At 40.3% G+C, this 144179-nt stretch overlaps 3 protein-coding genes across 3 annotated transcripts in view; 2 read left to right on the top strand and 1 right to left on the bottom strand.

The window, feature by feature from the left end:
• Positions 1 to 62417, top strand: part of Znf280c (zinc finger protein 280C) — a 64753-nt gene extending 2336 nt beyond the window's left edge. The window contains exons 2-18 of the mRNA XM_059250965.1: positions 9628 to 9774; positions 19687 to 19752; positions 20082 to 20215; positions 23359 to 23467; positions 27796 to 27963; positions 28097 to 28206; positions 33437 to 33657; positions 41066 to 41223; positions 41402 to 41502; positions 42160 to 42306; positions 48549 to 48680; positions 52452 to 52762; positions 54289 to 54426; positions 55678 to 55740; positions 60237 to 60355; positions 60501 to 60531; positions 60655 to 62417. Coding sequence (XP_059106948.1) covers positions 9639 to 9774; positions 19687 to 19752; positions 20082 to 20215; positions 23359 to 23467; positions 27796 to 27963; positions 28097 to 28206; positions 33437 to 33657; positions 41066 to 41223; positions 41402 to 41502; positions 42160 to 42306; positions 48549 to 48680; positions 52452 to 52762; positions 54289 to 54426; positions 55678 to 55740; positions 60237 to 60355; positions 60501 to 60531; positions 60655 to 60670 — 2160 coding nt within the window. The 5' untranslated portion in view covers positions 9628 to 9638 and the 3' untranslated portion in view covers positions 60671 to 62417. The remainder of the gene's footprint in view (positions 1 to 9627; positions 9775 to 19686; positions 19753 to 20081; positions 20216 to 23358; positions 23468 to 27795; positions 27964 to 28096; positions 28207 to 33436; positions 33658 to 41065; positions 41224 to 41401; positions 41503 to 42159; positions 42307 to 48548; positions 48681 to 52451; positions 52763 to 54288; positions 54427 to 55677; positions 55741 to 60236; positions 60356 to 60500; positions 60532 to 60654) is intronic.
• Positions 62418 to 76211: 13794 nt separating this feature from the next.
• Positions 76212 to 88097, bottom strand: Rab33a (RAB33A, member RAS oncogene family). The gene is made up of 2 exons (XM_059251346.1): positions 87808 to 88097; positions 76212 to 76738 (listed from the first exon to the last, which is right to left on the bottom strand). The coding sequence occupies exons 1-2, from the start codon at positions 88063 to 88065 to the stop codon at positions 76283 to 76285; spliced, it is 714 nt and encodes a 237-aa protein (XP_059107329.1). The 5' UTR covers positions 88066 to 88097; the 3' UTR covers positions 76212 to 76282.
• A 5762-nt stretch (positions 88098 to 93859) lies between these two features.
• Aifm1 (apoptosis inducing factor mitochondria associated 1) lies at positions 93860 to 133794 on the top strand. The gene is made up of 16 exons (XM_059250365.1): positions 93860 to 94128; positions 104536 to 104678; positions 110955 to 111054; positions 112221 to 112345; positions 112469 to 112599; positions 114749 to 114839; positions 121172 to 121256; positions 122088 to 122164; positions 123007 to 123115; positions 124510 to 124617; positions 124926 to 125014; positions 125837 to 125977; positions 128080 to 128222; positions 130932 to 131056; positions 133015 to 133211; positions 133546 to 133794. Exons 1-16 carry the CDS (start codon positions 94026 to 94028, stop codon positions 133615 to 133617), a joined length of 1839 nt encoding a protein of 612 aa, XP_059106348.1. The 5' UTR covers positions 93860 to 94025; the 3' UTR covers positions 133618 to 133794.
• The last annotated feature ends 10385 nt before the right edge of the window (positions 133795 to 144179 follow it).

Genomic DNA, 144179 nt, shown 5'->3' with positions numbered 1-144179 from the left:
GTGACTGTTCTGGATCCCACTCTGTAGACCAGGCTGGCCTCGAACTCACAGAGATCCTCCTGGCTCTGCCTCCCAGGAGTGCTGGGATTAAAGGCGTGCGCCACTGCCCGGCCCCTACATTTTGTAGACTTTATATTTTTGTACATTTTAGCATTTGAATAATAACTGCATCCAAGTATGTTGAAAATTGAAGACTAGTATTAAAAAAGTCCTGTTGATGAAGAGTTCCAAACCTCACCTTTTCCTATTCAACTTCTTTCCTCCAGTTGTTACATTTTTCAGTGTAGACTGGCCTTTTCAGCCAAGTATTTTACCACTTGGCATTGCCTTTTTATTAAGGAAAGGGAAAGAGGTATAGAATTCTATGCCTTTTCTTCTGCTTATTTTTCTAGGAGAACAATTAGAACCACACAGAATTTTGGGGGAGTACTAGGGATCACTTTGTATGTACTAATTCTTTCCTGTTTCTTCATGCTTTAGAGAGGACTTTAAATTAATTGTTTTTCTGGAGCCAGCAAGATGGTTTATCAGCTACCACCAATCCTGACAATTTGAGTTCAGTCCCAGGGATCCACATGGTAGAAGGAGAGAACCAACTTCTTCAGGTTGTCTTCTGACTTGCACACGTGCTACGGCATATGCACACACATACACACACACACACACACACACAATTTGAAAAATAATTGGTTTTTAGTTAGATTGTTGTAAGTAACAGTTTAGGAAGACTTGATTTACTCAGTGACTTGAATAAAAATGTACATCTAGACTTTTTTTTTTAAAGATTTATTTATTTATTACATATACAGCATGTATCCCTGCAGGCCAGAAGAGGGCACCATATCTCATAACAGATGGTTGTGAGCCACCATGTGGTTGCTGGGAATTGAACTCAGGACCTCTGGAAGAGCAGTCAATGCTCTTAACCTCTGAGCCATCTCTCCAGCCCCCATCTAGACTTTTAAAATTCATTCTCTACAAATCAGTTTTATATTAAAGGGTATTTCTATTATTTTTATTGGGAAAAATTGTCATCACTACCATCTGGGTCCAATGGGCCACTTTAATTTTTTTATATGTTTTAAGTTAATTCACAAATAATTTACATAAAGGTGAAAGAGTTGCAGAAACAGCTATTTGATTTAAAAAAAATTAGACATGGTATTCTTTTTTGTACTTATAAAAATGAAACATATCCAGGCATGGTGTTGCACACCTGTGATCCTGGCAATTGGGAGGCAAAAGCAGGAGAATCACTGCAAGTTAAAGGCTGGCCTGGTGTACGTTACAAGTTCGAGCCAACCAGCGTTACATAACAAGACCCTGTCTCAAAGGGAGAAAGAGACAGTACGAAAGGGAAGGAGAGGGGAAGAGAAGAGGAGAGAAAGGAACGAAACTATAAACAAAGGCGAGTATGCATGTGGAGGTCAAAGTACAGCTTGTGTAGTTGGTTTTCTCCTTCCATTATGTGGGGCTCCAGGGATTGAACTTAGGTAACCAGGTTCAGTGGCAAGTGTCTTTGCTCACTGAGCCATCTGGCTAACACAGCTAATGCATTTTAGGAGCTGAGACAATCTGTTTTCCTCTCTCAATCCAAAGAATCAAACCCAGGCCCTACTGCGTGCTAAGCAAATGCCCTGTCACTGAGCTACATATCTAGCTCTTGAGTTTTCAAGCCAGGGTTTCACTATGTAGCTCAGAATAGCATTCACTTCCTATACATAGCCTATCCCAGTCTCGAACTCATGATTTTTACTTTCTCAAATTCTGGGATTACAGTTGAAATGCCACCACATCTAGCTATAACTAAGATTTTTTTTTTTAATTTTTAGAGAAAATTTGTAGAGTATATGGTATGAAAATTCAGGATATGACTTAAACTGAAATTCTTTTTTAATGAAGCTATTCAAAGTTTTGATCATTTTAATGTAACATTTGTTTGAAAAGGTGCAGATGGGGCTGCAGGATGTTGCTTATGGAAAAGCACCAACTTATCACATGTAAAGCTTTAAATTTGACCACCAACACCATAAAAATCGAAGCCCAAATACTTAGATTGTAAATTTCTGAAGAATAGGACCATGTTTTATTCTGTATTTTCCCCTAGAGTATAGAAGGTAATGGGGATTTGGTAGTAAATTAATCTATGAAGAACTTTAGGTAATTTTCTGTTACTTTTCAGCTAAAAAATGATGAAAATATATATGAGCAAAACATTTATATGTGTTTTCTTATAGTAATAATAACATTTATTTTTAAATTGTGAAGAATAAGTCATAGTTAAAGATGTCACTTATATTGAAATTCAGATTTACTAAAACATGGCTGGATAATTACCCGTTTTTATGTAGCCTTTTAATTTTTATTTCTAATTCTATAATTCATCCTATTTCTTCAAGAAGTAATTGCTTAAAATATTTATCAGTTTATTTGCTAAATTTACATTCACTCAGGAGTAAACCAATTTTGGAAAGTGAGTTATAACTATATATTACTATAGATTAGATGATGTGTACATTTAATTTAGTAGTCCCTATTTGGGGTGGGGTTACAGCTGTGAGCAGCCATGGCTAGTTTTTTTACATGGTACTAAGGCTTCAGAGTTAAGTCTTTGTGTTTGCATAGAAAGTACTCGTACCCACTGAGCCATCTCCCCAGCCCCTAGTACTATGTATTTTTATTTTAATTTTTTGTTATGCATTGTGTATTTGTGTGTGCAGGTGTGAATGTGTGTGTGTGTGTGTGTGTGTGTGTGTGTGTGTGTGTGTATGCATGGATGTATGCATGGCACATCATGCATGCAGTGATCAGAGGACAACTTGCCGAGAAGTTGGTCCTTTCTCAAACTAAGGTTTTCAGACAGCAGCACTTACCTTTATCGTGAGCAGTCTCAGCAGCTGATTTTCTTTTCTTTTTTTTTTTTTTTTTTTGTTTTTGTTTTGTTTTTTGTTTTTGTGTTTTTTTTTTTTTTTTTTTTTTTTTCGAGACAGGGTTTCTCTGTGTAGTTTTGCGCCTTTCCTGGAACTCGCTTTGGAGACCAGGCTGGCCTCGAACTCACAGAGATCCGCCTGGCTCTGCCTCCCGAGTGCTGGGATTAAAGGCGTGCGCCACCACCGCCCGGCTGCAGCTGATTTTCTAAGCACCTTTATTTTCTAAGTCCTAACTTGCTACCTTGTCAGGATAAGTTTGCTCAAGATTAAAATTAGACCAAAGATTTCAGAGTCAAGTTTCGTGGTTTTAGTATTTAGTATTATTTTGAACTAAAAAAAATTGATTGGCATCATGTGCTTTTTTTGTTTTCTTTTTTTTTAAGATTTTTAAATTTTTTTACGTACATTGGGGTTTTGCCTGCACAAGGATGCCAGATCCCCTGGAACTGGAGTTACAGACAGTTGTGAACTGCCATGTGCGTGGTGGGAATTGAATCTGGGTCCTCTGGAAGAGTGGCCAGTGCTCTTAACCACCTTCAGCCCCCCATGTGCTTGTTTTTAGTTGGTTCTTCAATTTGATGGATAAAGACAACTATTTTCAGCAACAACAGCAACAAAAAATAGTTTCTGCAATTGATACTAGTATATATGGCTTCTTAAAATTACATGTTTTTTGTGTGTGCCTGCAAACACGGCAGTCAGAGCACAGCTTGGGGACGGTCTTTCCTTCCACAACATGGGTCTTGGGAATCAAACATGTCATCAGGCTTGATAGCAAATGCCTTTTGCTGGCTGAGCCTTCTCGACAGACCACGAATGGTGTTTATATTGATAATCTTTCTTTAATAGGATTGATGAGAGGCATTTCATGTTTACTTAGATTTACTTAGATTGATTAAAGTAACCCATATAGTAAAAAGTGAGTGATCTACAATAACAGTGTAAATAAATGGGCTAAGGTGATGGCTCCTTGGGTAAAAGTGCTGTTGTACTAGCATGAGAGTCTTGGTTCAAATCCTCAGAACCCAGGTGAAAAATCTAGGTGTGGCTGGGTTGGCATCTGCAATCCTAGCACTGGGTATAGGGGGCCAGGGAGAGGTGGATTATTGGAGCTAAGTGGCAGCCAGCCTAGCTCCACATTCAGTGAGAAATCCTGTCTCAAGGAATAAGATGGAGAGTGACAGAGCAAGACACCTGAGATCTTCCTCTGGTTCTCATGGACACACACAGGTGCACATACATCACACACTACACACACAAATGTAAGGTAGAAATGAAATGTTAACTACTCATCCCCAAAGATAACTTATATTTTTTAGGTTTGGTATACATCATCACAATTTTCAAAATGATTCCTAAATAAGATATATCTATGTTATTACATATTTTTCCAATTATAATATGTGAAATAATATATTCAAGGATATATCTTTACACTATTGATATAGAAATATTCAATTAAATAGAGTTGGGGGCAAGTATCTGGAGAAGACCGTCAAGTCCTGTGGGCATATGCCAAGTAGTGGGAGAGCTTGATCATATGATAGATGCCTTGATTCTTCAGTAGCAAATGATCACTCCTGAAAACATACATATAAGTAACATTATAAAGGCTAAGCAGGTATTTAGAAATATATATATATGTGTGTGTGTGTGTGTGTGTGTGTGTGTGTGTGTGTGTGTGTGTGTGTTTGTATACATATCTATATATAAAAAAAAATAATGAAAAAGAGGCCATGAATTTGAAAGCGCAAGGAAGGATATATAGGAGGGTTTGGAGGGAGAAAAAGGAAGAGAGAAATGATGTAATTATAATAAAAATAAATAAATAGTTTAGCCAGGCGGTGGTGATGCATGCTTTTAATCTCAGCACTTTGAAGGCAGAGGCAGGCAGATTTCTGAATTTGAGGCCAGCCTGCTCTGTAGTGCGCCAGGAAAGCCAGAGCTGCTACACAGAGAAACCCTATCCCAGAATGAATGAATGAATAAATAAATAAGCGGATAAATAAATAAATTTAGGAGGCAGGGTTTCTCTATATAGTCCTGGCTGTCCTGAAACTCACTATGTAGCCACCTGCTTCTGCCTCAGGAGTGCTGGGATTAAAGGCATGTGCCACCACCTCCCAGCTGAAAAAAATTTTTAAAAATTTATTTATTTATTTATTTATTTATTTATTTATTTATTTATTTATTTATTTTAATTTCATTTTACATACCAACCACAGTTCCCCCCACCCCTCCTCCTGTTACCTCCTCCACCTCCCCCACTAGCCACTCTTCCAAAAGGGTAAGGTCTCCCATGGGGATTCAGTAACTGACAACCATCTGTCCAGGTCATCTGCCCAGCTTTTTTGTGGGCTCTGGAATCTGAACTTTGATCCATATGCTTATACAGTAAGTACTGTATCCACTGAGCGCTTTCCTTTGGTTGACCTCCATTTCCTCTCATGTGTGTGTGTGTGTGTGTGTGTGTGTGTGTGTGTGTGTGTGTGTGCAGGCCTGTAGCATATAAGGAGGTGAGAGGACAATTTGTCAGTCATTTCTCTCCTGCTATGTGGGGTACTGGTACTCAAATTCAGGTGGTCAGGCTTGGTGGTAGGCATCCTCATCTACTGAGCCATCTTGCATGCCCCTTTTTTTTTAAACTAGGGTCTCATGTATTGCAGGCTATACTGTAACTTTCCTCACAGTTAGCCAAGTGTTAGGGAACACTCTTCTCTGGGAATGACATAGCCCTCACCTTCTTGAACTGTCAGCAGCTATGATTTCCTGAAGGAGACCTCCACAAAATTGGATCCATTAACTTTTCTTCACAGAATGGGAAAGGGGCTTATGACCCACAGGATTTATAGACAGTTAACAGTTACTAAAGAAGGGGGCTTGTGAGGCCACATCCTTCCCCAAAGTTTTATAGGCAGAAAGATGCCGGGGAGAGGAGTTGATAAGGCCTCTTCCTCCCCCAAGGATTTATAGGCAATTAAATATTGATGGGATTGAGAATGTGAGATGGCTCAGTGGGACCAAGCCTGATGACCTGAGTTCAGTCCCTGGGACCCACATGGTGGAAGGAGGGAGAGAATCAACCTACTGAGTGATGCCCTCACAAGTAAGTGTAAAACAAAAAAGTTGGCAAGGGAGCGGCTCAGTTAACAATTGCTAAGAGGAGGGCTCCTGAGGCCTGCCCCTCCCCAAGGAATTATAGACTGTTACCAGTTGCACAGTTGAGGTTGGCAAGAAGAGGGCTTGATGGTTTTCTAGACAATAATTACTAGGGGAATGAGCTTCAGAGGCCATAGATCTGGCCAAGATTCGTAAACAATTAATAGGGGAACAGGTTCAGGGGCCCCAACCCTCTTCAAGACTTACAGGCAGTTGTTTCTGGGGGAAGGGTTCATGCCTGTCGACAGAGAGCTTTTGCATGGGGGGAGGGGCTCAAGAGACTACTTGCTAGGTGCAGAGACTTTTTTTTTAAGATTTATTTACTTATTATATATACAGTATTCTGCCTACATGTGTCCTTGCAGGCCAGAAGAGGGCACCAGATCTCATTACAGGTGGTTGTGAGCCACCATGTGGTTGCTAGGAATTGAACTCAGGACCTCTGGAAGGGCAGTCAGTGCTCTTAACCTCTGAGCCATCTCTCCAGCCCCGGTGCAGAGACTTTTTCTTCAGTAATGAAGCCACCCTCCATAAGTTGCTCATGAGCTTGTAAATAACCCCCAATTTAAAAAAAATCTAGAGGCCAGATACATGTGCCTTTGATCCCACTGCTCCATAGGCAGAGGCAGAGGAAGTTGGATTGAGTTCAAGACCAGCCTGATCTACATAGCCACTGCTAGGCCAGCCAAGGCTATCTATAAAGGAGACTGAGAGGGTTAAATAGGGATGAGGAAGGAGCTGGGGAGAGGACAGTGTACAAAAGGATGTATAAAACGTAAGAGGAAAATGGGGGGGAGGCTGGGCAGGGGTAGCAGGGTAATTGGGAAAATTGGGAGGGGTGAGAGTCTACTTAAATACACATTGTTTGAAAAAACGTAGTAGTACTTCTATCTAATATTTTGTATGCTAATTTAAAAAAAACTTCATTGGTTCACCAAATTACACTTGCGTTCCATTGGTTCCCTGTCTGGAGTGAGTGGACACCTTGTCTGGGTGCATAGACGTTTTTGTTCAGGAAAAAATGTTCAGGAAACACTGAGGATGATCTTAAACTGCTGATTTTTCTGTCTCATCTCTACAATACTGAGATTGTTGCAGATGTGTGCTTGGTTTATATGGTGCTAGGAATTGAATCCAGGGTTTTGTACATACTGAACAAGTACTCTATCAGCCGAGAGACATCCCTGGCCTTTTTCTCTATTCGTTTTTTTTTTCTGGAGTTTTCATTAGATGACTTTGTACATTTAAAAATTGTATTTCTGTTTCTAGCTGAGCATGGGGGCATATGCCTGTAACTCTAGCATTTGGGAGGCTGAGGCATTATTTTATTGTGTGTGTGTGTGTGTGTGTGTGTGTGTGTGTGTGTGTGTGTGTGTTTCAATTCCACATATACTCAACTTTTACTTTTAGGATACATTTAGTTAATGTCACCTGGTTTATTTTTAATCATTTTCTGAATGTTATTGTTTCTATGCTTAAATTTCATTTTATTGTTATTGGTGTGTGTATATTCTGTGTGTGCACATGTCATAGCACACATGTGGAGGTCAGAGGATACCTTTTGTGAGTTCTTCTACCTTCCACTTTTTTACATGGGATCAGGGAATTGAATTCAGGTCATCAGCCTGGGGCAGTAGGCACCTTTACCTGCTGAGCCACCTTTCCAGCCCCTATTTATTAAATTTTGTCAAATCTCTAGAAGATTCTCATCATATAGTCTTTAGTATTTTCTCCTCCTCTGTATTATCTGTTTTGTTTACAGTCTTTTAGTTGGTTTTATTGCTTTGGTCTTTCACATTAGAAGCTTTCCTAAAATTTTTGGTGCTTATTAGTTATCCATATCCACTTTTGTTATTTTTTTCTTAATAGATTTTTAAAGATTTATTTATTTATTTTACTTCGTGCGTGTTTTGCCTGCATCTATGTATGGGCACCGTGTACTTGCCTTGTGCTCTCAGAGATCAAAAGAGGGGTTCAAATCTCCTGAAACTGGAGGTACAAGTAGTTATGAGCCCCAATGTCAACGGTGAGATACGAACCCAGGTCCTCTTGCAAGAGCAGCAAGTGCTCTTAACTGCTGAGCCGTCTCTCCAGACATTTTGGTTTTGTTTTTTGTTGTTGTTGTTGTTGTTGTTGTTGTTGTTGTTGTTTTTGTTTTGAGACAGGTCCTTGACTAGCCTGGAACGCACTGTGTAGACCAGATTTGCCTTGAACTCAAAAAGATCCACCTGCCCCTGCCTCCTGAGTGCTGGGACTAAAGGTGTATACCACCATGCCTAGCTCATCTCCATATTTTAAGAATGTGGCGGGGTTGGGGAATTAGCTCAGTGGTCGAGCGCTTGCCTAGCAAGCACAAGGCCCTGGGTTCAGTCCTCAGCTCTGGAAAAAAAAAAAAAAGAATGTGGCACTTAGCTGGCATGACAGCACACACTTATAATCCTGCCACTCAGGCTGAGGCAGGACAATTGTGAGTTTGGGGCCAGCCTGAGGCTCCATAATGACTTCCAGGACAGGACAGCCCAAATTACATAGAAAATCCCTATCACAGAAACAAAACAATAACCCCAAAGGAGTGAGGCACTAAAATGTTTGTTATGAGCTGTGTGATTATGCAGAACTGGTAGTATTTGCAGTACATCCTTTGTTTAATTTCTTGAGATGAGAAATGTCTACTCTACCCTGGAATAGAATAAACTTCTCCATTTTCCCTGTTTTCATCCTAGTATCTCATTTTTCTTTGTTCTGTACCCTAATATCTCTGAATCTGATGCAGTATTTTCCTTCTTCCAATCTAATTGCCTCTTATTCTTGGTTTATACACCTTTTTAAAATATAAGTGGTAGGTTATTGTTTCAGGTAATGATTATATATCCTTTTTGTATGTATAATCATATCCTAGTCATGTAACATGAACTTAGTTTGATTGGATTTGATCTTAAATTTTTGGCCACCTGGGGCCAGAGAAATAGCTTATCAGTTAAGAGCACTGGTTGTTCTTCCAAAAGACCCCACTTTGTTTCCCAGACCCCACATGGCTGCCAAAAAACTCCAGTTCCAGATGATCTCACCTCTTCTAGCTTTTGCAGGTATCACATGCATGTGGTGCACAGACATACATGCAAACAAAACATCTATACATGTAAAGCAAAAATCTCCAAAAGAAAATTTTGGCCACTGTAACTCAACTGCTGTCCCCAGTCTTCTAGCTACTTAGCCATTTTTTACTAGATTTGTTTTGCGACAGGGCTTCATTGTGTAGAGCAGGCTGGCCTCAAAAAATGCTATCCTGTTAACTACAACCTTCTGAATGAATGTTAGGTAGAGTGGCAGGCCTACACCACTACACTGAGCTCCTAGTTTAGATATTGCAGACTGTTTTCTCAATTTATTCTTGCTGTGATATGTTATGTAGTTATTCAGTTATTCAGTAGTTTCCTTTAGGATTATTAAAGTTTATCTTTAATTAGCATACTTCCTATTACAAAAAAGTATTTTTCCTTTTGAAAATAAGGGTTGTTTCTCTCCTTTTGGAAATTAGATAATTCAAAAATGGCAGAACTTTTCATGGAATGTGAAGAAGAAGAGTTGGAACCATGGCAGCAGAAAGTAGAAGTTCAAAATAAAGATGATGATGATGAGTTGATCTTTGTTGGAGAGATATCAAGTTCTAAACCAGCCATTTCAAGTAAGCATTTATATCAGTGAAGTTTCATATGATGGTTGTTTGTTGTTGTTGTTGTTGAGTGGGAAAAACCTGTGACTTTTATTTTTAGTCTTTGATGTATATGTTCGGTACAGAGCTTAGAAGAAAAGCAAGGTAGGGCTAGGGAAATGCTTGAGCAATGAATACACTTGCCATGCAAGCTGCAAGGACATGTACTGGGATTTGGATCCCCAGAAGCCATGTAAATGCCAACTGGGACTGGCAGCCTTCCTCTACTCCCAACTCTTAGAAAGCAGAGACAGGGGCATCCCTGGAGGGAAGTGACTGGCTAGACTCTAGACTCATTGGCCAGCTCTGGGTTTAATTCCTTGCCTCAGTGAATAGAGTGAAGAGAGATTGAGGAAGACCCCAGCATCATGATGCTTTGGGCCTTCTACAAGCATATATGCCCACACAGGTGTGGACATGCATGTACACACACATACATACACATACACACCGAAAAAGTTAAAAAAAAAAAAAAAAGCAAGGTAAAGGTCAGTAAGAACTTAAGATGTGGCCGGGCTGTGGTGGCACACGCCTTTAATCCCAGCACTCGGGAGGCAGAGCCAGGCGGATCTCTGTGAGTTCGAGGCCAGCCTGGGCTACCAAGTGAGATCCAGGAAAGGCGCAAAGCTACACAGAGAAACCCTGTCTCGAAAAACAAAAAACAAACAAACAAACAAACAAACAAACAAAAAAAGAACTTAAGATGTTCATGGTAGTGATGTGGTTGGGACACAATAATGAAGATGAGAGGTTAAAATATCATGTGTAAGAAAAGGGGAAATAATTAAATTAACTAAGGATTAAGTTTACCTGACTGTATTATAGGCCTTATATGATAGAGATCCTACTTTTAAAATGTTTTTATGACATATATTTTATTGCATGTGTGTGTGTGTGTTTGTGAGAGAGACTGTGTGTGTGAGAGAGTGCATGTGAGAGTGTGTGTGTGAGAAAGAGAGAGAGTGAATAAGTGTGTGTGTGTGTGAGAGTGTGTGTGTGTGTATGTGTGTGTATGAGGCTGTATGTATGTGAGGGGGGTGTGTATGTGAGAGAGTGTGTATGTGAGAGAGTGTGAGAGAGTATATGTGTGTGTCAGAGAGTGTGCATATGTGTGTGTGTGTGAGAGAGAGGATGTGTGTGTGAGACAGTGTGTGTATGTGAGATTGAGAAAAAGTGTGTGTGAGAAAGAGTGTGAGAGAGTGTATGTGTGTGAGGGACAGAGAAAGTGTGTGTGAGAGAGGGGATGCGTGTATGTGAGAGAGAGGGGTGTGTGTGTATGTGAGAAAGAGTGTGAGAGAGTGTGAGAGAATATATGTGTGTGTAAAAGTGTGCATGTGTGTGTGAGAGCGTGTGTGTGTGTGAGAGAGAAAGTGAGAGAGTATATGTGTGTGAGGGAGAAAGTGTGTGTGAGAGAAGGGATGCGTGTATGTGAGGAGAGAGAGTGTGTGTGTATGTGAGAGAGTGTGTGTGAGACAATGTGTGTGTGAGAGATTGTGTGTGAGAGAGTGTGTGAGAGTGTGTGTGAGAGAGATTGTGAGAGTGTATATGTATGTGTGAGAGTGTGCATGTGTGTATAAGAGAGAGAGGGTGTGTGTGAGAAAGAGAGTGTGAGAGTGTATGTGTATGAGGGAGAGAAAGTGTGTGTGAGAGAGGGGATGCATGTATGTGAGAAGGAGAGAGAGAGTGTGTGTCACAGAGAGAGTGTGAGAGAAAGTGTGTGTATGAGAGGGAGAGTGTGTGTGTATGTGTGTGTGTGTGTGTGTGAGAGAGAGAGAGAGAGACAGAGACAGAGAGACAGAGACAGAGAGAGAGAGAGACAGAGAGAGAGAGAGATGTACATGTACATGAGCATGCCATGGCATGTGAGTGGAGGTCAGGGGTCACCCTGCAGAAATGGGTTTTCTCTCTCTCTCTACCATATGGGTCCTGGGCATCAAACTTAGGTTGTCAAGCACCTTTACTTACTGAGCCATCTCACCAGCCCCCCTAGTTTGTTTGTGTATGGGGGGTTCCTTTCATTGAAAATGTATATTTTTCTCACATCATATATCTTGATTATGGTTTCCCCACCCCTCTACTCCTCCCAGTTCCTCCCCACCTCCTCTTCCATCCAGATCCACACCCTTTCTGTCTTTCATTAGAAAACAAATAGACTTCTAAAGGATAATAATCATTATATAAACACATCATAACAGGACAACATAAACAAACAAGGAAAGGAGCCCCCCACAAAAGGCACAAAAAACATGTAACTGTAGAGACCCACTCTTTCACACACTTAAGCACATCATAAAAACATTAAGCCAGAAGCCATAATATATATGCAAAGGACCTGTAAGATAAAAAGAGAGAAGAAAAATATATACATATATATTAAATAAAATAAAATGAAAATGAAAAATAAGATGCAATTTTAAAAAGAAAGAGAGCCCTGACACGACATTATGAAATAAGGAACCTCCAAATATGTGTTGAGTTCATTTTCAGGGCTTGCAGCCTAGTCTTAAGAGTAGTTAGTTCCCCCAGTGAGGCTCTCTAAGAGAAAACTGAATTTTCATTTGCAAGTGGTGATCAATTGGAGAATGCTTCTGGGGTAGTGGTGGTAACATGTATCCACTTTTCCTTCAAGCTCTAGGACTCCGTCTGATGCAGCCCTGTGCAGGTCCTGTGCATGTGCCTCAATCTCTGAATTTATATGTGCATCAGCCTTGTTGGTTTAGAGGGCCTTGGTTCCTCGGCGTCCTCCAGCCCCTCTGGCTCTTACGCTTCTGCCTCCTCTTCCCAAGGGTTCCCTGAGTCCTGAGGGGAGGGATTTGATGAAGACATTCTATTTAGGGCTGAATGTGCCAAGGTCTCTCATTCTCAACATGATTCTGGCTGTGGGTCTCTGTATTTGTTCCCATTTGCTGCAAGAAGAAGCTTCTCTGATGATGACTGAACAAGGTACTGATCTATGAGTATAACAGAATATCATTAGGAGTCATTTTATTCCTATACTTGTTTTGTTTGTTTGTTTGTTTGTTTTAGAACAGTAGTATTTGGTTTTACCCTAGGTCCCTGGGCTATCTAGTCTCAGATTGTCACCCAAGCAGTGTCAGATATGGGTTCCATCTTAAATCAAATCAGGTATTGTTTGATTACTCCCACGAGCTTTATGCTACCACTGCCCAGCATGTCTTGCAGGCAGTACCCCATTGTAGTACAGGGTTTGTGGCTGGATTGGTGCTAGCGTTTGTCTTTTTAGAGTACGACTGTACCAAAGACATCGGAATGTAGGGGTGAAGGCTCTACGGAGGCACCAGCTCAACAACTCCAAGTTCAATGAGTTGTGTAGGTGTTTTCTTCAACTATGAGGCCTGTTGTCACTTTGCAAAGAGCAACCTTTTGTATTGGCAACAGCCTGGGTTATTTGGGGGTTCCCATGGGACCCTTTTGGCCAACAACTCAATTAGATATAACCCAGTCCCAGTACTGGAAGCTTCATGTGGTGACAAGAGATGCCCAGTTGTGACTCTGTCCCATCCATTATTTGGTGATTTCATTAGATTACTATAGTAGACTCCCCTAAAACTCCTCAACTGGCCCTTGATTTTAGCTGTCTTTTCCCATATTTTCTCCCTCATCCCCCACTACCCTCCCGATCCCTACTTGATCCTCCCCATTCCAGTCCCCCCCATGCATGCATAACTATCTATTTTATTTCTCTTTCCTTATTAGTCTGTGCTCCCACCCCCAGTCCCTTACCCCATACCTAACCTCTGTGAGTCTATGGATTGTAGCTTAAATAACATTGACTTAAAAGCTAATATCCACATATAAGCAAATGCATACCATATTTGTCTTTCTGGGTCTGGGATACCTCGCTCAGGATGATTTTTTTTTCTAGTTATCCATTTATCTGCAAATTTCAAGATTGGATTTTTTTAAACAATTGAGTAATATTCCATTGTGTAAATGTATCACATTTTCTTTATCCACTCATCTGTTGAAGCATCTTTATTGTTTCCAATTTCTGGGTGTTATGAGTATGGGCATGGTTAAGCAAATGTCTCTGGTAGGATGAAGCGTCCTTTGGGCATATGCCTAACAATGGTGTAGCTGTATCTTGAGGTAGATTGATTCCCATCTTCCTGAAAAACAGCCACTCTGATTTCTATGGTGGCTGTACAAGTTTGTACTCCCACCAGCAATGGAAGAGTGTTCCCTTTATTCCACATCCTCTCTAGCATGAGCTATCAATTTAGCCATTGTGATAGGTGAAAATGAAATCTCAAAATAGTTTTGATTTGCATTTCCCTGATGGCCAAGGATGATGGACACTTCTTTGTGTTTCTCAGCCATTTGAGTTTCCTCTATTGAGAATGCTCTGTTTAGATCTGTACCCCATTTTTAAATTGGGTTATTTATTTTCTTGATATCTAAGTTTTCTAGTTCTTTATATATTTTTCATATTAGCCCTCTATTGGATGTATAGTTGGTAAAAAAAAAAAATCTTTTCCCATCTACAGGGTGCCACTTTTTCTGAATGACAGTGTCTTTTCCATGGAGAAGCTTCTCAGTTTTATGAGATCCAATTAACTAATTGTTGATCTTAGTGCCTGTGCTAACAGTGTTCTCTTCAGAAAGTGCCAATGAGTTCAAGGCTATTCTCCGTTTTCTTTTCTATCAGGTTCAGTGCATCTAGATTTATGTTGAAGTCTTTGATCCATTTGGAGTTGAGTTTTGTGCAGTGATGAGTATAGATCTATTTGGATTCTTTTACATACAAGGCATCCAGTTTGACCAGCACCATTTGTTGAAGATGCTTTCTTTTTTTCAGTATGTATTTCTGGCCTCTTTATAAAAAAAAAGTCAGGTGTCCATAGGTGTATGGATTTATGGCTGGTCTTCAATTAGATTCTATTCATCAATATGTATGTGTTTGTGCCAATACTATGCTGTTTTTATTACTATACCTCGGTAGTTCAACTTGAAATCAGGGTTGGTGATACTGCCAGAAGTTCTTTTATTGTACAGAATTGTTTTAGATACCCTGAGCATTTTGTGTTCCCATATGAAGTTGAGAATTATCTGCTCAAGATCTGTGAAGAATTTTGTTGGAATTTTGATGGGGATTGCATTGAATCTATACATTGCTTTTGGTAGGATGGTCATTTTTACTGTATTAATCCTACAGATCCATGAGCATGGAGATCTTTCCTTCTTCTGATACCTTCTTCAATTTCTTTTTTCAGGCTTTAACATTTTTCTCATACAAGTCTTTCATTTGTTTGGCTAGAGTTACTCCAAAATATTTTATATTATTTGAGGCTATTGTGAAAGGTGTTGTTTCACTGATTTCTTTCTCAGGCCATTTATCATTTATATATAGGAGGGTTATTAATTTTTGTGAATTAATTTGTGTTCAGCTACTTTGCTGAAGGTGTTTATCAGCTGTAGGGATTTTCCAGTGGAATTTTTATGGTCACTTATATATACTATTATATCATCTGCAAATAAAGATACTTTGACTTCTTCCTTTGCAGTTTATATCTCCTTGATCTCTTTTAGTTGTCTTATTGTTCTAGCTAAGACTTCAAGTACTATATTGAATAGGTATGGAGAGAGTGGACGGCCTTGTCTTGTTCCTAATTTTAGTGGAATTGCTTTGTTTCTCTCTATTTAAATTGATGTTGGCTATGGACTTGCTGTAAATTGCCTTTATTATGTTTAGGTATGCCTCTTTTATCCCTAATCCGAGTACTTTCATCATGAAGGCTGTTGGATTTTGTCAAAGGCTTTTTCAGCATGTAATAAAATGATCATGTGGTTTTTGTCTTTCAGTTTGTTTATATGGTGGATTACATTTATCGATTTGCATATGTTGAACCATCCCTGCATCTCTGGGATGAAGCCTACTTGATCATGCTGGATGATCTTTTTGATGTGTTCTTGGATTCAGTTTGCAAGTATTTTATTGAGAATTTTTGCACCTATGTTTATAAGGGAAAATGGTCTGTAATTCTCTTTCTTTGTTGGGTTTATGTGGTTTGGGTATCAGGGTAACTGGCCTCAAAAAGAATTGGGCAATGTTCCTCTGTTTCTATTTCGTGGAAAAATTTGAAGAGTATTGGTGTTTACTCTTCTTTGGAAGTCTTGTGGAATTCTACACTAAAACCATCTGGGTCTCAGCATTTTTTTTTTTTTTGGTTGGGAGGCTTAATTACTGCTTCTATTGCACTAGGGATTATAGTTCTGTTTAAATTGTTTATCTGACATTGATTTAACTTTGCTAAGTGGTATCTATTAACAAAATTATCCATTTCTTTTAGATTTTCCAATATAGTAGAATATAGGTTTTTCAAGTATATTTTTATGATTCTCTGGATTTCCTTGATGTCTGTTGCTATGTCCCCCTTTTCATTTCTAATTCGGTTAATTGAGATATTCTCTTCACCTTTTAGCTACTTTGAATAGGGGTTTGCCAATCTTACTGATTTTTCTCAAAGAACTATTTGTTTCATTTACTCCATTTTTTGTTTCTATTTTTATTGATTTCAGCCCTTAGTTGATTATTTTTTGCCATCTATTCCTTTTGAGTGTAGTTTTTTCTTTTTGTTGTAGAGCATTCAGGTAAGTGACTAGTGTGAACTCTCCATTTTTTTAATGTAGGCACTTAGTGCTATGAAATTGTCCTTAGAACCACTTTCATTCTGTCCCATAAGTTTGGGAATGTTGTATATCCTTTTTTGTTCAATTCTAGAAAGTCTTTCATTTGTGTCTTGACCCATTTTTCCTTTCAGTAGTGAGTTGTTCAGTTTCCATGAGTTCTTAAGCTTTCTGTTGTTTTTGATATCCAGCTTTAATCCATGGTTATCAGATAGGATGCAGTGGTGTTATTTCATTTTTTTGTATCTGTTGAGACTTGCTTATGTCTGAATATGTGGCTAGTTTTGGAGAAAGTTCCATGATATGCTGAGAACAATTTATATTCTTTTGTGTGTGGGCGAAATGTTCTGTAAATATCTGTTAGGTTCATTTGGTTTATAAAGTTAAGTTAGCTCCTGCATTTCTATGTGTAGTTTTTGTCTGGATGCCCTGTCTATTGGTCAGGTAGGGTATTATAGTTTCCCACTATCAGTGTGTGAGAGCCAATATGTGATTTAAGCTGTAGTAGTATTTCTTTTATGAATTTGGCACTTGTGTTTGATGCATAGATTTTGAGAATTGCAGTGTCCTTGGTGGATTTTTCCTTTGATGAATATGTAGTGTCCTTCCCTATCTCTTCTGGTTAGCTTTAGTTTGAAGTCTATTTTGTCAGATATTAAAATGGCTACACCAGCTTGCTTCTTAGTTCCATTTGCTTTGAATATCTTCTATCCTTTTACCCTAGGTGATGTCTATCCTTGATGTTAAGGAGTGTTTCTTGGATGCAGCAGAAGGATGGATCCTATTTTTGCATCCATTCTGTTATTCCATGTCTTTTATTGGGGAATTGAGACCACTGATGTTGAAAGATATCAATGAGCAGTGTTTGTTGATTTCTGTTATTTTGTTGTTGTTGGTGGTGGTGGTAGTGGTGGTGTGTGTGTGTGTCCTCTTTTGATTTGCTGATCTGGGATTATTTATTCTTTGTGTTTTCTTGGATGTGGTTAACCTCTTTAAGTTGGGGTTTTCCTTATAGCACCTTCTGTAGGGTTGGATTTGTAGATAGATGTTGCTTAAATTTGGATTTATCGTGGAATGTCTTTTTTTTCTCCATCTATTGTGATTGATAGTTTTGCTGGGTATAGTAGTTTGGGCTGGCATCTGTAGCCTCTTAGAGTCTGTAGACTATTCAGACCCTTCTGGCTTTTAGAGTTTCCATTGAGCAGTCAGGTGTCATTCTTATATGTCTGACTTCATATATTACTTGATCTTTTTCCCTTGCAGTTTTTAATATTCATTCTTTGTTCTCTAGGTTTAGTGTTTTGATTATTATGTGCCAAAGGGAATGTTTTTCTGGTCCAGTCTATTTGGTGTTCTGTATTCTTCTTGTACCTTGATAAGATATCTCCTTTAGAGTAGTGAAATTTCTATCCATTATTTTGTTGAAAATATTTTCTGTGCTTTTGACCTGTGTTTCTTCTCCTTCCTCTATTATTATTCTTAGATTTGGTCTTCCCATAGTGTCCCAGATTTCTTGCATGTTTTGTGCCAGGATTTATGTTTAGATTTATTTTTAGATTTTCTTTGACCCACGTATCTATCTCTTCAATTGTGTCTTTAATGCCTGAGATTTTCTTCCATCTCTTGTATTCTGTGAGGCTTGCCTCTGAGGGTCCTGTTCAAATTCCTAAATTTTTTCATTTCCAGATTTCCCTCAGTTTGAGTTTTCTTTATTGATTCTATTTCCAAGTTTTATTCATTTCCTTCCACTGTGTTTTCACAGACTCTTTAAGGAATCTATTCATTTCCTCTTTAAGAACTGCTAACATATTAATAAAGGCTATTTTAAGGTCTATTTCTTATGCTTCAGCTATGTTGCAATATCCAAGGCCCAAAGTGGGGTCACTGAGCTCTAGTGGAGAGACATATTGTCCTGGCTGTTATTGTGTTTTTATGTGGGTGTCCAGGCACCTGGGTTTGGGAAGATTGTAATTCTAGGTGTTGATATCTGTTCTTGTCTTTGTTGGGTGCAGGTTTTCTTCCTTGATTTCTTTTCCTCTGTTTGTTTTGTTTGTTTTAGTTTTAGTTTGTTTTTTCAAGACAGGGTTTCTCTGTGTAGTCCTGGCCCTCTCTGGTTCTTATTGCCAGGTAGGGAATTCTTCTGGAGTCTTGATTGGCATGGCCACTGAGGGTTCCAGGTAAAATATGTTTCTAGATATTGAGATCTGATACTTAGGGAATGGGGATGGGCTAAGCGAGTGGCAGGGGGATCCCACAAGAGGATGAAAGCAGTGTGTACCACCAGGATCTGCTTAGATCTCTGGGAATGGTGGCAGAGAATGCATAGAGGCCTGTGTAGAGGCCCTCAGATGGTCTGCTACAGAGCTGGGGATAAGACTGGGGCATTCAACTTGGATGAATAGAGGGAGAGGTGAAGATTTTCAGTTACCCCATCTTCCCTGGACAGAGTGCACCCCCTAGTTTTTAAAGAACTCAAGTATCCTGTTTGTTAATTCTTTGTCTTTTCTCCTTTTAGTTCAAATGTGCAGAACAAGAAGTATTTGGAATGCTTAGATTGTTTGTGTCTGAAAAGGATTCTCATATCCAGACAACTGCTTCATCATTTATACAGTTTTATCAGAGGTAGAATGATGGAGTACAAGTTGTAAGATGAAATAAATCCTCCCCTCTCCAAGTTGCTTTTGGTCATGGTGTTTTATCAACAGCAATAGAAACCATAACTTAGATATCACCTTCTTGTGATAAGAAATTTTAATCAAATTTTAAAATTCTAAATTTAAATATGATTCCTCAGTAATCAGAAAATTACGTTCACACAGGGGCAAGAGATAACAGTCTGAAATGATCTAAGAGTATCCTGTCAGGCCCAAATTGACTTCTAGAGTAGTGTATTTAGCCACTGAAACTAATCAAATAATGAAATCTAGGTTTGACTTAATCTGTTATCTGATAATTTTCCTTTCAGAGCTCAAGTAATGATATTGAGAATCATGAGATAAGCAATCCAGTCAGCTGATCCATAATGAAACTTCCAGACATCTAGAGGTGTAAAATGTGGCATGAGGATTGGGCATGGGCTTGATTTTTGAGTAACAAGAACTTGAGTCTTAAAATTTTGTCAACATTAAGAGGAATAAATATATTTCTATCATTTGTTGTGTATGTCTATTTTTTAGACAGTTTTCCATTATCTTACTGTGTTTCATTTCAGTAATGAGTTTTTAAATATTCTTGTAGATATTTTGAACAGATGTAGCCCTGGCTCATCTTCAAAGGGACTAAAGAATGACTCACTCAATCCAGGTACAGTATTACTGTACTGTCTTACTACTACAGATTTGTTTAATTGTTTATTTATGGGTATGTATTTGTACCTGTGTGAGTTTTTTGTGCACCGTGTATGTACAGGTACCCATGAAGAACAAAAGAGGGCATTGACTCCCCTGGAAACGGAGTATATATACTATATGGTTGTTAAACACCTGACATAGGTGCTAGGAACTGACCATTGCCCACTGCAAGAGCAGTGGATGTGCTTAATGGCTAAGCCCTTACTATTCATTTTACATTCAACTATTTGACACAATTGTATACCAATATGTTCATTATATATATTTTTTTTTTACGTATAGCTATTTCAAATATATTCAAACCTGCAAATCGACACTATAGAAATCCATCACCTAATCCAGTGGCTGCTTTGCCTAGATTTCATCCTGAATCCAAATCTTCAGAGAGTTCTGGTGTTCAGACTGTGTCTAAACCTGTAAGTATTTTTTTAACTTCACAGTTAATTCAGGAACACATTGGATAGTATATATCCAGCTAGAATTGAAAATAGCTAAATACCATAGCTAATTACCCAAAGAAAATGTCATTATGTTTAGGTTTTCTTTCTTTTTTAAAAAAAAAAAAAGATTTATTTATTTATTACATATACAACATTTTGTCTGCATATATCCCTGCAGGCCAGAAGAGGGCACCAGATCTCATTACAGATGGTTGTGAGCCACCATGTGGTTGCTGGGAATTGAACTCAAGACCTCTGGAGGAGCAGCCAGTGCTCTTAACCTCTGAGTCATCTCTCCAGCCCTAGGTTTTCTTTTTTGTTTGTTTTTTTCTAGAAAGGGTCTCACTATGTATCTCTGGCTGTCCTAGAAATCACTATGTAGACCAAGCTGAGCTTAAACTCAGAGATATCCACCTGCCTCTGCCTCCTGAGTACTGTGATTAAAAAGCATGAGCCACCACACTCAGCTTCATTTTTAAACTAAAATTATTTCATTGTGTTAAAGAACACTATTATGCTGACACAATTATATAGCAATAAAATCAATATATTTTGTGATTTTTATATACAGCTTTTCCTGGTATATTAAAGTCAACACTACAAATCCAGTGGCTACTTTACCTAGAATTTTTTGTATCAAAGTCTTGACTATCCCCCTTTGCTTTTCCCAGCCCCAGTAGCCCATATTCTACTCCTAGTATTTGACAAAGAAGCCAAAAACACATTGGAGAAAAGCTAGCATCTTCAAGCAATGGTTCTGGAAAACTGGATATCCACATATAGATGATTGAAATTAGACCCATATCTATCACCCTGCACAAAAATTAACTCAAAGTGAATCAAAGACCTCAATTTGCAACTTGAAACATGGAAACTGCCAGAAGAAAATATAGGTAGCACCCTAAGTGATATAGGTATAGGAAAAGACTTGAATTGAAAAGTGGGACCTCATAAAACTAAGAAGCTTCTGTACAGCTACAGAAAGAATCAAGTAACGAGGAAACACACAGGAAATCAACTTTTTAAGAGAGTAAACTTAGGTGTTCTTAAATGGGACGATTATTCCAACAAATCATGGCTGTTTATTCTCAAAACCCTTTTCATTGTTTAGTTCTTAAACATTTTAAGCCAGCATGGTTGTTAAAATGCCTGTAGTCCTAGGACTTGGGGAGCTAAGGGCAAGAGGATTGGGAGTTTGAGACCAATCTCCTCATAATAAGTTCTAGACTAGACTGGACCACATAGTGTGACTCTGTCTCACAAAACAAAAATAACCCCCCAAGTAGAGCAATAACAAAAGACTTTTCATAGAAGTAAGAATTAGTGGTAATTCTTAACATTTGGAGGGAAGCTGTTACTATGTGCAAATGTAATTCTCATATAATCCTTAGGACATTCCTATGAGGCAGGCTATTATTCCCAATTTATGGTTGAGGAGACTGAAACTCAAAGAACATAAATGATTCTCCAAAGGCCAGCTAGTAACTAATAGACATGGGATTTCAAACCATATTAACCCAGAGGTTTATACACATATCTGATCATACATTTCAGTACATACTTTTAAAAAGTTATGGGTCACCACTACCCAGCTGATTTAGGTAATTTCAATAGCTGTCTCCAGAATTCTTAAGTCTATGTGTATGTATATACACTATGTATGTGTTTGGTACCTACAAAAGCCAGAAAAGAGTGTCACATCCCCTGGAACTAGGGTTGTATTCAGTTGTAAGCCTCTATGTGGGTTCTGAGAACTGAACCCAGGTCCCTCGCAAGAACAACAAGTATTCTTATCCACTTAGACAGCATCTCTCCAGTCTCTGTCTCTGTAACTTCCTAACAAACTTATATGAAAATTCAGTAACAAAGCCAGGCATGCTGGCATATGGCTGTTACTAACACTCAGGAGACTGAGACAGGAGGATGAAGAGGCCACTCTGTTCTACATAGTCAGTCCCAAGCTATGCAAGGTTATATTGAGAAACCCTGTTTCATTTCCTCTCCCTCAATTAAAAAAAAAGAATATTTAGTAAGAAAGTAAAATTCTTACAACTTAATCATCTCTCAACTTGAAAACATAAAACATGCAAACAAAATCTTTATGTTCCTATTGTGAAAGTTATGTATATGAAAAGAATTAGAAACAAGGAAATATATTTTATGTTTTAATTTTTTTTAAGGATTTATTTATTTATTATGTATACAGTGTTCTGCCTGCATGTATCCCTGCAGGCCAGAAGAGGGCGCCAGATCTCATTACAGATGGTTGTGAGCCACCATGTGGTTGCTGGGAATTGAACTCAGGACCTCTGGAAGAACAGCCAGTGCTCTTAACCGCTGAGCCATCTCTCCAGCCCTATGTTTTGATTTTTATTTTCTATAGATAGTATAGTTTGCCATTCAGGACCATATTTACCCAGATTTGATAACTATTCCTCATTTTTCACTGAATATTGTATTGAAAATATATTTCTTTGTCATTCATTGTGTATTCCTCAAAATTATGATGATGCTTAATAGTCTGTCAAACTTATTTAACTGTTCTGTTGGTGAACACACAGGTTTTCATATTTTGCTATTATAAACACTCTGTTAACATTTTCATTTTTTTAATACAAATTCTTAGAAGTGGAATGATTATATCAGAGGATATCGACTTTTTTGTTGTTGTTTTTGTTTTTTCAAGACAGGGTTTCTCTGTGCAGCCCTGGCTGTCCTGGAACTTGCATTGTAGACCAGACTGTCCTCGAACTCACAGACTGCCTCTGCCTGCCAAGTGCTGGGATTAAAGGTGTTCTCCACCATCGCCTGGCTGGACATGTATTTTTGAAAGCCTTTAGTAGATGCTGCTAAAATGTTCTTGCAGAGAAGTTATACCAAAATGAAACCTTGCTAGTGTTATCACTTCTTTTTATTTTAACAATTTTTACAACTAATTTTAGTTTTCCAGAAAAATTACAAAAATAATGAAGAATGCCAATATGCTTCTCACCCAGTATGAGCTCATTTTAGCAGAGAGTAGTAATTGGATTTGTGTTTTGTAACTTGTCTTTGTAGTACTAGCATCCAGTTTGGTTTACATTTCTAATAATTGACAAAATATCTTTAATGTTTTACAGAGTTTTTCAAAGACTTCATCACAAGATGATACAGGTGCTTCTTCTGTCTTACAGTTAGACTCAACCAAGGATACACCACCCTCCAGCATACTGAAAAAGAGTACAGAAGGTTGGATTTAGTATTTCTTCTTAAAATCTATAAAAAGAGACTTTGTTAATGTTCATATCGAATTTCTATACAGGGCCTGAAGATGGCTCAGCAGGTAAAGGTGCTTGCTGCCAAACTGATAACCTAAGTTGGACCCCTGGAACCCACATTGTAAAAGCAGAGAGTCGACTCCATGCCATGCACAGATGCACATTAAGTAAACAAATTAATAAAGACTTTAAAAGCCAGCAGGATGGCTCAACAAATAACGGCAATTGTCACCAAGCTTGATGATCTGAGTATGATCTTTGAACCCACAAGATAGGAGGCTAGAACTGACTCCGGCAGGTTATCCTCTAACTTCCACAAATACACCCACATACATACACACATATATTTTTAATTCTCTTCTGAACTCGGTGCCTTTATGTTATTTTTGCATATAAGATGGAAATAGAGCTGGTCATTCCTGAATGCTTTTCATGTACAATCTTATATTATTTAATAATAGACTATTTTAGACTATTTTCTTTCTTTCTGTTAGTTTAGCTGGTGTGTGCTACTGGAACTTATTCTCCCTTCCTTCCTTCCTTCCCTCTTTTCTTTCTTTCTCTCCTTTGTTCTTTCTTTCTTTCTTTCCTTTTTTGACTTTTCAAGACAGGATTTCTCTATGTAGCCCTGGCTGTCCTGGAACTCACCCTGTAGACCAGGCTGGCCTCAAACTCAGAAAGCCTCCTGAGTGCTGGGATTAAAGGCTGATTCACCACCATACCTGGCTGAGCTTATTCTCATTTAGAACTACCTGTGAGCTGTGAAATCTTAATATAATTTCTGTGAATCAGAGAAGTCACCTGATGTCTTAAATACTCTGTAACAAGTGTATTTGTTATTCAGAGACCATTAATTTATGAAAATTGCATAGCTTTAGTTTATTTCTTAGTAAACTTTCTATATAATAAATGACATATACACATGAGATAGTTAAATGTGATACTTGAGTGGTATGACAGGACTAAAGAGATAATGTTTTGCATATGACTAGTACATACCCATTGAAGGAACAGAAATTGGACAAGTGAAAGAAAATTCATTTTTCAAAATTTTTTTTACCATGACAAAATTCTTCATAAATGTAGAATAAATTAGTATGATAGTGGAAGAATGTTGCCTAGATAAAAAAGAAATTCCCTATAATGGAATAAAGTAGCTTCTCTATTAGCTAACTTGATATATTTCACTAGAGAGGGACATAATATTTTTTGAATTTTTACTTACTAATAAGCAATATGGTACATTTTATCAAATGAATGAAAAGGGTTTTAGTGATTTGGGCAACAAAATATTTTCTCGTTTTGCTAAATAAATACTTCATTTGATATTAACCTATGTCCAGTTAGCAAAATAGACAGGGAAATGAAATAGTTGTCTTCAATTTGATTTTACTAAGCACATGATCTCATTCCTAGAACAAGTCTCAATTTGTAAAGCTTCTAGAAGTCAAAGACAGTAAGTCCTACTCACTATTTAAAGATTTCCCACTGAGTGTGGTGACACATACATGAAATTCCATCACTTGGGAAGTGGAGCCAGAAGGCCCAGGAGTTTGAGGGCCAGTCTTGGCTGCATAGCAAATTCAAGGTCAACATGGGCTAAGACCCTGTCTCAACAAAAGGTTTTTAAACTGTAGAGGAGAGCTTTGTCCTGAATAGTATACACTGTCAAAGTTGGAGTAAAAGATACAGGTTTAAACTTCTGTTATACAGATTTGTGTAGGCTTTATCAAGTCACCTAACTTCTTACATTTCACTTTTCTCACATTGTATCATTTTATGTTTCTCATATAATACATTCATTCTCTGGACCAAATATGAGCCATTTGGAGATAATGTTACTCATCTTAATTTTACTGAGTTTGGAAAAATAAGAAAAGTGAAAGCTGTTTTATGAACTTTAAATGGTTTATTAAAGTTTACAATAATAATTATAAATATGTGATATGTTTGAAAGCACATCTTGTCTAGGATGACCATAGAAGATTCTTAGAGAAAATTAGATTTCAGCTTGAATTTGAAGAAGAGAAATAGGATTTTTATGAGAATAAGATACTTGTTTTTTAGCCAGGCATGGTGGTGCATGCCTTTAATACCAGCAGAGACATACACATTTCTGTGAGTTCAAGGCCAGTGTGGTTTACATAGCAAAGTCCAGGACAGCGGGATCTACAAAGTAAGACTTCATCTCAAACATTAATTAATTTCAAAAAGGTTCTTTTTCGCCAGGCGGCGGCGGTGGCGCACGCCCTTAATCCCAGCACTCGGGAGGCAGAGCTAGGCAGATCTCTGTGAGTTCAAGGCCAGCCAGGTCTACAGAGCGAGATCCAGGACAGGCACCAAAACTACACGGAGAAAAACCAAAAAAATAAAAAAAGGTTCTTTTTCATCAATTTATTATTGGACAATTTCACACATGTATGCAATGCATTCTGACCACATTCATTCCCTCCTACCCCATACCTGTCACACCCCCATCAACCCCCTAGTCCTCTAACCAAGTTCCCATCCCACTTTTTGTCTTTTTGTTTTGTTTTTGCTTTTGCTGTGTGATCCACTGGATTTAACTAGGTCCACCTGCTCGTTTTTATTTGTGTAAATAGGAAGACTTGAAAGTAGGGAACAGCAAAGACCAAAAGCAAAGAAAATTAATAACTTGAAGGATCAGTATTTAAAACTCATTATCTCAGAGTAATTTTCTTTAATTGAGATATCCCTGTGCTTCAAAAGTTATTTATTAGGAGGCTGGTGAGATGGCTCAGTGGTTAAGAGTACTTGCTGCTCTTCTGGAGAACCTGAGCTTGGTTCCCTGCACCCATGTCATGTTAGGCAGTTCAAAACCACCTGAAGCTCCAGCTCCAGGAGATCTGACACCTTCTTCTGGGCTCTGAAGACATATGTAACATACATTCACAAAGATGCACAAACATACATGTACATAAATATAATAAAAATAAATCCTTAAACCTTATATATTAAAATGGTCTATTTTTTATTACCTAGCATATTGTGTAATACTACCTAGTGCAAAATGCCAACATTTATTGATTATTCAAGTGACACGGGAATCTTAAAAAACATTAAAGTAACGAAACCAAAGTCAGTTTCAAGTGCTGGTAGTAATCAATCATTTGGTAACCATAGCCTCTAATGATAGGAAAGAGAATTCTGTCATCTCGAAAAAATGAAACATCGTAAATTTGACAGAGGAGTCTCTTCCTTTCCAAGAATATGTCTCCTGCTTCTCCTGTGAATGTACACTTGAGAGCATTAAACTATGTATGGTTTTAGAGCCTTTGTCACAAAGTACAATTTATTTTGAGTTATTTTATAATATAATTTTTGGCATAAAATAACTTTTTCCTGTGTCTGTGCCTCTTTCTCAGACAGATGCCATGGATTTTTTAATCCTTTGCATGCTAAGATGATAGTTTTCAAACAGAACTATTTCTCCCAAGGAAATCCAAAGTTTTTAAATCACAAAAGTCAGATAAAGCATAAAAGGAATGGCCCTGTCTGAAATGCCCTTTATATCTAATTAACTCGGGATAGTGGTTGGTAGGCCATTGGAGAAATTCCAGATTTTTTTTTTTTTTTTTTTTTTTTTTTTTTGGTTTTTCGAGACAGGGTTTCTCTGTGTAGCTTTGTGCCTTTCCTGGATCTCGCTCTGTAGACCAGGCTGGCCTTGAACTCACAAAGATCCACCTGCCTCTGCCTCCCAAGTGCTGGGATTAAAGGCGTGCGCCGCCGCCGCCGCCGCCGCCGCCGCCGCCGCCGCCGCCGCCGCCACCGCCGCCGCCACCGCCACCGCCACCGCCACCGCCACCGCCACCGCCACCGCCACCGCCACCGCCACCGCCACCACCCGGCAAAATGAGTATTTTTTAAGTTTGAATGTATTTAATCACCAAAACATTTATAAGAACTTGGCTCAGAGAAAGATATCTACCTTTGTTTTTCTCTTTCTTTTTTGTTATATTATTGTTGCTTTAGGTTTTGTGAGGTTCATGCTTTTTTTTCCCCCTCAGTCTGCCTCCTTTAATGGATAGCTTTATTTGAAAGTATCTTTATAGTTTTCCTGCATCAAGTTTATTTTGTGAATCTAAAATATATATGATCCAAAGAAGATGCTTCCTTGTATAGTTTCTGCTTTTTTATTATATATTTTTTTCCATTAAGTTAGCTCCAAGGCATTTTACTAAATTTTAAATCTAAGGACATTTTTATAGCAATTTAAAAAACTAATATTCTATACTAAAGCACTTGTAAATATCTTTCCTGATGTTCAAATCTTTGTAGGTATCGATCAAGCTTCATTAGGATTAAAACATCCTTCTACTTCCAAAGTAAACAGTGTTAATCCAAAAAAGCCAAAGACCAATACAAGTGTTTCTGAAGCAAGTCCTTCCTCTCCATCATCTTCAAGCAATTCTCCGTCAGAGGCTTCCTCCCCGGTTACAGTAGCAAGTAAGTATGAAATCTCACATAGGACAATTTATTAATTAGAAACAAATTTTAATAATTGTGATGATGGATTTTTTAAACATGTTTAAGTTTTTTAAAAGATCAATTTTTACTCAAAGTCCTCAATTTATTTTAGATGAAAATACCTCATCAATTCAGTCTGAAACTGGAGCACCTTCACTAAGATCTTGTCCAAAGTGCAGTGTGAAGTTCAGTTTTTTGGATCCTTTGAAATGCCACATGAAGGTAAAATAGTTTCAAATTTTGAGTTTTGAAAATGTTTACGAATCATTGAAATATTAAGAATAATAGAGAGTAAATATTTGTTTGTCTAGATATTTAAATAATAAAGCTTCTTTTATTGTCATTTTCATGAGTAAAAAATTAATTTTCCTAATGATTATACAAAATTTAAATTCTTCCCAATCATGAAATTATAAAACTTAAGTTCATCATACATACACTGTAGTATGTGCGCATTGCATTTTAATTTTAACTGAAAATTAATAAACCATTATATTTTATTGAATAAATAATGCCATTCTTTTTACTTCTCATAAAGCAGGCATTTTGTTAATCTTTTTTTAAAAGATTTATTCATTTATTATGTATACAGTGTTCTGTCTGCATGTATGACTGCAGGCCAGAAGAGGGCACCAGATCTCATTACAGATGGTTGTGAGCCACCATGTGGCTGCTGGGAATTGAACTCAGGACCTCTGGAAGAGCAGCCAGTGCTCTCAACAGCTGAGCCATCTCCTTAGTCCCACATTTTATTAATCTTAAATATAACTTAAAATGTCCTTCTATTTTACTTTTTCCATGTTGTCATATTTATTTCATATTTCTCAATGGAAATCTTAGCTTTATGTCATCATTTTCCACAATTTCCTAATGGAACATTTCTTATGAAATGATAGTTTTAACTCAATCCAGAATAGAATATATAGAGTTATAAATGAATTGTAGCTTTATATTGGTATTTCAAGCTCCTGAACTTAGGTTTTACATAAATTTGAAGCTACTAAAAAAGTATGGGATTTAGAGGGATTTCTACTTAAAGTATGTTACCAGATAATATAGTATCTGTTGTATCTTCGTAAAGAGTAAAGGTCCTCTCTTTGCCTGCCCTGTGTAAATGGCAGTGAGGAAGGAGGAGAAAAACAGTAAGATAAATAGGATAGGTGATATGTGGAAAAGAAGGATAGGGAGAATGCAAAGAAGCATCTTAGGAAAAGGTTCTGCTCACTGTTCCAAAGGCAGATGTTTATTAAATCCCACATCTTGGAGAAAAGTAGAGGAGTGAGAATGAGTTCTCAAAATTTCAAATGCAAATATCTATTCTGGGAGCAAAACTGATGTTGGATGTTAGTCCGTCTTATCTCCCTGAGCATGTGAGAATAGTGAATCTAGTCGCACATCATCAGTTCTTTCTTTGATATTTGACAATTCCATTTTGTATTCTCTTTAGGATATAGTTCTCTCTCTCTCTCTCTCTCTCTCTCTCTCTCTCTCTCTCTCTCTCTCTCTCTCTCTCTCTCTCATAACTTCCCTGGCATTTTAAATAAAGTATTCTTTTTGCCTTGTTGCTTAATGCATTCTGGCCTCAATTCCATTTTAATTTACTTATCTAATCATTTACTTATTACTTATCCTTTATGTGTAGAGTGTATGGATATGTCTGTGCACATTTGTGTGCACATTTGAGTGTAAGTGTGCACTTCTCGTGTACACATGTGGAGATCAGAGGACAACCTCAGGTGTTAGTCCTTGCTTTCTACCTATTTAGAGACAGGGTCTCTTTGTTGGTGGTAGCTGTGTATGCTAAATTCTCCTATCTCTGCCTCCCAGCTCTCTGTAGTAGCACAGGGGTTACAGACATGTGTTACCATGCCTGGCCTTTCTTGGTTCTGGAGATCCAAAGTCAGGTTCTCACCCATGTACAGAAAATGCTTTACCCACTGAAGCATTTTCCCAACTCTCATAATCCTTATTTTCTTGTTTCCATTTTGCTTGCTAAATTCCTTTATTTATTGATTTATTTATTTTTGAGACAGGATCTCTATGTAGCCCTGGCTGTTCTGGAACTTGTTATGTAACCTTGAACTCACAGAGATTCATTTGCCTCTGTCTCCCAAATGCTGGGATTAAAGGCATGAGCCACCTTGCCCAGCTACTTGATATATTCTTTCTTTCTTTCTTTTTTTAAGATTTATTTATTTATTATGTATACAGCATGTATGATTGCCGGCCAGAAGAGGGCACCAGATCTCATTACAGATGGCTGTGAGCCACCATGTGGTTGCTGGGAATTGAACTCAGGACCTCTGGAAGAACAGTCAGTGCTCTTAACCTCTGAGCCATCTCTCCAGCCCTACTTGATATATTCTTATTTTATCCTTTTATTTTCAATATTTCCAAAGCCCTTTATTGTTTATGTTTCTAATTTTTGCCTGTGTTGCTTTTTCTTTCTAACCCTATGTGAAAACTCCTTTTCCTTCGGGAGTTTAGCTAAATCTATTTGCAGTCACTGATGTAAAAGATTTAACTGGTAGTATAGGTATGTGGACAGAAGTGAAACTGTAAGCACACATACTTTTAGAAACTTCCTACCTGCCCATTTTGCATTTTCTGTGATAACAACATAAAATCTATCCTCTTAGCAAAATTTTAAGCATCCAATTAAGTGTTGTTAGCTATGCATATTAATGCTGTACAGTAGATCTTTAGGGCCTTGAATAACTTGAATAACTAAACCTACATATCCATTGAGTAATACTTCCCCACTTGCCTTCCCCAGATCGTGGCACTCAGCATTCTACTCTTTGTAGTTTTATTTAGACTATTGTAGATTTCTCATGTAAGCATATTCATGAAATAATTGTTCTGTCACTGACATATTTCACTTAATATAGTATCTTCCAAGTCTATCCATTTTTGTTGGAATAGGTAGAATTCCCTGCTTTCTTAAGGCTGAATAATATTCCAAACTGTCTATACACCCCATTTTCTTTTTCATTTGTACATTAGTAGACTTAGATTACTTTCATGTCTTGGCTATGAATAATTCTACAGTGAACTTGAGCCTGTAGATTTGTCTTTGATGTCCCAAATTGAATTGTTTAGGATATATACCCAGTGTGACATTGCTGGATCATATAGTTGTTATACTGTTTTTAGGAACGTCTATATTTTTGCATATTGGTTTTACTGGCTTATAATTATATGCACAGTGTAAAAAAATTGGCTTTCTCCACTTCCCTTTTCTCTTTTAGATAGAGCCATCCCAATGAGGTAAAACTTCATTGTATTTTTGACGAATTACTGATTTCGAGTGCTTTTTCACATATCTATTGTTCATTTTGTATGTCTTTTTAAAAAGAAATGTCTTCTCAGTCCCTTGGCCTTTATTTATTTTCCAAATCTTTATTAGAAAGTTTAAATAATGAGAACTAGTGAAAAAAGTGAGGAAAAGGTCCAGGATCCAGTAGATAGTTGTTCAGTGTCAGCAGTCCCAATCTGGTGCTGGAGTCCCAAGTCTAGAGAGCTGCTGGTTTGTAGTCCACATTGGAATCCCAAAGAACTGAGTTCTAACACTAGTGAAGGAACAACTCAGGAACAGGATCGATGAACTGGCCAGTGAGAGTGAGGGGAAGCAGGCAAAAAGCCAAAAGCTTCTCCTATGTTCTTTTTTTTTTTTTTTTTACGTTCAATTATTATTTTTTTTATTTAATTTTTTTATTTTTATTTTGCAATGCAATTCAGTTCTACATATCAGCCACGGATTCCCTTGTTCTCCCCCCTCCCACCCCCCTCACCTTCCCCCCAGCCCACCCCCCATTCCCACCTCCTCCTGGGCAAAGCCTTCCCGCCAGACTAAGATCAACCTGGTAGACTCAGTCCAGGTAGGTCCAGTCCCCTCCTCCCAGGCCGAGCCAGTCCCCTCCTCCCAGGCCGAGCCAAGGGACCCTGCATAGGCCCCAGGTTTCAAACAGCCGACTCATGCAATGAGCACAGGACCCGGTCCCACTGCCTGGATGCCTCCCAAAAAAGGGGGACTCCTATGTTCTTTTATGTGGACTGCTCCCAGAAGATGTGACCCAGATTTAGGATGGGTCTCCACCTCAAATGATCCAACCAAGAAAAATCCCTCACATGTGGGCCTAGTTGCTTGGGTTTTAGTTAATTCTAGATTTAGTCACACTGACAAGCAAGATTGGCCCTCACAGTCAGTAATGTAAAATTCTTTCATAAATGGCCGATGCTAAGCCAATCAATCATGACTTTATGTTTTAAGTACAGAATAGATAACATTTACTGAAATTTAATTATATGGTCATTTTTTTCTGAAAACCATCTGTGTCTTTTTAGTTGGTTTAGGATTTTTTTTTAATGTTGTTATTCGTTATTGCTGTGCTACTGAGTTATAAGAATTCTCAGAGTTGTTTTCTAACACTTTAAATAAAAATGTGAATATTCAACAATTACAAGAATTTAATGATTTGCAAATATTTTTCCTGTTTTATTTTTGTTCTCCAGTTACTGTTTTAAATATTTATTTTTTATTTTATGTGTTGGGTGCTTTGTTTGCGTGTATGTCTGTGCACCACTTACATGCCTGATGCTCCTGGAGGCTAGAAGAGGCATTGGCTCCCTTGGGACTACAGTTAAACGCAGTTGTGATGATGTGGGTGCTCAGAATTGAAACCCAGGTCCTCTGGAAAAGTAGCCAATGCTCTTAACTGCTGAGCCACCTCTCCTGTCTGCTCCAGTTATTCTTAGAGAATCCTCCTGGAGAAATTCTACCACTGAAAATTGTATCTAATAAAAAAATTATTTTTTTCAATGAGAAAAGACTTAGGTGTGAAAAGTACTCTACATTAGAATCAGTTTAAATGAGATTTTGATTTTATTTGAGGTAAATTTCCCCCGTGAAATATTTAAGTGTTATAGATAGAATGCATTGAGATTTTGAGGATATAACTGATCAATCTTTCTTTGTGGGACATACATTATCTAGTGCCTTATATTAGGAGAGTGACATATCAATTGTCCTCAGAAGTCTGGTTCCAACTATGCTTTACTAAAATATTACTATGTCATTAGGTAATTAAGCTTCATACAGAATGATATATATAACTTTTAAGTTATATCTTGACATTAATATGAAATGTATGTTTTTTTGTTCAAAAAGCAAATTAATAAATCTTACTCTAAAAAGAAAAATTACAAGGTAATTTAAAGTTTAAAAGTTTTCCGTTTATTTTAAAAGTTACTTCTTTCATAAAAATAGTGGTGTTTATTGTTGGAATTTTTGTAGTTTATAATGAAGGAAGCTAGTGTATTTAGTTGATGTCTTCCCATTAATAAGCACAGCTTTATATGATCTAAACCTGTTGTAAATATTGAACTCATTTTTGACATCTGATTTTTTTATAAGAGGTACAAATAAAACATACTATTTCTCCACTTTTAGCATTGCTGCCCAGACATGATAAACAATCTTCTGGAGACTCTTAAGTCAGAACATTCAAGGGCTGAAAACAAAGCTAACATAGACTCGGATAAAGAAAAATTGATCATGCTAGTTAGTGATTTTTATTATGGAAGACATGAAGGAGCTATTGAGGAAGAACTGAAGACTCACACAACTTTTAAATGCTTCAGTTGCTCCAAAGTTCTTAAAAATAATATTAGGTATGTAAATATTTCTTTTTATTTGTTTAAAAATTAAGAAATGATGATTTGCATCTTGATCTTTTAATATAAAAGTTATGGTTTTATTCTTTGCTATCCTAGGTAAACCATTGTAACAATTCTACTAAGAAAGGCTATTCATTATGCTGAAAATTGTACTAGGCTTTTTCTTTTGTGCCACCAACCAGCTCCCAAATCATGACACGGGGACTTATTATTAGTTTTAAGCGCTCGACCTAGCTTAGGCTCTTTTCTGGCTAGCTCTTTTAACATAAATTAACCTGTTTCTCTTTATCTACTTTTTGCCTCAGGGCTTTTTATCTTTTCTTTCCTTCTGTATACTTTACTTTCACTGTTTCTTGTATCTGGCTGGCTGGCCCTGGGCATGTCCCTCTCTTTCTCCCTTGTTCTTTTCTCCTTTTTCTTCTTCTCTCATCCTCCTCTCCTATTTATTCTCTCTGCCCAGCAGCCCTGCCTATCCCTCTCCTGCATAACTATTGACCGTTCAGCTTTTTATTAGATTAATCAGGTGCCTTAGGCAGGCAAGGTGAAATAGCAACACATCTTTACATAATTAAACAAATGCAGCATAAACAAATGTAACACACCTTCACACGGTTAAAGTAATATTCTGTAGTATAAATGAATTTAAGACATCTTTGCCCAGTTAAAATAATATTTCAGAACATAAAGTTTTTATTTTTTTCTTGTATTTCATAGTGATAACTGGATCTACCCAGTTATAATTTTTTTCAGATAGCTTAAAAAAAGACAATAGTATTTACTGCAACTTAGGAAAAATGACATATTTTCTATTTGTCGGAGTTACTTAATTATTGTTGTGATAAAACACTATGACCAAGGCAACATATAAAAGAAGATATTTGAATCAAACCCAGGTCCTCTGGAAAAGCAGCCAGTGCTCTTAACCACTGAGACATTGCTCTAGCCCCAAGAAAATAGTGTTATGTTACCTTCTGATTACACGGTCCAGTGAGGGCTGAATTCCCCCCCCCCAGGTCAATACTACATATTTGTAGCAATAAAAACCACACAGGTGGTACATGTCTTTCATCTCAGCCCTGAGGAGGCAGAGGCAGGGGGATCTGTGCCCAAAGTTCCAGACAGCAAACAGAAAGATTTCTGTACCAATTTTTACTTTCAAGAATAGAATTACCCCTAATTTTAAAGAAGTCCAGGCAGGGAGTTGAGCTTCGAGGTGTTGCAGGGCCTTGTGTGGTCTTAGCCACAAGCTGTTCCTAAGGCTCATCTGGGACAGACAACTGGGTGCTCCATTGGAGTAGTAACACAAAGAAGTTTGGGTGTTAGCTGCTCTGTCCCTTTCTGTCATTTGAAACATCAATGAGTCAGGGATCGGCCACGTACCTGAAAGAGCTGAAGAGTCAAGATTCACTTGAGGGTAAAGTAAGACCTTACAGAGTTCGGGTACCTATATATCTACACCAGGCCCTCGGCAGAGCTACACCAGGCCCTCGGCAGAGCTACACCAGGCCATCACCACACTTATACCAGGTCATTACCACAGTTACACCAGCCCTCAGCAGGGCTACACCAGGACATCACCACACTTAGACCAGGCCATCTCAACAGTTACACCAGGCCCTCAGCAGAGTTGAGCTTATTATTTCAGAGTCAGAGCCCATGATGGTGAAGCAGAGACATGGTATCAGGAACAGCTGAGAGCTCACATCTTTATCCACAATTAGGAGGCAGAGAGAGATCAAGACACTGAGAATGACCAGAGTCTTTTGAAACCTCAAAGCATGCCTCCAGTGACATTTCCCTTCTAACAAGGCCACACCCCTAATCCTTTCCCAACAGTTCCACCAGTTGGGGAAACAAGTATTCAAACATATGAGCCTTTTAGGTCCATTCTCATTCAAACCACATTCCAATCTGTATTAGTCAGGGTTCTCTAAGGGAATATAACTGAAAGCATGAATATATACATATATATCAAAAGGGGATTTGTTAGAGTGGCTTACAGGCTGTAGTCCAAATAGTTCAACTGTGGCTGTCTTTTGATAGAAAGGCCAAGGATCTGGTAGTTGTTCAGTCCACGAGACTGGATGTCTCAGCAGTTCACAGTCTGGTGCTAGAGTCCCAGGGAAGTCCTAGAGTGCTGCCAGTCTTCAGTCTTTGTTGGAATCTAGAAAAAGTAGGTTCTAATATCAGCAAAGGAATGGCTCAGGAACAGGATAGATGAACTTGACAGTGAGAGTGAAGGCAAGCAGGCAAAAAGCATAATCTTCCTTCCTCCATAGCCTTTTCTGTAGCTCCCATCAGAAGGTGAGTCTTCTCACCTCAAATGATGCAGCAAAGAAAAACCTTCATGGATGTGCTCTGCTGCTTCGGTTTTAGTTGATCCAGATGTGGTCAAGTTGATAAACCAAGATTAGCCTCCACATCCCTATATTTGTTTTCTTGTTGTGTTGAATCTTACATTTCTTTACATAACAAGAACTACTTTATCCTGCCTAATATCCTCCATACTAGTCTTATTTTCAATATTAGCTCAAATTTTCATACTTGCTCAAATTTTTTCAACTCACATTTATAATTTTCAGCATACCTATCTCAGAGAAAAAATGATTCTTTTTTTTTAGTTATCTTCTTTAGAGAAGTTCATGTTTTATACAACATGTCTGCTTTGCTTTTGTACAATTTTGATAACACGTACACAATTCCCAGTGGAGTTCTAAAGGTTTTTCCAAGACAAGTCCTCACTATATACCCAAACTCATTATGGAGACTAGGCTGGCCTTAAACTCTGAGATGTGCTGCTTCTGCCACCTGATTACGGGGTTAAAGGTGTGCACCAACATGCCTGGTTGAAATTCTAAAGATTTTATAAATTTTTATCTTAAAATGTAAGAACTTACATTTTATTATCTGAGTTACATGGCGTGTTGAATGTTTATCATCATAAGTAAGATAGTAACAGAAAAAAGTAACAAGCCAATTGACTGATATTTTCATTGCTTTGATAGCCTGGTATTTGTGGTAAGTGACTTTGTTTCCCAAATTGTGTGTGTGTGTGTGTGTGTGTGTGTGTGTGTGTGTGTGTGTGTGTGCATGTGTGTGATTTTTCTTGATATTTATTGTTGATATTTCTGAGATTTTTCTAGAGAAAACATTTTTGAGACAAGGTCTCTCTATTTTGTAGCTCTGGCTGTCCTGGAACTCACTATTGTAACCTAGGCTTGCCTCAAATTCACAGAGATCCACCTGCCTCTGCCTCCCAAGTGCTGGAACTAAAGGTGTGCACCACCATGCCTGGCTTAGAGAAAAAAAAATTTGAGACAGGGTCTCACTATACCTGTGACTGGTCTAGAACTCACTATGTAAACTAGACTGGCCTCAAAATGGCAGATCTGCCTGCCTCTGCTTTAATCCTGAGTACTGAGTTTAATGATGTGTACCACCATGCCCCCACTAGATTTTTTTTTTGTAACCTAGTAGACTGCTCAAAACCTGATCTTTTATTCATTCTTTCATTCTATTCGTACTTATTAAATTATCACTATTTGTAAGAATTGGGCTATGAGCTCTGTCAAATACAGAAATGAGTCTAGTAAAATCTTCACCTGGCTTGTAGACATTATAGAGACTATACAGTATAGCTTTAGAAAAACTAAAAACCAAAGTATGGGGTAGTAGCCTTTTTCTGGTCTTTTTTATTATTTGAGAATTTTATACATGCATACAATACATTTGATCAACTCCACCCCATTCCTTCACCCTCAATAGTGCCCCACCCCCCATACTTTTCCCTCAAACCCACTCGCTCCACCTAGTGCTGCTTGGTGTAGGGTGTTGGTGCCTTGCACTGGAGCATGAACAATCTTTCAGAGACCACATTCCTGAAGAAAACTGACTCTTCTCTCCCAGCAGCAGCCATTAATTGTCAATAGTTTCTCAATTAGCAATGAGACTTCATGAACTCTTTCCCAATCCATGCGAGATTTTGGCTGGTTTGATCTTGTGCAGGCCTTGTGCATAGTCACAACTACTGTGAGTTCATGTGTGTAACAGCGCTATTTTCCCAACACTTTATAACAAAATTGTTTAAATATTCAACAATGTCAAAAATGTTTTATAATGAGCATCTCTTTACCAATTTGATTTTACCATTCACATTGTACTATATAAATCAAATACATTGATTTATGTGTCTCTTACAGCTTTATTATATATAGCCTAAAGATTCACCTACATTTTTTCTTTTTTTTTTCTTTTGGTTTTTTCGAGACGGAGTTTATCTGTGTAGTTTTGGTGCCTGTCCTGGATCTCACTCTGTAGACCAGGCTGGTCTTGAACTCACAGAGATCCCCCTGGCTCTGCCTATTGCATGCTGGGATTAAAGGCGTGCACCACCACTGCCCGACCTTCACCTGCATTTTATATTAACATGTGTCTTACTTTGGGTTTCTATTGCTGTGATGAAACACCTTCACCAAAAAGCAACTTGGGGAGGAAAGGGTTTATTTCAATCACAGTTCCATATAGCAGTTCATCATCAAAAGCAGTGAGGGCAGGAAATCATGCAAGGCAGGAACCTGGAGGCAGGAGCTGATGCAGAAACTATGGAGGGGTGCTGCTTACTGGCTTGCTCCCTTGGCCTATTCACCTGCTTTCTTACAGAACCTAGGACCACCATCCCAGAGATGGCACTACCCACAATGGGCTGGGCCCTCCCCCATCAATCACTAATTAAGAGAATGCCCAACAGGCTTGACCAGTCTTATGGAGACATTTTCTCAGTTGAGGCTCCCTCCTCTCTGATGACTCCACGTTGTGTCAAGTTTGACATAAAACTAACCAGTACATGTCACATGTAGTAAGGTGCACTTTTTGAGTAATAAGATGCTCAAAAATTTTTGGATTTCAGATCAGAATTCAACAGGTACTTTATTTACTACATCTATACTCATCCACAGAACCATGTAATATTTTGAATACTTTTCAAAGTAAATTATAGACATCTACCAAAACCAAAGGCATAGAGAAGATATTGTACTCAGCATGATGGTGCATGCCAGTAATCCCAATACTTGGAATGCTGAGACTGTATGGTTGTGAAACCATCCTGGGCTACATAGAGACCCTGCCTCCAAAAACAGTAGATATTATAGATTATAATTATAACCAGCTATGAAGAACAGCATTTTGAAGCCTGTAATCCCAGCACTCAGAAAGGTAAAGGCAGGAGGGTCAGAGTTTCAACATAGGCATCAGCTGTGTAATGAGTTCAAGGCCATCTTGGGCTACATAAGACTTTGTCTCAACAAACAGAAATAGAGTGCTTTGGTGGTGGTGTGAATAGATGAATGATCAAAGCCTCTGTGATGATTGCTTCTCTAAACTGATAATATTACCACTCCTTGTAGGATGGTTTTCTATAGAGACTCATAGTGATTTATTATAGTCAACCTAATCTTAAAATTTCTTTTGATTGTTGTTTCTTTTACATCCTGCCTTAGCCTCCCTAGTTCTAGGATTACAGGTGTGAGCCACCACACCCAGCAAAGTGTTTTGATTGATGAGTTATTTTACTTTGAAACTCAGTCTGGTAAAGGCTTTAAAATAGGTATGCCCATTCAAAGCATAAGCTTTATCAGGAAAAGTCAAACGAAGTTCCTTCTCATAAGCAGCCATTTTTAGGGAAGCTGAGATAACAGAATGTAAAACTGAGCAAATGGAAGGTGTTAGAAAGATTAACACACTGCAAGGAAAATAATATTTTCTGTGTTACAATTTTTGACATTGTGACAGATGAAAGGATTGTTTTGGTTCGTGCTTTCAGAGTTTTCAGTCCAAAATTAGCTGAAGCCTATCTCAAGGCAGAAGCAAAATGGAGGAAGGTCATAGTGAAGGAAAGTTGTTCACCTTTTGGTAGCCAAGAGGCAAAGGAAGTGCCAGGGGCAAGGTACATCATTTTAGGGCCTGCATCCAATGACCTACTTCCCTCAGTTAGGCCCTGCCTCCCAAAAATCCTATCTCATTACATGAATTAATCCATTGATAGATCAATCACTTCCCCAAAAGCCTGTCAGCTGGTATCCAGGCCCTCACTCAATACATGAGCCTTCAAGGAATACCTCAGATTCAGACGGTAGCAGGTAGTTATAACAACAGTAACACAGTATCATTAAATAAAACAAAACTCCTTCTAATTACAGGCAATAACATTTTTAATTTCAGGCATTTTGAAAGCAATTCATTTAAGACCTTGAAAAAATATATAAATCATGCTACCTTTGATGGTAGATTGCCTCCTCTAAGTATTTTATTTTGAAATAAAAAGCAAGGCATGGTGGTACACGCCTTTAATTCCAGTACTTGGGAGGTGGGCAGAGACAGACAGATCTCTAAGTTCAAGGCCTGCCTGATCTACAAAGTAAGTTCCAGGACAGCCAGGGCTGTTACACAGAGAAACCCAATATAAATAATATTTTATATATAGAAAGGAAGCTTGCTATTTTATTTTTACCAACAATAGCTATAAATCTGAAATGATGATAATCATAGCAAATTAGTGGTATTTAGTATTGAACATATTACTGAATTATTTTTAAAACAGAAATGGAAAAGATGTTTAAAGAACTCCTTAATGAAGTTAACATTTGTTTTAGGCAGAGTCTTAGACTGGCCTCCAACTGACTGAGTAGTAGAGAATAACCTTGACATTATGATCCTCTTGTTTCCACCTCCCAAGTGTTGGGAATAAATATACAACTTTTGAGTGGTGATAGAATCTGCTGTGTTTCCCAGATGAGCTGTAAACTCATAACCTCAAATAAATCCTGCTTTCTCAATATCCGTTAGTTCTGTAGACACAGGATGCCAAGCTAAAGTATTGTCTTAGTTACTTTTCTTTTGCCATGACAATACCATGACCAAGACAACTTATATTAGAAAGCATTTAATTTGGGGCTGATATTTACAGAGGCTAATAGAGTCCATGACGATCACGGCATGGAGCCTGGCAGTAGACAGGTTGGCATGCAATAGCTGAGAGTTTACATGTTGAGACAACATCACAAGGCAGAAAGAGGCAGAAAGTTAACTTGGAATAGCAAGGGCTTTTGAAACCTCAAAGCCCATCTCCAGTGACACACCTCCTCCAACAAAGCCACACCCAATCCTTCCCAAACAGTTCCTCCAACTAGGAACTAAGCATGCTAATATATGAGCCTATGGGGACCAATCTCATTCTAACCACACCACAAGTATACACTTTTCTAGGGGGATTTAAGGCCATAGAGATAATACTTTGAATTGTAGTCATGCAACTACATTTTAAAATTTTACGATCAGATAATAATTTTGAATCTTTTGTTGTTATAAATCTTCATTTTTGCACCTGTTTTACTATCATTTATAGGTTCATGAACCACATGAAACATCACTTGGAACATGAAAAACAGAACAGTGAGTCCTGGGAAAGCCATACTACATGCCAGCACTGCTACAGGCAGTATCCCAACCCATTCCAGCTACAGTGCCACATTGAGAGTACACACACTCCTCATGATTTTTCTAGTAAGTGACAGTTTTACCGAATTTGATTATCTGATTATGAGGGAACCTTAAGAACCACCCATTCCTATTACTATTATTAGTAGTAGTGTTACCTTATTACTTTATGTATGGTTATACAAAATGAATCTTGTTTGCATATGCATCTGAAAAATGGTATAATATGTTTTTTCTCTTTCAGCTATTTGCAAAATCTGTGAATTGTCATTTGAAACAGAGCATATGCTTTTACAACATATGAAGGACACTCATAAACCCGGTGAAATGCCATATATTTGCCAGGTATACATGTTTATTATATACTTTGCTGTTTGTTCAGTGTCTGCATGCCATGAAATAATATTATTTCTTTTGATTTCTGAAGCATTTAAATAAAATTAGTTAGTATACTAAAATTGAAAAGCCTCTGTGTTTAGTGAAATTTCCCTTTGGTTGAACTCATGCATTGTATATGAGTGTAATGAGCTGGATTCGGCCTTCCTGGCCACAGTTCTCTGACTACTGTCATAGACAATTGTCCAACTGGAGAAAGAGAAAGATGGGCTTATCATATAGGGAAGAATATAGATGTTTTCGGGAAACAGGAAATATTAGTGAACTTAAATAAATATTTTTTGACCAGTGTTTTTCTAGAGTTTGAAGTGACTCCCAGTATTAAGAAAGCAACATAAAAATAAACTGTCTCTGGCTTAACCTTTAAAATCCAAATAAAAAATACTGTTTTCTGTAAAAAGCATAGAATAAGAGGTGTCAGTGCTTGAAAATTTTAAGTCAATGTAAGGGATAATAGATATGAAAAGAGAAATAAAGTCTAGCTCTAGTTTGAAATATTCCTAGTGCAGGATGTTTTTCTAAACCAATGATATATCACTACTCATTTGATGTAAATTATATGCAAATTATAAAGTTTGATGTTCAACTTCAACTTTATTTTTCTAGGTTTGCCAGTTTAGATCGTCAATATTTTCTGATGTAGAAACTCACTTTAGATCATCCCACGAAAACACTAAGAACTTGCTATGTCCATTTTGTCTCAAAGTTAGTAGAATGGCAACCCCTTATATGAATCATTACATGAAACATCAGGTGAGATTTATACTTTATTTCTTCATATTGTTTTATTGAAAAGATATACATACTTAGAACATTAATTAAATTTATTCCAAGGAAAGAAAACTGTTCCAAATGACATATTAACAGTTTATGCTGATTTATGAAACATCTACTTTTTCTTTTCTTTCCTGCTTTCAGGTAATACTGAGGTCCATAACCAGTGAACTTTCTGAAAGATATCACTAGAAATAGAATAGAGGGAAAAGGGGTAAATGAGTGGAATGTATAAGCTGCATGTTTTGGCATCCAAGATTGGTAGGCATCGTGTCTTATAGATAATTTTGAAGAGCAGAGGAAAGGATTTGAGCTGAAAAAACTAAGATTTAAGATTCATAACCTTGTGGTTTTCTTTTTCTTCAAATTTTTTCACTTGCTAGTCCATTTTGTTGTTTTGTTATGAGAAGACAGTGTCTGTCATCAGTGACCCAGGACGGTTTCTAGTAGTAGCTACTGAAAGAGGAAACAGTTGTGACTCTTACTAGCAGATTTGTAAACTGTCAGGGGACCGGACTGTTCTTCTGTTGTAACTTGCTTCCCATGTGACTTTTGCCAGTTCTATATAATTTCTAAGATCCCAGTATCAGTGCTTACACCTTTCTCTTGAGTTTTGATTTTGTAGTCACGTAGTCTTTTTTGAAATCATTAGCCTGGACTTTGGCTGAAAGCTTTAATGAATCTGTGAGCCTATTATATGCTTGACAGAGCAACAACCAATACGTTGATGGTTTATTGCCCACGTAGTAAACTTCGGCTTCTCGCTGATTGGCTCACTGTGTTTTCTTGTCCATTGCGATGTCATTGCCAGTTTACTCAGCACCACTGCTTAATATGACTTTGATTCCGGTCGTTAGATAACCATGCAATTAACTTCTTGTTAACGGGAAAACAATCACCTTTCACCCTTAAAAAGTTCTGACAAATCAATGTCTGCCTACCTTCCTTTTTTCTCTCTACCCCTCCCTCTCTCCCTTCCTTCTCTTCCTCTCTCCCTCCCTTCTCTTTCTCTCTCTTGTTGTTTTGATGGTAACTCACTATTTAGCCCTGGCTGGCCTGGAACACTGTATAGACCACACTGGCCTCAATTTCAGAGAGCCACCTGCTTCTACCTCTGCCTCCCAAACACTAGGAAATAAAGATATGTTCCACCACACCCGCAACAAAATCTAGTAAAGAATTTCCCTAAGACAGTTCTCTTTCAAATACTTTCTGATAAAAGAAATGACTGGAGTTTTAAAATTCAGAATTCAAGTGTGTGTGTGTGTGTGACAGGATCTCTGTATATAGTCCTGACTGTCCTGGAACTTACTATGCAAACCAGGCTGTCATTGAGCTCACAGAGATCCTTCTGCTTCTGCCTCCTGAATGCTGAGATTAAAGGCGTGTGCCACCATGACTAGCCTAAAATTTTTTGCTTATATTTATATATATACATATATATTTTTTTTTCAGAGCTGAGGACCGAACCCAGGGCCTTGCGCTTGCTAGGCAAGCGCTCTACCATTGAGCTAATTCCCCAACCCCTTGCTTATATTTATAAAGAGAAAAATTTAAAGAACGTATTTTTTATTTTATTTAACTGGGTCACATAAAGTTACTTCATAGCAGCTTCTGATTCTCATAAGTAATTCCACTGAATCAGCAAACCTGGGGTATTCATGGGGATCACTGACGTACTATGAGTACTCTCTTAGGCTGTTCAGGCATCTGTAACACACTATCATAAACTGGCTCAAATAATAAATAATTATTTCTCACGGTTCTAGAGAATGGAAAGTCTGAAATCAAGGCAAATCAAGGCACCAGCAGAATTGGGTCTGGCAAGGGCCTGCTTCCTGATTCATAGATGCCCATGTTCTCACCGTGTCCTCACATGGCAGAAGGGGCAAAAGACCTCTCTTTTATAAGGACACTATCCCACTTATGAGGACTTTGCCTCCATGATCTAATAACCTTCCAAACACTCTGCCTCCCAGTGACATTGCATTGGCTCTCAGTCCATTCATTAAATTAAGAGTACCTAAGACATAAACATTCTGCAGGAAAGAGAAAAAACTATTTTCATAAGGCTTATCATATATTTCTCAGGTATTTTCAGTTTGAGTAATTATTCACAAAAGACCAAAAAGCCGGAGCTGAGGAGTTTTGGTCTTGTAATGGAAATTACATTATTAACACACTAATAATTATTGAATTTGTAGTTTGTTATTATTTTTGAAGATTTTGGTTGTAACATTTTCCTAAAAAGAATATAATTTTGGAAATATTACAGTTTATGTCATGTTTAAGAAATATTAAAGTTTTTAGATATGCTAAATATTTGTATTAACTTCTTAGTAGTAAAAGTAATTACCAACTGTTAATCACTTGCCTTATGACAAACAGTGATGCTTTTATGTTCATTATTTTAACATACTAAAATTAAGTGGGTATGTGATTATTTCCATTTTATAGAAGGGAAAACAAATCTTTATAGAAAATAATTTGACCAATATCATAGTCTCCAACAAATGACAGCTAAAAATTGATTCAGAGCCTAATCTTTTACCATTGACTCAAAATCCACAATGGTAGGTGGAAAGGCAGAAATTACAGATAGTTAATATTAACCCTGAAAATCCTTCAAATCCATCAAAGAGTATAGTATGCTTGTCAAAAATTTCAATGCAGGAACCTTTTTGTTTTTCTTTTTTTTTTTAAACCTTTGGAGCAAATCACTGTTTCTTTGGTTGAACATCATGTTATTTCTGTATCCTCATCAACCTCAGTGCCTTGCAACATACATACACAAGACAGACATTCAAATTTTAAGTTTAGTTAATTTGAATATCTCCAACACAAGCCTCTAGGAAAATGTTCTTTGAATGGAATAGCAGACATTTTAAACTCATTGTGCTCAGTGCTTATGTATATTCTTCCGTTCTCTTGCTGCCTGACTTGCTATTTATTTAACAAATAATTTATCGTGTATAAATTTTGGGATACAGAAGTAAGAAAAGCAACCTTTGCTGTCTGGAATTTGCATTATAATGGAGAAAGGTGTATGTGAAATTTACATACATACCAGTTAGTAGTAAATACAGTGGGAAGAAAATATAGGTGGATTGGGACTTCTAGATCTTTGGTGAAGGGGTAGCTTCTCTTTTTTACAGGAGTTGGTCAAAGAAGACCTCTCCAAAAGGGATAAGAGAATATTCTAAACACTGGGGACATTTTTAGTAGGTTAGATAGTGAGGTGAGCATATATTTGGGATGTTGAAGGAATAGCAAGGATGTTAATATGACTGGAGGACAGTAAAGCAATAAGGCCAGGTGGTGGTGGCACACACCTTTAATCCTAGCACTTGGGCGACAGAGACTGGCAGATCTCTGTGAGTTCAAGGCCAGCCTGGTGTATAAAGCTAGTTCCAGGACAGCCAGGGCTACACCAAGAAACCCTGTCTCAAAAAGAAAAGAAAGAAAAAAAAGAAAAAACAGCAGTAAGAAAAGTAGTAGCTGAGGTTTTGGTAACGGAAGATGGAAGACAAAGCCGATGAAGTAAGGCCTTGTATACCAGAGTCAGGATTCCTGAGTGTAATGGAAAGCCACCAGAGGATTTAAGCAACTGAGAAATGTATAATGTGTTTAAGATCACCCCAGCAGCTATGGAAAGGAATGACCATACTAGAGGTTAAAGGAAAGAAACAGGGAGAAGATAGAAACCTGTTTCAAAGTTCACATTTATACTAGTATGGATGGTAGCAGTGGTTGGAGGTAATGAAAAATAGAAAAAGAAATATTTTAAATATATTGCTAATAATTTATTATAGGTTGTATTAATGTGTAAGAAAGAAAAGCGTTAAAAGTGACCAAGTCTGTTTTTTTTTGTTATGAGATGCTGCAAGAATGGAATTTTCATGTACTGAAATATTAGAAAAATATGGAAGAAATAGATTCTTAAATGTATATAATTTTTTGAAACTATTATATTATTCCCCCTTTTTTTCCTCCCTCCAACCTCTCCCTTACCCCTTCTCTTTTTGCTCTCTCTCAAATTCATACCCTGTTTTTCTTTACTTGTTAAACACACAAACACACACATACAGACCCCTAAATATATAACCTTCTCAGTCCATGTCATGTTAACTCTATGTATATGATCTAGGATTGACCATGAGGTACTGGATAACCAATTTGGGGCCATTTCATGATACTTTTACATGGAAGCATGTAGTTCTGTGTTCCATTCTGGACATGAAGGAGAAGTTACTATTTCCTAAAGAATATGTAAATTTGCATCAGTGACATTTAAGAGATTCAGATTCCAGGTATTCGTGACATCACTGAATATTATCTAAAACAGTAAAACAGACACTTTACATTTATGTTGTATATCAGTCTGCATATCATGAAGAACTTTTATCTGCCATTTGCCTGCTGCACATCAGTAACTGCTAGATACTTTTGTGTATATATTATAGTACCTTGTTTTGGTTTTCCTCCATGATTATTTATTTACAAAGAAATACTTATGTGCTTGTGGACATACAGATTTATAAAAAAAATGACTATTTTGCATTTATTTTGCTTAAGATTTATATATAAATATAAGGTATGTGTAATCAGTGAGAATATGTACATAAATATTGCAATTAACAGATAAAGAACACTAACTGGCTATAAACAAGTGACTTTATTTTTCTGGAGTTCTATTTGTATCAGCAAAGTAATAATATGTCTGTTTGAAAAATCAAGTCAAAGGATTATCAAACAGTAAGTTGGAAAGAGTTGTTTTATGCTTCCATATGCATGCAGCTCAACCTCATAATATCTAATGATGTGTGTCTATTTAAATTTAGACCTACAAAAAATAAAATTACAAAATTATCTTCTCAGTTGCACTTCCCCCTTTTAAAGCACTCACTGTCCATTTGTAAGTGGTAGATTTCACAACGGATAATGCAACTATAGAAAGTTTTCTTACATAGAACTGCCGTTTAGAACTATATTGCATAACTTTCTTCAGAGTTTCTGGTTAGATTTTTTTTCATTTTTTGTTTTATTTGTTTGTTTGGTTGGTTGGTTGGTTGGCTGGTAAGTGTTTGCTTGTTTGTTTGTTTGTTTGTTTGTTTGTTTGAGACAGGGTCTCACTGTGTAGCCCTGGCTGCCTTGGAACTTGCTATATAGACCAGACTGACCTTGAATTCACAGAGATCCACCTGCCTCTGCCTTCAGAGGGCTATGATTAAAAGCATGCGCCACAATTCCCAGCTAGACTTTTTGGGTTTAAAAGTTAATTTTGTTTTACCAACTTGTGAAATAAATGGAGATAGCAATAAAGAATTTACTTTTTCTAAGGATAAAAATAAAATGTAGAGCTGGAGAGATGGCTCAGCGGTTAAGAGCACTGGCTGCTCTTCCAAAGGTCCTGAGTTCAATTTCCAGTAATTGGAAATTGGTGGTGGCTCACAACCATCTGTAATGAGATCTGGTGCCCTCTTCTGGCCTGCAGGGATTCATGCAAGCAGAGCACTGTATACATAATAAATAAATAAAATCTTTAAAAAATAAAATAAAATAAAATGTAATTCATTTTTGTAATTTTGCATGTTTGAATACTTCATACATCAAACTTATAATCAGAAGTGCCTTTATACCACAATAGGTGTAGAATTTTTCCCAGTAGATTCTAGTTGATATAAGTTCGTGTTGGGTACTTTGTATCATAGCAAATACTTTTGAAATTCAAAGACATCCTCTTTTTAAAAAAATGGAATAAAGTGCTTACCTAGTCTACATGAAATCCTAGAATTCATCTTCAGTATTTCACAAACAAATGAATGAATGAATGAATGAATGAGTGAATGGCTCCGTATAGCCTAGTGGTAGCATAAGAGCTTGACTATGATCCCTAGCACCAAAAAGAAAAAGAAAGAATATTATGGCATTATTTATGATGGGAGATGGTAAAATAGTCACTTTTTAAAATTATATAGATGTTAGTCAAAGAGAAATTTCAGGTCTCAGGGTTTGTGATTGGTAGTTGTTAGTGTCTCTAGAATATGGTGGTGCATAGCTATAATCCTAATGCTTGGGAGGCTGAAACAGGTGGATCACAAGAGACCAACAAGGTATACCACATACAGAGTTTCAAGGGTAGCTGGGGCTAGATAGTGAGACCCTTTCTCATAAAAGAAAAGAAAACATTTTAATATCATTCTAATAATTTTTATAAACAGAATAAAGGAATTCATCGTTGCCCAAAATGCAGACTACAGTTTTTGACCTGCAAGGAAAAAACAGATCATAAGTTAGAACATCGTACATTTATAAAGCCTAAAGAACTAGAAGGATTGCCTCCTGGAACAAAAGTGAGTATTAAATGTGTTGTATTTTAGCATTTTGTCTAATAAACTCCTCGGCTGGGTATGGTGGTGGATGCTTTGAATCCTAGCACACAGTAGGCAGAAGAAGGTGAGCTCTCTGAGTTCAAAGATAGCCTGATCTACATAGTGAGTTCCAGAACAGCATGACTCTGTCTCAAAAAAAAAAAAAAAAAAAGGAAGGAAGGAGGAAAGGAAAAGAAAGAAAAAGAAACCCCTATCTGGTCTTATCTATTGAATATAATATAAAAATTTATCTAATTTTATTAAGAACTAAAGTTAAGGTTTTATTATTCTTTTTAATTTGTGTGTGTATATATATATATGCTATATGTTAAGAACTAAAGTTAATGTTTTATTACTCTCTTTTATTTGTTTTTGTTTTTTTTAAGATTTATTTATTTATATGTATACAGTGTTCTGCTTGCATGTGTCCCTGCAGGCCAGAAGATGGCAATAGATCTCATTATAGGTGGTTGTGAGCCACCATATGGTTGCTGGGAATTGAACTCAGGACCTCTGGAAGAGCAGTCAGTGCTCTTAACCTCTGAGCCATCTCTCCAGCCCTTATTACTCTCTTTTAATGTGTGGGGTGAGTGTGTGTGTGTGTGTGTGTGTGTGTGTGTGTGTGTGTGTGTGTATGTGTGTGTGTGTAATGTGTTATATTAGTACCTGGAGAAGCCAGATAAGAGCGTCAGATACCCTGGGGTTACAAGTAGTTGTAAGCCCCATCCTACATGGATTCTGGAAACCAAACTCAGGGCCTCTGCAAAAGCATCAATTGTTCTTAACTGCTGACCCTTCTATCTCTTCTATCCCTTCTATCTCCTGAATATTTGGTCCAGCAGATGGATGAATAATCCAAAATTATATTGTTCCCAAGCTTTCATATTTGGCTTTTAGCACATACTTTTGTGAGTATATCTGCTATTAGAATTACCTAAAATTGGGCTGGAGAGATGGCTCAGAGGTTAAGAGCACTCACTGGCTGCTCTTCCAGAAGTCCTGAGTTCAATTCCCAGCAACCACATGGTGGCTCACAACCATCTATAATGAGATCTGGTGCCCTCTTCTGGCTTGCAGGCGTACGTGCAAGCAGAATACTGTATATATAATAAATAAATAAATTAAAAAAAAAAAGAATTACCTAAAATCAGATTACCTAAATTAATATAGAGCAATTGCCGTGAACATCTAGAGTAAGAAAAGCATTCCAGTGTTACTTCTTGCAATCCATTTATCCCATGTTGAGACTAGACATAGAGAAAACTAATGTGAACATTGCAAACCTCTCATATTTTCCATATTGTAATACAGTGATAGTAATAATATTGATAAAATCCATGTCTTTTTTTAATATCTTCTAATTTATCCAGTCAGCCATCAAACAAGACAGGAGGGTGAGCTAGTATTGTCCCTGTATTTAGATAAAGGAACTTAGATGGAATTTATTCTTTATTTAAAATCACAGGGAGGGGACTGGAAAATGCATTTCTTTAGATACTCATATAGTTTACACTAACTTCTAATTATCCATTAATATCTGTGTTTACATATAAATGTTGCCAATATAAAACTATAATATTTCAATAGCAAATAAACATCCAACTAAATTTCATTTAACTGATAAGACCATTTAAAATATATGGGAAACGGGGCCAGTGAGTAAAGGTACTTGCCACCCAACAATGCAAGTCTGATGACCTGATTTCAGTTCAAGGAACCTATATAAACAGAAGAGAGAATCAATTCCAGAGTTATTCTTTGACCTCTACATGTGCACCAAGTATGCGCGCACACGCGCGTGCGCCCACACACACACACACACACACACACACACACACACAAAATAAATAAATAAACTACAAAAATAGAGTAAATGGAAAATACATCTAATTGTACCTTGTGTTTACTACTTTAAATAAATGATATTTGACTTTTTGAATTATACTGGTTTTTGTAACAGCTTATTTAGAATATAATTCACGTACCAGACATTTTTCCATTTAAAGTGCTCAGTTATATTCAGAGTTGTGGAAACATTATCTTATGCAATTTTAGACCATTTGCATTATCAGTGAAAGGAACTCTACATCCATTAACAGTGACTGTATTATAGCACCACTCAATTATAGCAAGCTTTAGTCTCTTCCCTATGAATTTTTCCAGTTTGAAAATTCCATGTAAAGGAAATCCTACAACAGATAGTCTTTGAGGATTTCTTTTATTTGGCTTAATGTTTTCTAGGCTCATCCATCTTGTAGCATGTTTCAATGCTTCATTCCTTTCATAACCGAACATATTCCATTGTGTGTGTGTATTTTCATTCATCAGTTGGTGGCATTTGATTTTTTTAGGCTGTGGCAATGATGCCATAAATATTTTTGTAAAAGTTTTTGTGTAAGCATATGTTTTCATTTTTCTTGGGAATGTACCTAGGAGTAGAATTGTGGGCTCCTTTGCTAACACTTATATTTAGTGTTTATATCTTCTTTGAAAAGATGCCTTCTTGTCTATTTTGTTGTTTGCTTATGCTTTGGATGGCATATTTAAGAAGTCATTTCCTGCAGGCCTGGTGGTGCCTTCAATCCCAACACACATGGGAGGCAGGTGGATCTCTATGAGTGTCCAGCTTGGTCTCTATAGTAAGTTCCAGGACAGCCAGTGCTACATAGAGAGACCCTCTCTCTCTCTTAAAAAAAAAAGTAGAAGTCATTGACTAACCCTCATGGTATGAGAATTTGTTTCCGTATTTTCTTCTGAGAGTTTTATAATTTTAACACTTGAGAGTTAATCCTTGATATATGTTAATTTTTTTTGGGGGGGAGCTTTCGAGACAGGGTTTCTCTGTGTAGCTTTGCGCCTTTCCTGGGACTCACTTGGTAGCCCAGGCTGGCCTCGAACTCACAGAAATCCGCCTGCCTCTGCCTCCCGAGTGCTGGGATTAAAGGCGTGCACCACCACCGCCCGGTGATATATGTTAATTTTTATGTTGACTATGAAGTAAGGTTTCTAATTCACCCTTCTATATGTGGATGTCAGTCTTTACAGCACTGTTTAAATGTTGACAGAACTGTCATTCCTGCCTGAATTGTTTTGGCACTCTTGTAAAACAAAGTATTTGATCATAAGTGTGAGGGCTTGGGCTGGCTGGAGAGATGCCTCAGTGGGTAAAATACTTGTACAAATGGGAAAGCTGACATTTTGGATCCCAAGCATCCCCACAGAAAAAATCTGAGTAGGTGTGGTGGCCCAACTGTAGTCCCAGAATGTGGGAGGAAGAGACAGGGGGTTCCGGGTGCAAGCTAGCTAGCTAGACTAGCCAAATCAGCAAGCTCTGTGTTCAAGCGCGAGGCCCTGCTTCAGCATATAAGGTGGAGAGCAATTGAGGAAGACACCTGGTATCAAACTTCAGGCCTCCACATACACACGTGTGCCCCCACATACATGAACACACTCACACATATTAGATAACTAAATGTGAGCCTTATAGGCAGTGGTTTTTGTTTTATTTTTAAAGATTTATTTATTTATTATCTATACAGTATTCCACCTGCACGTATGCCTGCACGCCAGAAGAGGGCACCAGATCTCATTACAGATGGTTGTGAGCCACCATGTGGTTGCTAAGAATTGAACTAAGGACCTCTGGAAGAGCAACCAGTGCTTTTAACCACTGAGGCATCTATCCAGCCCCCAGGTGGTGTTTTTAATGCCGCTTTAATAATCTAAAAATACATCCTGCCTTTGTTTTCCTAGGTTACTATTCGAGCTTCATTTGGATCTGTTCAGTCAAGATCGTCAACCCCACCTTCTAGTCCTATTCCAAGTACTTCTCTTCAAGTCTCATCTCCAACATCTAAAAGTACAACTACTAAAAATAACACAAAAGTATCTGCAAATAAAAGTAAGATAAGTAAGGCTCAGCCAGTTTTAAGCACGACGATAAGTAAACCCAATACAAGTAAATCAGGTACAGGTGCAACTAAATCCAAAGCCAAGCCATCCTACAAGCAGAAGAAACAGCGCACCAGGAAAAACAAATTCAGTATAGCTTTGAAGAACTTGAGGTACTATCTTTATTCATTATATGTGATACTAACTTAATCTCAAAAGTTAAATGTTTCTTTTAATGACTTACCATGTCACAGAACCTTACACACTGAAAGGACAATTACTCTTCTACTATGAAGACTAAGCAGATAATAAAATGGTACTTTTTTACAACTACTGAGCAGAATTTGAACTGCTGTGTTTATTCTGTGATTTTAATCTTTTTCACTAGTCTTAAACTTCGTATTTTTACCTAATGACATTAAATTGCTTAACTAAGCCCCCCCTCCCCCTTTTTTTGGTTTTTCGAGACAGGGTTTCTCTGTGTAACAGTCCTGGCTGTCCTGGGACTCGCTTTGTAGACCAGGCTGGCCTCCAACTCAGAGAGATCCACCTGCCTCTGCCTCCCGAATACTGGGATTAAAGGTGTGTACCACCACACTGCTTAACTAGGCCTTTTTATTCTAGGGGAATATTTACATGTGTTAGATTTTTGCACTCGTTTTAGCTTATTGCTTCAAAGCAAATTTTCAAAACTTAAATATCTATTTTTTTAGTTCTTCTCTCATACAATATACTCCGACCAGTTTCCCCTCCCTCCTCTCCTCCCAGTTCTCTCCCCTCTCCCCCAAATCCACTGCTCCTCCATTTCCCTTCAGAAAAGAGCAGGCCACCCAGTGATATCAACTGAACATGGCATTACAAGATGCAGCAAAACTACTAGGCATAAACCCTCATATCAAGGCTGGATGAGGCAACCCTATAGGAGGAAAAGGGTCCCAAGAGCAGACAAAAGAGTCAGAGACAGCCCCCACTCACACTGCTTGGAGTCCCACAAAAAACTCTAGCTAAAGAACCACAGCATGTATGCAGAGGGCCTGACGCAGACCCATACAGGTTCAGTGATTGCCACTTAAGTCTCTGTGAGCTCCTATGGGCTCTATTTAGTTGATTCTGTGGGCTGTGTTCTCCTGGAGTCCTCAACCCACCCACCCCCACCCCACCCCCCACCCACCCCGCTTCTACAATCCTTCCTCCCCTCTTCCGCAGGGTTCCCTGAGTTCCACCTAATGTTTGGTTGTGGGTCTCTGCATCTGCTCCCATCAGCTGCTGGAGGGAGCCTCTCTGATAACAGTTGGGCCAGGCTCCGATCTATGAGTATAGCAGAATATCGTTAGGAATCATTCCATTGACTTTTGTTTTGCTTTGTTTTCTTTTGGTCAGTCATGTTTGGTTCTACCTTAGATCTCTAAGCCGTCCACCTTCCAGTTCCTGGCCATCCGGGCAGTGTTGGTCATGGACTCCCTCTCATGGCTTTGGCCTCAAGTTAGACCAGTTATTGGTTAGCTTCTCTCACAATATTTTACATGTGTTAGGCTCTTAACATTCGTTTTAGCTTATTGCTTCAAAGCAAATTTTCAAAGTTTAAATATCTATTTGATAATCTTAAACATCTTTGTTTCAATTAAATAATTATTAATAAAGGTTTCCTTATTATTTTGTTGTATAACATATTTTTATTATTTTTTTCTGTCTCCATAAGATGTCACCAGGGAATTCACACGTGTATGGAGTGCCATTCCAAAATAAAAGACTTTTCAAGCCACTTTTCCACATACATAAATTGTGATTTTTGCAAGTACATCACTAACTGTAACAAAGCCTTTACAAATCATATGAGGTAAGTTGAGCATGTAAGGTGCCAGTCAAAATTACCTTTCAGAGCTTATACCATTGCCCAGTATGTGTAAAGCCCCAGCACCAAAAAAAAAATGCCACCCATATTTGATGGCAAATGCCTGTAATCCCAGCACTTGTGTGGTGGAGGCAGAAGGATCCGGAATTCAAGCTTATTCCCAGCTATATATTAAGTTTAAAGGTAGCTTGTGCTTCATGAGACCCTGTATCCAAAATTACTACCCTTTGAGGAGTTTGTTGTTTGTTGTTTGTTTTAAAGACAAGTAAGTGTGTCTCATCATGGAAGTGTGAATCTAGAAATACAGAATGTCTCAGATCTTCCTTGTATGTTTTCAAATGTAATAAAACCACTGCAACAGAAATTATAAAACCAGCTAAATTAATACAATTAGACTGGCTTTATTAAATAAATGCATTTTTTAAAACTTCTTTATTTCGTATTAGTATTTTGCCTGCTTGTGTATACATACACTGAGTAGGTACAGTGCCATAGAAACCAGAAAAGGGTGTCCGATTCCCAAGGGCTGGAGTCAGAGAAGACTGTGAGATGCCATGTGGATACTGGGAACTGCCTATCTCTGCCTCCTGAGTGCTAGAATTCAACACATTTGTTACTACAGCTAGCTTTTCTTGAAAACGATGATGCAAGATTGCTGTTATTTTCTCTACATAGTAGGTCACTTTGAAGGACTTGCCCGCACGTTTTGACGACTTCAGCTTTTTCTTACCTCGGTATTGGCCTGGCCTCATGGCACTTTAGCTTTAGTGTAGTACTTCATGTACACTTTTGACTTACTAAATCCTGTTTCTTACTGCCGTGACATATTACCTCATTATATGAAACACTGGTTTCAGTTACTTATTGACATAGCTCCTGGAGCCTTGACCTCCCTCCCTCCCTCCCTCCCTTCCTTCCTTCCTTCCTTCCTTTCTTTTTATAAGGGACACAAATCCTATGTGTAAGGATTCTACCTTTGTGACCTAATTACTTCCCAAATATTTTCTTCTAATGCCATCACATTGATTGAGGTGAAGGGGAGGTTAGGATTTTAATATATTAATGGGTAGATCCTTGCTCAGACCATACCAGGATCAATATAATCTCATCATTTATGTCATTAACTTCTATTCAAAATTAAGAAATTAATCATAGACTTGAAAACATGCTCATAAAATTAATATGACTAATTCAATAATAAAAGTAATAAAATCTTGTTTGTCTTTTATCTGTCAGCTCTCATAGTGACCACCCAAGTAAACAGTTTTGTATTTTTAAGAAGCATTCAAGAGCAATCAGGTAATTAATTGATCTTTTTCTGCTCTTTGTATTAAAAAGTTGTAATTCCATTTTTTAACCAGGTGTTGGTATCCCTAATTTGAAAATCTAAACGAATGTCACTGAATATGATAGACTTGTGTTTGTTATATTCTTAGAACAACAAAGGAAGGGATAGCCTATTATATGACTAATCTCTGTTTCAGTGGTGCCAGATATTGAATTGAAACTTTCATGCATTTACACTGTAAAATGAAAATATATGTCTCTTTAGCAATACTTGATTGGGAGTAAGTTTATTAAAATACTAACATATTTGAAATTAATATATAGTGTTTATAAATGTCAGCTTTATTCTTTTTAAATGTCCTTTAGTTTATTATGTGTGTATGGGTGTCTTGCCTGTATCTTTATCTGGGTACCACATGCATGCCTGGTATCCACGGAAGCCAGAAGAGAGCATTGGATCCCCTGAGACAGGAGTTTCAGATGGCTGTGAACCACCAGGTGCATTCCCACAATCTAACTTGGGTCCTCTGGAAAAGCAGCCAGTGCTCGTAACTGAGCCATCCCTCCAGCCTATCACTTCTATTCTTTATGGAAAAAAAAGTATACAACTTCTTACTATACAGAACAACTGTTCGGTCACTATCTCTAAAGGCATTGGTTTTTGTTATATCACACATTTTGCTAAGAATCAACTAAGTATTGTGAGATTTTTCAAATTCTTCTGATGTTTTTTTTTTACTCCATTTTCTTTTTTTATTATTATCCCACTCATGTTGTCAGACACTAAATTGTGCCTGGCATGTAATAGACACTTAGTTAAGTTAGAATATGTACTAAAAATATGTATGTCTGTGATATTAGGTCATTAGCTCATAAAAGAAAGAAAGTTTGATGCCATTTTTTAAAAATACATCAGAGTTGGAGAGGTGGGTTATGGGTTAAGAGTACTTGCTGCTCTTGCAGATAATGAGAGTTTAATCTCCAGCACTCATATCAGGCATATCATATCAAAAGCCTGTAACTCCAGCTCTAGGGGATCCAGGGATCTTCTGGCCTCTTCAGGCAATGCATATATGTGTGCATATACTCCTCCCATACACATAATTAAATACAATCTTAAAGTATATATATTTATTGTTGTAGCACTTAGGGAAGCATGCCTTTGACCCCAGCATTAGGGAATCTAAGACAGAAGGATAGTGAGCTCAAGGCCAGCCTGATCTACATAGCAAGTTCCAAGCCAGCCTGTTACCTGTCTCAAAGTAACAACAATTAATAATAATGGTAAATAAATGTTATTTTTAAAACATGACTGATTCAATGAATTAGAAAAGAAAAGTATATTAGATAGTACATTTACTGGAAATATTTGTAAGTAATAGGAAATGGATTTTTAAATATTATTTTATGTTGAATTGTTCATTCTTTACCTATTTATTGTTCATCTATCATGTGTAATACAAAGTATCAAGTCATGTTCAGATCAATGATGAAGAAGACTTGGTACCAACTTTCAAGAATGTACAATTTAAGCTGGGTATGGTGGAAACATGCCTTTTGTCCCAGCACTCAGGAGGCAAAGGCAGGTGCATCTCTGTGGATTCATGGCCAGCGTGGTCTACATAGAGAGTTCCAGGACAGCCAGAGCTACATAGTGAGGCCCTGTCTCAAAACAATGTACAGTTTATTGGGAGGATATAAACAAATGAACATAAATAAATCCAGTGATATCAGGAAATTTGTCATACAGTGAGTTACTTATTTCAGAGGAGATAGAGGTCTCTACTTAAAAGATGCAGGAATTAATGTGCAGAAACAAAAAGAAGAAAGTTGACATGGACTTCTGAGTCACGTTGAATAACTACTAATAAAGTTTGAATGGAGCACAAAGGTCATGATTAGATCAAAATATGGTAAAATCATTTTGAGCTTCCAGACACATTTTTTTAATCCAAAAAATGGTTCTAAGGAATTAAGAATTAATTTTACTTTGAAAGACATTGAAAAAGTCAAAACAGATGCTTTGAGTAGAATCAAGGACATGGAAAGAAGATCAGTTTGGAAGAGTATACATGGTGAGTTGTAGCTGCATAAACCACACAGTAGTTGAGGCTGTTATTTAGTCATTGATTGGACTGGGACTAGAGAGATGGTAAAGTGGGTAAAAGCACTTGTTGCTCTTACAGAGGATCTAGGTTCAGTTCCCAGCACCTACACATGGTGGCTTACAACCATACATAATTCTAGTTTCAGTGGAATCTAATGTTCCAACTTCAATGGGCACCAGGCACATATGGTGTATGTATGCATGCATACATACATGTAATCAAAACACTCATACGCCTTTAATCCCAGCACTCGGGAGGCGGAGCCAGGTGGATCTCTGTGAGTTCGAGGCCAGCCTCGGCTACCAAGTGAGTTCCAGGAAAGGCGCAAAGCTACACAGAGAAACCCTGTCTCGAAAAACCAAAGGGAAAAAAAATCCCAAAAGAAAGAACAGGGGGCCTAGTGAGATGGCTCAGGGGTTAAGAGCACTGGCCACTCTTCCAGAGGACCCAGGTTCAATGTTCAGCACCCACATGGCAGCTCAAAATTGTAACTCCAATTCCAGGGGATCCAACACCCTCCTACAGACATACATAAAGGCAAAACACCAATGAACATAAAATAAAAATAAATTGTATTTTTTTAAAAAAAGAAGCCCACCCGGGCAGTGGTGGCACATGCCTTTAATCCTAGCAACTCAGGAAGCAGAGGCAGGCGGATCTCTGTGAGTTCAAGGCCAGCCTGGTCTACAGAGCGAGTTCCAGGACAGGCTCCAAAGCTACACAGAGAAACCCTGTCTCAGAAAAAAAAAAAAAGCCCATTTGTTAAAAAATTATATAATTAAATTAAAATCTTACAACAAAGCTTATGGGCTATTTTTTTTAAAAAAAAAAAGAATAGAAAATGGGTTTTGGAATCAAAGGGCTAAGTTTCAAACATGGGGCTAGCCTTAGATAAGTTATTAAACGTGACCTTATCCTCTTTAGAAAAGTGGTCATTATAGCACCTAACTTTTAGGGGTGTTTAGGTCATTTGTTTAGAAGATAGGTCTAAAACCTCCAGTTTAGTACAGTGTAAATGATATTTGAAATTGTTATTAGTTATTTGAAATATTGAAGTATTATTTTTATTTGAACCTCAGAAGCAAGGAAACGGCAGCATAAGAGAAATCAGGAATAAAGGGTTGTTTTTGGGAGGAAAACATGATTTTGATTGTTCAAGAACACTTTTTTATGTGTATAACACCTAGTCTTAAATATAAAACAGGATGGTAAGACCAGAGCTGCAGAGAAAAAAGTCAGCATAAGGTATACTACTGGGTTTTAGACCTATAAAGGTAAGGTGTTTTATATGATAAAGCCGGTTGTGGTGGCTCACACCTATAATTCTAGAACTGAGGAAGGGAGGTAGGAGCATCCTGAGTTCAAGGCCTGACTGGGCTAATAGTGAAACCCTGTCTCAACGCAAACAAAACACAAGTAAAATATCAAGTATGTATGTGCTTTATTGATAAAGTAATAATTATATTAAATGGCTAAATTTAAGGCCTTCACATCTCATCTAACTTTATTCGGACTTAAATACACTAGATTATATGCTTCATGACTGTATTGTTTTGTTTGCTGTTGTATCCAAAATGCCTAGCATAGAGAACATCCTAGGGCTTATTTTTAGTTTGTTAAAGAGACTCCATTCTGTTTTCCATAATATTACAAATGTACACTTCTAACAACATTGTATAAGAGATTTTTCTCCGTTATCTTCACCTGCATATGTTATGTTTTGCATATTGATATAAGCCATTCAGACTTGAGTGAAATGATATCTCATTGTGATTTTCATTTATATTTCTTTGGCTAATGATTTTGAAATCTTTTTCAGACCTCTTGACTACTTATATTTCTTATTTAGAGATCTTTTGCTCAACTGTTTGTGAAAAATAGTGCTGTGTTTTGTTCAGGTGTATATGCATCTGTAATAATATGAAGAAACAAACAAGGTCTTCAGCCAAAATGGATTTTGAATGAATGTTATGTTCTTGCTTGGCAGATAAGCCAAGCCATGAAATCACTGTGACTTATACAAGTTATACAAGTTGCTAGTGGATCCAAGACTGCTTTGGGTCTCTGGGTGCCCATCTTTTAGCAACAGATTGAGAGTGTACAACTTATAAAGCACTAAGTAATCACATAATTTAGCCATGGCTAGGCCAATTTCTTGAGAATCTTTTTTTGTTTTCATGGTCAAGTGATCAAATCTAGAGCTTTGCACATGGAAGGCAAATACTGTCTACAACCCAACCCTTTGAGAAACTTATTAGATATATCTATAACAAATTGGGAAATGACAGTGATAGCACATAAAATAAAAATCAAGAGTTATTACATGAAGCAACAATTACTGAATTTATGTGTGGATTGCCACATGATCTTCTGTCTTACGACCCTTCTCTCTTTTCATAGGGGCATCACTCTAGTGTGCCTTAAATGTGACTTCCTAGCTGATACTTCTGGCTTAGACCGTATGGCTAAACACTTAAATCAACGTAAAACTCATACTTGCCAAGTTGTAATAGAAAATGGTATGTACATGTGTCCATTATTATGAATTTATGATGTGTATGAGCCAGTAGTTTGAATCGATTACAGTGTGAGCTCTTACAAATTAAACTGATACTCAGTCTTCGTGTGTTACATTTATAAACATAAAGCCTTCTCTGATTTCAGTTACTGAAAGAACTTCTGAATCCACTTCTGAGTAAGTTTATTTTCATTCAGCACAATTTACTTTGATAGATTTTAGTACTGTTGCAATTTTTAAATGTATCATTAATAGAAATGAAAAATATTAAAGTATTTTGTTTTTGTTTTTGTTTTAAAGCGGCTTGTTGAAATAGATTCCTGCTCTATGGAGCTCGTGCAACCTGGTGCAAGACAAGTTGGAATTTCCTAAGTTCAAAGTTCTGCAGTGTTTGCTTTCACAAATCCAGTTTCCTAAGTTCAAAGTTCTGAAATGTTTCACGAAGGCAGTTAAAATCCACAACACTAGCTCTCTTTACTCAGCTCTTTTCAGCTTTCCGATGGCAGGAGACTCTTATTCCACCTTATCTTTGTGTCAGGTTAACATATCTTAACATGTACTTTTCTTCTCCAGTTGACTGAAAAAAGAACTTTTGCTATAGTCTTTTCTTGCTTTGCTTCACATAAGTTGTGTTTTTCTCTGCTGTACTTGCCTTCAGAACATTACATATGAAACAGAGTAGCTCTTCCTGTTTCTTTTTGTGTGTTTTGTCTGCTTCTTAATTTCTTATAAGTCTTGCTGGTCAGTTAGCTACTTTTTCCTTCACTCTTTGTCTGTCATTGTTCTATTTTTCGTATTTTTCAGATGCAGATGCAACACAGAAATTTCAAAAAATGTCCAGTGTACTCCTGGACAGTGTCCCCCTTCGATGGACACAACTGATGCCTGTTCTCTCTTTCCAAGGAATATGAATTGTTTGACTGTGAGACCTGTTTCAGTTTGTGGCCTTGGGAATTTATCAGTTCTTAGGCACAGTCCTTTCCTACCTGACTGGCCTTACATAAGGCTGATGTTGATTTGGCCATCAGTGACTTCAAGGGCCACCAAATTGAGCACAAACTTCTCTCTGGGAGCTTTGGTTCTTAAGTTTAGGCTTATGGATTGATTATAACCATGAAACTTCATCAAGTAAGTGCTTTAACATCCAAGTTCAAGTTTAATCATTCTGGCTGCAGCCTTTTAATCTTCCTCTAGCATGAATGCAGTCTGAGGTATATGAAAAACCTGATTGTGTAGGGAGTGAAGATTACTTTCATTTTCTTGGAAAAGCAAGCTTTGTGAAGTTCTAGCTCCAAAGTAAGTTATTTACGTTGGTTGTCCTTTCAAGTTTTAGCCAGTAGTTCAAGAGTTCTCAGCAGTGCTAGGATTTAAATTCCTAATTTTTAAAAAATTAAAGTTTGATAGCTTGATTTTTGTCATTCATCAAATTTATTGATGTCTACTTTGTATGTCTACTTTTGTGATTTCTGATTAAATCTTTTGTTTTGTGTTTGTTAAAAATGCCAAGAAATTTCTTTAATATTTCCTTCAGATTTCATGCAGCTACCTATTGGTAGTTTCTTTTTTTTTTTCTTTTCTCTTGGTTTTGGTTTTGGTTTTTTGAGACACAGTCTCTACTATATAGACCAGGCTAACCTTGAACTCACAGATTTCCACCTGCCTCGGCCTCCTAGGTGCTGGATTTAAAGGCATTGTGGTACTTGTTCAGGTCATCAGACATTAATATATGCTCTGTCTGTCTTGAGACTATCAGTAACATCTTAGGGGTCTGGAATTCTAAGACAAGAGCAAACGCTCCCCTTACAAATCTTAAAACACATTTGAAGTTACATTGCTATTCACTTAGTAGTTGTCTTCTTATCCATTAATGTAATTCCTTTAGATAAAGATAATATATTCAAAAATATTGGGACCAAAAACACACTTGTTTCTTGCCCACATATATATAGAGAAAGATGTATATTTTTTTATTTTGGTGTTTGTTTATTTTGGTTACATCGAATATAGATTTTCTGAACAGTTTTGATGTTGCTTATTTTTTTAATAAAATTTGTATTGTTAAACACTCTTGGGAATTATTTTATAATAAGTTGATATAAAAGACTATAGATTGTATCATATAACAAGAAGAATTCTTTTCCCTTTCACATGGAAGCCTACCTGCTTTGCCTATAGACTGAGATCTTTATCTACAGAATACATCTTGTACTGTTTCTTTAAGCTCACTTAAAAGCTAACTAATTGGAACTATTTTACAAGCTAGCAAAAGACGGGCTGAAGAGATGGCTCAGCCGGTAAGAACACTGACTGCTTCCAGAAGACTCAGGTTCAGTTCCAAGCACCCATATGGTAGCTCACAACCATCTGCAATTTCCATGCCAAGGAATCTTATGTCCCATTCTGGCTTCCGCACACACCAGGCACACGTGTGGTACACAGATGTACATGCAGGCAATTATTTTAAAAAAGAGTTGAATTCATTGAGTTAATTTTTCATACTGATACCTGCTACCAATGTATTTCAAAATCTTTGGGATTGACTTCCTTTGAAGTAGTGACTTTGGTGATGCTCTAGACTTTTATTTCTGTACCTGACTCAAGGAATTTTATTAGTTACTACTTTTGCACTCAATTTTTAAAACATTTTGTTTTAGCAGTATTAATGAAAACCCAATTTTTAAGTTTTAAACTCATAACTTTCTTTAAATAAAACATTTCAGGCAATCAGTACTAAGCTTGCTTATATAAGTTTGAGTTGGTAGTAAAGAGTTTTAGCTTGACATACCCTCTTTTCCTTCAGGCAATTCTAAGTCTTTTCAATTCCATATAGCCATCCCATGATACTGCAAAGTGACTTTTTTCCCCAGTTGAACAAAAAGAATATAATTGCTTACTTTTAGTTCATTACCTTTATTAGAAAAATAATCACTAGCTGGGTGGTGGTGGCACACACCTTTAATCCCAGCATGCAGGAGGCAGAGGAAGGTGGATCTCTGAGATCAAGGTCAGCCTGATCTACAGAGTGGGTTCTAGGACAACCAGGACTACACAGAGAAACCCTGTCTCAAAAAACCAATAATAGGGGGCTGGAGAGATGGCTCAGAGGTTAAGAGCACTGACTGCACTTCCAGAGGTCCTGAGTTCAATTCCTAGCAACCACATGGTGGCTCACAGCCATCTGTAATGAGATCTGGTGCCCTCTTCTGTATACATAATGAATAAATAAATTTAAAAAAAACCAATAATAATAATAATCACTAAACTATACAGAGTTATTTCCTTGCCCTCCATTTTGACAACACATAGTTGGAGCTCATTGGTTTGTTCAGCAAACGTTTATTGAGAACTTACTAACTGCCACTATTCTAGGTATTTCAGTTACTGAAATCACTGCCCTTGAGAAATTTGTATTTCAATAGTGGGGGACAGACAATTGAAAATAAATAAGTCCTAAATACTTCAAAATAAAGGAATAAACAAAGACTTTCTGAAAAAAACTCTAACAGCTCAATAAATGGTTGTAAGAATCGATAAAAAGGATAGCTTGAAATTAAAAAGCTTCTTTGGAGCAGCAAAGGAAGCAGCCAGAGTGAAGTGACAGCCTAGAGAATGGGGACAGACATCTTTGCCAACTATATATCTAACATGGAATTAGTATATAAAATCTATCAAGAAATACGTTGTTATGTCTAGTTAATATATGCTAGTAAAACTATAAAACCACCAAACAAAAGAAATACAAACATTGAACAAATAATCCAGTCAATAAATCAAAAGACATTCTTCAAAAGAAATGGAGGGATGGTTCAGCATTTAAGAAAACTGGCTGCCCTTTCAGAGGACTGAGGTTCAATTTCTGGTACCCAAGGGCAGCTATAACCATCTACAACTAATCAGATGCCCTCTACTGGCCTCCATGGGCACTACATGCATGTCGTGCACAGACATGGAAAAAAACATAAAGTAAAAATTCATCTCAATTTTAAAGAATATGGCTGTTAGGATTGCTCAGTGAGTAAAGGTCTTGCCACCAAGCCTGATAACCTGAATTTGACCCTTGGGACTCACATTGTGGAAAGAGGGATCTGGCTCATACAAGTTGTCCTCTGACCTCTCCATGTGCCCTGGCGTGCATACACACAAAATAAATAATGTATCTTTTCCTTCAAAGATATACAAATAGCTGATAAATACAAAAAATATATTCAACACCCTTAACCATCAGGAAAATGCACATTTAAACTGTATTGAGATTACATCTTGCCACAGTCTATGAATGGCCATCATCATAAGGTTGTGAGGAAAGAACACTTTCATACCTCTGGTAGGAATGTAAACTCATGAAAACACTGTGGAACTCAATGAGGTTCCTCAAAAAATAAAATAAAATAGAAGTGCCATATAACCCAACTGTACCTCTTTGACCTAGATACCTAAAGGACTCCAAGTAAACATACCACAGAACTATTTGTATATTTATTTATTGCAGCACTATTCACAATCGTCAAGATATGAAATACCTGGTGCTCATCAACAGGTGAATTGGGGAAAAAGTGAATGACTAAAGAAAAGATAGTGTATATATATATATATATATATATATATATATATATATATATGTACAATGGAGTTTTTGTCAGCCATCAAGATGATGGTAATTGTGTCATTTGCAGGAAAATAGGTGGGACTAGATCTTATTGTGTTGAGTCAGTCAGATTCAGACAATTATCACTTTTTCTTTCATATAACTAGTGGTGGTGGTGGTCTTTGTGTGTAAAGGAAGGGGACCATGGAATGGGGAACAAGACAGGATGATGATGGGATAGAAAAGAGAAAAAGACCGTGTTTTCTCATGTGGAGCCTAGAATAAACCATTACTTTTTTTCTGTGTATGGGTATTTTGCCTGCATGCATGTCTGTGCACCATGTGTATTCAGGTGCCCTTGGAGTGTCATCACCCCTGGAACTGGAGATATTAAGTCACACACTGTGGGTGCTGGGAATTGAAGAACCTGGGTCCTAAGAAAGAGAATCAAGTGCTCTTTACCACTGAATCCACTCTCCAGCCCAGGCAGAATGTCTTTTATAAAGAGTTTGGGTTTAGTTTTTCCTTAAATTGCATGGAACTTATTCCTAACTACACCATGCTCTTGATCTCATAATACCTTAGTTCTCTGAACTCGATGCCTTTCTGTAGCCTTGCTCTTATTGCTTTTGTGTTTGACCACCTTGAAGAGTTTCCTGGACAAACTTAGGGTGGCTGTTGTGTTCTCTCCTACTATAGCTATCACACTGTTATATATGATGGTGTGTCTAGAGAGCAGTCTTGAAATCAGCATTCTAGGGGTCAGGCTGGAGAGATGGCTCAGAGGTTAAGAGCACTGTCTGCTCTTCCAGAGATCCTGAGTTCAATTTCCAGCAACCACATGGTGACTCACAACCATCTGTAATGAGATCTGGTATGTGGAGGCCCACAGAAGTTTCCTAGTGAGATCTGAGCTTTCTTTACCCAGCAGGGCTGCATTAGAGGATTGCTTAACCACATGCGTGCGTGGTTACAAGGTGATTGGAAGGATCTACACTTGGCTAAGCTAGGTGGAGGTCTTTTGCTTCACCCCTTGGCATTCCTATAAATAGCCCTTTAGAAGAGACAGAAGGAGCCAGTGGATAATGATCCAGGCCCTCCCAAGGCTATCCTGTGTTTCTATCTGTTTCTCTCTCTTCCATCCTTCTATCTAGTACCTCTTATCCCTCTCAAGAGTACCCTGTCGTAAAATGTGGGAGCCAGTCTCCCAGCTGGGCTTCCACAAATGGCGCCTGAACAGGGACAGGGGACTTGGCGAAAGGAGAGAGGGGGCATCACAAGTGAAAGGGCGCATGCCTGATAAGGAATTAAAAATAAAGGTGACGGTATTTTATTCTTGGGAGTGAAAGTAAGGAAGCTGAATGCCGAAGTTGAAAAGTGAGGTGCGGCCGGACGGCGGTGGCGCACGCCTTTAATCCTAGCACTCGGGCTGGCAGAGGCAGGCGGATTTCTGTGAGTTCAAGGCCAGCCTGCTCTACAAAGAGAGTTCCAGGAAAGGCGAAAAACTACACAGAGAAACCCTGTCTTGAAAAACAACAAAAGAGAGAGGAAGAGAAGAAAAGTGAGGTGCAGCAAATATTTCTATCTAGGATAAGGTAGAATGTAGGAATATAGTGTAGAAAAAACTTAGGGTAAGAAGGAAAAATATAAGGTAGAATGTAGGAATATAGTGTAAGAAAATAAAACTTAGGATAAGAAAAGCAGCAAGACAGAGGAGCTATGTTCTTGGGACTTTGACTGCAAACCCCTGGGGAAGAATCCCAGTCATGAAAAAATACTATGAAAAAAAATTTTAAAAAACAGGCAGAAAAAGATTCCTGTGGAAGCTTTGAGCCTGTGAAGATGCAGAGGTCCATAGCCAAGCACCCAGATTCCATCATAATCTACCTGATTAGATGCTATTCTAGTAGGAAAGAGTTTTTGTTTAATTTTATTACATTTATTTATTTAATCGCTTATGTGTGTATGTGTATGGGTGTGTGCACGAATCTTAAAAGGTCTTATTAATAAAATCAAACCTGGACCCAAGTATTGGGGTGAACACTGGAAGATCAGAGAAGCAGAACAAGCCACAGCTTCCTCACTTTGCCAATTTCTCAGCTGATCCTGTTCCTCAGACTGGAAGTCTCTGAGTCCTCATCAGAATGAATCTCAGCTGAACTGCTGCTCAAAAGCCTAAAAGCTTAACCAGCTCTAGTTCCTCACGCCTTATATACCTTTCTGCTTTCTGCCATCAGTTCCTGGAATTAAAGGCGTGAGTCACCATGCCTGGCTGTTTCCAGTGTGGCTTTGAACTCACTGAGATCCAGATGGATCTCTGTCTCTGGAATGCTAGGATTAAAGGTGTGTGCTACCACTGCCCAACCTCTATGTTTAATATTATGGCTGTTGTGTTCTCTGACCCTCAGATAAGTTTATTGGGGTGCACAATATATCAACCACAGGTATGCACATGCCATAGCTCATAAGTGGAAGTCAAAAGATATTTTTGGAAGTCTGATCTACCATGTGGACTCTGGGGATCAAACTCAGGTTTGACAATGGGCTTTGCTGGCTGAGCCATCTCACTTGCCCTGGAATGAGATATTACTATTTAGCAAATCTTCAGAGCCTCCAAACAAAATAATTGTTAGTAAATGAGTAGGATATTTAACTAGTTGTCTCTCATTGATTGGATCAAATGCCCTAAAGACAATTTGAAATAATTTTTAAAGTTGACTTAGATCTCTTAGTAACCTGCAAGTGCCTCTGAATAAAAGAAATATAAATTCAACGCAGAATTACTTTCTAAACTAAATGGGGAAGATTGTGTGACCTTCCATTTTCATTCATTTCAATCAAAAGAATTCAGGGTGAGTACATCCTTTAATCCCAGCACTCAGGAAGCAGATAGATCTCTATGAGTTTGAGGCCAGCCTGGTATACATAAAAAGCTCCAGGCCAGTCAAGGATTCATTGAGAAGCCCTGTCTCTAAACAACAACAATAAATATAAATACATATATGGAAAATACAATATACAAATGTATATCCAAAATGTACATTTCACATAAGTTATCTTCTTTTGAACCTTCCAAAATTCCTGAACAAATGATTTCCAACTATATATATGTATATATATATACATTTCACATAGTATATATATACATTTCACATAGAATATATATTTATATATACTAGGGTAACATCATTCTGGAAGATAACATCGTTTTCAGGAAGAACTTACATTGCATGGTAGAAGTACCATTTTCCTTGCCTCATTTTAGGGAAATCAGAGCATTTTCTTTTTACTAATAAAGGTTTTTTGGTGGTGGGGAGTTTTTTGTGGGGGAAGACATGGAGATGAGTTTTGGGGGTTTGGTTGATTTTTTTGTGGAAGTGCTGGAGATGGAAATTAGGGCTTCATGCATGCTAGGCAATACTCTACCACTGAGCTGTACCCCAAGCTGGAGCAGATTGTCGCATAGCCCTCAGGTTGACCTCGAACTTGCTACTAGCAGACAATGTTTTTGTTTGTTTTTTGAGACAGAGTCTCTACATACCTTTGGCTGTCCTGGGACTCACTATGTAGACCAGGCTGGCCTCGAATGCACAGAGACTCTGCCTCCTGAATGCTGGGATTAAAGGACTGAGCCACCATGCCTGGTGAAGGATGGTCTTGAACTTCAGATTCTACTGCCTCCACCTCCTGAGTGTGGAGATTACAGGCATGTGCCACTATTCCTGGTAATACGAATTGAACCCAAGGCTAAGCAAGCACTCTGCCAAACTGAGCTATATCCTTACCTGTTGTGGAATATTAGTTTAAGATGTGTTACATTCATTTATGCTGAGGAATACTTGTTTAATGATGCAAAGATGTGTTGCATTCTTTTATGTTGCATTTGTTTAACTCTGTAAAACTGTGTTACATTGCCTGCCTAAAACACCTGATTGGTCTAATAAAGAGCTGAATGGCCAATAGGTAGGCAGGACAGAGAGATAGGTGGGGTTGCCAGGCAGAGAGAATAAATAGGAGAAGAAATCTAGGGAAGAGAGCAAAGAAGATGAGTGAAAAGCAAGAAAAGGAGGAGAGGAGAACGCCAAGGGCCTGCCACACAGCCAGTCATGGAGTAAAAAGGAAAGAATAAAGAAAAGTAAAAAGCCCAGAGGAAAAACGTGAAGAAAAACAGGATAATTTAAGATAGAAAAGCTGGTAAGAAACAAGCCAAGCAAAAGCCAGGCATTCATAAGTAAGAATAAATCTCTGTGTATTTATTTGGGAACTGGGTGCCCGGCCCCCAAAGAGTAAAAAACCAACTACACCTATTCCCTGAAGCATTTTCTTTATCAGAAATTTTGCACTATTTAAAGCTGACTTCTGATCTGTAAACAAGCATGCAATCCTTATCTAGTGGTCTAAATTTTCATTATCTTCATAGTTAGCTTAACATGCACATGTTCATAAAAAGTATTGCACAATCCTAATACTTTTATTTTTCATGAGAATAGTGAACTGGAAAGAATCTTACAGGTCATATCTTCCCATTTCCCAAATGGTGCAAGAAGTGTCTGTAAAATACCTCTTCTTTAAAAGCTCCATAGTTCGAAATAGCTACTTCCTAGACTTCCCATCCCTTGCCATTCTCTTCTCTCCTAGGATATTTTGATCCTCATGTGTCTATGGACTCCCAGGTTCTAGGACAAAGCCTGTTCTAAGGATGATTTAACCAACCCAAGCCCTGGCATCCTGTATCAATCCTCATCTAATTTGCTGATCCTAAATGACACAGATATGGGATCACTAACCTCAGGCCAAGAGCATTTCCTCCTCTTAGGTTTGAGATGTAGTGGAGTAAGAGAAGTATGCATTGTGCTTCAGGCTGTGCAGTTAGACTGATCGGGGTTCTACCCTATTCCAACACTTGGCAGCCATGTAGCCCTAGGCAAAATAGTTGGCTCATTATGTGCTTCAGAGGTTATTGTGAGGATTAAGCATGACAGCCCATGCTAAGACCATCATGTAGTACTTAGATGTGGTAGTGCATGCCTGTCATCCCAGCACCCAAGAGACTGAGGCAAGAGAATTGAGTTTCAACCTGAGCTGTTACATATTGAGTTCCTGGACAGCCTGAGCTACAGAGCGAGACACTGATTCAAAGAGCCAAAAAAAAAAAAAAAATCTAAGAGCTGTCATTAATTTGGTGGGAAACATAGAGAGTGAAAATTAGAGTTAATCCTAAAGAAGTGCCAGGTCCAAATAAGCCAGATTGGTCAATTGATTATTTCAAGCTGAAATCACTTAAGGATATGTAACTTTGGGAAGGACCATTTGGCCTGCATTTTCGACATGCAGCAAGTCATAATGATTCTTTCAGGAGGGATGGCCTTCACATACCAAAGCTGGGAAGTGGCCTTGCTCACAAGAGACTGATCATTAAGGCTTCAGTGACCTTGAGTAAACAAACTCTGATGTAACCTTTATCTTACAATAGTGACTACACCCCCACCATATATCTCTGTAAGGACATCCCTAGAATTTACTACCTGAACCCAGATAACAATCATGTTATTTCTTTACAGATTTATTGTCCTTGATCTAAAAAGTATGACTGCATCATGCTTTGATCATTTCTTCAGAATTCAATGTTGTGAAAATTTCAGTGTACATGTAAAATTAATTTTAAAAAGTCTTGCCAGTCAGTTCTTGTAGTTAATTGGGTTCATTGATCTTGCCAAGGAACCCATGCACAAACTGAGAAGAATAGAGCTAATCTCTTTGTCATCTAGTCTGATATTGCTCCCATTCAATGAGGTCCCTGGAAGAATAAGCAGGGCAGTATTTGAGGTAGCTCCTCTTTATTTGAGTTTGTGTTTTATTTCTATTTTTTTGGTTTTTTGACACAAGGTTTCTTTATGTAGGCCTGGCTGTCCTGGAACTCCCTCTGTAGACCAGGCTGGCCTGGAGCTCAAAGATCCGCCTGCCTCTGCCTCTGCTTCTTGAGTGCTGGGATTAAAGGCTTGCGCCACCACCGCCTGTCAGTCCTTTATTTGGATATGTTAATTTCCATATGGAGTTTGTGGGTAGGCTCAAGTAAACCAGGTTTCTTAACCATGATAGTGCCTAAAGCCTCCTCTGGTCATCTAAGATTAAATGCAAAGTCATAATGCTTAATTAATTATTGGGGACAAAATAAGTACCAACCACAGAGCCAGAGCCAGTCATAAAGTTCCATTTCTCGTTCTGGCTCAGCTGCTATGTTCCACTCTGCTGTATGCTATAGTTCTTAACACAGCAGGTTCACAGGGAGAGTGAAGCCCTAGTGATTTGACAGGGTGTGATGTCAGGACACCTTCAGGCCATTTCCTTTTGTTTTTTTTTTAATTATTTATTTATTTTTATTTTATGTGCATTGGTGTTTTTTTTTGCCTGTTATGTCTGTGTGAGGGTCCCCTGGAACTGGAGTTACAGACAGCTGTGAGCTGCCATGTGGATGCTGGGAATTGAACCCAGGTCCTTTGGAAGAGCAGTCAGTGCTCTAAACTGCTGAGCCATCTCTCCAGCCCTGCCATTTCCTTTTGTAAGGCTATCCTAGCTCCTGGTGTCTAAGTGCCTGAGTTGGGGCCAGGATTTGTTCCTGCTACTTAGGCAAACAAAACATTAAGGAGGGCTGGAAAGATGGCTCAGAGATTAAGAGCACTGACTGCTCTTCCAGAGGTCCTGAGTTCAATTCCCAGCAACCACATGGTGGCTCACAGCCATCTGTAATGAGATCTGGTGCCCTCTTCTAGCCGGCAGTCATACATGCTGTATACAGAATAAATAAATAAATCTTAAAAAAAGAAAAAAAAAAACATTAAGGAAATATTCAGTACCAGTCAGAAAACCACTTTGCTCAAGACCCATCCCTCCATCTTCCCCTCCCTCGCCCCCAGTTTATCCAGAAGATCTCTTCTATTTCCCTCTCCCAGGGAAATCTATGCATCCCTCTCTGGGCCCTCTTTGTTATCTAGCCTCTCTGGGGCTGTGGATTGTAGGTTGCTTATCCTATACTTTACTCCTAATATCCACTTATGAGTGAGTACATGCTATGTTGTCTTTCTGGGTCTGGGTTACCTCACTCAGAATGATTTTTTTCTAGTTCCATCCATTTGCCTGCAAATTTCATGATGTCATTGTTTTTTAACAGCTGAGTAATACTCCATTGTGTAAATGCACCACATTTTCCTTATCCATTCTTCAGTTGAATGGCATCTAGGTTGTTTCCAGGTTCTGGCTATTACGAATAATGCTGCTAGGAACATAGTTGAGCAAGTGTCCTTGTGGTATGATTAAACATCCTTTGGGTGCCCAAGAATGATATCATTAGGTCTTGAGATAGATTGATTCCCAATTTTCTGAGAAGTCACCGTACTGATTTCCAAAGTGGCCGTACAGGTTGGGCGGGCTGGGTGTGGAAGCAGGTTGGAGGAGGGACAGAGGTGGAGAGTAACAAAAGAGATGTCTTGATGGTGCCATGTGGGGGTTAAGGAGAAACCTGGCGCCAGGAAAACCCCCAGGAATCCACAAGGATAACTCAGCTAAGACTCCTAGCAATAGTGGAGAGGGTACCTGAACTGGCCATCTACTGTAATCAGATTGGTGACGACCCTAATTGTCATCATCGAACCTTCATCATCCAGTAACTAACGGAAGCAGTTGCAGAGATCCACAGTCAAGCACTGGGCTGAGTTCCGGGAGTCTTGCTGAAGAAAGGGAGGAGGGATTGTACGAGCCAGGGGAGATCATGTTGGAGGAACCCACAGAGACAGCTGACCTGAGCTCGTGGGAGCTCATGGACTCTGGACCAACAATTAGGGAGCCTCTATGGGACCAACCTAGGCCCTCTGCATGTGTGTGGCAGTTGTGTAGCTTGGTCTCTTTGTAAGGCTCCTAACAATGAGATCAGGACATGTCCCTGGTGATTAGCTGGCTTTTTGGAATCGGTTCCCCATGCTGGATTACCTTGCCCAGCCTTGACGCAAGGTGAGTTGCTTGGTCCTGCTTCAACTTGATGTGCCATGCTTTGTTTAAGCCCATGGGAGGCCCACCCCTTTCTGAATGGGGACAGAGGAGGAGTAGATGGGGAGGGGGGTAGATGGGAAGGGCAGGGGGCGGGGAGACTTGGAGGAGAGGAGGGAGGAGAAACTGTGGTCAGTATGTAAAATAAATGAAAAAAATGTTATTTAAATAAAAACTGAAAAAGAAAACAAGAACTCGCTTTGCTGCCTTCACTAACTTGGCCAGCAGGGGGAGTGCGGTGGATGTGCATTCTCCTTGTAGTGTCAATTTTGTCTCTTGCTGCATCTAGAGTGGCACTCAGTGTGGAAGTGTTTATACTCAGGATTAGTCTTCCCAAGTCTCTTGAAGTTAAGAGGCTCTTACCTACTAGTTTCAGGCAAACAGCCCAAGGACAATGGGTATGACCAAAATAGTTTCATTTTTCTTGCTTAGGGCCTGAAAGGATCCACTTCACCAGGTTGAGTTCCCTGGAAACCCAGAGTGTCCTATTCACACAGCTGGCTTTAATGCTGTGGCTCCAGAAAGATAATTCCTGTTGTTAGAGCTTGTCAGAAAGCTTAGGGAAAGCTAGACACATACAGACATGGGGGCACCACAGAGTTATCTGTGGACATTTTAAAAATTCCAGTTCCTGAACACCACTTTAGAGCTTCCAGATAGGGTGGTTTGGAAATATGTGCCGTAACTAATTGAGATCCTGCAGTTAGCTTGAACCAGCGTTTGAGAACCACTAATCCAAAAGAATCCCAGATGAGATATTTCATCAATCCTAATGCCCCTGCACAGCCTTAGGGCCATACAGAGCCAAAGGACTTGGGATCAAAACAAGAGTTTAACCCTGGTGGTTGCACTGTATAAATCATGCTAACATCATCAAGAAACGTCAAAGTAGTTCAAGAGCCTAAAGCTGGCCCTTCCCAAAGGAACAAGTACCCTTCCAGGAAGGTGATGAGGGATGACCAATGGAGGAAGGTATCTATGAAGGAAGGCAGCGGCTCTGTCCCCTTAGGTCTTTCCAGATAATAAACTCTACCTCTACTGGCATTTGCTAGTAAACATGGCAGAATTTAAGCCTTGCTTTCTAGAAAGCTGTCTTTCTAGACATGGGTGTACCCACTGCACCCCCAGTAGGCTTAAGTTCCTTTCCTGGGCTTATCCAGCTATTCTGGACTAAGGATCTTTTCTGCCCTAGCCCTGGGCAGTGGTGCTTAGATTAGCATATGACCCTGGACTTTCTGAGTAATTGAGGTGATGGTCCTTAACCTCACTGACCTTGGCCACAGTCTATGCCCATGTTGGATACAGGCCTCTGAGCAAACAAGTACAGTCTGAAACCAGGGTTTCATTAGTTATCAAACCAACAGACAACAGGACCCAAGCTCTTTTGGTAAGATGCAGAGGCAAGACATTGTGTAGGGACAACTGACAAGAAAACCACCTCTAACTGGAATACTAAAGACTGGGATCCAGGCCAAGAAACAAGAAGCATACTGGTGGTGATGATGAGCCTGGGGTCAGGTGGTCTTGGCGAAGGACTGTAGAGGTGATCTGGACCTTTCTTTGGATGCGAAGCCCTCTAAAAACATGTTACATTTTGCTGTCTGGGGACAGAGCTGCACAGGCCTAACAGGAAAGAACTCAGGAGCTGTCATCTCAGGACTCTGGCATAGCAGGATTCCAGTAAGACCATTAAAGGAACATCTTCAAACAAGGACACCTGCCTGGGACTATTGTACCCACACTAGACATTTTTAGTTTACAGTTAGACAAAGGACTGGATGTATAGAAAACAACTATTGGACTCTCCTGCTGGAGAATCACCCAAAAATCAAACAAAATGTTCCACCTGACAGTAAGGCCATCCTCCACCTCAGCACCCCTTAGGACAATAATACCAAAAAAATTGAAATGTTTCAAAATAAATTTAGCCAAAGAAACATAATGTAGACTTGTATACAAAAACTCTGAGAGGCATGAGATGACTCAGTGGGTAATGATATGTGCTGCCAAGTCTGATGACCTGAGTTCAATCCTTGGAACCCATATGGTGGAAGGTAAGAATCAACTCCTGCAGGCTGTCCTGTGACCTCACATACTGGCATGCTTAGTGCACTCTCCACACACAAAGAAATTAAATAAAAATTTTTAAAATAAATTAATCCAATTACTTTTTTTCTGGGAGCAGTCAATGATGTTGAGTATATGTTCTCAACATATATTATCGCAACATAACCTTATACTCATTGTTGTCTAATTTCATTTTTTAAAGATTTATCTTATGTGTGTGTGTGTGTGTGTGTGTGTGTGTGTGTGTGTGTTTTGCCTGCATGTATGTATGTGCACCATGTGCTTGCAGAGGTAAGAAAAGGAAGCTCAATCCCCTGAAACGGAGTTACAGACAGTTGTGAACCATGATGTAAGTTTTGGGAATCGAACCTGGGTCCTCTCCAAGAGCAGCAAGGGCTCTTCATCACTGAGCCATCTCTCCAGGCCTCTGTTACTGAATTCTTGTTTCTAAGTAATTGCATTATCCTGTAACTGGATCATGGGGCCTTTGAACATAGGAGATGTGTCTTCCTTTAACACATATTCCATGGCATTCTTTGCATAATATGTATTTGTTAGCTTGAGTCTTGCCTCATGCAAGAAAGGGGAGGGGGCCACAGGGAACAAACATCAACTTCTCACGATGAAATGTGTGAAGAAGAGTGGAATTCTTGCTAAAGAACTGAAATTGTAAGGCAGCCTACTTTTACACTTTAAAAAAAAAGGGGGGGGTGGAGATCCAAGGCACACACCTGGGGGATGCAGGAAATGTTAATCCACATCTCCTTTCAAGACTTCACAGAGCCAGGTGAAGTGGGACACACCTTTTAATCCTAGCACTTGAGGGGCAGAGGCAGGAGGATCTCTATGTATTTGAGGCCAGCCTGGTCTATAGAGTGAGTTCCAGGACTGTCAGGGCTGAATGATTAGACCCTGTCTTAAAAAAAAAAAACAGACAAACAAACAACAAAAAACATACTTATGACTGTCAAAAACCTCTTCTTGTGGCTAGGGATGTAGCTAAGTGATAGAGCTGTCTATCATCAGATGCAAGGCCCTAGCTTCTAGCCTCAGCACTCCAAACAAACAAAGTCTTCCTGGAAAAAAGCAAGACATAAAGACATGTGATAATCTATACAAATTTTATTTTGATATCAGTTTGTATGGAAACAAGCAGGTGTCAGCATTATGCAGGCACAGAAAAAGGGGAAAGAAAAAACTCCAGTGCTGATTCTCTTGTATTTACACCATTTGGTTTCAACAAGGACAGGAAGCTTTACTGTTAGCTTCCTGTGGGAACTCCAGTTTCTGCACCTTGCCTTGCTGCCTCTCAGCATCACGATACAACAGGGATTTCTGGGCCTTCAGCCGGCAAGCCAGGCACATGAAAATTGACTCCACGTTCTGGCTTTCTTTGGGGTCCTTGGCTGATGTCTCAAACAAGAGCATGTTGTGGGCATCAGCAAATTTCAGGGCTAAGTTGGAGGGTACCTGGATCTGTTCCCTCAAGTCACACTTGTTACCCACAAGCACCTTTGGGACTAGTGCGGGCACAGCATGCCCATTGCATTCTTGGATCCACATTTTTAAGTTGTTAAAGGAGGTCATCTTGGTGACGTCATAGACAAAGACCACAGCATGCACATTGCGGTAGTAGTGCTCGACCATGCTTTTACGGAAGCGTTCCTGGCCTGCTGTGTCCCACACCTGAACCTGCAACAAAAACCCACATGTGAAGTTGGAAAAGGAAACATGGGCACATGAGAAAAAGCATAGTCTTAAAGCATTAGAAAAATCGGTTACAAGTCCGGATACAGCAAGTGGTTCTGGACAGATTAGCAGAATGGACCTATCAAAGCTCAGAGAGAAGTTTTAGAGTTCGCTAAGTTTTTTTTTTCTTAAAATTTCTCGATAAAAATACAGAGTTGAAAAATCTAAGAGTTTTTTTATAGTTTAAAAATAGCACACAAGGGGGGCTGGAGAGATGGCTCAGAGGTTAAGAGCACTGACTGCTCTTCCAGAGGTCCTGAGTTCAATTCCCAGCAACCACATGGTGGCTCACAACCATCTGTAATGAGATCTGGTGCCCTCTTCTGGCCTGCAGGCATACATGCAGATAGAACACTGTATACATAATAAATAAATAAATCTTTAAAAAAAAAAAAAAGCACACAAGGACTGGAGAGTTGGCACAGTGGTTAACAGGACTTGTTTCGGAGGACCCAGGTTTGATTCCCAGCATCCATGCCTGTGACCACAGTCCCAGGGGATTGGATGCCCTCTTCTGACCTTGTCTAGCACATAGTGCACTTTACATACATGCAAGCAAAACACTTGTACACATAAAACAATGAGACTTTAAAAAATTAATAAAAATAGTACACAGATGGATCAAATTTTCTTGAGGGCAATGTGACAGTTTTATCAATAATCTTAAAAAATGTTTCACAACCTTAAGATCTGTAATCCTACTTCCAGGAATCTGTACTAAAGACATTGAAAAGATGATCTCAAATACTTTAAAAATATGATCAGAGTGTTACTTTTACTGAAGGAAAAATATTCACTGTGAGAGGAATAGCACTAGTATGCACAGACACACACACAAAAGTAATATTTGCACCAATTCACACCTACAATTCCAGCACTCAAGGGTAAGGCAAAAGGATTGCTGTGAGTTCAAGACCAGCCTGGGCTATATGTGAAAAAAAAAAAACTTGTCTTAAAAGTCCAAAGAGAAAGCCGGGCGTTAGTGGCACACGCCTTTAATCCCAGCACTCGGGAGGCAGAGCCAGGCGGATCTCTGTGAGTTCAAGGCCAGCCTGGGCTACAAAGCAAGTTCCAGGAAAGGAGCAAAGCTACACAGAGAAACCCTGTCTCGAAAAACCAAAAAAAAGTCCAGAGAGAGAAAGTGAGAAAGAGATATTTTTCAGGGCTGGTATGTTCAATTTTTAACTGGCTCCAAATATTTTCATAGGGTATAATCTCAATTTTAAAAAAACATTAAACACAAACATATCTGTAGGAATGCTAAAATAATATATACCAGAATGTTAATGGCTATTTGAATATAGGTAATATTTATTCTCTTTGGGTTTTTTTTTTCCTTTCCCAAATTTTCTGGTTTAAAATACATGTTACTTTATAGTGTTTTCTTTGTCATGGTTGTTGTTTTGAGACAGGGTCTTAAGGTATATACATCCCAAGCTGGCCTCAAACTAGTGATCCTCCTACCTCACCTTCCTGAGCTCAGATTATATATATGGCATGCACCTTCTTACCTAACTTTGTATTACAAGATTAGAAACACTCAGCTGAGTCAGGCCAGACTAAGCAACATAAATTGGAGGCCAGCCTGAACTACGTGAGAACCTGCTTTACTCCCATTAGAAAAGCAAAGCTAGTGTTAAAAAAAAATCTCACCATTGCTGGGCAATAGTGCTGCATGCCTTTAACACCAGCACTCTGGAGGCAGAGGCAGGCAAATCTCTGTGAGTTCAAGGCCAGTTTGATCTGTAAAGCAAGTTCCAGACAGCCAAGGGACATAGAGAAATCCTGTGTAGAAAAGCCAAAAACCAAAAAAAAACAAAAAACAGAAAAACTTGCCATTTAGCTTTATTTGCTTATTTAAATGAGATCTTATTTTATAGCCCAGACTCCTTCAAATTCATGATCCTCCTGTCTCAGCCACCCTGATGCTGGAATTACATGCTTGAACCACCATGGCTGTTTTTCAATTTATTTTTAAACTCACTTCTTTGTTATGTAAAAGATAATTTAATTTGCTCTAGTTTTCTTCTGCATCTTGGCTTTTGGGATAAAGGCCAACTTATGAAGAGAAAAATCTGGTATCAGTAGCACATGCACAGACATAATTTCCAGGAGGAATACTCTGGAAGTCAACATATATTCAAGCCCAATGTTATTTTCTGTGACATATTCAGGGTCTGGGACAGCAGATATTCATGCTCAGAATGATGATCTCAAGACCCTATAAAATGAATAAATCCTCAGTTATCAAACAAAATTTTGTTATGGCCACTAGCTTGACTACTATGACTCTTCAAATGAAGTCTATGGTCTTTATTAGGAATTAGCAGTCAGTGAGTGTAATCTATGGAATATAATTGAATCTCTTTGCTGAGTGAAGATCTTATAAGACCATCATTCTGAGCACCAGTTTCCATTGTTCTGACTCTCCTTCATCCTCCTCCAGGATCTTTTAGTGAAGCTCACTTCTAGCCTGGCCTGGCCTCGGTCCTTCTGTCTCGGCCTCCTAGAGTTGGGCTTGCTGATATTTACCACCAGCCTCAGCTTCCTCTTGGACTCTCACAGACCCTGGTCAGGCTCTCCTCCCCGTGTTTCCTGACTACAGCGGTCATTTGGTTTCTGGATGTCTCCACTCCATTGCTCCCTGAATGTTGCTGTCACAGTAGGCACCTGCATCCCTGCTTGCACCTGTATGCCATCTTCCTCTTCAGGAAATTAGGGCAGCCTCTAATGCATGTGGTGTTGAGTGGAAATAGTTAAATCTGTCTTAATTTGACCCATCCCTACCTAGGTTCAAGATACTCAGCCACATCTTTCTCAGTGACTGTGGTCCACTAGCTCACCCTTCCACAGTAGTTCCTGAGCCCAATCTCATCCACTCTTAAAGACGCAGCTTCTGCTTCTGCCTTCATCTTCAGCTCTTTCTTTAGGGGAGGAGGCCTTTTTGTGAGACAGGGTCTCTCTATTTAGTCCTGGCTGTCCTGAAACCCACTATGTGAACCAGGCTGGCCTTGAACTTACAGAGATCCTCCTGCCTCTGCATCCCAAGTGCTGGCATTAAAGGTATGAGCCACTATGCTTGGTTCAAATCTTTATTTTTTTATTTTTAATTTTAAAGATTTACTATTTTATTGTTTCTATTTTATGTGTATGGATGTTTTGTCTGCATCTCTGCCTGTGCGGCACATGCATGCAGCGCTTGCAGAGGCCAGAAGAGAGCAACAGATCCCCTGGAGCTGGAATTACAGATGGCTATCAGCCACCATAAGGGTGCTGGGAATGGAACCCCAGACCTCTGGCAGAGCAGCCAATGGTCTTAACCACTGAGCCCTGTCTCCACTCTCCCCATCTGAGAACCTTTTCTAACTTCTCTACCATTCTCTTTTCTTAGGAATTTTGGTTGCGCTTTGGGTCTACAGCATACCATTTAGAATACATTTGTGTGCTCTCTGTTCCAGCCGCGCTGCTGGTCTCTTGCTGACTGAACTGTAGGCAGTGTTTTTCAGCTTTGGATTGTGCATCACTGAGGTGGTGGTGGTGGTGGTGGTGATCAAAAGCAGTTTGGGCCTGAGCCACTAGAACAGACAGCTCAGGTATCTGCCAAAGACATTTCAGAGAAAGCATCCGACTTTGATTACATACAAAAATCAAAAATCCTCAAAGACTTTTTTGTTTCTATAAGCAGAAACAAAAAAATGATTTCTATTCCTTCTACCTCTCTGGTGCTCTGAACAGGAAGAAAGAGAGGCAGATGGGGAGAGGTATGGAGGTCAGGGGGAAGAAAACAGGCCCAGTACAGGAATATCATTTCCACTTGGCTCCAGATCTCCACTTCCCACCCCCACTCTCCAGTAGTCTTAACTCTTGCCTCTGAGTGAAGCTGAATCCCTGTCGGCCCTCAGGCATGTGGCAGATGCTTTAACACCATGAGCTCAGGATTCTAAAAATACCTGCAGGAACGCGGGTGGGAATGTGTGAGGTGTTTGAACTGAGTAAGGTTGGCTGTTTGGCTTTTCCTTGGCTTCCTAATTGTGTACACCACCCAAGTTGCCAGAACTGTAGGGAGAGCCCCTCTGCTGGAGCTCTCCTCTGCCTTTCTGAAGCTACAAAGAAAGCCTTGAAGCTTTCATGTAGAGGCTTGGGAATTCTAGGGTAGTTACTGCTCCAATTCCAGCTCTATATAAACCACATCCAAAGTTTGAGCACCCCTGCCTGTGATGAGACATAAGCCCGGAAGCAGGCTACTCCCAGCAGAAAACACTAGCGGGGATGGCCTTAAAGCCTCTAAAACGGAAGTACACCAGTCAGGCTCACTGGATGCAGGGAATGGGTTCTCTGTGTCCGGGGATGCAGTTTTCCTGTCCTCAGCATCCTTACGGTTCTTTCATCCTTGCTAGGGAGTGAAAGGAGATGCTTGCCCTCCTCTTTCTTTCCTTCCCAGTGGACATGATTGAAGCCTGCCCCTTAGCTCCACATGCCTGAGATGCTCATGACTCTCAGAGGCCCAGTAGGGTACAGTGGAAGGAATGCAAATCTCTCCCCAAACCACGTGCTAGTTGTGTGTCCTTTCTCTACTTCAGCATCCTCATCTGGCATGTCTTGTTGGCATTCCTTGAATATGCATGACACTAATAGAGATTACAGAACCCTCCAGATGTCCAAATCATGGAAGCTCAAATGCCCTTTGTAAAACAGTGCACTGTTTACACATTACTCCACACACCTCCTTCTACATGATGTAAATTATCTCATAATATTTGACACAATGCAAATGATCAAAAATACCTGGTATAATGTATTGTTTAGGGAATAAGAAAAAAGGCTGTATATGTTTAGGTAGATGTATGCATATGCACACACACCCCCATACACACACACAAGATCTCATATAGATCAGGCTGGCCTGCCTCGAACTCCTTAGGTAGCAAAAGATGACCTTGACCTTCTGATTTTCCTGTTTCTACTCCCTGAGTGCTAGGATTTCAGACAGATCACTGGGCCAGGATTATGTGTCAATGGGATTGAACTCAGGCCCCATATTTGCTAGGCAAGCATTTTTACTAACAGAGCTATACCCTTAGTCCCTACTTTGTTTTCTAAATATTTTATTCTCAGTTAGTTGGACCCCTTGAGTACAGAGGGCCGACTGGATACATTCTTTCTTCCTCTCAGGCCTGACATCACTGAATCTGCACGGACGGCTGACACAGTAAGTGCAGCTGGAAAGAGCACTCTGCCTTCTACTGCGTAGCTGAGTAAACCAACAGTCATTCCTTAACTGAGCCTCACTTTCCTCATCTCTACAGTGGGAACTTGAGCTTCTCTGTGGTTGCTAGGACGATCCCATGAAATGAGAAACCAGAAGAAGCTTTTGTGAGATGTGAAGTGCTCAGCGACTATTAGTTGTTATCATTGTCTGGGAGAGCACATCAGCCTTTAGTGCTGTGCCTCACATCTACTGGTTCTCGTTCTGGAAAGCTTGGCTCGGAAGCTTAAACAGGGCAAGAGCAGCCGTGAAGAAGAAGCAGGGAGAAAGATGCATTATCTTGCCTTGAGTGGCTTGGATAGGCCAAGATGAATGAGGTGATGGGCAAAGGTTGAGGGGCACAGGGTGGAGAGCTGCCACATCCCTGCCTGAATGAGTCTCAGCAAGCCCTCCATCCCCTGCACACACTTTTAGCTGACCTGGGTATTTTTTTTATTTAGGAGACACATCATTCTACAAATGGGCTGTGAATGGCCTTTAGTTGGAGGCCAATGGCAGAAGACAAAGGTGTAAAGAAGAGAAACCTTTACAACCTTTGCTGGATACTCCCATGGATGATGGGAACGTTTAAAAGAAATCTTTTCTTTCTTTATTTCTTTGCTTTTTCTTCTTTTTGGTTTTTGAGACAAGGTTTTTTTGTGTAGCCCTGGCTGTCCTGAAATTAGCTCCATAGACCAGGCTGGCCTTGAACTCACAGAGATCCGCCTGCCTCTGCCTCCCGAGTGCTGGGATTAAAGGAGTGCGCTGCAACCACTCAGCTAAAAGAAATATTTTTTTTTTATTAATTAGCTGGACTGTCACCTCTGTATCTATGACACACACATACACAAAGCTGACACATCTGGCAATGACAGAACAGAGACAAAGACAGACAGACAGACAGACAGGCACACACACATACACACATGGGGGAGGGGAGAGAAGCGAAGGGAGACGAGGAGTGGAAGGAAGAGAGAAAGGAGGAAAGAGGGGTTGGCAAAGAGGACACACACAGTGATGGATAATTAACCATTAAACTATCTGACAGAAGATGGAAGCTTAGAAGGCCCCACAGAAGACATGATGTCATTCTGACTGCAGGCAGCTTGTAAGGAACACTGAGCTCAACCTCCTTGCACTTACTAATGTAACACAGGACGGTGTTTTCCCCAGTGATCCACAGAGGGGGAGAACCCTGCATCTGGGCCATGCCTGCCCAGATGGGTCATAGCTGACCCACTGTGGTGGTACTCAGCCTGTAGGAGTACCCAAACTAGGCAGAAGGGCCACTTTCTGGAAATTTTACTAAGAATGGTTCGGCAATGCCTACCCACCCCCAGCCCTATTCATTGGTTTCTGCTGCTTTTAGCCCGAGCCAGACACAATATGGTTTAGCTAAACCTGTAGGTGACACATCCATAATGCATAATGGTTATTAACAGAAGCTCCTCCCTTCCTCTGGGAGTTGGAAGATGTCTCCATCTTTCCTGGATTGATCAGGAAAAGCTGTCAGCTTTCCTGGTGTTGTGTCCCTCGCACAGATAACCTTCTGGGTTAAATGGACTTAGGACTTATGTACTCTTCTAAGCCTGGCAGTGGGAAATCCAGACAGAGTGGCGGAAGGAAAAGGGATTAGCAGGCCCTCATTGTAGGCTTGATCTTGTTTGATCTTAGGTAAGTCACTTTCGCTCTCTGAGCTCCAGTTCCCTACCTATAAAATAAGGATTTTTGGATTAGAGACTTTTTTCTAAGGTCTTTTCTAGCTCTGGATACCTGTAATTCTCATGCCCAAAGTGAGATAGCCAAGGTATGAAAAGTAAACTTCAAGTACTCTGGTGAGTGTCTGGAGTGCAAGCAAAACAGATTTCTTGCTTGACTTTTATTTTATTTTTTTTATTTATTTAGTGGTGCTGAGGCTATGCCCCGAGGCCTCACATATGCTAAACACACACTCTACCACTGAACTACATCCCCAAACCTGAAGGCTCCTGGATCCTTGAGCCATAGCCTGGAGTTCCTTGCCTATATGCAACAAGACTGACTGCTTGGTAGTCTATCATCACTTCCAATCTAGGGGGCTAGATATTACCATCTAAAGCAGAGCTCATTGCAAAGAACAAGGGCTCTGGATCTCAGTCGCAGCTCTAGCAATCACAAAAGATTCCTGTGCCTTTGGGCAAGCTATTTCATCCATCTCAAACTCAGTCTTCGTTTCTGTCAAAGGGGAATGATAAAAATCCCAATTCTAGGCTGGCAAGATAGTTCAGCACTTGGCACCCAGTCTAATGTCCTGACTTCAGTTTCTGAAACTCACGCGGGGTGGGGTGGGGGGACACGGGGGACGGGTTTCACAAGTTGTCCTCTGACTTCCACACGTACACTGTAGAACATGTGTGACTTCACACACACACACACACACACACACACACACGCATTACATGTAGATTTTTTTTAATTAAAAATATTTTAGCAGGGCGGTGGTGGCACACACCTTTAATCCCAGCACTCAGGAGGCAGAGCCAGGTGGATCTCTGTGAGTTCGAGGCCAGCCTGGTCTACAGAGCGAGATCCAGAACAGAGGCACCAAAACTACACAGATAAACCTTGTCTCGAAAAAAAAAAATTTTAATCTTAATTCCTAGGGTGGCTTATCAAGTAAGACATAGTATGACTAGCTTGAGCTTTGTTTAGTCAATAAACAGAAGGTTTTTTGTTTAGTTTAGGTTTGTTTTTATTATTTATAGTTATGTGTAGGTATGTGCACATGAATGAATGTGTCTGCAGAGGCCAGAGGCATCAGGTATCTCTAGAGCTGGGATTACAGAGTCCTCTGAAAGAGGACTTTTATGTGCTTTTAACCACTGGGCCACTTCTGCAGCCCCAATAAATAGAAGTTTATTACCCCTAATTATTAAAGGCATTTCTTTTACATTTTATTTTAGATTTCTTTTGTGTGTATGAGTGTTTTGTAGTGAATGTGCAGGTGCTCCTTTCCCTGAAACCACAGTTATGGATAATTATGAGTCACTGTGTGGGGGCTGAGAGTTGAACCCAGGTCCTAGAGCGGTTGGTATTGCAGAGGGTCTGGGTTCAAGTGCTCTTAACCTCTGAGTTACCTCTCTACCACCCCATGGGGGACTGCTTGAGTATGTGTTAACCAGGAAATGTTGGACTGTAAATGTTATGAGGTACAAGTGGAGACATGGTGATTAGAGAAACAGATGGGGGCTTCAGGCTCCTGAGGATAGTCCTGATAAGGAAGATGTAGCTCTGAATAAGTCAAAGCAGGCATCCCCAGCAGAGGCTGCCATGTGTGCCACCCCTGGGATACAAGGGGGCAAGCCTAGGAGAGGTCATACTATTCTATTCTAGAACTGAGGAGTCTCTAGCACTCCCCTGCCAGGGCTGGTATTTTATCATCTCTTTTATAAGCTGACAGCCTCTACTACTGCTGGCTGAACTCTAGGGAGCCTCAGCCTGCCACACCGCACCTTTCTCTCTCTCCCCCAAAGGGCGACCAGCTTTGACAGCCATCTTCAAAGCAGGTGTGGGCACTTGTTCCTTGCAAGCAGTCAAAGCATGAGGCACAATCTACTCCTTCTTCATCTCCTGCCATTTGCCATGCTCTACCATCTTCCAGACACCCTGCTCTCTCACCTGCCAGTTCCGGCCTGGGTGCTTCAAGAGCTTACAAGGGAGCAGGTTGACCATCTCCCGGGTCTCTAGTGCCACTGAGGGTTCTGGCTGAATTTGTCCTCGGAGCTTCCTCCCTGAACTGTGTTCCAAGGCTTTGTCCTCTTGAAAATATCATCTTCCCCCCAAAGCCCATATTAAGCACTTATCTGCACGTGGTGTTGTGCTGATCTCTGTTTCTAGTGAGTCACACTGTCACAGGCTCTGCCCTCTGGGAAAAAAAAGTCTGGGATATTTGGCAGAGACTCTGAAATCCAGTTTGGTTAAATACAGGGGTGACAGGAAGGGAGGAATGGTTTAAAATCCTCCCTAAGGCCATTGGGTAAGGACTCTATCCACTATTCACCTCCCACTCCTCTTTTCTCTCCCCTTCCCTCCCCCTTCCTCTCCCTCTGCCCCTAAACCCCCACATACTTCTTTTTTCCCACTATTCAAATTCCAGATGACTTTACCACCGTCTCCTGACCTGTAAGCCCAGGGAACTCTTTAGCTCATCGTAAATAAACGATAACATTAAACATGAATGATTTTGAAGGTGTTTCAAAATGCATTCATTGATTTATTTCTACTTTGGCAAAAAAAAGCCATGTCTTAGACTTTCCAGTGTCTGATATCCATATATTAAAGAAACTAGACACCATACAGGAAGAAGCCCTGACTTGTGCAGACATTCAACATGGGAGTCCTTGAAAAAGATAGGGACAGATGCCCGCATTGATTTGAAAAGGACATGAAGCAACCCCCCTCTCCTCAGAAGTGGAAGAAGAAAAAAAAAAAACAAGAACAAATGGCAAGTTCAAAAGAATGGACTATCTCCCCAACCGGGAGGCTCTTCCTTATCTTCTCCCAGTCTTCCTGAAGCACAGTGTTTGGGTTTGTTTTCTGAAGCCATTTGAAAATGCAATCATTTTAATCACCAAGAAATCTTGCACAATTGGGAATGTTTCCCAGTTCTTCCCTCCACTTCACTTAGAAGACAGGCCAGGACATGTGGCTACTTCAGTTGTTTGACCAGCAAGAAGTTTACCTTCCCCTTTGGCCCTCCTTGGGGTCCAGCTACAGGCTCAAGCAAAGGCCAGCTATGAGTCTAGAGGAATTGGTCTTTAGTATCCCTGGTGCCTTCTTAGAAGATGTCCAGGACACACAAAGCTGTCCTTGCCATGTCCTGCTTCCTCCACCCCTCCCTGCACACTGACATATTCCTGTCTTACTGGGTTTCTACCTTTACTGCACTCAGTGAACATACAAAATATTTTTTGCTTGACCTATTTAATAAACTGTGGGGAGAGAGTCAAGGCACTTCCCCTGGCCCTCAGATGAGTTGTTTTATGTTTTCCCAATAGGCCTTCTGAAGACAATACCAGCAGAATGAGCAATGGGCACTTGGTTTGTTAGGTTCCCCAAAGCAAGCAAAGAAACAAGCACTGGAGGAAGACTGCCCCCAAAGAACTAGTTTTGGTGATTATGAAGAGCCAGTGGGTGACTCTGTCTCAGTCTTCAAAAGGGCTCACAGCTCTGTGACACAACCAGCTAGCTCTCCACTCCACCCCCATTCCAACTCAGCCCTAATCTGAAGTGTAAACTATAATTTAAAATAAAGCAGTTTTCACGCTCCATGAATTTCCAACCTTCCTAATGTCACAGGGCTTAGCCAAGATGATTTTTTTTTGTAGCCTATTGACACCCAAGAGGTAGAAAAGACCTCAAGATTCGTAAAGTGCTTTGGGATCCATCCCACAAGACTAGCACCAGAGATGTCTCAGGCCTTCCTGTGTTCAGGGGTGTCTCTCCTGCTCAGGGTCGAGGACAATTTCAAACCTGCTTTTCCAGGCAGGAGCTCTAGGGCGAGGGCAAAGGGTAAGAATGCAATCACTCTGCCTTGCCAGAAAAATTGGGTTAGGTGGGGATGGGGGCCCCCGAAAGAAGCTAAAAAGGGGGTGAGGATGTAGCCAGGGTTTTGAGCTCGGCAGGTGGCGACACAACCAACGCTAGACATTTATTATCACTAGAGCTATACCTCAGGCGAAACCCCCTCCCAGGTCCCTCCCTTCCCGGACCTGACCAGCTGGATCACCTTGATCTTCTCGCCCTCGATTTCCACGGTCTTCTCCCTGAAGTCCACACCGATAGTGGCCTCAGTCTTGTCTGGGAAAGTACCCCCGCAGAAGCGGAAGGTCAGGCAAGTCTTGCCCACGTTGGAGTCCCCAATCACGATGATTTTGAAGATACGAATCTGCACATACTGGTCCATCGATGAGTCAAGCTCTAGGGATGTCAAACCAGCAGCTGAAGCGGGCTGTAAGCTCCCATGGCCCAAGATGGGCTGCGCCATCTCCCCGGGACAGGACCGGGGTCCCAACCCCACTCGAGGGCTCCACACAAAGAAAGCGGCCACGTTAGTGCGCTCAAGGCGAGAGAGCTTTGTGCGTGTGTGTGTGTGTGTGTGTGTGTGTGTGTGTGTGTATGTGTGTGTGTGCGCGCGCGCGTGTGCGTGTCTGAAGTGTGTGTCCGCCTGTGTGTGCGTGCGCCGGCAACGTGTGTGCACGCGCACTTGAAGGGGGTGCTCTCACCCTAGGCACCCCTCCTCCTTCCCCAGTGCACCCTCCTTGCAGCTCCCAGGCACAGACACAAAAGCTTGAGAGAGAAGAAACGGAGAACCGGCCGGTCTTGAGCCGCCTCCTTCTGCCTGTGTGTGAGCTTCAGGACTGCAGGCTCAGGCTGTGCCGCGCCTTAGCCTAGACCCTCCCCTGTCTGGACCCCAGGGACACACTGGAAGGAGAAAGCCCAAGCAGCACAGGGAAAGGGATGAGGAGAGTGGCACACGCCACCCCAGAAGAGCCTTCCCTTCTTGTCCCCAGTTCTGCGGTGGGATTCAGGTTTCCCACTCCCACTTAACTTAGAGCGCATAGGGTCAGTGGGCAGTGAGCACAGCTGGGGAGGACAAAGAGAACTGTACCCTAAGGCATCACTGGAGAGCTTCGGGTCCGGCGCAGCACTAGGCGGTGGAGGATCGGATATACCTCTTTCACCTCCACAGCAGCTGACAGCTGTGCCGCTGTGGTTCCCTGCCTCCCCCAAGTCTTAGGATAAAGAGGTGTTCAGTCTTACTGAGTAAGCAGGTGCACTTTGGGGGCCCAAGGAATTGGGGAGGGCACTGACAGGACACCAGTACACGCAGTGGCTTGTGGAAAGCCCCCATGCAGCTGAAAGGAGGCAGACATGGGGCACGGGTGTGAATGTGTAGGGGATGTTACAGTTTCTGTCAAAGACTTGCCAGATGTAGGGGGGCGCGTACCAGGCGCCAACCTCCCCTCATCACACCACGAGCACCCACCCTCTGAATGTTCAAGAGGGCGGCTCCCATTGGCTGCTGCAGTCGGTTGTGTTTGGCTGGCCAATGGGGAAGGCCCGCCGCGGGAGAGGGCCATACAGAGGATAGGAGAGGGGGGAAACTAGTGGGGACAGCTCCAGCAAAGGCGGACTTTGTTTCTGTAGCAAACCATTACAGGCCCAGGTGAGGGCGCATAGGACATGACATAAACCCCACAATTCCTGACACTCTGAGCCCTTCATAGAGCCCTAAGTTGTCCCAGAATGGCGGAGTTTCAAATGGAATTGAGAATCCCTAGGAGGGCTCACCCACCCCCTGAAAGTGAATGTAGAACAAAGTGGTTGGGTCTAATTTGCCAGAAGCCTAGATTATGCTTGGAAGATGATAAATGAATACAACTTTCTTACAGTGTCAGAGGGCAGCTTCCCAAGGCTTGCTGACCATCACACAACTTGGTCTAGACCCGTATTCCTTCTCCCAAGTGAGTTTCGGGTTCAGAATTAGTATGAAATCAACTTAGGTACAATTTGCATACAATAAAGAGCACCCGTTTTGTATTTGTTTTAGGAATTTCCTCATCTCCCTCATATTTCATAGACTAAGGTAGTACTAACGTATGCCATTAGCATCCATGTATGGGATATTGCTAATGTCTTCAAGGTCAGGGGTTCCAGCAGCACACATGAGCTGCCATTTTGCATGTGAGGCTGATCTCCAAGTAAGAGACAATGTGATTAAATCCATTTCCTCTAAGGAAAAATAAAACAATTCAGTATCTCAGTGATGTGTGTGTAAGCATATTGGAATGTGAATGTTCAGCCAAATTCAAGTTATTCAAAATACAGTCTTCTATTTAATCTTATTCCTGAGTTAGGAGATGTATTTATAGCCCTTTATCATACATGTGGGTCACCCATTTCTAAAACCCTTGATTTTATTAGTCAACATTAAAACCATCCAGAGAAGGAGTTGGTTAATCCAAGACCATCACTATGTATACCAGCAATCATCATGGCACAGTAGTTTTGTTTTTCAGTTGACTGTTTTCTATATAATAGAAATTATTATTCGATTATTTCTTGTTAAAAACAAAAAACCTCTCATGCCCCAAGTGATCTATGCTCTTGGAAGAGTAACTGTATTGATAAGGTAGGAGGGCTGGCCCAGTTGGTACAGTGCTTGCCTGGCAAGGTAGAGGCAAGATAATCAGAGGTTTAAGGTCATCCTTGGCTACAGAGTGAATTCGAAGCCAGATTGGGCTATAGGAGACTGTCTCCAAAAAAAGTGAGGGGAAGTAACTATTAATGCCACAGCCTTTACAGTCAGTGGAAAGAGGTTCTGCCAGCTTACGGGTAGAATTTACGTCAAGAGAAAACATTCTGTCTACCTACAATTATTCAGATGCTTCTGGCAAAAAAAGTTGTCACTGGGTCTACCTTTGTAAGTTTAAAATTTTGATTTCTAGAAATATGATATTTCACAATGGGTTTTTATCCTAATGAAATGTTTGTTACCACATACTTTTGGAATTAGTTTGGCGAGTATATTGCTAGGGTAAAAAGAGTAAAATACAGTTTTTAAGTAAAAGGACAAGAGAAACGCCTCTTTGTACCTATCACAAAAAACATGTATTTTGCACTTTTTGTTTTAATTATGCATTATTAGATTATTTTTAATATATTCAGTTGTTTCATAATTGCACCTGACTATCATAATTTTGATAGTATTTTTTCCAAAGCCGTCTTTATCAGCAGCCATAGTTAACTTTGTATTAAACGAATGCATGTTTGTTATTAACCTTTATTATTAACCTGCTGTTGTTGTTAAAAGATTGCATCTCACTATGTTATTCCAAGCTGACCCCTAAGCTGCTTGGATCAAGTGCTCCTCTTGCCTCAGTCCCTCAGTATACTTTGGATTTCTAGAAATAACAAGGAGCAATATCTATGCTTTTAAAATATAAAATACATTTAGTTTATTCTGGAATTTGTATTTTCAATATTAATCCCCCAAAGCAGATCTAGATTTAAAAAAATGTCGCTCTTGAAGGCTGGAAAGATGGGTCTGTGGTTAAGAGGACTTGTTCTTGCAGATGATTGCGGTTCAGTGCTCATCACCTACATGGTAAACTGTCCATAACTCTAGTTCCAGGGGATATGATGTTATCTTCTGACCTGTGAGGGCACCAGGTATGCACATGCATACCTTACATGCAAGCAAAACAGTCATACACATAAAATAAAATAAATCTTTTTTTTTCTTGAGACAGGGTTTCTTTGTGTAGCTTTGGCTGTCCTAGAACTAGCTCTGTAGACCAGGTTGGCCTTGAACTGACAGAGATCTGCCTGCCTCTTCCTCCTGAGTGCTGGGTGGGATTAAAGATGTGGACTACCACCACCCCGGCAAAAGAAAATAAATCTTAGAAAATGTTACTCATTAATTACATTTTGGGCCTTTGGAGGGAGCTGTCTTTTTGCTGTTCGTTTTTGAGACAGGGTCTCTCTATGTAGCCCTGGCTGGGCCTCCAACTCACAGAAATCCCCCTGCATCTGTGCCCCTAGTGCTGGGATTAAAAGCATGTGACACCACATCCAGCTTGTTTTTATTTGTTTGTTGTTTTGTTTTGTATTTGTTTTTCTTTTTTCTTTTTTTTAAATCGAGACAGGGTCTTCTGTAGCCCAGGCTTTTCCCCAACTCACTAAATAGCTGAGCTTGAGCTCTCGATCCTCCTGCCTCTGCCCCCACGTGCTGTCATTACAGGTATGCGACACCGCTCATAGCTTCATTACTTGCCATTTTAAACATTGATCAAATCTGCTGAATGGATAAAGAAACTTTGGGTGTTTTCATGCAATGAATCCTGTGTCCTGGGTAAACTTCCTAAAATATGCCTTTGCAATTGCATCCCCTACTCACTTCCAAGAAAAAAAGGGCCAGGCGGTGGTGGCGCACGCCTTTAATCTCAGCACTCGGGAGGCAGAGCCAGGCAGACCTCTGTGAGTTCGAGGCCAGCCTGGTCTCCAAAGTGAGTTCCAGGAAAGGCGCAAAGCTACACAGAGAAACCCTGTCTTGAGAAACCAAAAAAGAAAAGAAAAGAAAAGAAAAGAAAAGAAAAAAAGGAATTTCATCACTTACAAGGGTTAGGGCCAAATTCATTTGACAGTTCAAATTTGGCCCCATCACACTTACTGTCCTTATCACTACTTCCTAATACAGTATGTCTTTTGTCATTGTCTCCTGAAAATGTACTGAACTTTATTTCTGGAAATTTATTTTGTTATTACTATTTAAAACTTCAGAGGGTGTTTGTGTGTGGTGCTTCAAACTGAATGGAGGATTTTGTAGTGGTAGTCAAACACTGCCTCTGAGCTATACTCCCAGCCCTGGGGCGTTGTTTTGAAACAGTTTTTGTTGCTCAGGTTGGTCTATAGTTCATGATTAGATTCCATGTGCTGAGAAATGATAGGCTTGCATCCTTAAGTCCAACTGTCTCCAGACCAGTTGAGGCAATTGGGTGACTTGTCCAAGTAGCAGAGACAGGATTCAACCTAGGTCCCTGTGGAGTCCAGGTCAACATGCATAAAACCCAAAAATATTACCTTCAGTCTCAGTGCATCCACCCTCTGAAATACTATTCGTTCTCCTCCACTACTTGAAAATTACTGATCATCCTTCAAGACATAGCTCAAATAACACTTCTTTATTAAGTTTCCCCCTACGGATTCCATCCCAAACCCCTTTCTTGAAATGGCTCTGTGGTAGGTATCATTTAAATGACCAATAGACCCATTTCTCGAACTAAACAGAGATCACTCTCCATACTTTTTATATCCACAAAAGCCTCTTACATAGTACTGTTCAATAGCAAGGGACAGCATCTCCTCACCAGGAAGCCTTCGCTGGCCTGATATGAACCAAGCTGGCTTCAAATTTACTTGCTGTTCGCCCGTCTTTGCCTCTACCTCCCCAGTGGGAGGACAGGCAGTATACCACCGCATACAGCTTCATTAGATACTTAATATGCAATTCAAATCTTTGAAAAAGGTGTATGTGTTCTGCCCACAGGAGAGCAAAAGACCTATTTTCTCTCACTTCTCGCTCTGTATCTCCTACAACTTTCTCAGTCCTGCTTAGGATTTCTTTCACAGAAAATCTGTCTGGCACAAACCTTTGTCAGCCTTCTCTTCTCAAGCACGAAAGCCGTAATAGCGCGAGACTATCCAAAGCATTTGGTACAGCATATGAAAGTGATACAGAGAAAGAACAGGGGAAGTACACGCCCCCAGTCCACCTCCCCCTCCCCCCCCCCAAAAAAAAGGGTTGTACGAGAAAGTGCCAGTTACTTGTGAAAAATGGAAGTTTTTTCAAGATTCGGAAAGTCAGGTGCGGTGATTCACTTGGGGGAAAGACTACCATTGGATCCTACGAATAGATTCAGAAAGGCTTAAATGCCTGATAGCCAGTTACCTAAAACACACAAAAAGAAAGTGAGGTTCTGGAGTCGGTTTTTGTGATGTGCTATCAGTTCCCATCACCAACATTGCAGTAGCACCACCCACAGCCGCCAGGCACAAGTCTCTCTTTGGACAGGTTTCCTAAGCGGCTCAACCTAATACAGTACTACTAACTCGCGGAAACTTGTAAATCCGGAGGCGGGACCCGGTTCTTTGCAGAGCGCGTGGGGAGTTGGACGCATGCGCAGACCTCATTACCGTGGGACCAATTGCAATGCAGCGCTGAGTACTACGCCTGCGCAGTAAGTCTTCAGCCTCAGTGCCTTTTTCCCGGCTCTAGCGGGCCGGTTTCTCTATCCAATGTCCACTTGGGGCTAGGAGGAGGAGGAGCCTGCGTAGTGTGCGTGTGACGGGAGGGGGAGCGGACCCGAGCCCGTGCTGTTTGACCCGTTCGACGGTGTGGAAGGAAAAGAAGGAGTGGGAAGGTTCTGAGTAGCGGTTGCCGAAATGTTCCGGTGCGGAGGCCTGGCGGGTGCTTTCAAGCAGAAACTGGTGCCCTTGGTGAGGACGGTGTGCGTCCAGAGACCGAGACAGAGGAACCGGCTTCCAGGTGACTAGCTGACCCGTCTGGGACAACCCCTTACCCTACTTCAAAGTCCAAAGGCCTAGGTGCCTTAGGCTCCCAGTCTCTCGCAGAGCTCCCCCGTCCTTCAAAAAAAACCCCAAAAAACAAAAAACTTCCCATCACAGGAATTCTAAATTGGCGGGATACGAACCCAGAGTTTGCAAGCTGAGGAATCGGCACATTTATTCCGACCTGACCTTCAAGAGATGTGAATCCCAGAAGTCAGTGTGAGGCCTTCTCCTGGGAATCTTTGTATTTGGGGGATAACAGAGAGCTGCCACCTTGCCTTTTTAAAGCATTGAGGTCAGATGGACGTTGTCATTTGTTGGTTGTGACATCCTTATGCCCAAGTTTCTCCTGTAAATCAGATTATTCGCTCTACTTTCCAAAACTCCTCATGAGAGCTGTAGATTTGAATGCCCTATGATGTGTAACACCAGTAAGGACTTGATTGTACACCAGATAAGGAGAGAATAAGCGCAGAATTGATTTGAGATGCCCAGAGAGTTCAGTTCCTGATGTTCTTACACGCTTCAATGAAATTTTTTAGAACACACTATTCTCTGAGAAGTTGTCTTATCAAACTTTAGAGCTGGAAGGGATTTTGTGTTAAACATCAACCCATTCAGTTTATGGATAGTAAATTGAGGAACGGAGAGGTGAAATTACTTGCAGAAGGTCACATAATTAATAGGTAGAGCTAAAGCTACTCTGCCAGTCTCTAGGCCCCAATCTATTGCTACACCCCTACCCTGCTTCCTAAAGTTTGACCAGAAACAGTTAAGCATGAATTAGGTTCTCTTTCCAGTAATTAACCCATTGTGCATCTGATATTCATGGGTTTTTCTGAGCATGGTTTGACTCAGCTTATTTTCAACCTATACAAATTTGTGGCAATGAATGATCCCCTTTTACAAGGTACATTTTGAAAATCAATGAATTTTTTTAAAAAAATCATCCTGGGGTAATTACAATTATAATATCAATTTTTTTTATTTTTTTTATTTTTTGTTTTTTGTTTTTCGAGACAGGGTTTCTCTGTTTAGCTTTGCGCCTTTCCTGGGACTCACTTGGTAGCCCAGGCTGGCCTCGAACTCACAGAGATCCGCCTGGCTCTGCCTCCCTAGTGCTGGGATTAAAGGCGTGCAATGTTATCCTTGAGGCTTTTGTAATGTGCAGATGCCTTCTGGGTCGTTTAGAAATAAGTGGAGCCGGGCGGTGGTGGCGCACGCCTTTAATCCCAGCACTCGGGAGGCAGACCTAGGCGGATCTCTGTGAGTTCGAGGCCAGCCTGGGCTACCAAGTGAGCTCCAGGAAAGGCACAAAGCTACACAGAGAAACCCTGTCTCAAAAAACTAAAAAAAAAAAAAAAAAAAAAAAAAAAGTGGAAAATACTTTTTGATAGGATCTTTGCAAATGTGTTTGGAAAGTTTGTCCACTTGCTATGAGTCAAAATGTTTCTTAGTAGGTGTTATCTGCTGGATGTGGTGGCACATGATTTTAATCCCAGCATTCTGGAGGCAGAAGCAGGCAGATCTTTGTAAATTCAAGACCATCCTGGTCTACAGAGGAAGTTCTAGGCCAGCCATGGCTACACAGTTGAGACCCTGTCAAAAAAATAAGTGTTAGCTGAGTTATGTCCTACAAAATACTTTTCTTATAGCTTGAGAATTCTTGAGAATTTGTTTTAGCAAAACAGGCAAACAAATAACAAACCCCTCTGGCTTATCTAAAAACCCGGTGAATATAATTTGTATTTCTGTGCGTGGAAGTGGTGGTGCCGTATGTAAATTGTGAAGAAATTTATAGAAATAGAGATAACCTGAAGATACTAGGCTTTCTAATATCGTGTATTTATTTTGTTCAGTACATAGCTTTTGCAAGAATTCTGTCATCTAACCAAAGTTCTCATCAATTAAACATTCATTTGGTTACAGTATTAGAACTGCTGAAAAAATACAGACTTAAATGTTTTTTTTTTCCCACTGCATGGCTTTGTTTGAAGGCAGTCTCCTGTAAAAATACTATGACTTCCTGACATACACATCCATCTTTTTGCACACATTTCTTTGTCCTTTGGCCACGAATCAGAGTATGATATCACCTGCTTTAAAAATGAGTGGGGTTACAATTGCTTTTTTTGTTGGTTTTTCGAGAGAGAGTTTCTCTGTGTAGCTTTGCGCTTTTCCTGGAACTCGCTTTGGAGACCAGGCTGGCCTCGAACTCACAGAGATCCGCCTGGCTCTGCCTCCAAGCGCTGGGATTAAAGGTGTGCGCACCACCGCCCGGCAGGGTTTACAATTTCAAAAGGAAATTACGATACTTTATTGTAGTTTTATGGCTCATTTGCCAGTTGCCTTTAATCTGATTTCTTTTTCACATAGCGGCATCTGCCACATGCTTTCCCAGAGGTGGGCAAGAGTCAAGGTTTATATATCACTTCCCCTGCTTTTATCCCCCCTAATACTTTGCCAGGTTGTTAGCAAACTTTTATTTTTTGCTTTTATTTTTCTTGTTTTAGTAAAAATTGAGCTTGCCTTGAAACTATGCATCTACATCTCTCACCATTGTTAGGTTAATTTCCATTATATTCTTGTTTTTTTTTTTTTTTTTTTGTCTTAAAATCTCAATAGCTGCTATTCTACTTTATTTGGATTTTCTGCCTCTTTTCAGAAATGATTAAAGGTAACTAAGTCTGCCTCCATTTCTGAGAAGTTGATAATAGATATTTTGTGTTCTATAATATTTTATTTACCCAGTATTATGCTGCCCATTGTGTCAAACTGATCACTAACTCTCTGACCTAAGGTTCAAATATTTGACTATTTTTCTTTATTTAGAATCATAGCATCTTTTTTTTTTTTTTGAGACAGTATCTATTATGCAGCCCTGGTTGTTCTAGAACTCACCAGGCTGGCCTCATAGAGGTCGGCCTGGATCTGTCTCCTGAGTGCTGGGATTTAAAGGTGTTCAGCACTAGGTGTTCAGCCTGGCCTGAATCTTTTCATCTTTAAAAAAGAAACTGAGCTGGGTGGTGGTGACGCACACCTTTAATCCCAGCACTCGGGAGGCAGAGCCAGGCGGATCTCTGTGAGTTTGAGGCCAGCCTGGTCTACAGAGCGAGATCTGGGATGGACACCAAAACTACACAGAAAACCTGTCTCGAAAAACCAAAAAAAGAAAGAAACTGAACTTCTTATGACCTAGAATCCTAGATTGTGGACACTGCTAAATGACACAATGATTTTTTGATATTTTGAGACAGGATTTTTTTTTTATAATTTATTTAAGTTTATCTTATGTGCATTGGAGTTACAGACAGTTGTGAGCTGCCATGTGGGTGCTGGGAATTGAACTCAGGTCCTCTGAATGAGTAGCCAGTGCTTTTAACCTCTGAGCCATCTCTCTTAGCCCCTTGAGACAGGATCTTGGTATGTATTCCAGTTGCTACACCCTTCTCCCAACTCACTATGTAACTAAGTCTTTTTTTTTCTCGAGACAGGGTTTCTCTATGTAGTTTTGGTGCCTGTCCTGGATCTCGCTCTGTAGACCAGGCTGGCCTCGAACTCACAGAGATCCGCTTGGCTCTGCCTCCTGAGTCCTGGGATTAAAGGAGTGCGCCACCACCGCCTGGCGTAGCTAAGTCTTAATAAGCATTCCAGTTGAACACCCTATACCCAACTCACTATGTAGCTAAATCTTGTCTTGATCCCATGGTCCTTCTGTTTTAGCCTTTAGAGTGCTGGGTGGCATCTTTTTAAAGCCTAGATGAGTCTTCTCTACTCATCCTACCTAATCAAGGTTTTCCCCTACAAGAAAATCTTTGGCAGGATAACTTTTTCTATAATTGGTTAATAAGTTAGATTTTAAAAAAATGTTTGAAGGAATTGCTGCATGTGTTAACATTCTTCTAGGTCATGCTTCCCAAAGTTGCCTGGTTATATGAATTGAGTAAAGGATAAAACCCAAATCTACTCCAGGATCTACAAAAGAGATAAAGTTCTGGATAGAGTCCTGGAATCTGTATTTTAGCAAACTCTTAGAATTGGTATGATCGGGTAAATTTGGGAAATACTGTTTTAGATGAATAGTGACTCTTGTCTTTCTCTTCTTCTGATTTAGGATTAAGAAAAGCAAACTCAGCAGCCTTGCTTCTCTTGTGATTTGCATCACTTGATATTTTCTCGTATTCAGAATAATAGTAGTTACTTCCCCTCCTAAATCCAAGGACTGGGAGTTTGCCTTACCTGTTGCTGTGTCCTAAGCATCCTGTACAGTTTCTGTCGCATACTAAATTCCCAGTGAAGGGTTTCTTTTTTCTATTAGCTAATGGTTTTTTTCTTCTGTGCTTTTTGTAAGAATGGTTCATTCTGTACTATAGTTATCATTCTTATTCTTCTAAAATTCCAACAAGGGTTGATAAATTTTTTTTGGTTTTTTTTCAAGACAGGGTTTCTCTGTGTAGCTTTGGTGCCTGTCCTGGATCTCGCTCTGTAGAACTCACAGAGATCCGCCTGGCTCTGCCTCCCGAGTGCTGGGATTAAAGGTGTGTGTCACCGCTGCCCGGTCAGGGTTGATAATTTTTTTAAAGGCTGATGAAATTAAATTAAATAATTGTGCATTGTTTATAAAAACGCATCTAGCTACAGCAGGCACATTAAATAGACTGTGTTTTATCCATGTTGGAAAAATTAGCTTGATGTTTAGGAATCAAGTTTTAAGAGCATATAGACTTCTTAATCATTTGGGATTCCTAAGCACCTCAGCATATGAATGTGTTTCTGGAAAGGTCTGGGAGTATGGATAATAGGAAAATTTGAGACCCCAAAAATGAGCTTACTGGTTAAAGTATTGCTCTAGTGATAGTCTGTGGTACTTAAAGGTGCCATTTTTTTTTTTATTAAGCAACATGAAATTAATGGGATCTAGGTTAGAAATCTTCTCAAAGAATTCTTTAATGTTTAGTCAGTGCCAGAGCCTTGGTTTATGCCTATAATTCCAGGAGGAAAATTGCCAAGATTTTGAGGCCAGTCTAGGCTACACGGTCTATGGTATGAGACCATGTCTCAAAGAAACAAGACAAGTAGAAGTAAATATCCATTCAAAGTACTGGGGAGGCTGAGGTAGGGAGATCATGAGTTCAAAGCAAGTCAGAGCTACATAGCAAATTCTCATCTCAAAAAGAAACAACAAAAGTTTGGTCAATATCGATCAAATTAGAAGGAATTACTATTTCTTTCCTTCATTCTTTAGCAGCATATATTAAACCAGGGCCAGGTGGCAATGCACACCTTTAATGACAGCACTCTGGAGGCAAAGGCGGACAGATTTCTGTGAGTTCAGGACCAGCCTGGTCTACATAGCAAGTTCTGGGCCAGTCAGAGCTTCATAGTGATACCCTCACTCCTAAAAAATTATTTATATCTACTGTGTATCAGCACTGTTACACATGCACAAATTGGGTCATTGGGAATTGCATTCTAAGTATTATAAGTACAAAATCTTGACCTGTGCTGCAGAACATCTAAAACAAGTGACTGGTACAGTAATGAGAAGTCAAGAGTAAGTCACCTTCTCATACGACAAGTGAAGAAGGTGATGGATGGTTCCCTTGGTTCCCTAAAAATTTTAAACTATGAAGAGAAACGTATGGGAAGAGTTTCATAGATTAAAATGGAGGCTAATGCCAGCAGTTTCAGAGACTGAGTCTGCAGAATCACCAGTTTGATGCTAGCTCGCCTGGACAACATAGCAAGACCCTGCCTCTGAAAAAGAAGAAAAAAAGAGCTAAACTTAGGGGTTTTATTTTAATACATTTAATATATTTTTTTCTTTTGGTTTTTCAAGACAGGGTTTTTGTGCAGCCTTGGCTGTCTTGGAACTGTAGACCAGGCTGGCCTCAGACTCATAGAGATCCGCCTGCCTCTGCCTCCGCCTCCCGAATGCTGGGATTAAAGGCATGTGCTACCGCCACCACCGCCGCCGCCGCCGCCGCCGCCGCCACCACCGTTTGGCTTATTTTAATAAATTACTGTCTAAAAATTAAACTGTTTTATTTCATGACAACAAAGAGTTCTAAACCAGATAAGATACAAAGAAGAGTAAAGAAAAATATATTTCCTTCCCTAGAGAGTGTAGATTTAAAGTCTCCTATCTACATTTTAGAAATTGAAATAGGACTATCACATTTATGTAACCCACTTCCCATTGTGAAATTTGACCTATATTGGGAAGAGATTACTTAGAATATTTTTAGATTTATTTATTTTAACTTTATGAATGTTTTGTCTGAATATATATATGTGCACCACGTGGATGCCTGTTGCTCATGGAGGTCAGAAGAGAATGTCTGAACTGGAATTACAGATGGTTGTAAGCCACTATGTGGGAGTTGAGAACCAAACCCAGATTCAGGTTCTCTGAAAGAACAGCAAGTACTTTTAACCACTGAGCCATCTTTTTTTTTTAAATTTTTTTTTAAGATTTATTTATTTATTATGTATACAGTGTTCTGTCTGCACATATCCCTGCAGGCCAGAAGAGGGCACCAGATCTCATCACAGATGGTTGTGAGCCACCATGTGGTTGCTGGGAATTGAACTCAGGACCTTTGGAAGAGCAGCCAGTGCTCTTAACCTCTGAGCCATCTCTCCAGCCCCACTGAGCTATCTTTGCAGCCCCAATTAGATTTTTTTCTAGAGCTGAGGACTGAACCCAGGGCCTTGTGCTTTCTAGGCAAGCACTCTACCACTGAGCTAAATCCCCAACCCCTAGATTTTTTTTAATACCACAGAGTAATTTCCTCTTAAAAATATTAATAGGTTTGAGTCTAGATTGCTGCCCCTTCCTATGCCAGGTATATGCACTATATACTTAAAACTGTTCTGAGTTCTAAAATACTTATGATCCCAAGAATTTTAATAAGAGGCTTGTTTTTAGCCCCTCTGTGCCCTGACACTGTGAAAGGAAAGGGTAGAATGTTGCATTTTCCATCTCTGTAAGTTTATATAGGATGCTACTACCAAAGCCTTTTTAAAAATTAAACAGTACTGGAGATTGGCCCTAGGTTCTTGCACATGCTAGGTAAGCATGCTATCATTGAGCTGTATACCCAGCCCCCTTTAAAAGTATTTTTTAAAACCTAAGGTCTCCCTTCATTGATCTTGCTGTTTTTTAACGCACTTTGTATCCCAAGAAGGCCTTGAATTCATGAATTTACCTCAGTCTCAGGAGTAGCTAAAATTGCAAGCCTGATCTACCAGGCTTGGCTCTCTTTTTTTGTATGTTTGTTTTTGGTTTTATATTGTTTTCCTTTAAGACCCAGATCTCACTTTGTAGCTCTGACTAATGTAGAACTCCCTTTGTAGACCAGGCTAACCTTGAACTCAACAAAGGTCTGCCTGCCTCTGCCTCCCAAGTGATAGGATCAAAGGTGTGTACCACCGCTCCTAGCCTCTGTTTATCTTTTAAAACCTAGTCAGGATAAGAACTCAAATATCAGCCTTTAGATCTTTGGTTTTTCAAAGTAGTGTCCTGTTTGCAAGACTAGTGTCATCAGTACTCAGGACCTTGTTAGAAATGAGATGGAACCCTGTGTTGGTAGCCCAAGCCTGTAATTCTACTACTCATCAGGCTAAGGCAGGAGGATTCCCCAGACTGCCTAAGGAGACTTTGTCTCACAAAGCAAAAAAGCCAGTGAGATGACTTAGCAGTTAAAGGCACTTGCTGCCTGCCAAGCTGAAAGACTTGCCTTCAATCCCTGGCACCCACAGTGGGGGAAGAAAGAACCACTGCTCTAGATCAAAGCCTACATACTCGGCCAACCATGCTCAGATAGCTCCTGCTTCTGTGTACTACACAGCGGAGTGGATTTTACTTTCCGTTGTTGATGTATTGTACTTTTGGAGACATTCTCACTTTGTAGCCCGAGTTGGCTAGAACCACTAAATTGAAAGCGTCCTGTCTTTCAATTTAGGATCGTCCAGCCTCACCCTCTCTCTCAAGTGCTAGAATAGAAATTACAGGCATGAGCCACCATGGTAAGGCTTATATATTCATTTATTTTTATAGTTTTTAGGTATTTTTGAGACATTCTCATCCTGTAACCCAGCCTGGCCTCAAATTTGCAGTAATCCCCCTGCTTCAGCCTCCCTAGTGCTGAGATTATAGGTACAAGCTACCATACTCAGCAGTGTTGATATATTTTAAACGGCCAGGAAACCCTTAGTAACTGACAATATCGTAATACTTAAGAATTATATAAAACTTGGATTTTAGTAGCTATAAGTAAAATTTTCTTGGAACATAGACCTATGTATTTTGAGGGCTACTTTTATACCCCAGGAGGGTACAATTGTTCCAGAGACCAGACTGTCTACAAAGCTGGAAAGAATCACTATTCTATCAGTAGTGAACACCCACAAGGTATAATCACTGAGAAGGCACATGCCTCATCTGAAAATGGCAGCATCCACTGGGGAAAAAGAACTGTAAATGTCTCACATTTTTATGTTCATATCATGTCATGATCATATGATTATTGCAGAGTGCTAATATAAAAAAAGACTGTATTCTGTTGAACGAGAAACTGCAAGACATTGGTAGTCACTTTACATTTTGTCATTCTGGAATATACTTAAGAGTATAAATTCAGTTATTATGAGAGATTTAAGTCCATTATAAAATTTTTGTTCTGACTTCCTTTTGATTTTTAATGTTTCTTTCTTCTAGGACACGATACGTTACACACAAGACAGAACTGTATGTTCCAGGGTTGTAATTAAGCAAGGTTTCGGCCAGGTAGATTGTTCCTGAAATGGGTATCATAATGTCCCAGGTAGCCTGTGGTCATTTTTGTTCCTGAAATGGGTATCGTAATGTCCCAGGTAGCCTGTAGTCAATTTTGTATATTTTTAGCCTTCTGTATCTATTGGTTCCACATCCATGGATTCAGCCAACTACTAATCAAAATTTTTTTTTCTTTTTTTAAAATTCATTTAACTTTATTTTATGTGCATTGATGTGAAGGTATCAGATCCCCTGGAACTGTTAAGTAACAGACAGTTGTAAGTTGCCGTGTGGGTGCTGGGCATTGAACCCAGGTCCTCTGGAAGAACAGCCAGTGCTCTTTTTTTTTTTTTTTTTTTTTTTGGTTGTTTCGAGACAGGGTTTCTCTGTGTAGCTTTGAGCCTTTCCTGGAACTCGCTCTGTAGACCAGGCTGTCCTCGAACTCACAGAGATCCACCTGGCTCTGCCTCCCGAGTGCTGGGATTAAAGGCGTGTATCACCACCACCTGGTCAGCCAGTGCTATTAACCGCTGAGCCATCTCTCCAGTCCTCAACAGTCTTTTTTTTTTTTTTTCTGAGACAGGATTTCTCTGTATAGCCTTGGCTGTCCTGGAACTCAATCTGTAGACCAGGGTGGCCTTGAACTCACAGAGATCTCCCTGCCTCTGCCTCCTGAGTGCTGGGATTAAAGGCATGGGCCACCACCACCCAGCTCAAAAATATTTTTAAGCCAGACATGACGGCATGTACTTTTAATCCCAGCACTTGGGAGGCAGAGGCAGACTACTTAGTGAGCTTCAGGTCAGCCAGGCTACATGGTGAGACCCTGTTTTTTAAAAAAAAGAAACAACAAAATAATCTGGGTGGTAGTGGCACACACCTTTAATCCCAGCCCTGAAGTAGATCTCTGTGAGTTGGAGGCAAGCCTGCTTTTTTGTTATTTTCCCTAAACAATATAGTGTAGCAGCTATTTACATTATATTAATCATTATAATTAATTACAATTAATTATAATCATTTAGACATGGTTTGAAGTATATGTGATGATAAGCATAGGTTGTATGCAAATTCTGTACCGTATTCTATAAGGAACTTGAGCATATGTGAATTTTAGGTCCTTCTGGGGATCTAGACTCTAAGCTCCACAGATACTGAGGGATGACTATCTACTAAATAGGTTATCTTGGTATTTACTTCATTTATAGTGAAGTTGTAAAGATATTTGAGGAACTGCTCTTTTTTTTTTTTAACCAACTTTCTGGAAGCTGTGAATGTTCTCATTGGATAATGTTTAAATTGTGCTCTTGAGAACTCCAACAGCTTATCTGGGTATGATAGTATATATAGGCTTAGAAGGATCACAAGTTTGATACCAACTTGGACTACAAAGCCTGCCTCAAAAGCAAGTCCTATTGCCATAGGTTGTACAGAAATATCTGTAGTATTTATGTGTACAGTTTTGATTATAATTTTCTTGATCATCAAACAGTGAACATCGTACAGCCCAAGGTATAATTCTTGATTTCTACAGTACATTGATATTTAATCATAAATATGTGTTAACTGTTTTATTTGTGTGTATGTTAACAAATTGTGTTCCTTTAGGCAACTTGTTCCAGCGATGGCGTGTTCCTCTAGAACTCCAGATGGCAAGACAAATGGCTAGCTCTGGTTCATCGGGGGGCAAAATCGATAATTCTGTGTTAGTCCTTATTGTGGGCTTATCAACAATAGGAGCTGGTGCATATGTAAGTAACAAAGCAGCTTGTGTAGAGAAGCTGCCACACAGCTCCATTGAGAGACTCAATACTACTCTGCTTTAAAACTTTGCAACTAATTCCGCTTTCTCCTGTAGGAAAAGTTCCAAAAGGCCTTCTTTAAAATGTCTATGGGAGCTGATTTGGGACTGATATTTACTGTCATGTTGATTGATCTTTGCTCTTTTCACTTGTCTTTTTATTCTTTGCTTGAAAACTGCTGTGTTTCCTGAGGCTTGACTAACCCACAAAATTGTACTTGTTGTTCTCTTGATTGTGATAAAGTAACCTGTAAACAAAGTCAACATTAATTGCAGCTCCTAAGCACAATATTTGATTTTAATGTATTTGCCAATTTTTTAAAAACTTTTTTTCCCTTGTAGCTTGAGATTGACCATTTAAAAAAAACAGCTTTCAGTAAAAGATATTAAGCATTTCTAAAAGGAAAACTAAATCCCTGGATCTCACTCAAAGACTAAATTATAGAAATGGGTCTAGTATCTCCAATTGTAGAATGGAGTTTTTTTTTTTTTTAAAGATTTTATTTATTTATCATGTATACAGTGAGTGTTCAGCCTGCAGGCCAGAAGAGGGCACCAGATCTCATTACAGATGGTTGTGAGCCACCACGTGGTTGCTGGGAATTGAATTCAGGACCTCTGGAAGAACAGCTAGTGCTCTTAACCTCTGAGCCATCTCTCCAGCCCCGAGAATGGAGTTTTGGGGAGCCGAGAAACAGCATTTAATTGGTACATACTTTTAGCATGGTTATATCTCCCTAAAAGAACTGGTCATCTTAGCAGGTCACAGAGGATTTATTCTGTGGGTGTTTCTTTTCTTTTCTTTTTTTTTTTTTTTTTTTAGACTTGTACTGTAACTAAGCAGATTCACCTAAAACTGAATCCTGTAAGGTTGAGTGAATCAACTTTGACGATGCCTACTAACATCCTTGATCAAAGAAAGCTGTTTGCTTTACATACTAAGAACAAATGGTTCAGTACCATTACAATTTTAGTTCTTTCTCTTCTGATAATAGTAAAATTATTTTTGTTCCTCTGTCACTAGGTTAAGGGGAGGCATGAAAATTATTTGAAGTTACCCATATTCTCATACCTTAACCTGACTCCAAAATGTGCAAGAAGAGTAGCCAGATCCTGCCAGTTGTAAGTCAGATCAGAGCAAGAAATAGATAAAAATCTGCCTGATAACATACTTTGGGGAAGAGGCCTTTTCCTCCAATCCTGGAGCAGCTTGTAAAAATTTTTCTTTTTCATTTTTTTTTTTAGCACAGTAACCAAAATGCTTCTCTGCATTTGCATTAAATGTTTATTCATTAATAATTAGTGCCTTTTCTATCCTTTTGTCTCCTTCCTGGCCTTATGTTTACCTCCAGTTGTGCAGTGTCATCTCCTAGGATCCCCTTCTAGATCACTAGCGTCTACAGGTGCTTCTGGGAAAGATGGCAGCAGCCTAGTGTACTTCTTAATTGTAGGAGCAACAGTGACTGGGGCAGGAGTTTATTATGTAAGATGCTCATACTAAACTATGTTTGGGAATGGGGTGGGTAAAGCCATGGCACTAATAATAACTTGGTTCATAGAGTACAGTGAAATAGTCACAGCATGTGCTTCCTATAGACATTTGTTAAAGGGACATTGTCAGTCACTAGAGAGTCCTCAGATCTCATTTTTAAACCTTTGAAGTTATACTAGACCAGTCTCGACCCATAAATTTAGAGCCAAATCCTTCTCTCAACCTTTTCTTTGAAACTTTTGTCAAATTTGTGCTTATTTTTACACTGCTAAATTATATTGTGCTTTAGTGCTGCATGTCTAACAAGACAATCTCAGAGTAAATGTTGAATAAGTAAATAAAGGGAACTTGAGCACCATCAACTTTGAATCATTTTAGGTAAAATGTAATTTTTCTGTTTTGTGAGAAGCAATCAACTCGTCTTTTACTGTGAAAAGGCCTTTTATTGAATGCTTTTGACAAGGTCCTGAGAGCCGTAGAGACTGGAGTGTTTTCCCAAAGCACCCACAGCCTCCACTTGAAACTCAATTTGTTTGGCAGTGTCCCTTTGTTCCCTCATTTGGTCAAACTCGTGGCTGAAGCATTCATGTCGGGTGATTTCTTGACACCTCTCATCAATGATTCACGCACTACCCTCCTCCGAGCCTTAACCTTTCCATTTCATGATTTTCACCTTTTCTCATCACTTCCACCTCATCTATTCAAAAATCATTTTCAAGTGTTTGCATTAGACATGTTCATAATGACTTCACTCTGTTGAATCTCTGGTTTGTGTTGCTGACCACAGTTGGGTGGCCTGCCCCCACAGACTTGACATGCACATACTCTTGATGCCAAGCCATGAGCTAGGCGGGCCACTGTAGCTTTCTCCTGTCTTAGAACTATCTAAGAAGCACCCATTTCTCTCAAGTCATTCAGTTAAATGCTTCATTGCCCCCTGTGTTTGTCCAACACTGGTTGTAATAAACCTATTATAGTGGCTCCAGGTTAAATGATAAGCTTTTGTCTACATTTATCAAACTAGTCTGTATACTTTTGTTTCAGATTTTAAATAGTTGAAAACTTGCTATCAAGCAGCTTACATTTTTTTCTCTGAAATTGATATTAGGAATGAAAAACAGCTTAAAATCAGTGTCCAGATTTGGTGAGATTTCTATGGTTGCAAATTTCAGGGCTGATAAGATGGCTCAGTAGGTAAAGATGCCTGCCAGTAAAGGTGCCTGCCTCCAAGCCTGACAACCTGGGTTTGATCCCCAGGACCTACATGAAGGAAAGCAAGAAACACAATTCTCTAAAGTTGACATGTGAGCATGCACATACAAACACACGAACAAATTCAATAAAAATAATGTAGTGCTTATATTTGTTTCTCAGACTCTCATAATCAAATACCACAAAATGGCTTTAACTCTAGACATTTATTTTCTTAATTCTGAAGACTGGAAGGTCTAGAATGAATGTCAGACAAGGTTAAGTTTCCGGTGAAGGTTTTCTTCATGACAGGTGTGCAGCCAACCCTCCACCTTACTGTGACTTCCTCACAAGGGAGCAGGGCAGTGTAGAAAGTGAGCGAGGTAGTACTGCTGTCTCTTCCTTTTTTTTGTAGACCAGGCTGGCCTCGAACTCACAAAGATCCACCTGCCTCTGCCTCCCGAGTGCTGGGATTAAAGGCGTGCGCCACCACCGCCCGGCCTCTTCCTCTTTTTATGAAAGCCCTATCCAGCTCGTCACCACTCCTGTCTCTGGATACTGGCCTCCTGGCCGTTAGGGCTTCAGCCTAGGAATTGAGGAATTCAGTCCTTAGCAATAGCCCTTCCAGCAGTTTTTTTTTATTTGACTATAATTATTCCTTCAGCAACTCCTATATTAAGGGTTCTTTACCTTCCTGGCCTTCTCTGCCCCAGTGGCTTTAAAGGAACACTTTCCCGTTATCTACAGTAAGAAATGTAGTTTATCTTGCAACCCATAAAATTACAAATATGTAAAATGCAATGCATTTTAACTAGTGTTATTCTTACTGGGTTGGACGTAAACTATTAATTGCCTCTTCTCCTCTACTAATGCTGATCCTAACCTACAAGTAAATCTCATTGCCTACTAATGGGTTACAACCAGTTTGAAAAACATTGACCTTAGTGGTACTATCTGCTGCTTGATACACAAACTCCTGATTAGCATCCATGTGAGCTTTTTATGCCAGTGACTTCCTCTAGTAGCTCAGGTAGGTACTTTACTCTCAGTCCTTTGCTAGTTTCAGTGAAGCAGCCCCAAATGGCCTTTAGAATAATTACGGAGGTTGAATATTTGGGCCCTTCACTACTAGTCAAGTGACAGGATCCTGTTGCCCCAGAAAACGGCCTTTCTTTTCAAACCCCTTCCTATGTAGAAAGGTTGCCTCCACTAATATTTTCATATATTTGTGGTATTTCTTAGCCTGACTTGTATTTGCCCCCCCCCCCATTGGAAATCTTTGTAAACTAGGAAGACAGAAACCCTTTGGGGAATATAATTTGTTATTTGGTGTGTATGTAAACGAACTTTCACTTTAGAACATTGAGCCTAAAGGCTGTCTATCCACATTTAACCTTAATTTATTTAGCCCTTTCCCTATCAACCTTCCTGCTCCAATCCTTTTATGTGTAAAATCATCAGGAGGTATAGAGTGGCTCATACCATTTCTGAATGACCCTCTCAAATGAGCATAGCCCTAGTCTCTTTCCTGTTCACTTCTGTCGATAAGAGTAAACCATCTCTTTTACTCACCTCTCAGGGCTTAGGGTCCCCATTAGCAGCACATCACTAATGAGCTGCCCTGTAAAGTGGTCATAGAAAGTCTTTTTCTTTATTAGTTTATTTTTATGTGATAGTAGGGCTCAAAACCAGGCCCTTGTGCTTGTTGGGCAAACATCCCATCACTGACTCACATCCCCAAACTCATAGGAGTAGTCCTAGAATATATTTTATGATACTTGCTCTAATTGTCCTTATTTCTACAGTCAATTAATTTGAGTTTTCATTTGAGATATGGTCACTTAAATTTTTATCTTGTTGACCATGTGGGATACAAAAGAACAAAAATATTGTCATTAGAAGACATCCTTGGGCTGGGACTGTCGCTCAATTGATAGAGTGCTTGCCCAGCACATAAGAAGTCCTGGGTTTGGTCTTCAGAAGTGCATGAGTCAGACAGACATAGTAATCCATGCCTGTATCCCAGAATAGGAGGGGTGGAGACAGGAGGACCCAGAAGTTCATGGTGATCCTAAGCTACATGAGACCCTATCTCAAAAAAAGGCATTCTTGTCCACCACTTTTTGTTTTTGTTTTTGTTTTTTTGAGACAGGGATTTCACTGTGTGGCAGCTCTGGCTGTCCTGGAATTCATTATGCATACAGACCAGGCTGGCCTCGAACTCACAGAGATCTACTTGCCTCTGCGTCCCAAGTGCTGGGATTAAGGGTGTGCAACACCACTGCCTGGCTCACTTATTTTTTTGAAATTAATTAATCTGTGGCCTCAAACTCATATAGACCAGCCTGTCTCTTCTTGCCATATGCTGGAATTAAAGGCATGTGCTACCATGCACAGCCCACCTTTACAATTTATTTGTTTGTTTGTTTGTTTGTTTGTTTGTTTGTTTATCTATCTATCTATCTATTTATTTATTTATTTATTTATTTATTTATTTATTTATTTATTTATTTATTTTTGAGATCAAGGTCTCACCCTGTAGCCTCACTGGCTTAGAACTCATTATGTAGACCAGATTGGCCTCAAACTCACATAAATCTGCATGTCTCTTCCATCCAAGTGCTTGGATTAAAAGTGTTGTTACCACAACTGGTAACTTTTTGAAAGTTACTAATTAGGGCTGGAGAATATAGCTCAGTGGCTTGATATACATAAGGCCATGAGTGGTCTTCAGCATCTAAATATTTTAAAAATAAGTTAAAAGTCACTAATAAACCCTGTTGTTGTGTGTTAATAAAGATAAATAACAAACTAGTCATAATACTAAGATACCTTTCCCCAGTTTGAAAGTGTAGGGGAAAGGATATTTGAAATAAAACAGGTGTTTAATGAAGATGGTGTTTGACCCTTTATAATTATTAATGTGTTATGTTTCTGAGTGAGACTTCTACCTCCTTAGTTTAGAAAAAGAAAAAGCTATTCCTGGAAAGATGAGTTACATTTTAAGAATAGGATACACCTAGCCACATATCTCAATCCCTGGCAAACTCTGAAACATCTATTAGGAAGATGTATTCCCCATATAGATTGATTTTACAACTAGCACCCAGCATAGTCCTAAACCTCTTTCTGTACTTTAGCCATTTCTATACTTACTAGCATTATATTCCCTTTCTTTACTTCTACTTTCTGAGTTCGATATCAGGAGAGTTCCTTACCAAGAGTCTCAGAAAATCTGAAACATGTTTTGATCTGCTTTCAAGTATTCTTTCCTCACCAAATATGTGTACACTGAATAGTTTTATTTCTTAAGAAAAGAGCTTTGACCTGGGGATGTAGCTCAGTGGTAGAGTGCTTCCTTAGCATGCATGAAGCCCTGAGTTCCCTCCCCAGTGCTGGAAAAGAAAACTGCCTTAGTGATTTTGGCATAGAAGAACTAACCTCAGTGTAGACAAAAGCTTCTCATTTCATTGAAATGATATTAGCTTATGGTCTGAGTTAACTGTATCATGAAATAAACTTTCTCCGTGTTTGGGTCTACAGGCCTACAAGACTATAAAAGAAGATCAAAAAAGATATAATGAAAGAATAGCGGGGTTAGGACTGACACCAGAAGAGAAACAGAGAAGGGCCATTGCTTCTGGTAAGTATTTCCTATGTCTCTTCTGTATGATTTGAGACTAAATAAGGGAAAGTGATTAAGGATTATGATTTGCTAATACCTTGTTGTAGTGTAACAGTGTGAGATTGCAAGCTGCCAGAAATTAAGGTTTTACCCCACAGCAGGGAGCAGTTTCCTAAAGTATTTGGTTGGCATTTTAGGCTCGAAGTAAAATTATTGTGGGCCTTTCTTTATGTAGGCTTTTTAAAAGGCAAGCTTGGTAAGAAAGACAGGAAAAGATAGGAAAGCTATTTTCCCCAATGACTAAAGCTTTTTGGTCATATTAATTCCCTTGAATCTTTGGAGTTTTGAGTTGTTATAGATGTGTTTATTTTCCGGGAGCACAAAGCTCTAGCCTTCGCTTCCATTTGATTCACTGGGATTTTCAAAGAGGAATGTTGTAATCCTTTAATAAGCCCTATGGATAGCTCTGGGTAGGCTGTTTGTATTGCTTTTTTCAATAATGCTGCCTTCTTCATGAACATTGTATAATAATCCCCAATCGACCTCCTGGGTGTTTCCCCTTTATTGCTAACAAAAGGTGCAACTGAACTTGATATTTTCCTGGTGGTCAGTAGAAAAATAATAAGAATGGCAGGGGCCTTTTAATATATGCTTTCTAATATATTTGAGAAACAACTAGCCAGGTGCAGTGGTGTACCCTGTAATCCCAGCATATGGGAATCGGAGGCCAGCCTGGGCTACAGAGTGAGACCCTGTCTTTAAAAGGGGAAAAAAGGGAAAAGACTAATATTTAAGGTAGGCCCTAGATCCAGTATAGACCTAATGAATGAAAGAAACCAATCAACTCCTTCGCCCCATTTAAAATTTTTCCCACTGGCAAAATGAAAGGAATACTTGCCTTTCCCACTCCCACCAGGATGGTATGAGGATTGTTTGGTGTTTTGTCCCACCCCACTTGTTTTTTTTTTAAGTTCTGGCTATCAAACCCAGTATCTTGGACATGCCAGGCAAGCTTCCTACCACTGAGCTACATCCTAAACCCAGTAAGTTTAAGATTAGTATAGGTGTGCTAGTTTTACTTTATATAAAGGACTGAGACAAGTGCAAGGTGACTTTTTGAAATAGTGGCCAGGGCTCATCAGAGCCTTTAAGAAGACTTACCCTGCTTGTTCTGTTACTTACAGCTGAAGAGGGAGGGTCAGCTCCTCCAGTCAGGGTACCAAGTCATGTTCCTTTCCTGCTGATTGGTGGAGGTACTGCTGCTTTTGCTGCAGCCCGATCCATCCGGGCTCGGGATCCTGGGGCCAGGGTAAGGTGCACGGTATTTTGCTTGGTATAGAGGGTATAGTGTGCAAGTACTTAGCCATTGTGGAGGTTTTGACATTTGCCGTTTAATTACTTAGCACTGATAAATACCATTTTGTGTCCAAAGGTCCTGATTGTATCTGAAGACCCTGAGCTGCCATACATGCGACCTCCTCTTTCAAAAGAATTGTGGTTTTCAGATGATCCAAATGTTTCAAAGACACTGCAATTCAGACAGTGGAATGGAAAAGAGAGAAGGTATGTTTGCTTATGTACAGTGAGCCTGACTGAGCACAAGGAGCAGGTTAAGATTTTTCACTGATCACGTGTGATAAATAGGAAGGCTCTACATGGAAGTCTGCTAAATTGTACATATTTGGTCAGGCTCAGAGGCAACAAAGAGCATTCTAGCTTCTGTTCCCCAAACCACCAACAATCAGCAGTTTAATGCTAGACTGTGAAATATTAGGGCTCCTGTTTCTAGGACCTTTAGGTTAGATTTCTCTGTTAGAGATTAGCTTAGCTGGAGAGAGGGCTCAGCAGTTGAGAGCACTGGCTGCTCTTCTAGAGGACCTAAGTTCAATTCCCAGCACCCACATGGCAGCTCACAGCTGTCTGTGACTCCAGTTCCAGGGGATCTGACACCTTCACACCAATGCACATAAAATACATTTAAATAAATTATTTTAAAATTTTTAAATAAATACCTAGGCAAGTCACATAAAAGCAAGTGAAACTGATTTATGACACTCTTGTTATTTTTGGGTATGTATGTGTTCAAGCATACATGTCTGCATATATGTGGAGGCCAGAGGTCAACCTTGGGTGTCATTTATCAGCTGCTATCTACCTTGCTTTTTGAGACGGGGTTTCTCACTGGTCTGTGACTCAACTAAATAGGCTAGGCTGGATAACCAGTGAGCCTCAAGGACTTTCCTGTCTTTACTTCTGCAGTGTTGGGATTACAGGTGCATGCCACCTTGCCTGGCTTTTTTATGTGTGTTCTGGGACTTAAACTTGGGTCCTTATGCCTCTACAGCAAATACTTAACTGAGCTGTCTCCCCAGGCAATTAATGGCACTTTGTTTGACACTCTAGCCAGCATTGACAATTACAGAGGTAGAGCAGGAAGACTGTAATGAAGAGCCTCATTATCAGAATATTTGCACAAAAGACACTTGGAGCTAGCTGGACATGATGGTGCATACCTTAAACCCCAGCATTTGAGAAGATGAGGCAAAACAATCGGGAGCTCAAGACTACTAGCCTGAGTCACAGCCTCTGTCTCAAAAATATAAAACAAACAAACAAACAAAACCCTGAGTATTGGAGCTATAGGCCCAGCGTTTTCCTTCTAAAGGACTCCTTAGGTCTCTCAACTCCAGTACTGTTCTTGCAGCTCTAGTGTTTTTCTCACTAGTGATCCTTTAACGTTGAACTAAATTGTACAGACCTGGGCTGGAGCGATAGCTCAGCATTTTAGAGCACTTTTTGCTTTTGCAAAGAACCCATGTTCAATTTCCAGCAATCACATGGTAATTTCACAACCATCTGTAACTCTAGTTCTAGGGAATATGACACCCTCTTCTGACCTTTTCAAGCACAGACATGCATGCAGGCAAAGCATCCACACACATAAAATAAACAAATCTAAAAAAAAATTTAAATGCCAAAATGTGCTTGCCTCCCTCATGAGTCTTTACTACTATGTTCCATTTTCAAGCAGAATGTATACCTTCATCTCCACTTATAATGTATCGTAATTATTTACTTAGTTTTTTTTTTTAATTAGAGTTCTCACTTTATTGCCCTAGCTGGCCCCAAACTACTGGGTTCAAGGAATACTCTTGGTTTATCTTCCTGAGTAGTTGAGATTGAAGCTACATGCCAGTGCACCAGCATTATTGTTTAAGGTAGAATCATTTAGGAGCAAGACCTTGCTATATTGGCCAGCAGCACCATTCTGAGAAATTAATGTGGTCGATATGTGAATACCAGCTCCTTGAGTGTCTTTGTTCTTAATTTGAAATGATTTTACATCTAGAGCTTTATTTCTCAGCTTCCCCACCATTGGTTGATATTTGATATAACATAATTCTGATGGAGGTAAGGGCTGTCCTGTATAGCACAGGCTGTTGAGCAGTATCTCGTTTCTAGGTACCAGATACAATAGCATCCCCTTGTAAGTTGTAACCCAAAATGTCTCCAGAAATTGCCAAGTGTCCCATGGAGCTAAAGTTGCTCCCAGTTGAGAACCACTGATCTATAATACTTTTCAATGTCACCACCAAGATCTAGTGCCTAGAGACTTATTCTGGAATATGTACCTGAATTTATTTTACTAAAGCTCTAGAGGGAGCCTATAGCAGTTCCAGATGCTTATGATTTTCTCCTCTTTCCCATACAGCATTTATTTCCAGCCACCTTCTTTCTATGTCTCTGCTCAGGACCTGCCTCATATTGAGAATGGGGGCGTGGCTGTCCTCACTGGGAAGAAGGTGAGCGAGTAGGCGCTTTCCTTGTCAGGCTTTATGTAGTTACCAACCAGAAAATACAGTGATGTGCTTCTCCGTTGCAATCCATGTTTCCTCTCCCACCATAGTTCATCAAAGAAAAACCAAAGCAGTTTAGGACTAATATTGTTTAGTGTGTCTATCTAAGGAAAGTCCATAACGAACAGCAAAATCTAGAGCATGAAGTTGGCTAAGCTTTACCGGGGAAGTGACATTGTCAGATAGTCTAATGCTAAAAACTGTTGCTGCTTTTGTGTATGCTTCTGCATTTGTTCCTCCTTCCTATTGCCTTTATATTTGTTTGCTTTACCTTTCTTTGGGATTATTGATGACAAGAGATTAGACTAGTTTTCAGCATAATACAGCATTCATAATGCAGCATGGAAAATACTGTCGGATGTTACCAAGGTGGTTGCCTAAATATGGAGAACAGTTATTGGGCGATGCTCGCAGGGTCCTAGGAAGGCTTTGTTGCAGCGTTGTGTTTTATTTTTATCAATGGAAACAGTAGGCTAAGTTTGTAAACCAATGGCAGGGTTCCGATAGAGGGGATGGTGTTGTCTTAAGAAGCAAAGCCAAAAGTAAAGGGGATCGAGAGCACCAGTGGAAGGATTGACCTTTGCCCACTTCTCCCGTACCAGAGCTGTAGAATGTGGGTAAGCTGGTAGTGGGACAGTATGTTAAATGTCCCTGATGTTTCCTAAGGGAAAACAAAAGCAAGCAGGAACATAGACAGATAATCATAACACAAAAATGTTTTAAGAGATACGTGTCCTGGGAGTTAGGAGGAGGAGGAATGTACAGTACAGTGATGAATGCAAGGAAAGATTCTTGGAGAAAATCTATGGACCTACAAGTCTTACTGAAGTATTCTTTGAGATTTATTTATTTTATATGTACGTATGTGTACCATATGTGTGCCTGATGACCTTAAAAGTCAGAAAAGGGATGTTGGGTCTCCTGGAACTAGAATAATAAATCGTTATGAGCCATCTTGTGGGTTCTGGGAACTGAACACAGGTACTCTGCAAGAGCAAGCATGTTTATCTCTTGGTGTGTGTGTGTGTATATGTGTGAATGTGGTATATGTGGGTGTAGGTAGTATAAGAAGGAGGATGTCAAGTGTCCTACCATATTACTCTTCCTAATATATTGCTTTTGTTCAGAGTCTCTTAATGAACCTGAATACAGGCTGGTAGCCAGCAAGCTACAGGTATCCTCCTGTCTCTGGCTTCTTTATGAGTGCTGAGGGTTAGAGCTCAGATCCTCATACTCATACATCAAGTGCTCTTACCTACTGGGTCAGCTCCCTAGTCCTAGAGCAGAAAATATTAAAGAATGAAGAGGTGTAGACTACATAAGAGCAAAGAACATTCAGGAGAGTAACATTTGAGGAAGAACTAACAGCACAAGCAAGTGCCCAGCAGTACGGAAAAACATGGTTAGTACAAGGAGAACAAGCAGCTAGCTTCTGATAGAGCAGAAACTTCGAGTTAGGGGACTGAGGATGTAGCTCAGGGGTGGAATACTTTTCTAACATTGGTAACATACTGGGTTTCATCTCCAACTTGGCAAAAGAAATGAGAGATTGGAAAATAAATATAAGATTTTTTCTTTACTTTTTTGTTGTTGTTTTGGTTTGGTTTAAGACAGGGTCTCATTACGTAGTCCTTGATGTCCTGAAACTCACTGTGTAGACCAGGCTGGTCTCAAACTTAGAAATCTGCCTCCCAAGTGCTGGGATTAAAGGCGTGTGCCACCATACCTGGCAAGAAGAATTTTGAAAAAATATTCAAGTTAGGAAGAGGCAAAACTGGTAAGTTATTCTAGGGATTGTTTATGGAAGGCTTTTTTTGACATGAAGGAGAGCTTGAATTTTATTTACACTGGGGAGCTGGTGACACTTGTGGACAAAGATATAAAGTACTGGAAATGAATTTTAGACAATTGCTACTGCATTTCAAGGAGATACCACTAGAGATGGAGGGCCAGGGAGACAGCTCAACACTTAAGAACACTGCTGCTCTCCAGAGGACCTGAATTCTATTCCCAGCACCCATATACTGTCTCCCAACCATCTAGGCACACATACGGTGCACATACATTCATGCAGACAGAACACCCATACATATAGGTAAAAATTTTTTAAAGACTAGAAACAGACCATTTCAAAAATTATTGTAATAATTCAGGCAAATGATTATGATTGCTCAAATTAGGCTGGTGGTAGTGATGATTATGAAGAAGAGGAATGTAAGGACTAAGAATTCATATAGTACCTATTTTAACTGCTTTTTTTAAAACCATTTTTGTTTTTGTTTTTTGAGACAGGGTTTCTCTTTGTAGCCCTGGCTGTCATAGAACTTGCTCTGTAGATCAGACTGACCTCGGACTCACAGAGATCCACCTGCCTTTGCCTCCCGAGTGCAGGGATTAAAAGTCTGAGCCACCACTGCCTGGCAAGAAGTTGTTTTTTAATAAAGAAATTTTAAATAACTGGCCTAAACTTTTACAATACATGAGAAACAAAATATGAGCCCAGATTTATCTGACTAAAGAGTTAGAACCCAGAAATTCTGACCAGAGCCCAATCTCCTAATAATGTATTACTTCTTGTGTAGCACTGGGTTAGATGCCCAGCATGGGGGGAAATGTGTGATCAGAGTGAAGGACATGCTGGAGGAATGCTTAGGAGGCAAACATCCCTAAGGCTTGAAGATTGATTGAAGGTGGGAGGTGAAGGAGAGAGAAGAGACAACATTTCTAGATTGTATATCAGAGTAGATAATAGTGCCCTCCCCCTAACTGAGAAAAACATTTTTTTAAGAGGAAGATCTGGTTTAAGGGAAAGATAAAAATCAGTCTGGACACCAGGCATGGTGGTGTATGCCTTTAATTGCAGCACCTGGGAGGCAAAGGTAGACAAGTGTCTGTGAGTTTGAGACCAGCCTGGTCTACATAGGAAGTTCCAGGCCAGCTAAGGCTAGATAATGAGACCCTGTCTCAAACAACAACAAAACAACAGAAGAGAACTTGTAGAGCAGTAGATAACATTGTAAAGTTAAACTACCCTTTCTTTTTTTGCATGTGTATATGCATGTTCACAGGTGTGTGCACATGCATGGAGAGGCCAGAGGTTGACAAAAAGAGCCTCTCTCTACCCTGTTTACTAAGCCAGAGTCTCTTGCGGGAATCTAGGGCTTACTGGTTCTGCTAGTCTGATAGCTGGCTCACTCTGGAGAGCCCTCTCCACCTTGTCAGCGCTGGGATTACATGTGGGTAGCTACACCTACACAGCTTTTATGTGGATGTTGAGGATCCATACTCTGTTCCTCATGCTTGCATAGCAAGTGCCTTATTCACTGAGCCATCTCCCTAGCCCCTACACTGTTCTTTCAGTAAGTTTAAATGGGCTCAGAGGTAGCTCAGTCAGTAAAGTGCTTGAGGACTGGAGTTCAATACCTGAAACCCATATAAAACAAATCCAGCTATGATGGAGCATGCTTGTAATACCAGTGCTGAGAAGGCAGAGACAGGTGGATCCCTAGGGCTTTCTGGCCAGTCACCCTAGCCTATTTGATGAGTATGAGGACCTGTTTCAAAAAAAAAAAAGGTATACAGAGATGGCTTGAGGAACAATACCCAAGGTTGTCCTTTGCCTTCTACATGCATGAGCACGTGCACCCACACAGACATGAAAATATGCATACACATACCCTAACGTTTAAATGAAATTTGAGCATAATAGGCCACACCTTTAATCTCAGTATTTTGGAAACTGAGTCAGGAGGACTGCTGCAATTTTGAGGCCTGTCTGGGTTACAATATAGTCAGTTGCAGACCAGTCTAGGTGAAAGAATGACCCCCATCTCTAAAAAAATTAAGGGCTAGAGATGTAGCTTAGTGGTAGAGAGCTTGCATGGAATGCACAAGATCTGGGGTGAATCCTCAGTACAGTAAAAGTCAATAAAATGAATGGTTGGTATATGAATGTTTCTTTTGAAAATCCTGAATTAAAAGTTTAAATAAGCAGGGGTAGGTGGCAATTGGATAGAATTTTGAAGGGGACATAGAATCAAAGATTTGTTTTACTGGATGTAATGGACTGAGATCTAAGGTCTCAGAAGAGGATCAAGGAATAATGGACAGTTGTCAGGTGAAGGTTCTGAACGAGAAAAGAATGGCTAGACGCACAAGGAGAATAGAAAGGTCACCTTATTCCACAGCTGGAAAAAGGAAGTAAACAGTTTGTGTGCATATGTATGTATGCATGTGTGTACACATGTGGAGTCCAGGTGTTGACATCCAGTGTCTTTGTCTGTTTCTCTCCACCTTATATTTTGAGACAGGATCTCTCACTGAACCTGGAGCTTACTAATTCAGTTAGACTGGCCAGCAAACCTCTGGGGTCTGCCTGTCTCTGTCTCCCCAACATGGGGGTTACACATGCATTGCCTCTGCACTCACATTTGTAAGGATGGAAGATGATTAACAGTGGGGGGATCTGAATGATTCTGAAGGAGCAGTTTGGGTGTTGAGTGCTCAGGTTGTATTGAAGAGAGAGCTTAACAAGGACAAAGGAGGCTAAAGAAGCTACTCGTTTATATATACTGTTGCCTCTAGAAAACTTGCCCCAACTCAACCTAACTTGAACACCCCCAGCCCGTGTTTCTAGTGGCACCTGCACTGCCCCATGTCTATCATATTTGTCACTCCTTATTACTGTTAGTGTCTGTGAAATTGTTGTTTCGTCTAATAGATGCTGAAGGTAGAGAAGATAACCTATCTTTCTCATCACTGTGTCCCCTACACTTAGAAGTGCTCCTAAAGCACCATAGACATTTAACAGGTATTTCTTGATGGGACAGCCTCACAGTTAGTAAAAAGTGGAGCAGATCCTGGAAACTAATCTCTCAGACTCCAGGGCTCGAGCTCTTAAGCCTAACTAGAGACAGGGGAATTAAGAGTATGACAGGAGAGCCATTTGAATCACCTACCATTGGTGCAAATTCTTTGGAATGGGAAGAAGTACAGAAGACAGTGAGGCTGGACTGAAGATGTAGTTTCATGGTAGAGTGTTTGTCCAGCATACCCACAGCCCTAGGCACATTCCCCACACTCCAACATACAAAACAAAACAAAAAATGAGGAGTAAGGAACAGTGGGGATTAAGGAGACAGTGAGGCTAAGCTTATGTATATGTGTAGTGGTGTGTTCCTTAGTCCCAGTGCTCAAGAGGCAGAGGCAGGTAGATCTTTGTGAGTTTGAGGTCAGCCTGGTCTACATAGAAAGTTCAGGCCAGACAGGCTGTATATCACAAAACAACAACAGTGAGCCTACAAGAAAATTGTGGGAAGATATTTGAGGTAGAAGTAGCAGTTTAGGAAATAATAAGAGTCTGGATGTGGCACACAGGTATTGGTGAAATTATTAAGGCCACTACACACTACAAACAGGAAAATACGAACCCAAGTTCCAAGGTCCTTAGAGATAAGGCACAGTGGCAGGAAGTGGTTTACTAACAGTGATTTAAAGGGATGTAGGTAGATATCATTTAGAGGAGCATCAGCAGCAACCACCTCGGGAACTGTGGAACATTCAAACACTTCTTCCTGGCCTTGTGATATGGAGTGTGAACCAATGAACTGTCTCTAAGCGTAACATCCCTGAGGGATAGCTGAGTTTCAGTGAAGACTAGAAACTGGAGAAAGATTCTGCAGAGATGTTGTGATTGGAGGAGAGTTGTTAGCAAACGAATAAGGATTCCAAATGCCAAAATAGAAAAGACTTTTTCCAGTATCGGTTTCTATAAATCAGAAGGGAAGTTTTGGAATCCAACTGATGCTAGTGTTGGTTGCTTGAAGAAATGGGCTCCCCAAAACTATGGTCCCAATAACTAATTAGAAACAATTTCTTGCCGAGTGGTGGTGGCACATGCCTTTAATCCCAGCACTTGGGAGGCAAAGGCAGTTGGATCTCAGTGAGTTCGAGGCCAGTCTGGTCTACAAAGCAAGTTCCAGGACAGCCAGGACTGTTACACAGAGAAACCCTGTCTCAAAAAACAAACAAACAAGGAACAATTTCTTCAGGATCATTTTCAGTCAAAAACTAATTCTTCTCATTGGGTTGACATCATAGGTCAGGGCCCCCACTCCCAGCCCCAACTGGGCATGAAATGGTCTAGAATTAGATAGTGGTGAATAGACTTAAAAAATCTAATGAATTGTACACTTTAAGATGGTGACTATTATATCACGGTAGTTTTTTCATAACTTATTCATTTCTACTTCTTCTGTGTATGTGTGTGACTGTACCAGGTAGTACAGCTGGATGTAAGAGGCAACATGGTGAAACTTAATGACGGCTCTAAGATAACCTTTGAAAAATGCTTGATTGCAACGGGTGAGTATTTCTGGAGGTGACTGTCTTTCCTACTGTGGTAGTTCATTCAAGCTTTAGACTCTGGCCTTCTCTTGAAAAGATATTGCACCTCATCCTTAAGACAACTGATTCCCAGAGTCTCTGGTGTCGATGTCTGGTTAATTTGGGTGTGTAATGTTTTTACCTATTTGTAATTTTTTATAATAAAGTTTATTAAAAATAATCCTCTGGTAACGACACGAGGAAGCTGCTCCTTTTTCCTCTGTGCATGGTGCTCAGTCTCTGACCTGAAGGATATGTAGCTTTGTGGGTTTATTGCCAATTCTCCTCCAAAATCAGGAGAGGAGGTAAGCAGTTAATGAGAGTGGTATAACCATGCTAGCATGTGAGGCCTCCTGAGACGCTGGAGATACTGTGGCAGGTGGGCATAAGAACTAATCCCAGCACTCAGAAGTCTGAGGCAGAAGGATCAAAGCAGACTTGATGTTACCTGGGATCCATAGTGAGTTCCAGACCAGCCTGAGCTACATAGTAAGACCCTCTCAGAAAATTGACAGAGAGAGACAAACACACGCCATGGAAAAAGGAACTAAGCTTTCTGGTTTGGCCAGCCGTGGAGGCAAGGTCCTCTAAAAGGAGACTCAGATCTAGTTCTTAAAGGAAATTATAAGAAGCCTGCTGTGAGGCAAGCCATCTAGTCACTCCTTGGTAGTATTAGCAGCAGCCACAGCCATCACCACTCCTGCTGTGCCACCGAGCAGACTTAGCCACAGTCAAAGCAGAGAGCTCCACTTACAGGGGTTGTTTGGGCTAGCTCCTGCTTCTCAGGCTAAAGGGCTTTCTTATTTGCAGGAGGCACGCCAAGAAGTCTGTCTGCCATTGATAGGGCTGGAGCCGAGGTGAAGAGTAGAACAACACTTTTCAGAAAGGTAATTAATTGCTTTAGTGTTTTCTTTGTGTTGTTTGGAAGAGGGGACACACTTCGGTGTCCCCCAAGTGCTCCCTCCAATTGGGAGATCCAAGTTCTCTATATAGCTCTTCTCTAGACCTGTTATCTAGCTTCAAGCAAGTCACTTCTCCCTGCACCTCCAATACTTCATTCCCTCAAGGGTGCTATGCTTGTAGGAGAAAACTACATTTGGTTTTTAGTGCTTGCTATCGTTCTGACTGCCCTTCCGTAGGGGTTTTCTCTTGATGTGTTTGGTCCACCAGAACTCCTTGTGGTCTCTTGGCATTTTTCATTACAAGTGCTTTGTGAAGACTTTGATGCAAAAGCTTGAGTATACAAGTGCAAAGGAAAGGAGATTGTTTGCTTCTGAACAGTATGCCTTGCTGGAATTTTCTAGCCACACGTAGAGATATTGGATGAAGTTTATACTGCCTTTTAAATTCTTGATTGTTGGGATGAATAATTCTTTGTGTGGGAGGCTGTCTTTTGCTTTGTAAGATGTTGGCAGCATCACTGGCTTCTCTCCACTAGAGGCCAGGAGCATCTCGTCCTGACAGCCAAAATGTCTCTAGATACTACCACATGTCCACCTTGGACTGGGAAGAAAAACGGCTACCTGTATTGACAACCACTGTTGCTGGAAGGAATGTCACAATGGAGAAAAAATTCACATTAATAACATAGAGGCTATAATTGAGCCACTTTGTACAAGATGTTATGTGCAAATGTCTGTTGTAGAAGAGTTAGAGGAAAATATTTTCTTGGATTATTATCTTGTGCCCCTTTGGGAAATCAGTGGACTAAACTGGTATGATCCTGCAGATTGGAGATTTTAGAGCCTTGGAGAAGATCTCACGGGAAGTCAAGTCAATTACAGTTATCGGTGGGGGCTTCCTTGGGAGTGAACTGGCCTGTGCTCTTGGCAGAAAGTGTGAGTATTGAGAACTGTCCTTGACTTTCTTTCTCTAGTCATATATCACACATCTTGGTGCACTGTCACACATTCCAGAAAATATATTTGCCAGGAGCAGTTCAGGGAGTTTGAACAGTGTTTTATAGAATGAGGCTTTTTGGCACATGCTTATAATTCTAGCACTCCAGAGGCAGAATCAGGAAGATTCTGAGTTAGATTTTAGACTGGGTTATATAGTGAGTTCAGGGCTAGCCTGGGGCTATGAAGTAAGACCCTCCCCCACCTCACTCCCCCCAAAAAAGAAGTTTATAGAACAAAAAGCTAAGTACTGAGATCAAGACAAGGATTTCTATCTAGTTGAGTTTCTATTGCTGTGATAAATACCATGACCAAAAGCTACTGAGGAGGAAAGGGTTTATTTGGTTTACACTTCCATGTCACTGTTCATCACTGAGGGAAGTCAGGCAGGGCAGGAACCTGGAGACAGAAGCTGATGCAGAGGCCATGGAGGACTGCTACTTCCTGGCTTGTTCCCTGGTTTGCTCAGCATGCTTTCTTGTAATACTCAAGACCACCTGCCCAAGGATGGTACATCCCACAGGATGTTGGGCCAACTCATATCAATCATTAATCAAAAAATGCTCTACACACTTGCCTACATGTAATCTGATGGAGGCATTTTCTCAATTGAGGTTCCTTTTTCCAGGTAATTCTAGCTTTTGTCAAGTTGACCAAAAAAAAAAAAAAAAAAAATAGTCCCCCAGTGTCCAAAATGTTGTCACCTAAATAACCCAACAACAGCACTTCCTTTCCTTTCCTGTACCCTCTCTGCCTAGACTGTTTAGAAATCAAATATTTAAAGAAGTGGATTATTAAGGTGAGAGGGGCCATGCAAACTAGAGAACTATATGGATCTGTGAATTGTTGAAGTCGTAAAAAGCCAAACACTTCAAACAGTAATGTGATGGTTCCCAGCTCAACAGGACTGTAGGTTCTGGTTTGAATGTTTCGTGGCCACTGTGTTTCTGTTTTCGTTATATTTATTTGTTGGTTGGTGTTGGGGGTGTGATTATAGGAGTACACATGCTAAACTCAAGGCAGGAGGGTGATTCCTATTCAGAGCTTGAAAAGCCCTTATGTGAGCCTCAGGTGACCACATGGGTGGGTGTGCACTAAATTCATAGTTGGTAGTTTAATCCCGGGACAGCAGTTCTGACACTTGCTGTCTTTGCCTTTGAATAAACTCAGCCACCAAGGCTGTCTTGCCCTAGTGCCCCACAGGCAGGAGCTGTGGCCTGCTTGGCAGCTTTGCTCTGCTAAATTTAGTCAGGACTGACTCACCTTTATCTCCCCTCCTGTCTTCCTGGGATTGGCTCGTGCCTTCTATAACTAGTTCTCTTTCTTCTTCCTAGCTCAAACCTCAGGCATAGAAGTGATTCAGCTCTTCCCTGAGAAAGGAAATATGGGGAAGATCCTTCCTGAATACCTCAGCAACTGGACCATGGAAAAAGTCAAGCGAGGTAGAAACTGTCCATAACTCCCCTCTTTCTTTTGAGAGTAACTAAAGGCAAAGTTAGGTTTTTTTTTGGGAACTCCCTTGATGTAATTCCTGACATCTGGCTGAGGAAATGTTTCGCTATTCCTCAGTCAGACAGGGTCACAGGCATCCAGAATCTGAGACACCACATTCCCAGACGTGCTAAAGATGGACTGTATGTGAAGGTTCTTGTGGTTCCTCAAGGCTGCCTGCATCTGGAGATAATGGATTTGACTAGAGGGCAGGTCCCAGGCTTGTGAGTTCAATCACTGGTCTCATTTTCCTTTACAGAGGGAGTGAAAGTGATGCCCAATGCAATTGTGCAATCGGTTGGGGTCAGTGGTGGCAAGTTACTCATTAAGCTGAAAGATGGAAGGAAGGTAAGGATAAAGAGACCATGTCAGAAGGCCTGTCTTCCAGTCTTCCTTCCCATTTCCTTATTCTCATTCCCTTACTTGACATCAATGATTTGTTTTCTTAGCAGCCATCATTAACATCTAATTCTCTGAATTCATCATCCCTTCATCAAAATAGGATGATGAGAACCAGAGTGGACACCTGTGAACTATTTGCCCTTAGTCTCTTCCTGACTGTACTAGACCTCAGTCCTTGCTAGGGCAATAGATTTCTGTTCAGGTGATATAGAATATGTATGGGGCTGAAGGATTCTTTGGTTTTTGTTTTTTTTTTTTTTTTTTTTGTTTGTTTTTTTGGTTTTTTGAGACAGGGTTTCTCTGTATATAGCTTTGGTGCCTGTCCTGGATCTTGATCTGTAGACCAGGCTGGCCTCGAACTCACAGAGATCTGCCTGGCTCTGTCTCCTGAGTGCTGGGATTAAAGGTGTGCACCACCACTGCCCGGCGTGGGCTGGGGGATTCTTATGAAAGCAGAACTTAAATCTGTTTACTGAAGGTAAGTTAACCCAGGATTATTTTTAAAGCTCTAATATTGTTTTCTTTATTTTCTTTTATCTTTGTTTTGGACAGTGTTGGGAATTGAACCCAGGTCCTTGTGCATGCTACACAAACATTCTACCACTGAGCTACACCCAGCCCCTTGATAGAAAAAGCCTGAGTTATTGGATTCCTGAGGACATTAACTTTTTGAAAGTCTGATTCTTAATGATGTGATATTATAAACTCGTGATATGAATGAGCATCAGTGAAAACTGGTAATCGACTAAATTACTTTTTTCCTCTCAGGTAGAAACTGACCACATAGTGGCAGCTGTGGGCCTAGAGCCCAATGTTGAGTTGGCCAAGACTGGTGGACTGGAAATAGACTCTGATTTTGGTGGCTTCCGGGTAAATGCAGAGCTGCAAGCACGTTCTAACATCTGGGTGGTAAGTGTGCTACAGCATAACCCATTCATTGCTCCCAGCCTGTGGGTGAGTCTGGCCGTGTGCCAAAGCTCAGTAGGTATGGTAGTTTACTCCTGTAAACTCAACACTGGAGGCATGGGCAGGAGGATCACCACAAGTTCAAGGCCATCCTGGGCTTCAGAATAAGACCCATTCTCAAAAGGAAGGAAGAAAGTAAGCTAGCAAGGAAAGCCAGCTCATTAATAGGGTCGAAGTGTTTGATGGCCAGAGGAGAAGCACTAGAAACCAGTTAAGTGCTTGAATTAGAAGAGCGCATGTGGCACCCTCTGTAAGCTGTGGGAGAGTGAAAGGAGCAACGTGTATGGCTGTAGGAATAGAACTCATAATTCTGCTAACAGTAGTTGGTGGGCACGAACACAGCTCTCAGACACACCTCCTTTGCAGACGATGTAGGATGAAGTAGTTTTCTAATGTGCTCCCTGGAAAGGAAAGTGACTATTTTCATTTTCCTTGAGTCCTTCCTATTTTCAGCTATTTTTAAAACCTATTATGACAAAACCAAGACTTTAACATGTAGGAACTATGAGGTAATTTCCCCATTGCTAGAACATTGCAATGTATTGTGTTTGGTTATGGATTCTGTAACTAAGGCCATAGGTGCTGCGAAGGGGTATTTTCCTCCACCAAAGTCTCAAAGTCTGGGGTTTTTTTCTGGGCCTATTGTACCATGTATTCACTGTAGAAAACACAGACAAGGAGAAAAGGGGGCCAGTCACCTGGAGCAACGAGGAATGTTTTAGTTATTTCCTTCCCTTTGTTTTCTTGAACATAAAGGTTTTTCCCCCTTTGTTTTATGTGGTTGTGGTGAGCTACTATATATAAACATTTGTATTCTGCTACATCTCACTTAACATTATAAAAGGAAGCATTTCCTTGTTGCTTCAGACTCTGTAAACAGTTTAATGAGTATATAATATCCCATTAAATAGACTTCATAGTTTACTTTGCTGTTGTTCACTTATTGGATTTTTAGGTTGCTTTGGGGGAGTCTGAATAGTTGTGAAAATGAACAAGCATTAGAGAGCTCAAATACCACATCCCGCATGAAGCTGGCCCTGTTTACCCCTAGCTGAGGGTTCTCTGAGACACTTAGCTTGTTGAATCTATGCCTCTTCTAGGGTACAGTACTTGTTTACATTGCCCTGTAGTTAGGAATAATGCTGTATCTTTCCTGTTCTACACTAGGTTCCACACACCCTATAGGAAAGGCTTGTGTCGCTTTTATCTCGCCAACCCATATACAAAAAAGGGTTTTATACATCATAAATACTCCATGAAAATGTGTTGACTGACTACTGAATCATGACAAAACAAAACAAAACAAAACAAAGCCACTTACCTTAGAAAAGATAAGAGACAGTCACATCTGAAAACTGGTTTCCACATAGAGAAGAGAATATTCTGAGTTGTGTATGGTGGTAAAGGGTTATGATCTCAGCACTAGGGAGACTGAGACAGGAGAATCATTAGTTTGACGCCGGCATGGGTTATATATAGAGACCCTATCTCCAAAATAATGAAATAAATATTCTTGAATGCTCCATTGTTAAGTAGCCTGTCTGCTAGAACAAAATGAGCAGAAACAGGCATGTATAAACTGAAGCAAAGAAGATTTAGGATAGTTTATGGAAGTATAGTGTCTTAGGATTTCTATTGCTGTAAAGAGACACCATAACCATAGTACTCTTATAAAAGAAAACATTTAATTGTGGTAGCTTAAATGCTACATCTTGATCCAAAGGCAACAGGAAGTGAACTGTTGGGGCTTGGATTGAGCATATATCAGACCTCAAAGCCCACCTCCACAGCGACACACTTCCTCCAACAAGGCCACACCTCCTAATAGTGCCACTCCCTTTGGGGGCCATTTTCTTTTAAGCCACCACCTATAGATAGAACAGTTTCTTTAAAAATGGTGTCTCACTTGATTAGGAATGATTATAGCCTGTAAATGGAAAACATTACTTAACATTGCTAGGGTCCTTTGAGGCCCAAAGTTTATATTCTGCTTTTAACTTGTTTTTTTAAAACGAGTTGTTTCCATAATGTATTTGTTTCCAAAGGCAGGAGATGCTGCATGCTTCTATGATATAAAGTTGGGTCGAAGGCGAGTAGAACATCATGATCATGCTGTTGTGAGTGGAAGACTGGCTGGAGAAAACATGACTGGAGCTGCAAAGCCGTACTGGCATCAGTCAATGTTCTGGTAAGAGTTCTGTGCGTTGGGGACACAACTGCTTCGAACTCTGTATTAGTGAGCTCAAAATACAGAGATTTTTATCTGCTTTATGATTTGCCTTCTTTGTAGTCAATATACCTTTCTCTAGAAGGGAAGAAGTTCCTCCCCATGTCCATACGGACCCTGTGTGACATGCATAAAATGGATGGAAATTGGCACTAGTGCTTCTAGAAAAGTAAGAGTTTGAGCTGTAGTGGTTGGTTCAGAAGTACAGCACTTAGATTGGGCAGCTGTGTATTTTAATTTTTCTTTCCCAGTTTCACTAATGGTTCCAACATACTGGGAAAAACACAGCTCACTCATGTGTAACCTTTAAGATCAACAATTTGCTGGTAATGGTGGCATATACCTTTAATCCCAGCACTTGGGAAACAGAAGCAGGCAAATTTCTGTGAGTTCAAGGCCAGCCTGATCTACATAGCAAGTTCTAGACTAGCTGGGCCTATATAGTGAGACCTATTTCAATAATTTAACAAAAACAGATCAGGAATTCACAGGCCTATAAGACAGTTATTTGAATTTAAGAAGGTTAGAATGGGCTGGGATCCAACACACTACTCTGGCCTCCATGAGCAACAGGCATGCACATGACACAAGACAACATACACATAAGAAAACAAAAGCAAAAAACAAAACAAAACCACCTTGTCTCTAAATGGAAGAAGAGAAAGAGGGAGGATGAATCAATGATTGATTGATTAGTAGTAATTAGTACTGAACATTCTCAAGTCCTCAGGGCTGACCCTGTTTAGTATACTTTGATCTTGACTGATTTCAATTGGAAGATAAGGTTAGCTGAACTGTGCCTGACTATAATGCCACCTACTAAAGAGCTGAGGTAGAAAGACCTCAAGTTTGAGGCTAGTCTGGAACAATCTAGAAAGATCCTGACTCAGATTTTAAAGGGATAGGAGTATAGCTTAGTGATAGAGAACTTAGCATGGACAGGATCCTGGGTCCAATGTCCAGTACTCTAAAAAAATGGAAATGTGGAGTATGGAAATACAGTCTTGAAGATTTCAGAAGACTTAAGTTGACGTTGGAGATAACCTTTTAGGACAAATCACACACAGTTTTATGAGGGAGCCGCTAAAAAGTAACATAAGTTTGTAGGTCAGCACATACAACACAGGGAAAAATGAGTCTATACAGTTTTCAGTTAGGGCCTACATACAGATTCTAAGGATTTGTTGTTTAAATTATATCCCTGAAGATATAATTTAATGATCTATTGTGACAAAGAAGAAAAAAATGTGTACTAGCAGGAGTATCTTAGGTTATTACCCAAAACCATAATAATGATGTGGAATATTAAGAAAGATGTATGTAGCCAGGTGGTGGTGGTGCACACCTTTAATCCCATCACTGAGGAGGCAGAGGCAAGTGGATCTCTGTGAGTTTGAGGCCAGCCTGGTCTACAGAGTGAGTCCCAGGACAGCCAGTGCTCCACAGAGAAGCCCTGTATCAAGAGGAAAAAAAAGAAAAAAGATGTAGGTAGTAATGGGGTACAGTGAGATGGCCAAGCAAGTAAATAGTTATTTGTTGCCAAACTTGATGAACTCAGTTTAATTCCTGGGATCTACATGGTAAAAAGAGCCCACTCCCACAAGTTGTCTTCTGACCTCCACATGCACCATAACACATGCGTGTATCTATTCATGCACATACAAGAAAAAAAGCATTCCAGGTGAAGGCCAAGGGTGGTACTGTTAGGTTAATGAAACTCTAGTCATTAAATTCCAAATTTCATCCAATAGGGACACATTTTAAAGCTTCAAAAAGGCAGTTTTAATGTGAGTTAAAGAAAATTAGATGAGCCGGGCAGTGGTGGCACATGCCTTTAATCCCAGCACTCAGGAGGCAGAGCCAGGCGGATCTTTATGAGTTCGAGGCCAGCCTGGTCTACAGAGCGAGATCCAGGAAAGGAGCAAAAGCTACACAGAGAAACCCTGTCTCGAAAAACCAAAAAGAACAAAAAGAAAGAAAGAAAGAAAATTAGATGAGCAGTGGTGGCACACACCTTTAATTCCAGCACTCGGTAGGCAGAGACAGGTGGATCTCTGTGAGTTCAAGGCCAGCCTTGTCTACAGGACAAGTTCCAGGTCTATAGAACGAGTTCCAGGACAGCCAAGGTTACACAGAGAAACCCTGTTTTGAAAAAAAGAAAAAAGAAAAAGAAAGAAAAGAAAATTAGAGAGGATCAAAAGTAGGGAACCTGGGCCTGGTATGGTGGCTCGTACCTATAATCCCAGCACTCAGGAGACAGAGGCAGGCAGATAGCTATGAATTCAAGGCCAGCCCGGTCTACAGAGGTAGTTCTAGGACAGCCAGGGCTACATAGAGAAAGTGTGTCTCAAAAACAAACAAAAAGGTGGGAACCTATTCCACCCCAAATGTTGCACGGAATAAAAACATAATAAAATTCCGAAAGTTTCAATCATTGTATGATTATGTGTATAGTAGCTTCTTGAGGGAAAAATGCTGTTTGAGATAGATAATCGTACTCCCTTGCGCTTGTCCTCAGATGTCCTGGTGACAGTAAATCTGTTTGGTATTCCTCTTATAAATCCTGGGTTATTTGACTGGCATGAAAGTACAGTGTCACGAAGAGAATGAGCTACTATGCCATTCCTTGTGGTCCTTTGACAAAACGACCTCTTCTCTTTCCTTCCATAGGAGTGATTTGGGTCCTGATGTTGGCTATGAAGCTATTGGTCTTGTGGACAGTAGTTTGCCCACAGTCGGGGTTTTTGCAAAAGCAACTGCACAAGACAACCCAAAATCTGCCACAGAGCAGTCAGGTAAGGAAGTCCAAGCACTCTCTAGGAAGAATGGTAAGAAGCAGTGTGTCCCTGTTCTCCTGACCAAGTTGGTTCTGCATGGGCCAGAGGGAGCTGGCCTTCAAAGCCTCTATATTGTGCTTTAAAAGTAACCAAACCCACCAGGCGGTGGTGGCACAGGCCGTTAATCCCAGCACACGGAGGCAGAGGCAGGGGATCTCTGTGAGTTCGAGGCCAGCCTGGTGTACCAAGAGAGTTCCAGGACAGCCAGGACTACACAGAGAACCCTCTCTCGGAAAAAAAAAAATATGGTAACCAAACCCAGACTTCCATTCGTTGGTGCCCCGAGATCCTGGTCAAAGCACAAACTCCGATAGTATAGGTATCCATCCTAAACAATGGGCAGCAGCCTGTGCAGTGACTCCAGTTTGTCTCTTGGGGCTGAGAAAATCTCAGTGGTGAAGCAGACCTGAAGGTTTTAGGTATTTTTTTCTTTATATTGCCTGCTTCGTAATAATCTCAAGAACCAGGTGCGACAACCTCTTAGGGCCTGGTGTCTTCCCTGGACCCTGGGAAGTACAGAATTGGCCTAAGGAGTTCTTAAGCTGACTCTAATTCCACTTGTCAGATCTGGATACCAGGTTTGCTTCGGATGGGAGGCACCACTCTGGGAATGGGCTTTCCTCCTACATGTATGTATCTCTTTCATTAGCTCCTTGGCTTTATTCTGTGACCTTGGCTTACATTTTTTTTTGCTGGATGTTTCATGGGCAAGTTAATTTTTAAAAAAGAGAAAGCAAGACATTATCTGTAAGTTCAAGGTCAGCCTGATCCACATAAGACCCTGTCTCAGAAAAGAAAAAACAACCCCAAATTCTATGCTTTATTTTATTGCAAACAATTTTCATGCAGATAGCTGTGTATGTGGCAAGTAGCTACTGTCCTGAATCATTGTCCTAGTTTGCTTTCTATTTCTGTGATAAAGACCATGACCAAATGCCATTTGTGAAGGGACAGGTTGATTTGGCTTAAATATCCTGATCACAGTCCATCACTTCGTGATGCCAACACAGAAACTCAAGCAGGGCAGGCACTAAAGCAGAGACCGTAGAAGAACGATGATATGGGCTTAACCTATGGCTTGGTTAGCCTGCCTATACAAGGAAAGACCACCAGCCAGGGAGTGCTAACCCCCAACACTTGCTGAGAGCTGGGCCCACCCACATCAATCATTAATCAGGAAAGTGCCCCACAGACTTGCCTACAGGCCAGTCTGATGGAGGCAGATCCTGAACTGATGCTCTTCTGTCTTCCCAGATGACTCTAGTATGTATCAGATAGACAAAGAAAACTAACCAGTATGATCGCGAATGCTTCTGAGAGGAGAGATGCAAACCCTTGATAGTTTGGAAAGATCCAGATACATGGACATGTCTATATCATAGAATGTAAATGAAGTAGAAAAGTACAAGGCCAGGTTCAGCAGTGCCCAGGAGATGGCAAGAAAGAACTTCGCTTGGTCTTTGTTAATGGAAAGTGGCTAGAGAATATGCTAAGGCATATTGGAAAACAGACTATCTAGAAGCAGCTTTAGGCCAATTTCAAAAGAAACTTTCCAGGCTGGGGAAACAGCTCAGTTGGTAAAAGTACTTGCCTTGCAAATATGAGGTCCTGAGTTGAATCCCCAGAAATCACATTTTAAAAGGTAAGTATTGTGGCACATGATTCTAATTCCAGTACTGGGGTTGCAGAACCAGGCTTGCTGGGGCTTGCTGGCCAGCTGGCCTAGCCTGTTGAGTTCCAAGCCATTGAGAAAGACCCTGTCTCAAAGAACAATCCTGAGGAATGACACCCAGGGCTGTCACATACACATACACATGTACCTACACACACATACAAAGACACTTGCCTTCTAGAATTTTCCAAGATCAAAATAACTGAACTTTGGGTTTTGTATTTCTTTGTGGGGTTGGCCACAGGGACCAGTATCCGCTCGGAGAGTGAGACAGAGTCAGAAGCCTCTGAAATCCCAATTCCTCCCAGTACCCCTGCAGTTCCACAGGCTCCTGTTGAAGGGGAGGACTATGGCAAAGGTGTCATCTTCTACCTCAGGGACAAAGTAGTCGTGGGGATTGTGCTGTGGAATGTCTTTAACCGAATGCCAATCGCCAGGAAGGTAGGTGCCTGTCAGAGCCCTTGGGAGAAGATGGGAAGAGGGATTGAGAGCCGCCCCTGTGACTTCACTAGGTGCCCTGAGACACATTGTCCACCAAGGTCAGAGTGCACCCAAGCAGAACAAAGGCAGAACCTTGGCTCAGGAACATTTCTTTTCAACTTGAGACTTGGCTGGGTGGCCTGAGAGTTGTCAAGCTCATTTGGGCTAGTAGAAAGTTGTTCCCACCATCCCCTCCCAGTGTGTAACTGGAGACTAGCCCAGGCAGCCCCATTGTGTGGGCCAGGGCTGGGTGCACATGGAATGAGTTAAGAACTTTTGTTACTCTACCCCTCAGATCATTAAGGACGGTGAGCAGCATGAAGATCTCAATGAAGTAGCCAAACTCTTCAACATTCACGAAGATTGAAGCCCTATCGTGGAATACACATGCACTTTTCCATCCCTGACGGGGGTTGGGTGGGTAAAAGAACCTTTTTTATTTAGCATACTTTCTCTTTATGTAGGAGCAGGAATCAAACAAGCCTCTGTGAATATTTTCATCTATATAGATGCACATCACAAATTAAAATCTGATTCTTTTAAATTCAGTTGTTTTGTTTTAAAGGGTGTAGGTAAATAAAGGAGGCAATGTGTGCATATCAGCAAGCCGAGTGCAGCTACTAGCAAGTGTATGATTCTTCTCAGCCATGTATTCAACAATCCATATTAAACTCCTATCAGCACTCTGTAATCATGGCCCGTCATACCTCTCAGCTCACAGCACTGATCTTATTTCATGTGTATGGGTGTTTTGCCTACACATGTATCTGTGTACCACTTGTGTGCCTGGTGCCCGTGGAGGCCAGAAATGGGCAGTAGATCCCCTTGGACTGGAATCACTTCCTGTTAGGAGCCACCACATGGGTGCTGGGAATTGAACACTGGTTCCCTCCCCTACAAGAACAACCAGTGCTCTTAACCACTGAACCATCTCTCCAGTCCCATAAAGGAAGATTGGGTTTCTGAGATAGGGCCTCAGTATAGTTTTTCTGGTCTAGAATTTGCTGTGTAGATGGTGTTAGCTCCATGATCTGCCTACCTAAGTTTCCCAAGTGCTGGCATTAAAGGTCTTTACTACTGTGCCTCACCTGACCTAATTCTTCTGTAGGCAAGTTCACTATTTCTATGAAGGCCTTCTTGACCCAACCAAGCACAACCCTATTTATGTCTCACTAACTAACCTATGGCTTCCTGCAAGCAGGCACCATGACATTAAGGTCTTGCTCATGGTCATATATGCAGAAGCAAAAGAGCTCTGGTTCATAATATGTGCTTAATAAATTATCATTGAATGAGTGAGCAAATAAACATAGAGAATAAACTCAGCTTTACGTTGGACAACTAGCTGCTCCAGAATTGAATTGGTCCCATAGGGGACAGAAAGAATATATAGATATGTAGATATATAGATAGGTAGATATATACATATAGATAGATACGGATTGAAGTGTTTAGAAGCCAATTGTGATGATGGCACATGCCTATAATCTTAGCACTCAGGAGGATGAGGCAAGAGGATTGCAGCAAGTTTGAGGCCAAAACTGGGCCATACGGTGAGATCTTGTGAAATTAAAAAAGAAAAGAACGGGAGGCAGAGCCAGGTGGATCTCTCTGAGTTCAAGGCCAGCCTGGGCTACTGAGTGAGTTCTAGGCACAAAGCTACACAGAGAAACCCTGTCTCAGAAAGAAAAAAGAAAAAACTGGAGAGATGGGTCAGTGGTTAAGGGCAATGTCTGCTCTCCCAGAGGACCTGGGTTTGTTCGATTTCCAGAACCACACAGAAGCTCACAATAGGATGTAACTCTAGTCTCAGGAAATCTAATGTCTCTCTGGCTTCCATGGCACTCAGGTGATGCACAGACATACATGGAGGCAGAACACCCAGACACATAAAAAAGTTAAAAATGAATTTCAGAATGCTTCATAAGTCAACTAAGATTTTTTTTTGGCATTTTAAAGTACTTAACCTCGTGTGTGTGTGTGTGTGTGTGTGTGTGTGTGTGTGTGTGTGTTACATTCTAAGCAAATAGATTACAACTGAGCTACATCCTGACGCCTTTTTGCATTTATTTCAAAACAGTCTCATGAAGTTGCCCAGGGTGACCTGGAACTCGCTCTGTATTCATAGCAGGCCTTGAACTTGTAATCCTCCCGCCTTAGCTTCCTTGGTAGCTGTGATTACATGACTATACCACAAGGCCCAACTAAATTATGTAACATTAAAATTGAATCTCGTTTTCCTAATGGGAGCCCAGTAGTAGAAGGTGTGCTTAGCTTATAGGCAGAACTGTGTTCAATCCTCAGCACCAAAAGTAAATAAATAAGTACAAATTTAAAGTAAGAGAAAATTGTTTTACTACTTCTAAGTGTCCTCTGTCCATCAGCTCAGTGGTAGAGCATTTGTGTAGCATGTGTAAGGCCCCAGGTTCTGGCCTTGGCACCACAGAATTGAGAATGCAGTTAGGAATATTTCTGTAAGTGGAAAATTGCTGCTTGCCTGATTTTAAAAAAACTAAAAATTAAAGGAAGTTTGCAATTGGTTTCCCTTCTGAATACCAGAATAGTCCATGTTTTGACTATAAGAATTGTGTGCATTAGGACAGATTCTTACTATGTGGAAACAGGTTTACTGAACCATGATCCCATGCATGACATACCCAACTTGTATGTAGAAACTTCTTTGGTATCCTCTGAAATAAGAATCATTATGCAGTAATAACTGCTGTTTACATAGATAGGGGTAGGCCACTTCAAGTCATTTTAAAACATCACATTTTCGCCGGACAGTGGTGGCGCACGCCTTTAATCCCAGCACTTGGGAAGCAGAGCCAGATGGATCTCTGTGAGTTCAAGGCCAGCCTGGTCTACAGAGTGAGATCCAGGACAGGCACCAAAACTACACAGAGAAACCCTGTCTCAAAAAAACAACAACAAAAATCACATTTTCTCAGGAGGCAGAGGCAAGCAGATCTCAGTGGGTTAGAGGCCAGCTTGGTCTACATAGCAAGATGCATGACAGCCAGGGCTATGTAGTGAGACCTGTCTCAAAAAAAATCAAATTTTGATTGGCTTTTCTATTTACAGTTCAGTTTAATTCTCTGGCATCACTGTAGTGCAGAGAACCAAAAACTAAGTGACCTATTCCATCTAGTCAATGCCCATTGCCTTCTGTGAGCGAAGTAGAGGCCATAATGGGAAAATGCATTAACATATGACTATGGCTGGGCACAGTGGTACATGGTTTTAATCCCAGTACTCCGAGGCAGTTTTGAGGCCAGTTTGGTCTACATAGCAAGTTCTACATCCGCCTGTCAAAAAATATACAGTAGGGCTGGGGTGATATTCAGTTATTAAAGTGCTTGACACACAAGCAGCAAGCCCGAGGACCGGGACCCCCAGAACCCATGTAAACATTAAGTAGCTATAGCAATAATTCCAGTGCTCTGGAGGTGGTGGCAGAATTTCTGGAGTGAATTAGCTAATTGATTAGCTGTGTCAGCGAGCTCTGAGTTCAGCTGAGACGCTGCCCCAGTGAATATGATATAGATACATTGAGGAAGATTCCTGACTTTAGCCCTTAGCCTCCACATGCATGCTCATACACAGGCACCCCCCCTATGTGTATACTCACATATGCAGATATGAATACATGCAAATAGAAAATACACTTGAAAAAATAAAGGAGCTGTGCATAATGGCGCACACCTTTAATCCCAGCACTCAGGAGGCAGAAGCGGGCAGTTGGAAGCCAGCCTGGTCTAAGTACTGAAATCCAGGCCAGGAAAGGTGAGATGCTACACAGTGAGATTCTATCTCAAAATGAAAGAAAAAAATGAAGTGCCTGTTTGTCATCAATACATCAGCTCCAAAGTATCCTAACAGTCCATGATCTCAGCTCACCCTTCCAGTCTACATCCTATCGCATGACATTTTTTTTTTTTGAGACAGACCCTAGCTGGCTAGGGACTGTTTGTAGACAAGGCTGAAGTCAAACTCTGAGATTTGCCTACCTCTGCCTCCCAAGTGCTGGGAGTTAAGTTACGTGCCACCATCCCTGGCCTTTTTCATAACTTTTAATATACACACATGTGCATACAAACACACACACACACACACACATCTGATTTATTATATATTCTAAACTTGGCTTCACCCCTTTCACATAGGAATGCCATACCCCTTCCCTTTCACTCTCCAAAAGCCTGTTCATCTTTCAACCCAAATTAAGCCCTGCCTCGAACTACTTAAGTGTCCATGTATGATTTCTCTTAGCTCTGAGTTCCAATTGTAATTATTACCTTAATCTTTATTGTTCCTTTACCTTTTCAAAATTCTTTTTTTGTGACAGGGTTTCTCTGAGTAGCCCTGGCTGCCCTAGAACTAGCTCTGTAGACCAGGTTGGCCTCGAACTCACAGAGATCCACCTGCCTCTGCCTCCTAAGTGCTGGGATTAAAGGTGTGCGCACCACCCGGCTCAAAACTTCTTCTTACACTTATTTATTGTGCATATAACATGCCATGGCTTGTGTTTGAGGTCAGAAAACAACTTGCAGGACTCAGTTCTCCAGCACGTGAGCCCTGAGACTCAAACTCAGATTGCCAGGTTGACGGCAAGCACCTTGACTTCTGAACTCCCAGCAGCTCTGTTCTTTGAATTTTTATCAGTTCCTGGTTACCATGTTTTATGCACGTTCAAATGGTTTAATGTGGCTTTTACATACATGCAATGGCATACACTGATCAAATCAAAACCCCTTTCTCCACCCCCACATTTCCCAGCTTTCAGTAATCATTATTCAACTTTCAGCCAGTTATTTCTAGCTTCCTTCCATCTATGATACAGAACATAGCCAGGCAGTGGTGGCGCACACCCTTAATCCCAGCACTGGAGAGGCAGAGGCAGGTGGATCTCTGAGTTCGAGGTCAGCCTGGTTCACAGAGTGAGTTCCAGGACAGCCAGGGCTATGTAATAAGATTCTGTCTCAAAAAACCAAACGAGGAGCTTAGAGAAATTACTCAGCGGTTAAGAGCACTGTCTGCTCTTCTACATTCAGTTCCCAGCATCCACATGGCAGCTCACAACTGTCTGTAATTCCAGCTCCAGGGGATCTGAGAGCCTCACACAGACAGACATATACAGGCAAAACACCAATGTACATGATTTTAAAAAAACCTGAAAGGAAAAAAAAAAAGAAACAGAACAAAACTCTTAAATTTTCTTAACTTTAAATTAATTCTTATAGCTGATACATCACAAAAATTAGGAGTTGTGATGTTTTGATTTTGGTTTATGTATATACATTGTAGTGGTATTTGCTCCACCCAGACCTTGGGCAATAAGGCCCAAAGGAGGCTGTGCTTCCTGCCGTTATGACCTCTTTTTTTTTTTTTTGCTTTGTTTTTTTATTTTATTATTTTTTAAATTTTATTATGTAAACAGTGTTCTTTCTGAAAGTTTTGCTATACGCCAGAAGAGGGCATCAGATCTCATTATAGATGGTTGTGAGCCACCATGTGGTTGCCGGGAATTGAACTCAGGACCTCTGGAAGAGCAGACAGCGCTCTTAACCTCTGAGCCATCTCTCCAGCCCAGCCGTTATGACCTCTTATAAGGAGTTGGAGAAGAGTCACATGTCCCTTCTCCCTGCTCCTGCTTGCAAGGTGGATTCACTCCCGGTCAGATCAGAGGATGACTTCTGCTGTCTACTCTGTTCTGTGTTCATGAGTGTATTTCCTCAATTTCTATCTTAATAAATTCTGTTACCCATTTAATAGACTTACGTGGATTGATTGTAATAAGCGCTGCCCAACTTACATATACAGGCAAAACACCAATGAACATATGATTTAAAAACAAACAAAAGGAAAAAAAAGAGAAACAGAACAAAACTCTTTTAAATTTTCTTAATTTTTACAGCTAATACATCACAAAAATTATGAGTTGTAATATTTTGATTTTGGTTTATCTATATACATTAATTTTCGAGTGAGGGTATAGATAGTCCTTTCCCCAGCCCCCATGCTAGCTATGGAGCCAAATCTTGGCTGCCATTGATCCATGCCCTCAACCCATAGCTACTGGTCTTATGTCATTCTAAATGAATTGCAAGCTATCCCAGAGCACACACTGTCCCCCTCCACCACAAGATGTTGACCACATGCCATAACCCTGAACACCCAGGCAGAGTGCTCAAGAGTCCTTCCTTGCTTGATTGAATGATATTAGGTAACAGGTTTGGCTGTAAAATGAGTCTTACAGGCTCTGATCTCTGTAATTCAGATTGTTTACGAAAAGACGTTCAAACCCCCATCAATCACGTCACCCATGGCCATAAGTTGCCACTTACCCAGGATACATTTAATCAGCCTCGGCCATGGAAGATCAGAGTCGGATTTCTGACTTCACAGAAAAGCAGTGCCAGTTGAGGTTTAGCCTCAAGGAGCAGCTCTGTCATTAGCAGGGCCATACCACAGTGCAGGACAGGGCAAGACACGCCCTGGGATGAACAGTCAGCTTTGCCAGAACACTGAGTAGCTGGAGCCCACCCTCTTGACTTCAACTCTGTTCCTTTTGCCATTTTCCAAATGCTGTCGGATGGTACCTTGGCACCTCTTAATGCTGATGCTGGCCTTTGCTTGGCTACTCCTAAGGCATGACACGAGATGTCCCAGTATTTTAAGACTGGCAAGACAGAACTAAGAGGAGGTTCACTTGATTGGAAAGGGGTCAGATTAAGCCTCTGTGTGAAGGATGAGATCAACACATGGGGTTTATTTTTTTATTTTTTTGTTCTAATCAACAAGGCCTGTTTTGGAGACAGGAGACTTACAACAGAAAGGGATGGGGGTGGGAACACACAGTGACCTACTGCAGGCTGCTTCCTTGAAGGAAAACCAGCAGCTTCTCTAGAGACCCATTTATTCAAAGGAACTCTCCCTTCTCTTCCACAGCTACCTCTTCCCTTTCCCGCTCCTCTCAAATCTGGCCGCTGCAATAGCCCTTCTGTCCCTTTTCACTGACTCCACCTAAAACAGAGGACCCTTGCTGTTCCGGAGATTGCTGGGATTCCATCCCAATACCTCCACTCTGGCCAGAAGCAAAGTCCTGCTGGAACCAGAGTAGAAGTAGGACTGGCTTCGTCCCTATCAGGGAATTTCTGGTGGGCACAGACACATATACACAGTACCACACACAGATACACACAGCCCAAGCCAGAAATGACGTCTCCCTGCCTGGCTGGTTCTACATATGGGTGTGACTGGGTCATAGTACAGGGAGGGTCTAAATACTTAGATACTGGACTGCCAAACTCTGGTTGTAAACCAGAGATCATCTCAAAACAGACAGTTTAAGAAGGAAAAGTACCTCTGACACCCGGAAGCTGGCTTGGTACTGCAGGAAGGCCTTGTTATGGCTAGCAACTGACCTGGCATTCATAGATCCAAGTGTTCTTTTGAACACTAAGTCACAGGACATTGACATCACCCAAGGTTCTGTGTGACCATGATGAATCTAGACAAAAGAAAAAAAATGATCAAATAATTCAGGCAATGGTGGTACGCACTTTTAATCTTAGCACTCGGGAGGCAGACACAGGCAGATCTCTGTGAGTTCTAGGCCAGCCTGGTCTACAGAGTGTTATTCTAGGATGGCCAAAGCTACACAGAGAAGCCCTGTCTTGTAAACAAAAGAGACAAAAAAAAAAAAGAAAACAAAAAACAAAAAAACCGGAAATCCCCCCTAGCCTGGGTAATCTGAGAGATTGTTACTTTTGTTACCAATCTTAGCTTTAGCTCTAGTCTGTCCTCCTATTGAATAATATTTGTTAAGCAAGCCAATCCAGGCTAGGCATGGTGTTGTACACCCTTAATCTCAGCACCTGGGAAGCAGAGGCACATGGATCTGAGTTTGAGGCAGGCCTGGTCTACTAGTGAGTTCCATGGCAAACCAGGGCTGCTAATGAAGCTGTCTCAAAAAAAAAATCAGTCAATAAAACCAAACCTAATCATGGGATGACTCCTGATTCCTGACAGCAGCTAGTCCAGAGCAAAGCCCAGCTTCCTCAACCAACGTCCTTTCCGGCCCTTGGCACACCCTCTTAGGAGCCTCTCCATGGCGCCCATCATGTACCACCTTTCTTACTGCAATGAGTAGTAAACATAACCCATCCCACCATGAGGGTGTTCTCGTGGGCTTTGGCTAGAAAACACGGACAGTTTGGAGACAAAAAGCTAACTTCTCAGCAGGCCAGAGACCCAGGGGAGTTTTGTCTAGTCTTAACCCTTCTTTTTTTTTTTTTTTTTTTTTTTTTTGGTTTTTCGAGACAGGGTTTCTCTGTGTAGCTTTGCGCCTTTCCTGGATCTCTCTCTGTAGACCAGGCTGGCCTCGAACTCACAAAGATCCACCTGCCTCTGCCTCCCAAGTGCTGGGATTAAAGGCGTGCGCCACCACCGCCCGGCTGTCTTACCCCTTCTTAATCACCTGACATAGTCCCCCGGGAGCCTTCGAGGTCTGCGTCTCAGCTAAGGAAAGCTCAGGAGTCACATCTCCAGGCAGATTCCCATCTAGAGTGTCTTGACACTGGCAGCACTACCCACAGAGAGTGCATGGGAGCAGTTAATATGCGTGTTGAATTTGGAAATAGCTGCAGGAGTGTATTCACTTCTGTAACATTTGTTCAACCTTTTCTGACAACTGCTGCATATCACGGTGCTATGTTAAGTCCTGGAGATAAGGACCTGAGTCATATATAGGCCCTGCCTTCAGTGGCTTTATAACCTGGTGGCAGACACAGACGAGGCAAAGGGACTATCAGTGCAGCCCAAGTGCTGGGAGGATGCTGTGTGAATGTCAATTGGAAGTTCATTGCCTCTCACATTGCTTTATTGTCCTGCTTCTACTTGACTGACTAAAGCACTTTTGTTTGCATCTGCTCTGTCATTCCTTATGACCCAAACATGGAGTAAGCTATGCTTAACAGAAGACAGAGGCTAAAGTCCTGTGGCTCAGTGTGCTTACACACCTCTCTTCCCTTTCCTCCAGGCCTTCCATTCTCTTGCTTTCCTCCTGAAACCGGCCATTCTTCCTGCCACCCCCCACAGGTTTACCTTCTCACTGTGTCTCTTCCTCTGGCTGCAGCAGCTACTCTCTGCCTGGATGTTTTCTGCTGAGGCAGTGAAGCACAGGGGAAACCGTGTGTGTGCATTCGAGTGTCTGGTCTATTAACCACCACTTGCACGGCCTTGGGTGACCACTCTCCTAGGCACTGGCCTTCCCATAAACAATGTGAACATAACAGGCTAGATCACCTCCTCTCCCCTTTGCCCTGACATCCTACATATAAAAAAAAAAAGTCTCTTCACGTCTCATTTGTCCATGGTCTTCATCACTTGTCCTTCATGAAGCCTACAGCAGATGCTAAGAGAACCTGCCCTCCTCACCATGACTCTGCTTCCCCTTTGACTGAACTAGACTTACAGGTTTGGGGTTTTGTTTCAGAGACAGGGTCTCATTATGGCCTAGAACGTACTACTTAGATGAGGCTGGCCTGAAACTCATGGGGATCCTCCTGCCTCAGCATTCTGAGTACTAGCATTATTGGCATAGGCATACATCTCCACACTTGGGTTTTTTATCTTAATTTCAGATTATGGTTTTTGAGTCTTTTTTAACCTAGCAAGTTACATCTGGACCTGGAAGCCCTGGAAATTGCATCCTGTCTGATTTTCCTTCCATGAAGATCCTGACAGCTTCAAACCTGGTCTCTGTGAAATATGACATCCTTTTAGCCCCTAAAGTAGTGTTTGGCTTCAAACCCAGAACCACCCCCCCAAGAAAGCTGAGTGTAATTCTTCTCAGGCATGACATTGTGCATACATTCCCACCCAGCCATTTAAGAGCTCCAATCCCCAGCAAACACCTTACACAGATGGTCGGTGGAAAGCTCCCATAACCCAAGCTGGTTCTCAATTCAATGTGAATATACCATTTCAGAAAACCTCCCCCATGCCATATAAGCCCAAAGCCTTGCCCTTATACCACCCTCTTGCTGTTTGTCCATGGCCATTTCCACATTGACTATGGCCTTGGCAGTACCATGCCCTGAAGTACAATGTGATATGTGAGCCAGGAAGCTTGTAAACTTCTGTACTGCTGTTAACCATACACATGCACAGAAAGAAACTGCGTATAGGGGAGGGGGTGTACAACCTAGTCCCATGATTTGCTAGTAAGCAATTATGTTTTAAGGATCATGCCCCTTGGGGGCTGGAGAGATGGTTCAGTGTTAAGAGCACTCGTTGCTCTTGTAGACCAGGGTTCCATTCCCAGTACCCACATGGCTGTTCTCAACCATGTGTAAAATAAATGAAATCTTTAAATTTAAAAAAAAAAAAAAGATCAGCCGGGTGGTGGTGGCACACGGCTTTAATCCCAGCACTCGGGAGGCAGAGCCAGGCGGATCTCTGTGAGTTCGAGGCCAGCCTGGACTACCAAGTGAGTTCCAGGAAAGGCGCAAAGCTACACAGAGAAACCCTGTCTCGAAAAACCAAAAAAAAAAAAGAAAAAAAAAAAAAGAAAAACCAAACAAAAGAAGGAAAGGACAGGTTTTGTGTTTCAGCTATCAGAGGTCCAGCCTGAAGCTATCCCTCCTCCACACACTCGCACCCGACCTGTGCCTGAGGCCTTCAGCTACCTTGTTGAAAGACTATTCCAAAGCAACAGATGTGGGATTCTGGCTTCCACCCAGTAGGACAGGCCAGTTTCCTAGCCTTCCACTATCCTCGTATAGTGGTACAAAAGGATGTGGTGAAAACCACCTCCAAGTCTCCTCCACCACAACCTGAACCTGTCCAGTACCAGGTTCCAGAAGGAACAACCAAGGTGACACATCAGGCAATCATCTTGACTTGATTAATGGGCCCAGGACA

Source organism: Peromyscus eremicus, chromosome X, assembly GCF_949786415.1.
Source record: "Peromyscus eremicus chromosome X, PerEre_H2_v1, whole genome shotgun sequence".
Taxonomy (NCBI): domain Eukaryota; kingdom Metazoa; phylum Chordata; class Mammalia; order Rodentia; family Cricetidae; genus Peromyscus; species Peromyscus eremicus.
Note: the sequence above shows the minus strand (reverse complement) of the source record. Positions and strands in the feature narration are given on the sequence as shown.

Coding starts and splice junctions, on each gene's coding strand:
- Rab33a (XM_059251346.1), bottom strand. CDS start 88,065: ATGGCGCAGCCCATCTTGGGCCATGGGAGCTTACAGCCCGCTTCAGCT. Junction 76,739..87,807: donor TCGAGGGCGAGAAGATCAAG/GTGATCCAGCTG, acceptor TTTTTGTTGCAG/GTTCAGGTGTGGGACACAGC.
- Aifm1 (XM_059250365.1), top strand. CDS start 94,026: ATGTTCCGGTGCGGAGGCCTGGCGGGTGCTTTCAAGCAGAAACTGGTG. Junction 114,840..121,171: donor CTGTCCTCACTGGGAAGAAG/GTGAGCGAGTAG, acceptor TGACTGTACCAG/GTAGTACAGCTGGATGTAAG. Junction 128,223..130,931: donor TGGCATCAGTCAATGTTCTG/GTAAGAGTTCTG, acceptor TTCCTTCCATAG/GAGTGATTTGGGTCCTGATG.